Here is a 109,844-nt window from a genome sequence, read left to right on the forward strand (position 1 = left end):
CTTTTCGCCGATGGAATGAAATCTGTGAGAGACAGAGTATGAATTACAGCGACCTCGACCCGAGGATAACTACATCATCCTCGAGCCTTAGATATGTTCAACTAAGGCCCATGGATAGGTGATCCTTACCGTTGATCTGATGTAATATGGATCGATTATCCTAATGAATATTTTACACGAATTATTTCTATAATGTCAACGGTCCACTTCGGCGGGTAAAAGGGCAGATATTGGGAGATATAGATGTATATCGGATCCCATCATATCAATGGTCTTGATCACTTGAAGGTGGGCCCCACTTGTACGAACTCGAGGCCGGATGATATTCTTACGGTCTGGTCGAGTTTCATGTAATTCCCAGCCAGGAGAGTACTAACGAGCCCGATAAAAAATTGAAACACGTAGAATAGAATGTGACAGATACATGCAATCGTATCACTACTCGTGATGCCGTACAATTTTTCCCGCCAAAGTGAAGATTTTGTATGAAATCTGTACCGTAAAATCGGTAGGGACCACCATGAAGGTCATGTAACAAAAAAAAAAACGGATCCTATAATCATGTTGACTACAAGATTAAACTCAACGCAGCACCAACGTTCTAAATCAACCTTATTTATGGCCCACATATTGATATAATAATTCCCATTAATCATCATGGTGGGGCATAAATTTTTAGTGGTATGGATTTATTTTTAAAAAATGTGATGTCGGTGGAAATGATGGTTTAGCACCGCAAGTGTGGTGCCGTTGACTGTTGGTGAACAATTCTCAGACCAAAATACCCTTATCAGACTGAACGTTCCACGCTATATACTTCCCATGCTTTTCTCACGTGGATCTGCTCGCGTGGAGTTGTAGTCTACGCACAACAGGGATGCCACTGCCTGCTACCCCACAGTGATGTTTTTGAGAAATCCACCCCGTCCATCCGTTTTTCTAGATTATATTAAGGGGCGAAACAAAATACGAGGCATGTTGAAAACTCAACTGGGCCACACGACAGGAAAAATTGACGACAGAAATGCCTGCCGTTGAAACCTTTCGGTGGTTCAACGTGATGTTTATATTCCATCCAAACCGTTGATAAGGTCATTCCGACTTGTAAGAATTGAAAATATAAAAATATTAGCCTGATCGAAAACTTATGTAGTCCCACAAATGTTTCAACGGTGCACGTTTGATCCTGATTGTTTCCTGGAACATTTCAGCGTTGGATCTTCCTCTATCTTTTTGTGCAGTCCTAACATGAACTGGAAAAACAGATGGACGGAGTGGATTTTCACAAACATCACAGTGGACCCCACTAAATTCCGACCCGGGTCACAAGAACAGCCCACAACGTGGCATTTGTGCGAGATCCGGGACGTTCATATGTTGGACCAGTGAGCATCCAACCCTATAACATCCCTATCTATCGACTCATATGGTGGGTTCATACATTCATGACAAAAACGTACAGCTAGAAATGTGATCAATGGTCCATATTCATCATTTACGTGTCGCCTATCTGATGAGCAGACTACTGTGGGTCGTACCTGTTGAATTAATCACAGATCATACACATGTGCCAAGTTAGCACGTGCGCCGCTTAGAAAACCCTCCACGTAACGCAGGCGAGTCTCACGTGCATTCATACTCATATGCGTTTGTGTCACTTTCTCACAGAGGAGTTATTTTATGCTCCATCAGGCGTGATGTGTGATACGCAGGCACTTGAAATCAGTGGATCCCTGACTGTGGAGCCCACTATATGTATGTGGCTCACATCCATGCTGTCCATCCATTCTGAAAGCTCATTTTGAAGTATGATATAAAAAAATGAACCAGATCCAAATCTTAGGTGGACCACACCACAGGAAGCAGTGGAGATTGAATAGGCACCATTAAAAACTTCTTAAGGGCCACCAGAGTGTTTATTTCTCATCCAACCTGTTGATAATGTTACAAATACCTGGATGAAGGGACCACCCAAATACCAGCTTGATGGAAAACTTTCGTGGCACCCAAAAAGTTTTTAACGGTCAATAACCACTGTTTCCTGTGGTATGGTCTACCTGAGATTTGGATCTTCTTCATGTACTAAAATTAGCTGTCAAAAAGGATGGGCATCGTGGATGTAAGGCACATATATCATGGTGGGCCCCACACCACTTGAAAATGTACACGTGTCACATATTTGTCTCCAAGTAAACGTCCAAATCATGCAAGCCAACGACGGGTTATAAGACTAAAATGTTAATTGAATTATTTTAATCTTCGGTATATGGACACTTGTTTGTTTACTTTTGACCGTTGATTATTTTTATGTTTGCTATTAGATATCATACAAGCGTCCAATTAAGCAATAATTTCTGTATTTTGTTTCTTTTTTCTTTTTTTTAATAAATTTCTAAGGTGATAGTCACCGTATGGGAAGTTTCATTTGAATGAGACCTGCCACATCAGCAACTTTTGCATGCCTGTGTATCATCTATCATAACATGTCCAGAGCATCAAAGTTTTTGTCTTTCCACCCTGAAATAGAAATTGGCACCAACCATAAAACTGGAAAAGCTAAAAAGGCTTTAGACAGCCTAACAAATGGGAAGTATTTGATACTCTGCCAAAGTTTGGCACTTCATAGTCAGTCACTCAGAAATTGTACATGGGACGCCCATTGATACGAAATGATACGACACCCAAGCCTACGTGCAATGATTGTAAATTATTTTACCTGCATTCTTATATTAGTGGCCAAAATATAATTACGATACTTTTATATTACTCTAATGTCAAGTCATTATTCAAGTACATTAAGATAGCTGTTTGAAATGCTAATAAGGCTTTAGACAGCCTAACAAATGGGAAGTATTTGATACTCTGCCAAGTATGACACTTCATACCTAGTCACTCATAAATTGTACATGGGACGCCCATTAACATGAAATGAAATGACACCCAACCCTACGCACAATGATTGTAAATTATTTTACCTGCATTTTATATTAGTGGTCAAAATATAATTATAGTACTTTTATATTACTTTAATGTCAAGTCATTATCCAAGTACATTAATATAGTTGTTTGAATTCAAAATTTTCTAATGATTCATTTAAAAAAATACAATAATTATAAATTCTTTTATATATCACCTAAATATTTGTAGTTGAGTGATGATTTCCCAGTTTGGTTAAGTGGTGATAAAATCATAATGATAAGACATTTATTTTATATTATGGTAGTAAGTGGTCAAATAAATAGACCTTAAATAATAATAATTGTTGTGGGAAAAATGGACCGACAGGTGAAGGTAGGTCAAGTTGAGACCCAGAACGCCACAATGCGTAAAAGAGGATGAGAAACCCGATTGCCCAATTAAAAAGGAAGGTTGGCACGACCAAGGTTGAAATGAAGCTCGGCACGATCTGGAATAAACCTTCCGAGGGATAACCCAATGAGCTTATTAGGACTCATAAATAAGTTAAAGGCTACAAAAATTAAACATCACAAAGATGTTCTTCCTAATTAAAATGATAGGTCGACAGGTGGGGATGAGCTTATCCAACCTTATAGACTATTACATCTATGGTCCGACCTTATCCAAAGGCCGGTCAAATCCACCCCGACTCTCAACTGGCGTCCAAACTTATCCATGTCTATGATCTGACCTTATCCAAGAGAGTGGTCCAAAGTTCTCTCTAAGGATCACGGAGGTTAATTCACAATTAGCTCGGTGTAACACCCCGAATTTTGAAGGTCAAGCAAATGCTCAACTCCTGAGATTCTAAGCATCACTTATGCTTTGCAGAAGCCGGTTTCTCGGTTACTTCTACATTAAACAATTAAGCACGTATAGGATTATACTAAACAATGTATCATTCTCTGTAATAAACACAATTAAAGTAGAAAATTAAATTGAAATGCATATAGTATGATTATTGTCACGCCCCAAACTCGGAAACCGGGCTCACAAAATTTTCGATCGCCGAATCCGGCGCCGACAGCCTCCGTAGAACCCCATTCTCGGCTCCCAGCGCCCATTCGCCAGGTTCCGATCCTGGGATGCTACGAGGAGGATTTTTAACATCAGTTTGATTCGTAATAAGCATAACCAAAGGCATAACCCACAACAACAACCAAAAACTCCATCACATTTCCACTATGATCAAAAACTTTACAAGTACAATGAGCATAAAGGGAAATACAATGAAGATGAACAAGAACTCCAAAATGATCAGCCACGCGCCCAAGCCTCAGCGCTGCTGCGATCCAACGTCACCTGCACGCAACGGTCGTGCATAAGCTTATAGAAAGCTTAGAGGGTGGTGAAAGTGTATGCTCAAGGTGGTAATGCAGTTATGCAGTATCAGAGTAATGCGGAACATGCTGATGAATGCCAAGAATACCATTAGCCGTACCAAGGCCATGCGGTGCAAAGAATGATGTCGGCCATACCAAGGCCACGCAATGCGAAATGTAACTCAAGCATACAAATCTTCATCTAAGTCCACATATCGATACAGCTCAAAATCTGGAATATCACCGGGGTCTAGTACACTCCAAGCCAGATTGTCACCCCATCGCGAGCAATAAGGTGAGTGAAAAAGACCTCATTATCCGCCAGCCAATATCAGGCTCAGCTCGTCAATAGCGGACCCATTCCTCAAGCTGGTCAGACTTAGCCTAGCATTGCCCCCTACTCTCGGGCGGGTAAGGCCACACCCCCTTCCAACCGACCACGACACAGTGGAAAGCGCAACCGTCTGGTAATCGGCACTCGTCGCTCATGCACCCACTCGGTCTAGACGTTGGAGCAACCTCTTGGTACCATAAGGGTTTAGGGACTTTCACCCAGGGATATCTATAGCACCCCATGTAGAACAATATTTTCGGTATCCAATCCTGCTAACCACGATACGTCTGTGGAGGCTACGGCCCTGATGTCGCTAAGGCGTACAGTAACCATATCACACAATGCGAATGCATGAATCACACTATCCAGTCATACAGCAATCCTGCGCGTATCGTGTGCTCATGTAGGGCAACACCCCCTATCCGGGAGCCCCTAAACAATCTACCCGAAGGCATATGCTATGATCAGTCACTCCTCATATCAAGCATACATATGATGCGTTTGATCGTGAATCATGGAACTATACTAAGTAGGCCATATGATAATGGATGCAGTTCATAACGAAGATGGGCTTAGACAACCTACACATTACATGTACGGGCCTATAATGAGCCCTAGGGTGAGTCATAATGTAGACATTTAACCAACACTATACTTGCAATGTAGACGTCAAACCAACATTACTCCCAAAGCATAGCCCGTCGTAAGTATTATTGCATAAACCATGATGGGATTACACATTGCAATGGACCTTAGGTACATCCCCTTGGGCCTTCAATATATCAAATGGGCCGTATCACATGGGCCTTACATTTATCAAATGGGCTGCATTAATGGACCTCACCAACGGACCTTATGTACATTGCAATGGGCCATAGCCCATGGGCCTTACAATACATCACAATGGGCTTAATCACATGGGCCTTATGTGTATCAAATGGGCCACACCAATTGGGCCCCATAAGTACATCAAATGGGCCTCAACCCATAGGCCTCAATACATTTTAATGGGCCTTAACCCATGGGCCCCTAATACATCAAATGGGCCTCGACCCATGGGCCTTACATATATATCAAAGAGAGCCTTAACCATGGGCCACAAGTAAACTGAGGTGGGCCTCCTACCACCAGTGTATTATATATAATATAATATATAATATTATATATATATATAAATATATATACACACACACGTACACACCCACACACGCACGCACATGAACACAAATATCATAGTGGGCTCCACCGTCCAGGCGGACGGTGGAAATGAAACACATAAATCGCTGTGGGCTCCACATGGGGCCCACCATAAAGTTTGCTTTCCATCCAACCTGTTGAGAAGGTCACGCAGACCTGGATTGAAGTGAAAAAAACAAATTTCATATCGATCCTAAACTTCTGTGGACCCAAAAGGGGTTTTAATGGTAGAGGTTCAATCCCACTGTTTCCTACGGTGTGGGCCACCTGAGCGCTGTATGGAGCTAAAATTTGGAGGGGGCCCACTGCTGGGGGTGGCCTACCTCGTGAACGGGTTGGATGGCAAATAAACATCAAGGTGGGGCCCACGGCTAGAGCCGTGACCGCTGCCCAGTCCGCCCGCCCGCCCGCCCGGGCGCTGGTGCGCAGGCAGCGCCTGCTGCCGTTCTGACACAGCAGCGGCTGCTGCTCATGCATATATTTTTTTTTTAAATGCATTTTCTTGTGGTTTTTCAGGTGTGCGGCCCGCATCATGTAAATCCATCCCAGCCATTGGTCTCTGCAGACTACGACAAGTCCATCGAGCCCAATATTGGACATGTTCTGGCGCGTAAGAAATTTTAAGCACATTTGAAAGGTGAAAATCACCGTTTTTAATACTATGGCCCATCAGATACTCGGATCAACCTCATTTCTCGGCTCAACGCCTAAAATAGTCTGAAGAAAAGGTTGGACGGCTTGGATTGAACACATGCATCAAGGTGGGGCCTGAACAAGTGGTCCACCCAAAAAGCTTGTGAAGCAAGCTAATATTTTTGTTTCCCTTACACGTCCAGCGTCCCTGGACGCTGGACAGTGTTGCCTAGCACTTTAAGGTGGGCCCTGTTCAGGTGGGCCACCAAATGATGGATGATGGTCACAACATATATGAAAAGTGGACCCCCACCTACAAATGGCTTGGGATCAAATACATGCTTCATGATGGGGTCCATTCAAGTGGGCTACACAACCTCATTATCATGATCTTATAAAAGGAAATGAAAAAGAGCGGGAGAGAGAGAGATAGAGAGTGATGGGTGATGGAGTGATGGATGTGGTGGTGATGGGTGTAAGAGGCTTTTTTTGACTTTTGTGGCTAATGATGTAAGAGAAGGTATGGGCTTGTAAGATCTTTTTGACTTTGGGGCTTGCTTGGGAAAGGGTGAAAGGTGATGTGTACTTAACATGATGGGATTGATGGGTTGATTGATTGATGTGACATCTCGTAGAGATTCTCTCAGGTTTTGCAACGTGCGGTGTTTTCCTCACACCGAACGCCATCCCACATCTCCTGACCACGGTATCGCCTCGACGCGCGAGTCGCGGCATCGGAACCGCGGTGACGGCGCGGTCGCTAAGGTACAAGTCCTAGGTTGAGTCGACTCGGGTTGACGGCATGAGAATCAGGGTCGCGCGTAAATACCGGTTAAGGGTCGAAGGTTGCCGGAATTCGACCGGAAAGACCGCGGAAGCCTATGGAACGGTACGATTTAGGATACGGGGCTTACAATTATACAGAATATGGGTCCAGCTGGGTCCAATATATAATTCCAAAATCAAGAAAAATGTGGAAAGGTGGCATCTAACTAAGTCCGATCACTCAACTATCCCTGTCGAGAAGTGCGCAGCCTACATCGGCCCATCAAAAAGCTGGAAGTAAGAGAACTCCTCCATGCCCACCTGGTCCAATGCATCGGCCTCGATAGTCCATGCATCTACATTAGTGTCTAGTTGGTGTTTTAAAACACCATCCCAGAGTGGGAGTGAGTGATCAATTCAGTGGTTCCATAAAGCATTGATTACACATGTTATCAAGTCAACCAATACAGTAATGATAAGACAATGTAAAACAATCACTTCCTAATTACTCTTCTTAATTCAAAAATAGAATTTATGAAATAATGCATGCTCTCACCAATCAACACTCCCTCAATACGCAACTCCACCTGGTTCGCAAATGCCAACGCTTCCTCAACATGCGACTTCAACGCATGTTTCGCCACATTCTAAACTAATGCAATACGGCGAATGATCATGTTAACCGAGTGGTTAATTATGCCTATTCATTCAGCAGTTTGGGGAAGCTAGGATACCTCTCATTTAGTCATCGGTCTCAACTGAATCACTAAACGCGGGATGACCACAACGGTCCTACACTTGTAATCCCTAATCAGTTTGGGTTCGTCACTCCCAGCTGAATACATACGAAAGACAAATCATAAAAGTAATGCTCACGATTACTACAAGGATGCTCATCACCCCAGCATAGGCCGACAATACGGATACAGTGTCCCATACCGCCATGTCTGGCTTACGAGTCTTGAGGTTCGCAATGGTAATGATAAATAATAGACATTTGCAATGGGTAAGGGGGTGTCCCATATTCAAACAGTTGTAACCATACATGGTGAACATATATAGGGTTAGCCGGTTCTTTGGACAATTTCAGTTGATACAGGCGAACACTGGCACAACCGGCATAAAGTGTATAAGCACCCCATGTGGCCCAGTCACTGTCGGTCGTCCATGTTCGACCCAGAACAATCGAACGTGTCTGGGGTGGCCAACCTAATTTGGTTAACCCATATCCGAAAACTTGTCGACTAACCAGACTACTCTTGTAGTCCTACTTCTTAACCTAATCAAGTTAACAAGCATTAAAGATGAATGAATTCACATTCAATCATTAAAATCAATAATTTACTCATTCAAGCATTTCATTGAACACGTATGTGTCGCTATACCACAAATTGCAATCAATTGAACATAAATTGAAATAAATGTAAGTTATCATGCACATACTACATTAGCAATTATAAATCATTAACTGAAGTAGTAACATTGATAAATCGCAACTTAAGCACTTATGGTCCGCACCTCTTGCTAGTACATCCGACTCGGACTTGTTTATAGGGTTATGCTTCCAAGAAAGGATCGTTAACTACCTACATGAGTACACGGGTTTGTAAGGGTTGAGCGAAATCCATTTGAAAACCTACATCTACAAGGAAGGCCCGAAATCTTACCCTTAATTATTGTTGGAGGAATTATGACAACGAAAAAAGTAGAAACTAGGCTTGTGGGCCAAAAGGAATAAAGGAAATCTCTTCTAGCAACCACTCTGTAACATCCTGAATTTTCATTATTTTAGATTTCTAAAACAAATTTTGATTTTTTGATTTTTGATTTTTGTAATTAACTTATACTATCACTTACTGACCATTATCACACAATATTAGTATATACACAGGTGGATCCAGTAAAGAACTACACAAGTCCGATTAATCAACCGTATGAAGCCAACGAATCCGCCATATCACTTGAACATCAAGTTTAGCCCCATGATCTACTCACATAGGGCCCAAAATCTAACCGACCCATTGCTAACTAATCAAGACAATCATAACTAAATTAAAGATCTAACCGAAACCGAGTCAGATAAGACCCAAATCTTGACTAATAGACCAAATCAACTCTGTTACTCTTTTAGCCTAAAACTGACGGTTTAGAGTGATCATGACCAAATCTCCACTTTCACTAGATATAAATAGGTCATACTATGAACATAGTTAATCCAAACCCTAATCATTGCCTACGAGAATCTCAATACCTAATTCATTCCAGAAATGCTCCAATTTTTCGAACAAGCTCTAGACCGCTCGTTGGTGGGCCACTAGTTCTAAAACTATAGAATAATGTCCGTCTTACTAGGCTAGACATCCATCGCGGGAGTCGGACCTGGGTACTGTCCAGAACCGCTCAACTTGAGCCAAAGGACGAGTGCATGAGAAGTGCAAATACCCTAAAGGAAGAAGCTGAAATTTAAGTGAATTGGGTCGTCCACTCTTATGCAAAGTTAAGGATTTTAGACCGTCAGTTTACGACCAAACTTTACACGTAGAGTAAAGATATTTTCCTGCTCATATCCGTATAGCCGCGGCCCCGATCGACCATCGGTGACCGTTGAACAGACTTCTAATCATATTTGTCGATCGGCGCATCCAAATGGCGGGTCGATCATGTCCATACGTAGATCATCATTAGGGCTAACTATCCTATGGTGTATATTTTCATGTACACCCCATAGTGGGCCAAAGAGGTTAGAAAGACTCTCTCATAAGGCTAGTATAGTAAAAACATAGCCCTTGGGGCCATTTACACCAAATCTGGCCCTATATAAGGGCTTCATTTGGGTACCCCTCTCTTCATACGAATTTACCCTAGAAAAAAGAAAGAGAGAGAGAGAGAAAGAGAAGAAAAAAAAGATGAGAATGAGAGAAGGGAGAGAAAGGAGAAAAAGAATAAGGGGGAGAGGGTGAGCCGTAGTTGAAGATGGGGCCCAAGGGAGGTAGAGTCTTGCAACTCCTTCCCTCTTCCTCAAGAAATCCCTCACCCACAACCACAAGAACAACTCTCCACCGATTGGATAGGTAATCACTCTTCTTATTTAGAAACCTATTATGTTAAGCTAGGCCTTGCATGTATTCTAACATGCAAGTACGTTTGACTTAGGATCTCTACAAATCGACCCGCGAGTTCGGCAACCCTAGGTCGATTCTTCAAGCTCTCAATGATCCGTAAGTGCGAACTATTATTCTTAGGTGGCCTAGCACCAATTTTAATATGGATTTAATGATTATGAATGTTTGGGTGATGTGCTTGAGAAGTCTAGAGAGAACCTAGCCAAGACCCTACACGATAGGTCCTCCCAAATTCTATAAAATGATTGAGTGTTGTTTCTTTGTTCTTCAACATGATTGGGCTTGATTTTGGTGTGGCATGTTCATCTCATATACGATTCTAGTATAACCTTCCTTGTGACATGTATGATAGTATAGATCATTGTTGTATGTTTGTGCTAGCATTCATCCTTGTTGTACGTTTGTGCCATAAATTATGTATAGCTCTTGATCTCTTCGTTAACCCCACACAACACACATACACTGTAACATCCTGGATTTTCACTATTTTGGATTTCTAAAAATCCTTGAAATTTTTTTTATTAATTAACTTATAATATCACTTAAATGACCATTAGCACTCAATATTAGTCTATACAGGGGTGGTACCAATAAAGAACCGCACAAGTCCGATTAATCCACCATAGGAAGCCACCGAATCCGCCCGATCACTTGAACATCAGGTGTAGCCCCATGATTTACTCACATAGGACCTAAATCTAACCGACCTATCGCTAACTAATCATGACAATCATGACTAAATTAAAGATCTAACCATGGCCAAGTCAAATAAGGCTCGGATCTTGACTAATAGACCAAATCAAACTCATTACTCTTTTAGCCTAAAACCGACGGTTTAGAGTAATCATACTAAATCTCCACTTTCACTAGTTATAAATAGGTCACACTATGAACGTAGTTAATCCAAACCCTAATCATTGTCCACGAGAAATCTCATTACCAAATTCATTGTAAAAATGCCCCGATTTTCTGAACAAGCTCTAAACCGCTTGTTAGTGGGCTACTAGTTCCAAATATATAGAATAATGTCCATCTCACTGGGCTTGATGTTCATCGTGAGACATCTAGTCGAAATCATGAGTCAGATCGCTTAACTTGGACTTACAAGGTTAGTGCATGAGTTTTACGAATACTCTTGAAACTAACCAAGAACTTAAGTCACTTATCTGCGTTCGGTCTTTGCCTAAGTTGAGGATTTCGGACTGTCGGTTTACAACCAAACTTCACATGTAAAATAAGAATATTTCCCTACTCGTATCCGTATAGCCGTGGCTCCGATCGACCATCGATGACCGTTGAACAGACTTCTAATCTTATCCGTCGATCGGTGCATCCAAATGGCGGGTCGATCATGTCTATACGTAGATCATCATTAGGGCTAACTATCCTACGGTGTATATCGATATGTACGCCCCATAGTGGGCCCGAGAGGCTAGAAAAATCTTTCCATAGGGCTAGTATAATAAAAACCCAACACTTTGGGTCATTTGAACCAGATCTGACATTATAAAAGGGGCTTCTTTTAAGCACCCCTCTCCCCATACGAATTTGCCCTAGAGAAAGGAAAGAGAGAAGAGAGAAAAGGGAGAAAGAAGAAAGGAAGAAGAGAGGAAGGGAGAGTGAAGAAGGGAGAGAAAGTGGGTCATAGTTGAAGTGAGGCCCAAGGAAGTTCCATCTTGCAAACCTCTCCCTCTTCTTCAAGGAAACCTTCCACCACAACTGCAAGAACTGCTTTCGTTGATTATATAGGTAAATCCCTCACCCCTTTTTCTTGAAACCCTTGTGTGTGAGAGGATTTGCATGAGGTTCTAACATGCAAGAGTATTGTCTTAGAATTCCGGCTGATCCACACCGAGTTCGGTGCTTCTAGGTCGTTTCCTAAGACCTCAACGCTCCGAAGGTTCGGACTTAGGTGGCCTAGCACCAATTGTAGTATGAGTCTAATGATTTTGTTTGTTTGGATGATGCATTTGGAAAATCTAGGAAAAAATCTAGGAATTTTTGGGTTGTTTGAAATTGTATGGAATTATATGTCATGTTGATTTTCTCATATGATGTTGTTCTTACCTCTCACATGATTGGGTACAAATTGATGATTACATGTTAATGTCTTGTTTGATTTCTCATATGATATTGCCTTATAGTATGTATGATTTATTGATTCTCAAGTATTTGGTTCTATGAGATGTAGGAAGTGCTTAACTTCCTCACTAACCCACATAACTCACATGCACCTTTGTTCAAGATATTGTTAGCTTCGCTTGCTAGGAGAATTTGAATTGTATGTTGAGAAGTATGAGAACATGACGATATTTATGCTAGTTGATAACCCTGTTAGTTGGCATGTTATGCATCACCATCTAAACCCTTGGGTTGGTTAGGAAGAGGAGGAGAGCGAAGGTGGTCTCCTTAGTAGGATTGTCCTGAGGTTAAACCCATGAATTTAGACAGGTGCGTGTGGGCGACAGTAGTTAGACTACATGGGTCGCTTGTACCCGATGTCGTCTATCATGAGCTTGCCTGAACTCGTGCGATCTAGCTTATTTACTGACCAACCTTGTTTGTTAACCCTATTGCTCACATATGTATGGAACATGAAACACCCTACAACCATTGTAGCCCATTGATAACCAAATTGAAACCAATCCACCGCCTCGTGAGCCGGGCATGGTGGAATGAGACACTGTGTCCGAGCTGTCTGCCTACGCCGGGGTGACGCGCCTCCCCGTAGTGACCGCGAACGATCACTTTTCCTCAGCACTCCTCATGTGCTTGGAGTCGGGGATGGGGAACCCGACGGGATCAAGGATCGCGGGGTCTTGGCCTCACACGTTGGGGGGTCTTGGCCTCGCAACCAGTTCAGGGTATTGATACGTGGGGTGTATTAGTTTCTCCAACCTGCTGGATGAATGGACTTAACTAAGAACTCGGCTAACACAATCACCTTGCATCGCACTAGTTAGGGTGGCGATTCGGCAGTCGAGGTCGCTTTGAGGGAGTGTTGGTCATGCGCGATCGTTAGATGGAGTCGCTCGAGGGAATGTTGTGGCGAGGTCATGTATCATATCATCCGTCATTCATGCGCGTTAATAAGATTAGTTAGGTATTTATGAATGATTACTTTTCATTAAATTCATAATATAACCGATGCTTGTTACAACTTAAGACTAATAGCACCCACTGAGTTGATCACTCATTCCCACTCTAGGACGGTGTTTTAAAACACCAACCTGACTCTCTCGTAGATGCAGGTGATGCAGAGTACGAGGAGCCTGACGGTGCGAGTCTTAACGAGGATGATGAGCTGTCTTTCTTTTAGCTGATGGCAGCTCTTCATCGGCTTGATAGGCAGGATTTGGATCGTTGAGCAGTGGGCTCAACTCTATTCTTTTTGGATATATCATTCTTTTTTGTGGTTTTTGTTAGGCAACACCTTGTGCGACCCATTTATATTTTTGGGCCTATATATATACTAGATCTCTTTCATTTCAGTAGACTTGTGTGGTTATGCTTCATGTTCCAAGAAATTCCATGCTGCACATTTAAACTTGATTAAATGTAAATTAATAAACATTAGCATAAGTGATACCTGTGAACTTGGGAGTCGAGTGTATACACGACCTCCAATTTTCAGGGTGTTACAATTTATTTCATATTATTGTTAGTAGTTGCAATTGTAGAAAAATCTGAATTTATATGTTTGATGTATGAGTGCATGACATTACTTGTGTTAGATGATGAATTCTGATTCGATGAAGTGTTATTGAATACCATCAAATCCCTGGGTTGGTCAAAAAACTAAGGTGGGAGAAGATGGTCCCATTGTAGGAGCATCCTGCGGCTAATCCAGTGAATTTGGGTGGATGCGAATGGGTAACAGTAGTTGGACTACATGGGTCGCTTGTACTTGATGTCGTCTGTCACGTACTCGCCTGAACTCACACGGTCTAGTTCGCTTATTGACCAACCATATTTGTTAGCCATGTCTGCTCATGCTTGTATGGAACCTGGAATGCCCTTCAACCACTTAAGCCTATTAGTAAGCATTTGAAACAAATTCACTAACTCGAGAGTCGGGCATGGTGGAACGGGACATTGTGTCTGAGCTATCGGCCTACGCTTGGATGACGAGCCTCCCCGTAGTGACCGTGAGCGATCTCTCTTCTCAGCACTCCCCATGTGCTTGAAATCGGAGATGGGGAACCCGATGGGATCAATGATCACGGGGTCCTAGCCTTGCAACCAATTGAGGGCAATGATATGTGGGGTGTACCGGTTTCCCCAATCTGCTGGATGAACAGAATTAATTAAAAACTCGGCTAATACAATCACGATCACATCGCAATAGTTAGGTTAGCGACTCGGTAGTTGAGGTCGCAATGAGAGAGTGTTGGTCATGCGCGATTGTTAGACGAAGTCGCTGGAGGGAGTGTTGTTGTGAGGTCATGCATCATATCATAATACATGCATATGCTTTAACAAAACTATTTAGGGATTTGTGAATGTATGCCTTTCCTTAAATTCATCACATAATTGATGCTTGTTGTAACTTAAGGCTAATAGTAACCACTGAGTTAACTACTCACTTCCACTCTGGGACGGTGTTTTAAAACACCAACCAGACCCTTTACTAGATGCAGGTGAGGCGGAGCTCGACGAGCCAAACGAGGTTAACATAAATAGGGAAGATGAGTTTTCCTACGTCCAGCTTATGGGTGGATCACCGTAGACTGTGCGAGTTGATTATGAGTTATTGAGTAGGGATTTAGCACACCATTTCTTTTGAGATTTCTTATATAAATTTTGTCGAGTGACGTCTTGTGCGACCCGCTTGATATTCTTATAGACTTGTATTTCTTAGCCACATTTATTTCAATAGATTAGTTATGGTTATGGTTTATATTCCAACCGATTCATTTATTGCTCATTTAAACTGATTTATGTACAAATCACTATAATTGTGATATAAGCGACACCCAATAATTTGGAGGCCGAGTTCCTACACGGCCCCTGAAAACCTGGGGTGTTACACACTCCTCCGTTCTCTCTCCTCTTTTCTCTCCTCCTTTCTCTTTCTCCCAAGCTAGGGTTGTTAAAATCGGATGGAAAGAAATGGGTGCAATTTGGGAGGTATTTATAGCTCCAGATGATACACAAATGTCCCTAGGGCAACTTCATTTGTCATATATGCCCTATGGGGGGTCATTTCTAACTATTGGGGCCCCCAGGAGGGCCTACAGGCTCATCTACACCATGGGGTAAGTCTCTTACCAATGGAGCTATATTAGGACACAACTTTGGCATAATCGGATGCACAGATTGGCCATAGGGAGCCTGAATAAGATAAATGGTCAGCGATGTTCGATTGGGGTCGTGGTTATACGGATACGGGCAGGGAAATATCTTTGACTCATATCTTGAATTTGGTCTTAAACCGACGGTCCGAAATTCTTAACTTCGCGAAAGAGTATATAACTTAAATCACTTAAATTTCAGGTTCTTCCATAGGATATTTGCACTTCTCATGCACCCGCCCTTCGGCTCAAGTTGAGTGATCCCAGACACTATCTAGGTTCGGCTCTTGCAATGGAAGTTGAGCCCACTAAGATGGGCATTATTCTATAGTTTCGAAACTAGTGGCCCACTAATGAGCTGTCCAGAGCTCGTTTGGAAAATCAAAGCATTTTTAAAATGAATTAAGTGGCAAGATTTCTTGTGCGTAATGATTAAGATTTGGATTAATTATGTTCATATTGTGGACTATTCGCAATTAGTAAAAATGATGATTCAGTCATAATTACTTTAAACCGTTGGTTCATAGGATATATTGATAATTGGATCACTTTGGTTTATTAAATTGCGATCCGACCCCTAGTTGTCTCGGTTTTGGGTAGATCTTTAATTTAGTTGTGGTCGTCTTGATTAGTCAGTGATAGGTCAGCTAGATTTAGATCATATATAAACAAATCATGCAGGTAGACTTGAAATTTAAGTGATTGGGCAGATTTGTTGGCTTTCTATAGTTAATTTATCGAATTCATGCGGTTCTTTACTGGTATCATCCATGTATAGGCTCACTTCGAGCGTCAAGGGCCAATAAGCGACAACATAAGCTAGTCATATTGAAGGTTTTCAAAGGTTTTTTTTTTTTTTTTAAATCCGAAACAGTGAAAATCCTGGACGTTACACTCGGGATCCCGAGATCCCTGGAGACCCCCCAAATGTTAGGGACCCGAATTCATCTACAACACGGATAATATCTCTACCCTTAAACTACTATTAGACTTAGCTTCCTAACTATGACATCGGAGGGTCCCTTGCTTTAGCCAGAGTCTTGCAGGTACTCGAAGGTCAAAAAGTGGTGGATCAGATTTTTGCATCAACAATAATAACGACACATTTACTCTCATGCTTGATATTGGTTAAGTAATTTTACCTTTGATGTTTTTTGAAATAGGTTCATTTGGTAGCTTTCATTCTTAATCATCCAATAAAAGTCCACTAATTCGACAGTAAAACAGTCAAATAATCCTAACTCTTGGTTCATGAAACATCAAAATTTTAACAACTTAATTTGAATTACTTATATATTATGTAAGCAACTTTTTTTTTTTTTTTTTTTGTGTGTGTTTTTTTTTTTTTTTTCTATACATGCATTCACGCACTTACACCAAAGTGGGATTTTAACATAGTGGGTACTTGAACCCTTAATCTCATGTTGATACTCTTGCAAGTCTACCATCAAGGCATGAATAAGGGCCCTGGAGTTAAAGACCCGATCATATAAGAAGCTTCCATGTATTGCTAAATTACTGAAGTTTTTCACATTGTAAATATTCTCTTTTGTTCTAACTATGGGCTACCGCAAAACAATGTTTCAATCATGTACTTAGGCATTAAAAGAAGAGAGAATGGCTAAAAATGTTAATCATATTGAGCCTGTGAGCCTAAATAGCTCATTAAATATGTCACCGCTCATTACCTGTACAGTTTTCGAATAATTGTGTTACCTCAATGGAATAATAAATTCATGTGTATTTGATAAACTGAAAAATAGAGTCCAAAAATTAATTGAAACTTTAAAATCTTAAAGTGTTGAATTATAATTTTAAAATAATTCTAGAAATATTTTAGTAAAAAATGAAATGAAAAATTAAAATACCGCCCCCTTTAGCATCCAGCCTCCAACATAAAGGAGAGGAGAGCAGCAAAATAATAATAAAAAAGTCATACTTTCAGTGAAATTAATTTAAACACTTGATAAGTTAATTTTCCCAAACAATATAAATCAGTGAAAATCACTATAAATATCAAATTTTAATGATAAGTGCTAAAAAAAATTTTTATCAGATGGACCCCTCAAGCCTGGCATAATATATATACTTGCTCAAAGAAATCTTACACTTAGAAACTAAAATTAAATTGTGAAGATTATGAGCCCGTCTCAAATAGTCCAATTAACCAAAAAATACACTAAAATAATGTACTAATTGTCAATTTTGTTTTTGACATGGATAAGTTAGACAGTCTGCATATGTTTAAAAAAGGTGCATTTGGTTGCACCATATATCAAGAAATTTCATTTTATAACATCTTTACACTAAGACCTATTAATCATTAAATATCATGAAATTTCACAAATTTAAAATAAACAAAGGGTAGATCATATTTATCATTTTTAACTAATTTAAACAATGTCCCAAATTTTGGAGAGTTTGAAATACATGAAGTGTGCCATTTGGCCATCCATATTCAAGCACCCTTATGTGTCACTTATGTCACTGATATTTATTTATTTTCACACACCCCCATGACTTTGGAAATATATGCCACAGAGTAAAAGCAGGTCTATGTGACAATGGAAAAGATAATAATTTATAGCGGGCCCCAGGAAGTTTATAATGATGAGCATTTATTGAATTTTTTTTCCCTTGGTGTGGTACACTTGATGTTTTTATCTGCTTCATTTTTTAAACAATGCCCTAAAATGAGCTAATGCAACTGATTGACGGCATGGATATACAGCACATACATCAAGGTGGGCCCCACGGTCAGGGAAACACCCACAGCAGTGTTATGCGGGTAACACCTACTCCACTCCCTCCACTCAATGCTTTACGAAGAAGTATAGTTATTTGAAGACAGGATGACATGTATAGCTTGGCGGAGACGGCACGTGGTACATAACTTAGAATATGCTATTGGAATTTTTAGGGCTCTGGGATAATCAGAAGACCCACCAGATGATCGGTTTGGATCGTCGGAACCTGGGTCCCACATTTCAGAATCTACCACGTCAGCAAAGTATACTTGAGCAGGACTCTATGGACTATGATTCTATCTCACTTCATACTCCGCAAACACTCGGCGGAGGAAATGGATTGGCTACTGACCCTGCCACTAGCCCATGGCTAGTGGTCAGTGCTATGTGAGCTCCACCATGATGTATGTGTCCATTCTTCCATATCATTTTATAGTATGAGCCCAAAAATGAGGTTGATCCATTAAAAATTTCTCAGGGGTGTAAAAGTTTTGGATCAAGCTGATTTCTTTTCCCTTCATTCAAGTTTTTTGGCCTAGTCAACAGGGCAGATGTCAAATAAACATTACAGTGGACCCTAGGAAGTTTTTAATGGTGAATATTCAATCACTACTGTTTTCTCATGATGTGGTCCACTTGAGATCAAAATCTACCTTATTTTTGGGATCAAGCCCTAAAATTATCATTCAAAAATGAATAAACGGCATGGATAAAACAAATACATAATGATAGGTCCACATAGCACCGGCCACTAGCAATCTGGCTGGTGGCAGCGCCGCTAGCCAAACTGCGTCCCTCAGTGGATGATCTAACCTTGCGATTGGTGGCCATGAGATGGATGGTTGAAAAGAAAGGAAGCGGATTGGCTGGTGTACCACACACCACCGACTTGACTTGGGGTGTTGACATCACCAAGTTCTGTGGGTCCCATCATGAGGTATATGTTATATCCAAACCGTTCGTTCATTTGGCTAGCTCCTTATAAGGCGTGAATGTAAAAATAAGACAGATCCAAAGATAAGGTGGACCACACTGCTAAAAAATCAGTGGGAGATTGAACGTCTACCATTGAAACTATTCTGGGGGACACAGAAGTTTTAGATCAATATGATATTTATTTTTCCTCTTCATTTATATTTGTATGACCTCATGAACATGAACTGGATGGAAAATAACTGTTATGTTGGGTCCTAACAATGTTTCAACTTTTTTATGGTGAGAATTATTGTTCCACTGCTATATTTTGTGTGGTCTAATTGAACTTTGAATATGACTTATTTTTTGGACCATGTTCTAAAATGATCTCTACAAATGAATGAATGGCGTGGATATATAAATAAATAATTGTGGAGCCCATGTAACGTTGATCTCCTTTTGGAGCTAGCGTCCGCGCTCATCTTCCCACAGCTAGTGCGCACACCAGCCAGGTCAGTGGTGTGTGGTACACCATCCAATCCGCTTTCGAAGAGAAAACAGGCTGCAGTCCGAATTCAATGGAAAGTAGGAACCGATGGACGCGGTTTTCCTGAGAAAGGCTTTCGCAGGAAGTTCCCGCCCAAGGGACCTATGTGGGGCCAACCATGATGTTTTTGATAAATTCACAACGTCCATCCATCTTGTGAGCTCATTTTAGGACAAAATTCCAAAAACAAGCCAGACCCAATACTCAAATGAGCCGCAATAAAGGAAAAGGTTGGTAGGGAAATTCTTACCGTTGAAACCTCCCTGGTCGACAATGATGCTTACATGCCACCCGTACTGTTCATGACGTCATTTTTAATAGGATGAACTGAAAACAAAAATACTAGCCTCATTCAAAATTTTTGTGGCCCCACCCATCTTTCAAAGACATTTAATTCTCACGTTTTCGGCCCACTTAAGTAGTGGATCGAGCTCATTTTTGGCCTTTGGTCCTAAAATGAGCTGATGGACGTGGTGGAATTATAATAAACATCATGGTAGGCCCCACATAGGTTCCCACCGCAGGAGCTTCCTGGGAAGGCCTTTCGCAGGAAATCCGCGTCCCAAACGGATCGGCTACTCACCCTGCAACAAGAGTGGTCGGTGCTCTGTGGGCCTCACCATGATATGCGTATTTCATCCATGTCGTCCACCCATTCTTCCAGATCATTTTATGATATGAACTCAAAAATGAGGTTGATCCAAATCTCATGTGGCCCGCACATTGTTGATTGAACGCACACCATTAAAAACTTCTTGGAGGCCACAAAAGTTTTGAATCAAAGTGATATATATGTTTTTCCCTTCATCAAAGTCTCCATGACATATTCAACAGGTTAGATGTCAAATAACCATTACAGTGGCCTTAGGAGGTTTTTAATGGTGGACATTCAATCACAACTATTTTCCCATGGTGTAGTCCACCTCAGATTTACATATACCTCATTTTTGGGGTCAAGACCTGAAATTATCTTTCAAAATGGATGGACGGCGTGGATAAAACGCATACATCATGATGGGGTCCACATAGCACCGACCACTAGCCACCAGCATGGTGGCAGCGTCACCAGCTAAACAGCTAAACCGCGTCCGGATCAGTGTTTTTCTCCGGTTATGCTGGTAGGCCCGCAACTTGGACGGCAGATATTGAGCAGTCCTACAATTCCATCAACGAGGCCCCCACGGTTTGGTGATCCGAACCATTGATTTGATAGCCCCAGCATATATGAAGATGTGTGCCCCAGAATTTTTCCAAGCGATAAGATCCTATCCCTTCAATCTCTGCTCTAGATTCTTCCAAATTTGGACCTATACTATTTCTTTTATTAATCGTCTGTTCATGATTGAAGGCTTAGGATCTCCAAATATTTGAGATTTGTGGGGCACATTCAATCCATGATGTGGCCCATCAGATCAACGGTACAGATCACCGATCTTGCACCTCAACATACTTCGCTACTACATTTTACGAGGCTCAGAACCTAACAACCGTCCATCTAACCATTGACCCTTTACCCAGCTGGAAACCCCGGGCGATGCCAATCTGCTAACCCCTTCGGCCCCACCACGTAATGATCCAGACCGTTCATCTTGAAGCTTCCATGCATATGTATACAGTATATTGTCAATATGGAGAGAGGGGTGATCACCGTTCACGCAAATTCGACTTGTGATCTGCTTGTTATACATGGACTTAATTTTGTTTCCATCTGGACCGTCTAAGGTGGAAGCTTCTTGATGAACGGTCTGAGGCGAATCCGGAACACGTGCGAAGCCAGTCATCAGGTTGGGCCAGATGTAAGCGGACCAATCCACCACGTGGGAAATGGGAGCGGATTAGGTGCTACCCGGGTAAAACCTTAGTGGGTCTATACCTGTCTGTGGGCCCACATTGATTATGTATTGTATATCTACACCGTCCATTCGTTTTTCTAGATCATTTTAGAGTATGGACCCTAAAATGAAGTAGATCAAAATCTCAAGTGGACCACACGGTAGGAATCAAATTCCCTTGACTAAAAACTTCTCGAGAGCCACAAAAATTTTAGATCAAGTTGAAATTTGTGTTTTCCCTTCATCAAGGTTTGTTTGATCTTATCAACAGGTTGGATGGAAAATAAAAATTACGATGGGCCTCAGGAAGTTTTTAATGGTGGGCATTCAATGACCATTGTTTCCTGAAGTGTAGTCCCCTTAAGATTTGGATCTGTTTCATTTTTGACACGTTGCCCTAAAATGAGCTGAAAAAAATGATAAACGGCGTGGATATACAATACATACTTTAAGGTGGGCCCCAAGGTCAGGGAAACACACTAACGCCTTACACGCTCTCTTGGGAAATGGGAATCAAAGAAAATCACCAACGGTGGATACTCAGCTGATGAGTGGACCGGCCTGACTTCTGGGAGCGGATCTCTCACACGTATGATCAAGATTTGAAATGAGTGTGTTTGGTGCGATTTTTTTTTTCACACAAACTCGGTGGGGCCCACCTTGATGTGTGCGTTGTGTATCCATGCCATCCATCATTTTTTTCAGATCATTTTAGAGCATGGTCCCAAAAATGAAGCAGACTAGAAAATCCAGTGAACCACACCACATGTAATAGTGGTGATTGAACATCAACCGTTGAAAACCTCCTAAGGCCCACCATATTGTTTGTTTTCCATCCAACCTATTGATAAGGTAGGTATACCTAGATGAAGAGGAAAACAAAAATATCAGCTTGATTCAAAACTATTGTGGCCCCCAAATTTTTTTAACGGTGGGAATTCAATCTCTGCTGGATGGTGTATTTGAGACTTGGATCTCCTTCATGTCGGACTGGTCCACAGATAATGCGTCAAAAAGGTCGGATCCCCTGCAAAGCTTTTTAGGTTAAGCTTAATCCACAAAGCAAGATGTGGGGTCCACTGATGTTTTCATTACATCATATGCGTTCCCTCAGTTATTTCATATGTGTGGCAATCAACAACGATCCATAACTTAGGTGGGGCCCACTACATGGAACAGTTGGGATGGGGACGACCACCGTTAAAAACCTTCCAGATTGTGCTAGGCACGAACCTAGTTTTTCCAATGGGCTATATAGTCACTTCGAATGATGGCGCTTCATGTGGACGGTTTGGATGCCGCATACGTGTCACGAGATTGACAAATTAGAAGGAGACGGTAAATCAAATATATTTTTCGCAACGTACAGGAGGGTTGCTTTAACTGCGAGAACTGATCAGGTACAGCCGGAAAGTACTGAAACTTACCGTCCAACTGCGTATTTTCTGTCAACGCGTCATCTGTGAAGTAAATCCGTCCCATGAAAAACGGTTGACTCCATCATGAAAGTCTCCTCACAAGAACATCTTTGTGATCCACTCATCAGCTGGGCCATACTTATATTTTGAGTCAGAGCATTGGCTGGCCATTGGTTCCAATGGCGTGGCCCACCCCATGAAAAGATAACAGAATTCCTGCGCAAGTGCCGCGTTAGTAGGAAAGACTTGACTGTACGAAAATTTATAGTACATCCGTCTGTACCGTAAGTCATTTTGGCAGATTCGAAAATAAATAAAAAATGGGTGTCCTCCCAAACAAGCTGTCGTGGGATGCGTTCGAACTGAAAAGCGTCATTTTCGTCATGAAAAAGAAAATAAGGGTATTTTGGTCTTTTTATTATTATTATTATTTTTTAATATATATCCAAACGGATGATGGCAACTGATGTTGTTTGGCAGATGTGTACCTCAGTCCACAGCAATCCAAATTGTGGCCCACTGATCCACTGATGGACGATTGTAACTGTCCTATTTTGTGGCCAACGAGTGGATTATTAAATTTAAAAAGTATTCAACGGTCGAAATTCAGTGAATAGATGTCCACTGATCAGATGTTAGGATCATTCGATCAATCTGATTTGGGTCCATCTCCATCTACCGTCCATCTGACAATCATGACAACTGAGAGAAATGTATCCTACATGTGCAATGGTTGTGTGCATGCTTACAGATCTTCAAATCTCCTCCCAAACACACACATAAATGCAAAATTATTTGATTTTTTTGGAAGGCATGCAGGATACATTGTAACAAATATCGTCTATATTTTAAAATTAAAATATGGTGGTGGTCGTTTAAATAAAAATTAACTAACAATTTCATCAAGATTTTTAAAATATTGTTATTATTTATTTAGAAATGCTCACATCCAACCGTCCATAAGTTGTCCAACATATCATGTGTAGGACATCCACCTGGTCCAATCGGTTGGCCTCCTTATGAGGATCATCTTGTGCAAAACTCAGCACCATCCCCTCCTCAGGTGGACCACACGTATAATCTATTGGATTGGGTGGATATGGCATGCAAATAACATGTTGGAAGTTATTTGTTGGTTGGATGGCAACTTGTCCAATTGGTTGGATGTGTGCACTTGTTCTTTATATTATAATGATTTTCTCACAACATTATTCTAATGTTAATGTGAAAATTATTTTAAAAATTAACTAATTAATTATAGAAATATATAATTAAATTTTTTATAATTTTATTGATTTATAATTAAACATATTTTATTACTAATGAAAGTTTTCAGAAAAACTTCAAATTTGAAAATCTTTGGTGAAATTCTTGAACCGAGAAAACCAATATATAATGGCTAATGTGCCAATGATGCACGTCAATCATTCCAAAACCATTGGATTTGCCTATTATTAGTTATAGAGGCATGCATTAAAACATGTTTATTAATGTTGGAGAATTGTGAAAGCACAAAAAGATAAATCAAGTAAAGTACTTGCAATTGCACAACCAAGTCCAAACAAGAATAATCTAAATTTTATATGGAAAAATCTTTGTGAAAAAAACTGTGACACAAAACGACTAGTATGCACTATGAAAGCAGAAATTACAAGAGATTGAATGTTACCAATTTGAACAAGCTTCGAATCCACTTCACAAGTCTTATTATGCCCTTAAAACCCTTGAGAATGAATTAAAAAGCCCTCTCTATTGCCCTAATCTTGATTACACCTGATACACACACACACCCCCCCCCCCCCCCCCCAATCACAATCGAAATAATAAACAAATTCCGCACTTATACAATTCTGCGCGCATTTTCGATAGGACCTTTGATGCCATTGACGACCCTCAATTATATTGAGTATCAACACTAAAACGTTTTAGCAACCAACATGGGATTTTTTAAATTTTTTCGATGGAATCGAGCATCTGTCAATAGCGGCAACGTCTTCTCGATGGTATCGAGTGGTCTGTCAATGGCATCGACAAACTCCATTATTAATAAATTTAAGACATCAATAACAATTAACATTTTTAATACACACCTCTCTCAAACATAGTTGATAATAAGCAAACCCAAAATTTAATAATTTATAATTAAATATATTTAATTATTAATAAAAGTTTTCCAAAAAACCTCAATTTTAAAAATCTCTTGTGAAATTCTTGAATTGAGAAAACCAATATATAGTGGCTAATGTGCTTAGAGCTGTACATGAACCAAGTTTGCTCGGTTAACTTGCTTGACTCAACTCGAAAAAGCTTGATTCGACTCGATTTGAAATTAAGTTCGAGTCAAGTCGAGCTGGTTTTTAGAGCTTGAAAAAATTTCGAGCTGAATTCGAGATTGTTCGAGCTCGAATCAGCTTGGATCGAACCTCAACTCGAATTGAATTCAGATCGAATCAGTTTGGTGATTCAATTATTTTGATATTGACATTGCTCACCAAGTGTTTGATGAAATAACTCAATGAAGTATTGTTTCGGGTATATACATTCTCTGCAGGAATGGCTCGTGGCGAGAAAGGTATGGATATGAAACAAATTAGTATAAAAAAAAAATTACATGATAAAATTACACTCGTATCTTGATTTTGATGCTGCTTACTGAGTGTTTGATAAAATACCTGTAAATAACTGTTACCGTTTTGCATACCGTGAGAAATTGAAAGTACACTCCATATGTTTGAGAAAATGTCACACAAGCTTGAACTTGGCTCGAACTGGCCGAGCGGCTAACCAAACCGTGTCCAGCTAGCCAGCTAGCCAGTCAGGCTTGAGGACCAAGCTGAACCGAGTTTGAGCTAGGGTCAGCTAGTGGTCGAGTCGAGTTGTGCCAAGCTCGATCGACTCGATTCAACTCGTGTACAGCTCTAATTGTGCTAATAATATGCGTCAATCACTCCCCAAAAACCATTGGGTTTGCCTAATATCAATTATATTTGAGAGAAGCATGTATTAAACATGCTTTTGTTTCTTTTTCTTTTTTGGGTTAGGTTGTTAGTACACACCCATGTCAGTACACACGCTCCATGTTAGCCACCCCCACTAGGGATCGATACCAAGACCTCAAGTGTTGAAACGAGGTATCTCCACTCCATGTATTAAAAATGCTTGTTAACATGTTATAATGCATTTTATGGCGATTTCGTAATATTTGAACAATGCGACACCAGGCACCAATTTCAGTCCTTTTTTGTAACCTCTTTAAAATAATTATTTTTAGATACCTTTCGGGACCAAAAATGATTCTGTAGAGCCTCTACCATGTGATCGGAATATGGAGGCATCTCTCCACAGCACACGTGGCAGGATGATGCATGATCGCTTATATTTCAGAAATCACACCTCTTGTTAGAAGCTGATCCACCAATTTCCTTCAATTTCCCTTAACCGAATATTTAACTGTTAATCATTTTTTTTCCCTACTTTAGACCCACCATTTGGATGGCTACGATCGTCTGCTCTATGCATTTTCAAAAAATAAATAGATGGACGGATCTGATTTATTCAACATCCTGCCACGTGTACTATGGACACGTGGCTGTACCTTATTCAAGGAAAATTCCATCATGGGTAATAATCTGTGGACCACTAAGGACCCAAACATGTGAGGTAACTTGGACCCACTTATCAAAATCACATGCTGTCTCACACCCTTTGCTTGAAAGTCTCCATTCCTTTGATTATTATTTATTAAAGCCAAATTCAGATTTTCAAATTGCATGTGATCTGTGCCCATATCTCCTTTTCTCTTATTTATTTCATAAAGCTTGAGAAATTCAAACACCATGACATATCCAAAACCCCATCCACACAGCAACCTAGAATCTTCCATGTCTCAACCCATATTCAATTCAGGTTGACAAACAAAATACATTGGGATTGGGTTGTTAAGGTTGTTAGGGTTTGGAGGTGATGGTGGGTGTTAGAGATAGATGGGGCCTATGCTTTCTTACATGGGAACATGAATTTGGAGATTAGTGAATAAGATCTTGGTTTAGGGTCGCGTTTGGATAAGGGATCCTGAAAAACCATGATTGAGCCTAATCCTAATTTCAATGGGCCTATGCCCTCCATATGTTAGAGGGATAATTATGGGTATGTTTAGATTTTTTTTTTTTTCTCTTTTATTAAAACTTTCAAAATCACAATTATGTAGAAGAAAGCACTACTTTAGCGTGACAAATGTGATATGGGGGTCATGGGGCCCACCATAATTTTTAGATCTTTTTTTTTTTTTCCCTTCGTTTGGCGTTGAGCTATCAATGGCAGACAGGGTGTGTTTCACATTGAGGTATTAGGTTCCAGCCCATCTTACCTAAATGTATATAAAAAAATAAAAATCTAAGTTTATAAAAGTATAGTGCATTCAACAGGGCATTGGATACATTTGGTCCAAGACCAATGAAAAAGCATCATGTGCGTATGCACAGACATTGAATCTATTGTCTAATGTCTAAAATTTATCTATAATAGAGTTTATCAATGTCATCGACAGAAATTTGTTTGTAACAGAGTCTGTTGATGTCATTGATAGACCATTTGATCTCATCAAGCATATGACGATGCCATCGCCAGATGATCGATCCCATCGAGAAAATTTGAAAAATACTAGTTGAGTGCCGAACAATTTAGAAGGTTGCTACTCGATGACATCGAATGATCTTCGATGTCATCAATTAGTCTTCAATGTCTGTCGATGCCATCAAAAGACCCATCAAATGCGTGTGCAGAATTGCATAAGTGCGCGATTTGTCTCATATTTCAGTTGGGTAGTATATATACAAGGTGTAATCAAGACTATGGAGATGATTAGAGATTTCTAAGTTATTCTAAAAGGCTCAAGGGCATAGATAAGGTTTCAAAGAAGATTCAAGGGTTGTTCGAATTATTAAGATCTACTAAATCTTTTGATATTGCTTTTGTAGTGCATTACTTGCTGTTCTGTGTCGTTATTTTTTTCCATAAGGATTTTTTCACATAAAATTTAAATTGCCTTCTTGTTGAGTTTATTTGTGCGATTAAATTTGCTTGATTTTGCTATATGTGCTTATGCGAGTCCCAACAAAATTCATAGTGAAAAGTTAACATTACCTGTATAAAATAATGATTTGGCTCTTTACCATAGGTTTTATGCTTGTACACATGATGCATTTTCATTAGCATTAGACTCTCATTGGTCAAAATCCCCTTCCGTTCCCTACCAAAACGGACCCTCAATGGCATTTTTGGGTGCCATTAAAAAAACAAGTTCATCTTATTTTATTTAATATTAGTTACATATTAGAGATTAAATTTTTAGTAAGGATTAAAAAATATAACCAATAATTTATTGGACTATGACCCTCAATTCGTAACTGATATTATCTAAAACATTGATTTTAGAAGTTGGTTGGGGATTATTGAGACATGGAAAGAGAGCACATTTTGTGAAAATATATTGAATTATAGGATTTGGGTAGTTAGGGTTTTAGATATTAATGGTTAGGGTTTCACTATGAACAAGACTAAGGTGAGGCCCACAACTAAATCAATTGATTTGAATCTCCATGCAAGTGAGATATCTCAGAAGCAAGATGAATCAATCTGAACGGTCCATTTCGTGTTGATGGCCATTCAAACTAAGAAAGTTGGATCATAAAATGAATTTATGGTAACTATGGCTAGGATTGTCTGATAAAAAAATGATTTCTGAGACATTAGCAATCTAATATAGGGTCCACTAGATGGTCGGTGTAGATCGACCAACGAAAGTTATAAAATGAGTAAATGACAAACCATAGAGAAATGATCCAGGGCCCTCTGAGCAATATAAGGCTACCATGCAATGATCCAATGCATCCTTAATTTGATTTTTTTTTTTTATCTTATTGTTTCCCAACTCATGGATTGGATGGTAAGGATCGCCTAAAAAAATTGATTCTTCAAATGAAAATTAATCATGATGGATCAATTTGTTTATTGGATCGATCATGACAGTTGATATTAGAGGCGATTGATCAAATCATTAAGATTATCCTACCATTGTGATTTTTGCATGGTAACCCATGAAATGTTTTCCAGACCTAATGGACGGTCCAGATTAATCAATTGGACCTACTAAGTGTCCAGGTACAACTAAGATCACCACAACTTACAGTGCTCTGAGACACACTGGACCATTTTGTAAAACAGAATAGTTAAGAGGAGAAAAAAAGGGACACGAGGGATCTGGTTTGACCATATTGTGTCGGCTGGTCAAACATTATTTTCAAAATAATAAATAAATAGATGGAAAATTTTATTTGGTGGATGGAGATGTCATAAAGTAGAGGTTGGTATGGTGGACCCCACATAGGGGGTGGGTGTCCTTTTCCAGCTTTGGTACGGTGAGATGTTGCTTTTTAGAGGGCAGGTCATGTGCAAAATGGCAATTATCCTTTTAGGGTCGATGATGTTGGAAAAGTGGGCCATTTGATTGAATTGGGTCTCATGAATTAGGTGTCTCCGACTATGGAAGCCTTACCTTTTTGCCAGGGCACCCCTTAATACCCACCCTTTCTATTAATCACTCACTCTCTCTCTCTCTCTCTCTCTCTCTCTCTCCAACTGGACATGTGGGCCCACTTATATGGGCTACCTGATGAGTAGGGGATCTTAATAAAGAACATGGCACAATATGCTCAAGATCCAATCCATCCATCAGAACATCACCACAGTATTGATGCTCTAGCCCAATAAGCAGGTTGACCCATTTGTCAGATGGGCCACAATTTACAAAATAAATGTATGGTTCTGAAAAACTTGGCAGAAGTAATCTAACCCATCTACTAATTTCCAATGTTAGGGCCTACATGCTAATTGAATTAGATTTTATTTTTGGGAAACATATACAAGGTAGGACCAACATGATGGATGGACTAGATCTTGCATGTGCGCATTCTGGCACGTGTGGCGTGTACACAAGCTTTGCTGCACATGCCACAGTTAGCAAAGCTCTTTAATAAAGTATGATTATTATGTTTACATCACTGCAAGTTTTCGTGATTCTCCCTCTCCTACCATTGAAATTTGTGGGACATGACATCATGATAGGTTTCATGGTAGGGGTGGCGATGGGCAAGCAACCTAGCACTAGTCCCCTTATCTCTAGCTCTCTTGAAAAGGCCTGGCCTTATAAGGAAAAGAGTAAAGTGATCAACGGTTTTAAATAATCTAATCTAAGAAATTGGTTTACTTGATTAAGTTATTAGAATATGATTTGAATATGACAAGTGTCTTTAGACTACCCATGTATGGTGAATAGGGATAGGCTTGTTTATTGTTGATGCAGAAATTTGAACGTCATTCTCAGACCACCTGAGATCTGCAAAAGGAGATAAGAATGGAGACCCTGGCTACTCCAGGGGACCCTACGATGCAAAAGTCAGGTATACAAGATAGGTCTAGTTGGACGTAGGGTTTTTGAGTAGAGGATTGTGCGTACCTTTCACCATTAGGAGTGGGGTGATGCAGTTGCGTAGATGGATATTCTTTATTTAGTAGGAGCGTATTGTAGTAGGATTTGGATCCCTGGCGTATCGCGCTGATCCGAAGATCTCGGACAATCGTCTACCTAGGTTCTCGGCTAGAATCTCGGATGGATAAGTTTAGTAAGACCTGGACAATTGGATTCAGGTCGAAACTAACAGAGGAGGCCGAGGTAAGGAGTCATTCTGAGGAAAGGCTCGACCGTTCTGGGCTCCTTTGTCAAGTTGTTGTCGAGCTCATTTTGGTGCCAAGTAGATTAGCGCTCAACCAACTTGCCTTTGGAGACTGTAGTATGATTGTGGTCGATCTCCTTTCCTATTAGGATTGAGGTTGAGGTCGAGCTCTTAGCCATATTGGTCGCTGATCGGCCTCATGGCACACACGGATGTCCGACCTGACCTTATCTCATTGGTGGGCCCATTTTTACCCACAACATTTATCATTGGCCAGAACGTGGGGTCTTGATTTCAAGCCCAATCTTGCCATTGGGCTAAGTTTAAGGGCTGAGGACTGGTCCATTGCCTGCTCTAGTTTATAGATAAAATACCATTTATTATATTTAGATGACTGTGGCTTTTGGATGGCTCTTTCTCTCTCTATTGATTGAAACTTCGCAATACCAAAGCATCATGATTGTGTTTGGATGGTTCTCTCTCCGAATATTGAAACTTCTTAATCATTTTATTTAATGGCTAAAATATGATTACTATATTCACATGATTCCTTTTTTGGATTACTCACATGATTCTCTCTCTATTGATAGAAGCATTTACTAGGAGAAAAACAAAGAAAGAAGGCATATAATGCCAGGTCTTTTAAGAAAGATGCTCGCTTCTCTCTCATCATAAGTACATTGATCTCACTCGTGTGAGATGAGATGTGGACAATTAATCAGATGGGCCTTATATGCCCCCCATATCCATGGCTCAAAAATCAGATTTTGATAGGACTTTCCCAGACATCCGAGCATGGGGGTCTTTTGATCCCTGAACATGGATTGTTTTGTTTTTCATTATGGATTTCTAGGCTGCTGTCTGGACACTTAGGGACAATCCAGTATGTATCATTTGATCTCACCCTCCATGACAGACTCTGCAGGATGAATGGTCAGTACCTCTTCCACGTGCACCACGTGTATAATTTTGGACCACTGACAGTCTCTGAGTCTTTCTACAAGCTGTACTATTCGGTTTTGTGCATCAAAAAGTAAGGTTATCAATATGAGAAATAGATCCGCGTATGGAAACCTTTCCATTCAGCTAGTTGCATTTGGACTCTTTCGAACCCACATCATCTATCCGGACCGTCCATCAGGTCCAGTCTACATCAACCTGTCTCAGGAATAAAAATAAAAATAAACAATACTAATCTGACGGTCCAAATCCTTAACTCCACACAAAAATGAATGCACAAGATCATTCAAAGAAGATGGGTCTAGTGACCGACGGTTAAGATGATCATTACCATGAATTGAACCTAATGGACAGCCCAGATTGGTGACATGAATGCCAACTAGTTCAAGTGCATGGGAAGAGCCCACTAGATAATTTATCTCTATGAAATTGGCTTCCTAACAGAAGACATATGGGGTATGAGCACAGACACTATGGACCGAGTAAAAATGAAACAACAGCTGCATCATGGTTGGCGTTGTACGGTAAGCTCCATTTGTAACGTACAGCAAGAACCACCTGACCTGCAAGCCACGTCAATCGCTTGTTTGACAGTGCAGTCACTGGTCTCTTACACGTAGAAATAAGGCACGTGTGAAAGATCCAAGCCACTCTGATGCCTTGTTCACACGTGGACAAGTGAATTTGACCCACATCACACGTCACATCTGCCACCTCAGAGAGAATCAGGTCAGCTGGGTGTCTGGAGAAACGCATCTGCATTTGGCATTCGTGCGTTCTTTTACGTTATGTCCCACTACCTAACCAAAGATGGGAGCCCAGTTTTTTTAATTTATTCATTTATTTTTATTTTTATTTTTTATACACAAATGACGTGTGCCCAGTGGCATTATCAAAGAGGAACACGTTTGCAACACAAAGATCAATCACCACCGTTCAATTTCAGGCCAACGTGATCATCATGAGGGCTACATGTTACGTAGAGTTTTAAGCCGTTGGATAGGTCCCCTTAATCCTCTTTCGTTTATTTTGTTCAAGCGTGTCAACCAGATGGTCATATCAGCCCATTTCTAGACGTCATGGATCTGATCTTACACACCAGTGGGTCATTCTCACGTTTGAGGCCAGCCAACTTAAATAAATATCAGTAGCATGAGGTTTGCTAAATCCACATGCGTGTGGTGTCGTACACATGCACACATGCGTTGCAATGTGACACGTGTGATCTGAGATTTTCATCACATGAATTACACTGTTTAGATCTACAAATCAAGCCATTTTACACCTCCTCAGTGGGCCACAGCATATCTAAACAAAACAAATGGAAATGTGAAATCTGTCTGACGTAGAGAGTGAAATTGTCTGCCTTTTCAGTAGAAGATTTAGAACTAATTCATACCTTGCGGAAATGTGAGATCTCAAACGTGTTTTGTGTTTTCTTATGGATCTACAAGCGCATGTAATTAGCAATCCTCTGTGACAGTATTCAAGCACAAATGTGGAGAGGAATCAGGCCGACCACCCTCGACAGAGGTCCTTGTGTTAGAACCCCTCGACAGAGGTCCTTGTGTTAGAACCACCCTTGAATAGTAATTCTTATGTTAGATTCTCAGTATGGACTGAGGGTTTTGTGTTAAGGCACTTGAAGATTGGACGTCTAGAATTAGCAATTCCGCAAATAGAATGCCTTGGAAGTGTTATACTTCCATCTGAAGATCCATTCCTAAAACACCTGTGGCAAGCCAAATAATATGTATGGTTCTATGTATGAAAGTTAACACCATCTCAAAATTACAAATGCTTTGTTGTCCATTTTCCACATATTGACAATAAAAACCATTTGGATGTGAAGCGTACCTGCATCAGTTTGGTGGCAGAGAATATATATATATACAAAAAGAAAGGTCCTCACAACCTAGAGAAGACGGCTGATATGAATGCTCCTCGGTCCTCGCTTCCTTATTTCAGCATCACGGGCCATTCCAAATTATGTAAATATCAACAAGTACTCCATAAGAAGTGAACCAGCTAAAGCGGGCATTTTTATTTACAATCCTACTTGATGATCGGGAGATGACCAGAACCAGTTTGTTTGTAGTTCATGTATTTCATTTGCGAGAATCTGAACCATAAACAGAGCTCCTCTGATACAAGATTGCCTATGAACATTACCATTTGCACCCCAGAAATTCATTCAAGTTCCTGAACAGAGTCAGATCTGTGCCTTCGGCTTCGTGATCAAACAGAGAAGATCTTTATAATCTGATCAATCTTAGCACGGCAGATTGGGCAGCCCAATTTTTTGGCTTTGATGTCATTCAAACAAGACATGCAGCCGATCACGTGACCACAGGGAACACATACCACCTCTTTAGGGGCGTCCAAACATATCACACACAATGAAGAAGCATCTCCGTCTTCTATGATTTCACTTTTCACAGGTTGGACCTCAACGGCTGGCATGGATAAATCTATGGGGCTGCAGTCAATGGAAGGATAATGAATCGGGCCATTGTCTGGGCTGTTATCAGGAATTGGTGGGGCAGAAGGAATTACAGAAACTCCCTGAGGAATGTTTAGGGTGGATGTGCCAACATCCGACCCACTACTCTGGTGGTGCTGAATTGGATCGGCACTTGGCCCAGCTTCTGGTGTACCCCATCCATTATATGTACTACTAGCTGGTGCTTCTATCAATCCACTGCTACTGCTCGCTTTTGAAGGAGGTGAAGGTCCCTGTGGTGCGCCCCAACCATTGTGGCTTGCATTGTCAGCAGAATTCCCCCAACCATTCATGTCGCTTGCTTCAGAGCCCGGGCGGGTGGGAACAATTGGCGGTCTCTCCTCCATAGCCAACTGAATAGAGGCACTGATGGCCATAGCTAACTGCAGATCTTCAGGATTAGTAGTCGGTGCAGGTCCTGGATTTCCAGCAGCGGGAGGAATGACCTGTAAAGAGACATTAGTCAAATATGAGGCATGGTCTCCCTGGGAGAGAGTGTGTGTTCACCTTATGTGATGTATGGATTGTGAAATCATACACTGAACAACAGCGGACGAAATACCCTCAAGTGTGTGCGTGTGTTTTCACCAGATGTGATGTATGGATTGTGAAATCGTACGCTGAACAACAGTGGATGAAATACCCCCCAAAAGGACCTTCATTTAAAAGGTATATTTTCAATATCTCAAGGGTGGTATTGGTAAAAGACATCTAAGGCAATTTCTTAGTCAACAGTCAAGCAAACACATTTTTGGCTGTCAGACTTCATAACTGAAAATGACAGCTTGAAAAGGACGCCAGAAAGCCTAAGCATCCACATACCAATTGTACCCAAGTCATGCTGAGGTAACATGGCTAAACATACATGCCAAATGTCTAAAGTTGAATACTCAAACAAATATGTGAAATGATTTGTGATAAAATGCAAGTAATTCGTGTAAAGATAGACAACTTATCAATTATCATCAGTAATTCCCTTCTAGGTCTTTGTATCACCTGATGCATTCCGCGGCAGGCATTATGAAACCATAGCAGCTGCTGCTTGTCGCCCTCATTTGCAGATAAGAACTTAAACCGCGTTTCTGCATAGGATGCGGACAATTCCAAATTCAGTAAAGTTTGTTAGACACAGAACATATCATAAATCCTAAACTAATGAAAATTTTCATAGAAACATTAAAAAAAGGGACGAGTAGCTGGAATCTGAAAAGGAAAAAAAAAAAAAAAAGATCTCTGTTTCCATAGCAAGTTGCAATGGTAGTTCTAGCCACTTTTTTCCATGTTTACAGTTTAATCATGGTTGTCTGCTACTTGTGGTTATATTAAGATCATGTGGAGTAAGTGCCAGTGACACCACCTTCCAAAAGATGATGGCAGGGGTCCTTCAACAATAACATGCATATATGACAAGCATACCATTGCACATTTACCTGTGCACCTCCAACATTTTCAGGAAGTTAGCATGAGTGAGATGCAGCAGCTGCAAAGAGGACCACCAAAACCCTAATGATTAATGATATCATTTTCATGAGCCTCATCTGTTAAGTTCTCATTGCCATTTAATAAAGAGATTGGCATCTTATGGGCACTGTCACCATCCCGATTCAACATGCATGAAGTGGACATTGGAAGGCAGAAGCAGTAGCTCCAAAGAAGTCTACGCTTGATTCCACCCAGGAATTACTCATAGAAAAGATACTGAAAGAGCTGAACAAAATCTTTAGGAATTTGGAAGAATCTTTCCACAAAGAAGGAATTTGGATGATTTTTTTCCTTCTTTCTAATCTACTTAGAAAAGATCTAATGCCTACTGAGGCTGCTTTTAATTTGTGCAAGATGGGCACTTTAGAAGTTACTTCCCCAATTCCTGGAAAACAAAAAGTTTAGTTTTCCCTTCCGATCTTGGAAACTTACACGGTTCTTTCAGACTTAATTGATAAAAATTTAACATGATTTAAACTAAATCATGCTCCACAGGCCTTCCTAGCACTACATCCTCTAGACCTCGACTCTTTGCAAAATCTCATTTGCAGTTATTGCATAATAGTTTGGTCAGCGTGTGACACATGGGGCATGACCATGTTGGCAAATGTAAGTGGTGTTTGGTAAACATGTATCTTTTGGTCTCCTTACCATTTTGTGCAGCCAACCACATGAGCATGTCCTTTTTTGTTTGTGGTCCAATGGTGGTATATGGCCTGTAACACTGTGATACAGGGCCAATACATTTTCTTCCATTAAAAAAATAAAAATAAAATCCATTCGTTACAGGGCCATAACAGGTGTTATGGTCCATATCATAATAGTCATCAGACTGGCCGTTATGGCCATCATTAACATTATCGAAGACCTTGTAAATGAGTGCTTCTAGTTACTGGGTTTCTACAGCACTACATGCTCTAGAGCTTAACTGTTTGCAAATCCCTCATCGTGCTAGCCTTACAATAGGTGGGCTAAGGTGCAGTATGCACCAGTTGGTTCCCTGCCATTATGTGCAGCAAACTGTTCGAACATAACCCTCCATCTTCAAGTTTTCCTTGGTTCTCAGAGGTCATGCCTGGAGACTGCCCCTCCAGAACCCTACTTCACTTGCTAGCTTGCCTTTGCATGCGCATAATAGTTGGGCTGCGTGCCAGTGGCTCCAATGTGAGTCTCTACCATAGCCAGTTCCAATAGCTCACATAAAAAAGGGAGGGCAGATGTCTTGCATGCAGTCAATCATAAAACTATCGCCAATGTATTATTTAAAAGCTGCCCAAAATTTGTGGGAAAAGGCTAAGATGGTGATGACGACGGCGAATCTACTTAGAAAAGATTCAAAACAGGAATTATAACAGTTGCTCCACATAAGTTTGACAACTGGATGATATCATTGCACTCTACCAGGTTGGGGAATCAGCTGGTTTGCCACTACGAGGCGAAACAGCATATGTAAATCTAAACCAAAAAGCTGGAACAAGGCTACGAGCAATGATGAAAACAAGGAAAATGGATGATGATGATAGTGATGATGAATTTACTTTAAAAGCTCTCTCCTAGATGTAATAACTATCACCATTTTCCATCAGAACAAGATCTCCGGGACTCCAAAAACTGATTTCAACAAATTCACCATGGTGGTGAGAGAGCTGTGAGTGCTAAACTTCAAGTGGATGGAATCTCTCAAGAAACTTGATAGGATTCTTGTTGGTCTGAGTCAACTGGATGCAATTGGTAACACATTCCCACTGGATGCGACTGAAGTACGCATGGAGCTTTGCCAGTTCAAAAATGAACACAACTGTCCACTTTTCAACGAGATAGTAGAGGAAGCAAAATGCTTCATTGGGACAGTAATACAGATCTCGGAAGGATATGGGAGTCAGGAATGGGTAATGAAGATGTGGTATATGACAGAAAACAGGAGCATTGCGGAACAGGTGAATTTCAAGGAAGGTTTTGAGGTTATGGGATGGCCTGTTGGCAATGTACATGGTATGGATAATGGATTTGATTTCTGGAGGGAGTTCTGCAATTCTTTCAAGGGGAAAGATATTGAGAATGGAGAGTTCATGGATGGCTAGTGAGGATATGGCTTTTGGTGGGGGTTGAGAAGGAAGGTGAGACAGGAAGTCTGCAAGGATGTTATCCTTTCCTTTGATCTTGTTCTCTGTGAAACTCCATTGAGAAAACCAATTGTACCATCGTAGCAGCTGAGGCTGAGGGATCATCTTCTGCTTGAACTCAAGCATGCGTAGGAATGTTGATCTGCTAATACGAAGACGGAACTTAAAACACACTTTATTTCTAAGTAGCATAATAGAAAACTACAACTCAAACTCTATATTTACAACACTTATCAGACTTTACTTATAACTACTCTTCTTACAACTTACTTACAACTGAGGAATACATTGTTATTTATAGACGTTGTCGGATGTCAAACAAAATTTCAAAATACTACAATCTGCTGATTATTGATGCACTGTAGGAAGGCGTGGGACACGTGTCCATTGTTCTGTTGCTTTTGCTCGAGACATTGAAGGACTTGTGAGACACATTAGTCCTTGGTAACAATGATGAGGGACACCTGTTGCTAGTCGAACTGCTGTGGCCTGGGAGAGGCTTGCTAAAGGAGGACACGTAAGCTTTTGGATGTAGATGAATGTTGACGGATGCTTCTGGATATGGACGGGTGGCTCTTTTGCTAGAGATGGTTTGTGAGAGCTGAGTGAGAAAATGACATCTGGCGATAGCGACCTTTGTGATGGTGACATGAAAATGACATTTCAATGTTTTGCTTTTGAATTCTCATGAAGCTTCTTTAAGTATCACTATTAGAAGAGCTATCACTTTCACTGGAGGAGGGAGTCATGAGTATTTCCATGTTACGTTCAACATATGTGAGGAAGTGATCGAGGCAGAGATCGCTGTTGGCGGTGGTGATTGAATTTAACCCGATGGAGCTGGGAATATCGGTCATTAGTGGCAAAGATGACATTAATCTCAAACAAGTCTATCTCAACTCTCTCCCTGATCCCCTCGAAAATGAGACCACCAAGTTTCTCGAACAAAGAAACTTGCATTTACAGATAGTTACATTGGGCCAGATACATCAAACGTCGCTCCTTGCAGTTCAAAAACTGTGCAACCAGCATAAGTTCTTGAAACATGCAGAGACGATGATCACCATTGCCAACAGTGACCTCTGCCTCGATCACTTCCTCACATATGTTGAACATAACATGGAAATACTCATGGCTCCCTCCTCCAGTGAAAGTGATAGCTTTTCTGATAGTGACACTTGAAGAAGCTTCACGAGAATTCAAAAGCAAAGCATTGAACTGTCATTTTCATGTCACCATCACAAAGGTCGCTATCGCTAGATGTCATTTTTTCACTCAGTTCTCAAAAACCATCTCTAGCAAGAAAGCCACCCGTCCACATCCAGAAGCATCCGTCCACATTCATCCACATCAAAAAGCTTACGTGTCCTCCTTCAACAAGCCTCTCTCAGGCCACAGTGAAAGTAATAGCTCTTCATTGGGTTCATGTATCTCGAAAATGACAAACTCACCGTCCTATCTTCTAGGAGAAAATCTATTGTTTCCTACCCCGAGGTAGCATTACTTGCCCCTTGGCGGCTTTGAAGAATTGAGAGTGGGGATGCCACGAACTTTCTGGTAGAATGGATGGATTCAGTATTGAGATGGTTGCGCCGATATCTGCGAGAGCAATGACCGGGATTGAAGGCGGAGACAGTTGGCAGATGAGTTCAACTCGAATGAGCGGAGTTGGACTAACTGCCGTGATCGAGGGTAGAGTGACAACTTCAAAAATGTGGTCGACAGTGTCGATGGCATGAACTGCTTGCTGGTCGTCATCTGATTCAGAGGAATAATCAGACTGACTGGAAACATCCTCTTCTTTTGAACAAGTGCGTGGCAAACTTCGCCTTGTCATCAACTATAAGCCATTGAACAAATATCTCTAGGATGACAAGTTTCTTTTGCCATGCCATACCATACCTCCTTATTTCAACACTTGACAGATGCAAATCTGTTTTCCAAGTTTGATCTTAAGGCAGGATTTTGGCAACTGGGTATCAACCCAGCTGATAGACACAAAACAGCATTTACTGTCCCAAATGCACACTATCAATGGTTTGAAAACCGCTCCGTCTCTTTTCCAAAAAGCGATGGTTCGGATCTTTAAACCAATCCTATACCACTGCTTGGTGTACATTGATGATCTCTTGTTGTACTCTCCAGATGAGAAGACTCACAGTGATCTTCTCCAGCAGTTTCATGCAATCTGTGTGGAAAAAGGCATCATGCTCTCAGAAATTCAGAGTCAGTGGGCTCAATGAGACCTTCTGCAAGGAGACCTGTAAGTTCATCCTGTGCAAGTTTCAAGTGATCAGGATTCATTCCAGGGTGACTTGCTTTTGTGGGGGTGACTGCCACCTGTTGTTTGAACGAAAGGTAAAGGAGGAGGTAAGTAATGCTGCCTCAAACAGTAAATGTTGTTTTGTGTCTATCAACTGGGTTGATACCCAGTTGCCAAAATCTTACCTTAAGATTAAACTTGGAAAACAGATTTGCATTTGTCAAATGTTAAAATAAGGAGGTACGGTATGGCAAAGGAAACTTGTCATCCTGGAGATATTTGTTCAACGGCTTATAGTTGATGACAAGGCGAAGTTTGTCACGCACTTGTTCAGAGTGCTTGTTTACGTAGAAAGCTTCGCAGTTCGACTACCAACAGGTATCCCTCATCACTGTTACCAAGGACTAACGTGTCTTACAAGTCCTTCAATGTCCCAAGCAAAAGCAACAAAATAATGGACGCGTGTCCCACGCCTTCCTACAGTGCATCAATAATCAGCACATTGTAGTATTTTGAAATTTTGTTTGACGTCCAACAACGTCTATAAATAGCAATGTATTCCTCAATTGTAAGCAAGTTGTAAGAAGAGTAGCTGTAAGCAAAATCTGATAAGTGTTGTAAATATAGAGTTTGAATTGTAGTTTTCTATTATGCTACTTAGAAATAAAGTGTATTTTAAGTTCCGTCTTCGTATTAGCAAATTATCTCCTTATAATATTTCCCGTTTTCTTTTAATTACAGATATTATTTTTTTTACTCCATTTCCTCGTTTAGTGTATTTAGGCCCACATCAACTTCCATCTTTACAATGTCTCCGCCATCCATTATAGCAGCAGTAGGATTTAGTTTTTGCTTTCTTGTTTTACTTTTAGCATACTTATGTCTTCGTTTTACTAAAAAAGCTTAATTTATTCATTTTGTTTGTCAATACTGTCCTGTGCTACAGTAACTATGCTACAGTATCCGTGCTACAGTAACACAGCTATAGTAACATTCTGATTTAGGTTTTCCGATTAGTGTCTAGGGTTTTCAGAGTTTATTAGGGTTTTGGATATTTTGCCCATGTTTTCACCTGTGCGTTTAACTAGTATCAGAGCCAACACCATCATGTTTTTCTAAACTTCTCCTTGTAGGATGTATGCGATGGGCAGGACTATCTTCAGGTAAGCCTTGTAATATTCAATGTTAACATAGTCTATCTCCTTTTGCTAGTAGATAGCTACAGTCGCCATGATTAATATGCTCTACAGTTGTGCTTCGTGCGATCTTCTGTATCAGAAAACTTGGTTTGACAGTAACTGTTGAAAAAGCTGGATATAGAATTCCTTTCTAGATATCAAGAAACCATTGGTGAGTTTTGACCGTTTAGCCGAAGTAGGCGTTGAGGTCACCCCCCTTGTAGCCAATACGTTCTTGATAAAAGAAAGCGAGTTGTATCAAACTATGCGACACACCAAACATCATCGGGTCTCCTAGGGTTGCCTTATCCTGACCATACATTCTGCATTCACTTCCATTATGTCATCTGCTCATTCATCGTTTTCGTCTTCTTCTTTTACTAGGTCTCTTCCCCTTGCATCATGTAGTGGTAATAAATATGATTTTTTGTATGAGATAGAATATGTAGATAGTAAGGTTCCTACTACTCAAACTCCAGTCTCAAACCCTTATTAGTTCTTCCAGAAAAATCGTGCTTCCGTCTCAGCCAAAATCAAACAGCTTGTCCAAAAACAGCCAAACTCCATTCGGGAGTATGCTTTGTCTTCAAAATTTGACCAGGCTCCCATCAAAGCCAACCAGCTTGAAGAATTTGTGACTCTTCAGTTGCTGAAAGAAAACCTTTCTGATTGGAGAAAGCAAGGATATACTCATTTGCACTTTGGTGTTGTCCGCCTTGCAATCACTTTCCATGGCAGGAAAGGACTCCCATCACCTTGCAAACTCTCCCTGCTGGATATTAGGTTTAAGCAGTACTAGCATGTTGTTATAGGCACAATCCAAACCACACTGGACCAGGGTACAGTGTTTGTCACCTTGTATCCCAATTTCAATATCCCGTTCAGTGATCCGCACCTCTTTACAGCTCTCCAAGCCCAAGTTAAAAGTTGAACATGATAAATGAAGGTGGATCAGAATCATGCTACTAGTGGTCATTTCAGAGAAAATAGGCGATCATTTTCTCATAACCCTCTATCAACACATGGCCATGCATATGAGAGTCCAGTGGTCCTCACCAAAGACAGGCAACAGCCTAAAATTCCACGAATTGGATGATCCTAATCATCTGACCAATGGACTCTTACACTCAAGAGTAGATCATATTTCATTTTTAGGCCACCTGTTGAACAGTTAAGATGACTTGATTGGAATGTTAACATGATGTGGCATATCCATGGTGGGGCCACTGGATGGAAACTCTTAGCCACTGCACAGATAGGCACAGGTATGGCAGAGATAGTGTATGGACATCAAATGCCACTGCACAGATGGGCCCATTTGGTTTTCCAATTTTCTATGAAATGCAAGAGCCATCATTATCATTTCCAGGTGTTTGTTTAAACAGGAATTAAGCTTCATAAATCAAGAGTCAAATACACTTCTAAAGGAAGTAGGTAAAGTAAATTGTAATCATTACAGTTTCACATTATAAAACTACCATTTTTACAGTGATTTCTGGGTGAAACAAACAATGTAGCAAAATCAGCATTGCAGTCAAATGTAAGTGATGCCACCACACAATTACATAAGTAAATAATTATTTACCCATTTTACCCATTTATAGCCATTTCCGGTTGTAATTGGAAAACCAAACAGGCCCTAAAAAACTTCTACCATATTTAAAAGTTATAGACAACAACAGTCTTCAGCAGAATCCCAACCGAATGCGAGTAAATTACCATAACTTCAATCATAGTGCCATAAGTAACATAAAAATCTTAAAGGTGATATGAACTTACTGGAGGCCTTGTCAAAAAGAACCATAACAGGATCTGGCTGGTTGAACTTTACTTCTTCAATATTGGTCTTCCAAAGTTGGATAATAGTACGAGGCTGAGCAACCTGTTTATCAGTCAGAAGATCTTTGTAAGTAAAATACAGAAACCATACCAATGATTTGAACAGCAACATATTTAATTCCAGTAGAAGAAAATTCCCAAAAGAAAAGTTTAAGATTTTGTCCTTGAAGGTACAGACTACAGTCATCAAAATCACTTGATACACTGCAAACCACAGGGGCTTGCTTTTTCTCATTAGAAAATCAGACCAACCCATCTCGACAATCAGTACTCAATTCTAGCCCAAGCAGCACTCAGTCTGTTCTTATTTTGTTCTCAGAATGTGCTCAATTTGTAAAATGAGCTCAGCCAGATTATTTTTGTAAAACCTTAAGATTACATAAAACACAAAAAAAAAAGTCTGACAACCTATAGAACCTAAGACAACATATTGCTATCATCATCATCTAAGGCTTATAAGTTATACCAGCTAATTGGGCTCGGCTACATTAAGAGGATATATTACTATATACTACTATAATGTTTTTATATTGACATGAGTTAAGCATGAAATATAAAGTTTTTGGAAAAGGACGTATGCCTGAAAATATAAAGTTTTTGGAAAAGGACGTATGCCTGATCTACTTTGACGTAATCATCAACATCATAACATCACCCTCATTGTCAGTGTCACAAAAAACTAGGCACTTTCCATGTGGGAAAAGGATAGAAAAATCCCTGTGGCAAGAAAAGATATCCCATCCTTTTTCTATGCTAATGCTTCATACAATACAAATAGTAAATTTCAAACCACTAATAAAAACTACTATCATCTAAATGACAAGAATAAAAGACTCTCTATATTGCTACCACTCAGTAATAGACTATGAAATTGCATCATGCAAAGGCTCAGGTATTCACCAGTCGAGGGAGATCCAAAAAATATTTGTTGAGGTGAGCTTCTAGGGACTTGAGAGGGAAACTTGCAGGTAGGATTTTATGATGGCCGAGATAAGGTACTTCAACTCAAGGTTAAACATCCAGTTTCCCATGGTTCCTCGTGTAGCCAATGGTTAGGCAAACCTTGCTAGACGAGGCTTCTGTAGTTGGTAATTTTTATCCCGGATTCTATTCTCTCGATCTAATTTCCTTCCATTTTAATAAAGTCGCACGATCTATTGAAAAGAAGAAAAAAAAATATGGGCATTTTAATGCCCTTAAACATTCTTTGTTCCATATTCTAAAAATAGTCACAAGATAATCCCATTCAATGTTCATTCTAAGCATGCTTTCCTGGTTTGTTTTTTTTCAATGTTTTGTCTGCAAACCCAGTTCTCTTTCTTCCTCTTCTTCTACCTTTGCTTTGTCTTTCCACTTGCTCCTCCTTCTGATCCTTGATGATTGACTATAGAAAACAACATTGTTTATAGAAATGACCATGTAAACTTATTTTAGTCCCTAAAATATCTTTAAAAGTCAACTGGTATTTAAGTACAACACATCGCAACATTTTTACAACGGGTCATTAAAATCACTATTGCAGGTTTAGGAAGTATTCCAGTAGAACAAAACAATAAGATATCCTTTACTATTGTTGTTGATCTAGAAGAAAGAAAGAATGGGAGGAGGGGAGAGGGAAAACATGAGAGAGTAGAGAGCCTTAGAAGCCCCCCCTTTTGTTTTATTAGTAGGGTTTTCACTTAGGAGTTGAAATTACAAGAATACCCTCATAGAAAGAAACAAAAAGAAACACACTACTAAAGACTCATGTCATAAAGATTGAACCCCAACAGGATCACCATCACACGTGTGGACACATCACATGTGTGACCATTCTAACGCTACCCCTCAAGCTAGAGCATATATATGATAAATGCCCAGCTTGTCAAAAAACCTATATAGATGAGCTTGACTTAAAGCTTTTGTGAACATGTCAATAACATGATCTTTAGATTTGATGAACGGTGTGGATATTTCCTTGTTTGGCACCTTCTCTCTGATGAAAAGTGGCAATCCACTTCAGTATGCTTGGTCTTCTCATGATAAACTGGATTATTGGCGATATGTGATGCAACTTGATTATCACAATATCGATTCATGGGTGTATCAACCACAAAACCTAACTCACACATCAATGTCTTTAGCTACACAAGTTCACGCATGGTATGGGCCATAACTCTATACCATGCTTCTGCACTAGAACGGGCAATGACTTGTCACTTTTTGCTTCTCCAAGTAACACAATTACCTCTTACAAAGGTACAGTAACCTGTGGTGGATCACCTATCTGGAGGAGATCCAGCCCAGCCTGCATCAGAGAATCCTTCCATTCTAAGATGTCCATTTTGCTTGTAAAGAATTCCACAACCTGGGGCGCCCTTCGAATATTTAAGTATGCAGAACACAACTTCCATATGAGATACACGAGGGGCTTGCATAAATTGAGTAACTACACTGATTGGATAAGTAATATCCGGTCATGTAATAGTTAAATAGATCAATTTACCAACCAACTGGCGATATCTGCCTGGATCATCAAATAGGTCTCACTCATATGTACTTAACTTAGAGTTTGCGTCCATGGGAGTTGTAACCGGCTTAGCCCCTAGTAAACTTGTCTCTTCTTAGAAGTCCATAACATATTTCCTTTGCGACAAATTAATTCCCAACTTTGATCGAGTTACGTCAACATCCAGAAAGTATCAAAGATAGCCTAAATCCTTTGTACAGAAGTGTTGCTGCAAGAACTTCTTCAACACATATATGCCTTTACCATCATTTCCAGTAATGATGATGTCATCCACATAAACAACATGAACAAGAGTGCTAGTCTCACTCTGCCTAACAAAGATTGAGTAATCAGGATGATTGTATCTCATCCCAAACTGCATTATCACTTTACTAAATTTGTCAAACCACGCACGTGAAGACTGCTTTAACCTATAAATCGATTTTCTTAGCCGACATACTTTATCATACTCCCCCTGAGCAACAAAGTCAGGCGGTTGCTCTATGTACACTTTTTCAAGTAAACGCATTCTTTACATCCAGTTGATATAGGGGTCAATCTAAATTTTTAACAATAGAGATCACCACACGAATTGAATGAAGCTTGGCCACCAGGAAAAAGTTTCAAAGTAGTCAACTCTAAAAGTTTGAGTGTATCCTTTTGCCACCAAACGGGCCTTTAAATGATCCACAGTGCCATCGGACATGTACTTCACGGTATATACCCATCTGCATCTTACTGCACGTTTTCCTACAGGTAACTTAACCAAAGTCCAAGTTTGATTTTGATGAAGTGAAACAATTTCTTCTTCCATAGCTCTTTTCCACCCATCAGAATGTAGAGCCTCTTGAAACGATCGAGGGACAAACACATATGACAAGGACAAAGCAAACAACCGAAATGAAGGTGATAGACCATTCAAGAAAACAAAATTGGAAAAAGAATGTAGAGTATACGAACATATACCCTTTCAAACAACAATAGGTTGATCAGCTTCATTCAGCAAGTCTGGCAGGGCCTGTTACTAGGCGGATCTTCAGATGGATTGGTAGAACTGGTGGAGGAACATTACTAGGTGCTTCAGTACTTCTCGTGGAACATCTAGAGTAGACCTGCAATGGTAGAGGATTTGGATGTGACTTCGTGGCTTGCTTTATAGGTAAATTTGTGTTTGTCACCACAGGAAGGCTAGTAGAGATATTGGAATATTGCAAAATCTTCCCATCATCTGAGAAATATGTAGTTTCAAAAAATGGGACATCCATGGACACATATCGTCTACGGGTAATAGGATTATAGCATTTCTAGCCATGTTGAGTATTTGAGTACCTCAAAAATACGCACTTTACAACTTTGGGTTTGATCTCATCTAAGACATGATCAAATTGATGTACAAAACATACACATCCAAAAAGTTTAAGAGGAAGTGAAAAGGAAGGACACTGGGGATACAAGATAGACAAAGGAGTTTGACCTCCTAAAACTGATGAGGGCATTCGATTTATAAGATAATATGCAGCTAAAACGACATCACCCTAAAAACTTTTGGAACCTTCACATCTAATAATAATGCCCTAGCTACTTCAAGCAAATGACGGTTTTTATGCTAAGCAACTCCATTTTGCTGCTATGCATGCGCAAGACGTTTGATGAATGATGCCATGAGATAAGAGATTGGAGTTAAAAAGATTTGATCTCTACTCGTTGGCATTCTCTGATCTTAGTGTCAAAGGAAATATCAACCTACACAGCAGATTTATGTCAAAGGAAATATCAATCTACACAGCAGATTTACAGCTTTACAGATTTACAGATTTACAGCAGATTTACAGCTAATATCTACAGCAGATTTACAGCTAATAGCAGATTTACAGCTAATATCTACAGCTTTGACTGATATGACAGTTATACAGATTTATTCCTTCCTTAATTAGGATATATTAGCTGTACAGTATATTTAGATAGATGTATATATGGTAGGGGCTGAAGATCAGCTTGTATTTCTTCCCTAAATAGCTTGTAATCTACCTATATAATGGGCAATTGTCAATGAAGAAAGGCAGACTTTTTCAAAAGGACTCTAAACTGTCATGGTATCGGAGCTATAGCTCTAAATTTCCATTTGTCTCGTGCTCTCAAGTTTCTTAGTCTCGGTTATTCTTGTTCTAGTTCTGTTGACCTCATGTCTTCCGATAAGTCTGATGTTTCTTTGATTCGTTTCAATGGCAAGAACTACTCTGCTTGGGCGTTTCATTTCAGGATTTTCGTCAAAGGTAAGGAGTTGTGGGGACATGTTGATGGCAGTAACCTAGCTCCTGACAAAGACAAAGACAAAGACCGACACGCCAAGTGGGAAGTCAAGGACGCACAAGTTATGGCATGGATTTTGGGATCCGTTGAACCCAACATCATCTTGAACCTTCGATCTTCTCAGACTGCAGCTCAGATGTGGACATACCTGAAGAAGGTCTACAGTCAACAAAACACTGCTCGTCGTTTCCAGCTTGAACATGAATTGGCCACTCTCCAACAGGATAGTCTTTCTATCTCCGATTTTTACTCTAGATTCACTAATCTTTGGGCTAAATACACTGATATAGTTTATGTTGACTTACCATCCGAAGGTCTTAGTTCTGTTCAATCTGTCCATGAAACTACTCAGAGGGATCAATTTCTAATGAAACTAAGGTCTGAATTTGAAGGCACCAGATCCAATCTTATGAACCGAGAATCTGTCCCCTCCTTGGATACATGCCTAAATGATCTTCTTCGCGAGGAACAGCACCTTCTCACTCAAACCACCATGGAACAACGACGATCTACATCTGTTCCTGTAGCCTATGCAGCACAAGGCAGGCCATGAAGCAGGGATATGAGCACTGTTCAGTGCTTCTGTTGCAAGGGATTTGGTCATTATGTTGCAAACTGTCCCCGAAAATTCTGCAACTATTGCAAAAAGGATGGCCATATCATCAAGGAATGCCCAACTCGACCCCCCAAGAAATCGGAGACAGCATATACTGTCTCAGTTGGCTCTTCTAGTGCGGGTAGTTTGGTGAATACAACACAAAGTGCTCCTGCTCCTGCTCCCATTTCAGTCCAACCCGTGACCCCTGACATGATTCAACAAATGATCATTTCTGCATTTTCAGCTTTAGGACTCTCAGGTAAACCCTTCACTACATCATCTCCTTGGTACTTTGATTCCGGGGCTTCCCATCATATGACAAACAATGCTGCTTCTCTTACCAATGTAAACAAATATTTTGGAAATCTCAAAATTCATACTGCTGATGGCAATCATTTACCTATCACGGCCACTGGTGATGTTTCCTCCTCTCTCACTGATGTCTTCGTATCTCCCGGTCTTACCACCAATCTTGTGTCTGTTGGTCAGTTAGTTGATAATGATTGTAAAGTAGAGTTTTCTAAATCTGGTTGTGTTGTGCAGGATCAACAGTCAGGGCGGATGATCGCGAGGGGGCCTAAAGTGGGACGTCTTTTTCCTCTTCAATTTCCTTTGTCTTCTTTTTCTTTGCCTTTTGTCGCTTGTAATTATGCTCATGTTGATTACCGAGCGTGGCATAAACGTCTCGAACATCCAAACTCTAATGTACTTCATGCTTTATTGAAATCTGGTTTTCTTGGGAATAATGAAACACCATCTCTTAGTGTTGTTCAGTTTGATTGCAATTCTTGCAGACTTGGCAAAAGTAAAACTCTACCCTTTCCTTTTCACACACCGCATGTTGTCAAACCTTTCGATCTGATACATAGTGATGTGTGGGGTATGGCACCAGTCACTTTGCATGCTAATTACAAATACTTTGTCACTTTTATTGACGACTATAGTCGTTTCACATGGATTTATTTCCTTCATTCCAAAGACGAAGTATTTTCTGTTTTTAAGATTTTTCATGCATATATTCAGACACAATTTTCGGCCCATGTCAAAATCCTTCGTTCTGACAATGGGGGTGAGTATATGTCTCATTTGTTTCAGGACTTCCTACAGAATCATGGCATCATCTCTCAACGGTCTTGCCCTTCGACACCTCAACAAAATGGAGTGGCTGAAAGGAAGAACCGTCACCTTCTTGATGTGGTTCGCACTCTTCTGTTAGAATCTTCCACGCCCTCTCGATTTTGGTGTGAAGCTCTTTCCACTGCTGTCCATCTCATTAACAGATTGCCTTCTCCCACATTGAACCATGACTCACCTTTCACCAGTTATTTGGTCACCCTCCAACTTATTCTAACCTTCGTACCTTTGGTTGTGTCTGTTATGTTCATCTTCCTGCACATGAACGCACAAAACTTACGGCTCAATCAATTAAATGTGCTTTTCTAGGATATTCAGTACAGCAAAAAGGTTTTCTTTGCTATGATCCAAATCTGTGTCGCATTCGAGTTTCTAGAAATGTGATTTTTTTCGAAAATCAATATTTCTTTTCTACCCATCAGGATCATGTTTCTCCTTCATTTTCTGTTTTGCCTATGTTTCCTAACTCTCTTGCAGATCCAGTCCCTTCTAAACCTCTCCTAGTGTATCGACGACGCTCCACCGCCACTTCCCACCAACCTTCAGCACCTCCTGAGCCCCCTCAAGCTTCTTCCCCGACTGCTGCTCCTGTTTCAACACCTGCACCTCCCTCTCTCCGACTCAGTACTCGGGTTCGTAGACCCCCAGATAGGTTTGGTTTCTCTTCTCCTTCATCCTTCATAGCCACTTTGTCGTCTATTTCTCTTCCTTCATCTTATAAACAGGCAATGGAGCATGAGTGTTGGCGAAAAGCAATTGAAACCGAACTTCTCGCACTTGAAGAAAACCAAACATGGGATGTTGTTCCATGTCCCTCCTCCGTGAAACCCCTTGGCAGTAAGTTCGTGTTTTCTATCAAGCTTAATTCCGATGGGTCCATAGATCGTTACAAAGCTCGGTTAGTGGCACTTGGCAACAAACAAGAATATGGTCTCGACTATGATGAGACCTTTGCACCGGTCGCCAAAATGACCACTGTCCGAACTATACTCGCTCTTGCTGCATCCCAATCCTGGCCCTTACATCAAATGGATGTTAAGAACGCATTTCTCCACGGTGATCTCAAGGAAGACGTTTACTTGAAACTTCCCTCTGGTATGCCCACTTCCTCACCTACTGATGTTTGCAAACTGAAACGTTCTTTGTATGGTTTGAAGCAGGCACCAAGAGTATGGTTTGAGAAGTTTCGATCCACTTTGCTTAGTTTTTCTTTCACTCAAAGTCAGTATGACTCCTCTCTTTTTCTACAAAGGACATCCACAGTATCGTCGTCCTCCTTGTTTATGTGGACGATATCGTCATCACTGGCTCTGACTTGGAGGCAATCTCTGCGGTTCAGACTTTGTTGAATTCTACATTTCACATGAAAGATCTTGGCCAGCTCACCTATTTCTTGGGTTTAGAGGTGCATCATCAACCGCACGGTCTCCTCTTGCATCAGCACAAGTATAGTCAAGATCTGGTTCAGCTAGCCGGTCTCACCAACGCTACTTCGGTTGACACCCCCATGGAACTTAATGTGAAATATCAACGTGACGAAGGGGAGCTTCTTGAGGATCCTACTACCTATCGGAAGTTGGTTGGTAGTCTTATCTATCTAACCATTACCCGACCAGACATCTCTTATGCTGTTCATACCGTCAGCAAATTCATGCAAGCACCGAGGCATCTCCATCTATCTGCAGTCCGCCGCATAATTCGCTACATTCTTGGGACACCTACTCGTGGCTTATTCTTCCCTTCCGGTTCTTCACTTCAGCTACAAGCCTATAGTGACGCTGACTGGGCTGGCTGCCCAGACACCAGGAAATCTACTACCGGCTGGTGTGTGTTTCTTGGTGATGCCCTTATCTCTTGGAAATGCAAGAAGCAGGACCACGTCTCCAAATCATCTACTGAGGCCGAGTACCGAGCCATGTCTGCAGCATGCTCCGAGATCATTTGGCTGCGTGGTCTCCTCACAGAGCTCAGTTTCATTCCCGTACATCCTACTCCACTCCATGCTGACAACACTAGTGCCATCCAAATTGCCGCAAACCCAGTCTATCACGAACGCACCAAGCACATCGAGGTTGACTGTCACTCAATCAGGGAAGCCTATGATCATCAAGTCATCACTCTTCCACATATCTCCACAACTTTGCAGATCGCCAATATCTTCACAAAATCCATGCCACGTCAGCGCCATCATTTTCTCGTTAGCAAATTGATGCTTGTCGATTTACCAGCATCAATTTGAGGGGGGATGTCAAAGGAAATATCAATCTACACAGCAGATTTACAGCTTTACAGATTTACAGATTTACAGATTTACAGATTTACAGCTTTGCAGATTTACAGATTTACAGCAGATTTACAGCTAATATCTACAGCAGATTTACAGCTAATAGCAGATTTACAGCTGATATGACAGTTATACAGATTTATTCCTTCCTTAATTAGGATATATTAGCTGTACAGTATATTTAGATAGATGTATATATGGTAGGGGCTGAAGATCAGCTTGTATTTCTTCCCTAAATAGCTTGTAATCTACCTATATAATGGGCAATTGTCAATGAAGAAAGGCAGACTTTTTCAAAAGGACTCTAAACTGTCACTTAGAACATATTTTAGCATCAAATCGAGTTTGGATTTGAGCATGAAATTCTTTAAAACACATAAACACCTTAGAATTATCTTTCATCAAATATAACCATGTCATTCTAGAGCAATCATCCACAAAAATAATAAAATAAAGTCAAATAAACTAGAAATATGAATGGGTCCCTAAACATCTGAATGTATCAAATAAAATGGTTTATCACTAACTTTATCTTCACAGAAAAGAAAAGACATTGTGATGCTTGTGTAACTCACAAGCTTCATATCCTAACTTAGACATATAGGACAAAGATGAGACAAGGCTCTTCAAATTAGGTAAAGATGGGAGCCCAAGCCTGGAATGCAATTGATGTGAAGAGATATTAGCTTGCAATGTAGCTCCAGCTTCAGTCATTTCACTCTTGAGATAGTGGAGTCCATTAGATTCATGCCCTCTGCCAATCATCCTCACCGCCTTTAGATCCTCAAACTCACAATAAGAGGGGAAAATTTTTGACAGAGCAATTCATAGATTTGGTTAGTTTGCTTACAGATAATAAGATCAATGGGAACTTTGGAATATACAAAACTAATGACAAGGAAAGATCAAATGTAGGACAAGAAGATATAGTGCCTTCACCAAATACACTAGTTGAAGTGCCGTCGGTCAAGGTGACAAATGAAATGGATGAAGACTGGACTAACTTGGATAGCAAACTACGCTTACTGATCATATGATCGGAAGCACCATAATCAATAATCCACATGGATAACACTAAAAAAATGTAAGACAAGATGTACATGACCATGCAATGGTAGCAGTGGAGGAAGATGCATGAGTGGAATGATTTTCTAGAAGCATGGCGTAATCTTCTATGGACATAATGATTGTATCACCTGAAGTAATCGGCTCAGCATGAGTGGCAAGATTGGATACATAACCTTCAGAACTAACTTCAAAATAATTGACTTGATTAGCCCAGGCAGGCTTCCCATTTAGATCTCGGCATGAATCAATACTATGATTGTTGAGGCCACAATGAGTGCAATGACGATTACTGTGACCACGACCACCTCCAAATCTACCGCCTTGACCACGGCCACCTCGACTTCCCCCATCACCTCCACCCGCTGCACCCATCACCTCCACCCGCTGCAGAGATAAAAGTTGAACTACCTGATGAAGTGAAACTCTGAGTAGACATGTCAGTCGTCCTCTGAATTCTGGCAAACGCTTTTGTCACTGAGAGAATTTCACTACCTCGAAGAATTTGGGACCTCACAGGCTCGAACTCAGGTGGAAGGCCATAGAGAAATTTAGCAACACGAAATTCCTCCATTTGCCTAAGCATAACCTCGAAATTTGTTGACAATGGTTGATCTACATTCAACTCTTACCACATGCCGCGTAAGGCAGAATAATATTCTCCCACACTTTTATCTCCCTACTAGAATGCAAATATATTTTGTAGGAGTTCATAAATACGGATTAAGTTTTTTTTTTTTCACCAAAATACATCTCCTTCAAAGCGACCAAGACATCTTTGGCAGTCTTAAGGAAGATTACATTGGCCATAATATGTGGTTCCATACTATTACACAACAATGCCCTAATTTGGGTAACCTCTGCCACCCAATCATCATAGTCTGTCATAATGATATTAGGTTTGGAGGATGTCAAATATTTAACTTTTCTCTTTCTAGTCAGAAAAACTTCTACTGATGTGGCCCACTATAGATGGTTCGTGCCATTCAATTTCATTGATGTTATTTGGAGAGGCACCAAATCTGATGAGGATAAAATACTGCCCTTGGGATCATTTTTGAATAATAACAATAATTTTTCTTGAACACAAATCCTTCAACTTATCTCGATCAACACAATAAAGGAGAGGCTTCAAACTTCTGAATTTTCAGCCTTCAAATATGATTTCATGCTTCAAAAAATTAAACATAGATTGCATATTAGATGAACGATGGCCCACGTGGTTCCATCATGCGAATATAATGCAAAAGCGGGCCTTACACACCTTCATTAAACACGATTTCACCACCTATCACGTGGCGGTACAACAACCAGAACAGATTAGGTTAGATCAACCCCAAACAAGTTAGGGTTTCCTAATAGAGAAAATGAAAAGAAAATAAATAACAAAGTAAGACAGAAGAGAGATCAAGAAGCAAAACTGGATCAATGTGGCTCTGATACCATGTTGTTGATCTAGAAGAAAGAATGAATGAAAGAAGGAGAGGAGAGGAAATACGTGAGAGAGTAGAGAGCCTTAGAACAACCCCGAACAGGTTAGGGTTTCCTAATAGAGAAAACGAAAAGAAAATAAATAAAAAAGTAAGACAGAAGAGAGATCAAGGAGCAAAAATGGATCAACGTGGCTCTGATACCATGTTGTTGATCTAGAATAAAGAATGAATGAAAGAAAGAGAGGAGAGGAAAAATGTGAGAGAGTAGACAGCCTTAGAAGCTCCCCAACTTTTGTTTTATTACTAGGGCTTTCACTTAGGAGTTGAAATTACAAGAATACCCTTATAGAAATGAACAAAAAGAAACACACTACTAGAGACTCAAAGACTCATGTACATTCAACCCAGATACATAAAGACTGAACCCCAACAAGATGACCACACGCGTGACCATGTCACACGTGTGGACATGTCACGCATATGACCATTCTAACAACTACAATTAAATAAATAAAAGACTCTTTATCTAGCATTTCCTCCACTCATAAAATGCAAAAACATTTATAACATTACACCAAAATTGACTTCATTATAAGACCTTTTCTTTAGAACCATAGCCAACAAGGAATTAAAATCAACATACTATCAGTGGAGAATATATAGAGCCAGACATAAATGATACAAATACCCCGTATGACTAACCAAATTGGATTCATCCATGAATTAAATACAGTGATTTCGAGATGTGAACCGACCATTGAGTGGCTAGTGTCACACACTAAGAAAATCAATGACAACCAGCATACTCCATAAATTGGATCGGAAGACACATTCTGGATTAGGACTTATGAACTCCCAAAGGACATTGACCCAAACCGATGCAAACTCCAGCTAGAGCAACAATAACATAGGAAACTATTAAAAAGGCCCAAGTCTAAGGCGTGTTTGACTCAAATAACAATAATATCTTTTTTCTATTTTTCCTACATCAGCAAGTGATACTTGTGTGGGGATATGAAAGAGTTCTTTCTTTCCAATACAGCACAAAAGAGCCTCATTTTGTAATTTGGAGATTCCACTACAAGATGAAATTCCAAAATCACAAAGTGTTTGTCTCTACTCCTGAAATGGCATGAGCCAAATACAGCTGAAAAAGGAATTAAGGAAATCACAGATTTCACAAGCTTCTACAGATCCATAGCTGTGATGTGTATACACAACATACACTACGAAACTGTAGGTAGAATAACAAATAGACTGCAATCGCAGGCATAAGGAAATGGAAGAAAAATAGAGTATCTTACAAAAGTCATAATGATAAAGAATCATATCATAAATCAACATTTCCTTTTGTATAAAGAACCTGTGCTCCACGCTACCTGTAGTCCAGGATATATAGCAAGCTCAAACTTTTTAGGGTTCTGAGGATTACGAGAATCACGGGGTATCACCACCACCCAACTGCAAATAAGGCAACAATACTTAACATAAACATCTTGCAATTCACAATAAAGAATTACACACAATAGGTTCAACAGAAAAATTATGATATCCACTAACAAAAAAAGTGTCAAAGAAAATAATCCGGTTCAACAATGCGCCCACATTTTTCGAGATACCCATTGGGGAGCAAGTGCTTCTAGAAAGCCCGGCCCATAAAGCTCCCTCAGCCAACCATAGAAAAGGCCAATATGACCCTGTTTACAAGTCAGTCAAAAAATACCTTTAGCTAAAGAGAACAGACACAAAATGCATGCGCACACATATGCAAAGAGGAACATGTATAGCATACCTCGATAATACGTACAACATTGGAATGTCCCTTTGCTCTAGCCATGTCAAGAGGAGTCTGACAATCATCATTCATTACTAATGCATTTGCTGGAATGTTAACATCCAATCACCAATTAATAAAACGATAACCACATTACAAAATGGACAGAATGGTCTTGCTTTTTGTAAAGAAACAAACTAAAATTTATCTTTGAAAAACAAGATTACCTCCATGAGAAAGAAGTAGCCTAACGGTATGGTCTAGGCCTCGTTTTGCAGCATGATGCAACGGAGTTCCAGCATGAGACCCTACAGTGCATAAATAAGAATGAGAGGAGATATGGATTATCAAGTAAATGAAAGTACCTTATGTCATGTTTCAGCATACTTGGCACATTTATAGTAAAATTGTGTGAAGACATAATAAGTGTGAGAAATGAGATCCATATGCTGCCACATGGGCCAATGCCAGTGCAAGAGGGTGCACTTCTTTAGGTTAATAGAATTTTTCAAGGGAGTAATCTACATTATTGTTTGATAGCTTTTGATATGACTTAATAAATATGTTTTTGCAGCACTTAAGACTTCCATACAGATAGAAAATTGATAAAAGAAGACAATAGTGGAACTGTGGAAGATATAAGCTAACATCCAGAATCAGCTTTTGCAGTTCAAGTTTAGCACAAGCCTCAGTATAGATTTTCCAGAAGTTACTAAACCCCTCCTTGGCTTTACACGATACACGTGGTTGTGGGTGATTGCATGTATCCATAGGGATTAGTCTCACTTCAAAAGAGGTGGGGACACCTTGTGTCTTCAAAAAAATTTTTTTTAAAAAAATAGTTCTTCCTGGGAGAAGGCAACGATAAAGACTCGATAGTTGCTCCTTAAAAAATAAAAAAGGAAAATTGAAAAAGAAACCCTGGTTTCTAACACCACAGTATCTATTGGTACTGTAGCAGCTCATTCTAACGCTTTATGTGGGCTTTCCTGATCACTTAATACAAATGGCAAGTAAACCAAGAGAGTACTTACAGAATTTTAATAAAAGTTTCTGTTATGATAAAATAAAACAGTTTGATATCCGAAGCGGCTCATGGTCCTTCCACGTCTCACCTATTTCATCATTGGTTATATGGTGCCCTTCCTTGCGTGGCGGTGTTCATTTGACTTGCAGCCAGGAAGAGAATCCTAACCGTCGACAATCTTCAAAGAAAGGCATTAGTTCTCCCCAATATTTGTTTGATGTGCATGGAAAACGAGGAGACGATTGACCACCTCTTCATTCATTGTCTGTTTGTGATCAGAGTGTGAGATCATTTCCTAACCTCATTTCTCACTCCCTAGGTGATCCCGGAGTCAGTTGAAGATTTGCTTTAGGCATGGCATGGAAGAGGAGTCGGTAGAGTTGGTAGAGCCATGTGGAGACTGACCATCATGGCTGTGTTTTGGGTGATATGGGGTTCTAAAAATGGGCGTTGTTTTCATAATAAGAGAAAGGGTCTAATAGAGATCATTAGCAAAGTCAAAGGCCTTGTCTCAAATCGGATGATGTATGTAAAGGCAGCTCCGGCTGGTCCTATTTTTGAGTGGTCTTGCTTCGTGCTTTCAGGTTGTGTTATTTCCTCATGTTTTGGCAAATGTTTAATAATTTGCTGTTATTTCTCGACAAAAAAAAAAAAAAAAGTTACGATAAAAGAAAACGCAATCATGTCCTCCACCAAAAAAGAAGATTGATTGATGAATCAGCAATTAGCCAATCAGATACAAGAAATCCTAACAAAAGCTAGAACAATTACAGAAACAAGTAACAGACCTTTCAAAAAAAAAAGGTGAAAGACGTTCATAAAGTAGACATTCAGCTCGACTGTATTTTATTTATTTATTTATTTTTACCTGGACGGTAAGCATTCACATTCGCACCCAGTTCAATAAGAGTTTTGACAACAGGCAAGAAGTCAGCCCTCATGCATGCTAAAATCAGGGGAGTCTTCCCTTCTCTATCCATCCACTGCACAAAACTTAAAGAGTGTCACATATCCTCCTACACATGCATGATACATACATGCCGATATATTCACATAACTTCCTACACATACATGATCCATACATGCCTATATATGTGCATAACTTCCTCCACAGGTATAAAACAAACCTCGACTATATGCAATCTAGATACTGTACAGAAATTCCAATCACTAATCAATCAGAAATAAAAATAAATAAATAAATTTTAATCGATCTAGAACAGAATACCACGGCTGAATTAAAAACATGTGAAATTCAGCTACCTCGAGGCTGGCACCGTCACGTCGAAGAGACTTAATCCCTTCGACATTTCCATAATTGACCTGCTGATAAAGCATCTCATCTTTCGAAAGCTGTTGCCCCATTTTGCCAGTGAACAGAGAACAAACCCTGCAACCTCAAAAAGATTGAAACACGAAAAGCAAAAATCGATTTTTTTTTTCCAGAATTTTCGAAACAAAGGCAGAAAGCTAGCTTGGAAAGGGGCGATTGATGCAAAATGCCTAAAAATTCATATCAAGGGTTTTTCAATTCGAAAAGGCCCCCAAACAGAATCCCAACCCTAGAATTGAAATTTTCCAAGGATTTCCGAATTTGATACGAAATAAAATTAACAAAAAGCAAAATTAGGAAAAAATGATTGTCTTCAACCCTTCAAAATCGATTTTAAAAAAAAAAAAAAAACTTTTTCGAATTAAAGAAAGATGAAATGCAAAAAAATAAAATCTGAAATTAAGGCAAAAAAGAGGAGGAAAATCGATTTCGTAAAGAACCTCTCACTGAATTCAGGAAAAAAAATGGGAGAGATTCCTTCGCAGAAAAGCAATCTCTTCGTTTCCGAAAAAGCTTCGGTGAATTTTCAATTCCTCTCGCAATTTATACGGAGACGAAAATGAGAAGGACGCGGATTGCGTGAGACAGCCTGTCAAGGGAAGTTCCTGCAAGCTAGGTGGGACCCACCGTGATGTTTGTGAGAAATCCACCCCGTCTATCTGTTTCTGCAATTAATTTTACTATATGAACCCAATAATGATATTGATACAAAACTCAAGTGGGCCACACGATAGGAAAAACATGTTAGGGAAATGGCTACCGTTGAAACCTCCGTGGCTCCATATTGATGTTTATATGCCATCTAAACCGTTCATAATGTCATTCCACAGTATAAATTGAAAGAAACAAAAATATTAGTCTGATCCAACCTTCTGTGGCCCCACAAAGGTTTCAGCGGTGGACGTCCAATTTCAATTTTTCCTGTCGTGTGGCCCATTTCAGTTTTGGATTTTCCTCTAGACTTGGATCCTAAACTAATTTGAAAAACAAAAACGAATGATTGGAGTAGATTCCTCATAAACATCACAATGGGCCCCACCTGGCCTCTGACCGTAAAAACCTGTTCAGGCAATCCTCGTCCGACGAGATGGCTGTGTACATCCGCAATGAGGGGGAGTTCCTTTAGTTGGAAGTAGTGTGGGGCCACAGATATTCCTGTCGTAAATCCACTCCGTCCATCAGTTTTTAAAGACCACAATAAAATGATGATACAAAATTCAGGTAGATACAATACTTATCTAGACCACACCACACAAAAAAATGGGGAACTGAACGTCCACAGTTGAAACCTTCCTGGAGGAGGGCGTTCAATTCCTACTGTTTTGTATGGTGCGTCCCACGTATTTTTTGATCTACGATATTTTTATATTCATGTAGCATTGTCTTAAAAACCCGATGGACGGATTGGATTTGTCATGCGCGTCTCTCTAAGTCCCACGCAGCTTACTACTACATGAAGTGCCCCTTGTTGGAAGCTGTATGGGGGTATTCCTGTGACAAATCCACTCCGTCCATTAGTTTTACAAGACCACAAAACTATTTAATTATAAAAATCAGGTATATCCAAAACTCAGGTGGGTCACACCAAACGAAACATTGGGAACGTCCACAGATTGGAACATTCCTAGAGCTGACCATGATGTTTATACACCATCTAAACCGTTCATGAGGTTACTACACTCCGATAAACTGAATACACAAATATCATGCTAATATGAAACTTCTGTTGCCCCACAAAGCTCCTAATGGTGAGCGTTCGATCCCTGCTGTTCAGTGTTAAATAGCTCACTGAGTCATAGATCTGCCTCATGTTTATATTCCTGTTCTATTATAGTATTTTAAAGTTGATAGACGGAGTAGATTGTCAAGGGCATCTCTATGGATGGCCCTATAAAGCTTCCGACGACACCAGAGGCACAGGAATATCGCTGTGCCCCGGAGCCAGCAATATGAACATCTGCCGAATTTCTCTTGACAACCGCCTACTTGTGAAAGCGTTTATAGCTGCTGGAGTACGCATCAGCGATTTGGCTCGTGCATGTAAATGGCGCATGGAAACAAGATCAAAGTTTTGTGGGCTTATTATGATGTATTTATTATATCTATACCGATCATCCATTTGATGAGATCACTTTAGGACATTTACCCAAAAATGAGTCATGTATAAAGCTTAAGCGGACCACATCACAAATAATATTGGGACAATAATTCCCACCGTTAAAATATTCATAGGGCTGCTATAATGTTTTTTTTTTCTTTTAATCTGTTCGTAAGGTCACACAAACATGGAAGAATAGAAAAAACAAATATCGTAAGGTCACACAAACATGGAAGAATAGAAAAAACAAATATCAGATTGATCCAAAACTTCCGTGACCCCAAGAAGCTTTCAATGGAAGACCTTGAATCTCCCACTGATTTTTGCAGTGTGGTCCAGTTGATCGTTGAATCTATCTTATTTTTGGGCTTAGCCCTTAGAACTACCTTCTAAAATGGACGGACGGTTTGGATATAACTCGTAACTTATGGTGGGGCCCACAGAACTTGGTGACGTCAACACACCATTGAGGTGGTACACCAGCCAATCCGCTTCCCTACTTGTGTGTCACTGATGAAAATGCTGCATGCTGTCAGACAGAGGAGTTTTTCTGGCCATGATGCATCCACGGTGGGTTGCAACAGACCAGTGGTCTTGATTACTTAATCATGGGCCCCGCTTGTCCGAATTTGAATCCCCGCGTGTAGGCAGACTGAAAATGAACGGGTTTATCTTTTTTGTTGAATTTGGATGTAATGACTATTTTGAATTTCAATCGTCTAGAGAATGTCCCGTCAGTTACAAGATTTGACTCCCCGTAGCTTTTGATTTTTTTACCATCCGAATGGTTTAGATAGAGGTACTTTTATAACAAGTGTAGAATTTGTGAGTGAATTAGAATGTAGGAACTGGTACACCCAAGATCCTTAGCTCAACTGGTAGACGGAGTTAACAAACCTCGTTTCAACGCTTGAGGTCTTGGTATCGATCCTTAGTGGGGGTGGCTAACAGTGGAGTGTGTATTGACATGGGTGTGTACTAACAAGTTAACCCAAAAGTAATAAATAAAAATAAAAATAAAAATAAAAAAAATGTAGAACCTAGTAGAATATCTAAATGATAGACTACATGGTTTAGTCTGATTCTGAAGTGTACCAATTCTAGTTCCAAAAGTTATTGAACTAGTTAGTACAGTTCAATTTTTTGGTTTGTGGTTATGTAGAATCCAATCAGAGTATGGTGCCATTAGCTAAAAAATACTTAATTTTTTTTTTAAAACATGAAAAGCTAGACCATTCATCAAATGGATCACAATACAAATAGACATTGGCAATAAAATTATTTTGGGAGCACAAAAAGATCATAAAAAGAAATCATGACAAGATTACTCTCTGTTAAAATGTTCAGTAGGAGAGGCTGAATTTTATTTTATTTTTAAAAACCTATGTAATTGAGTTGGATAATAAAAGGCCCGTAACCGTATAACTCAACCGGAACCAAACTGGTTTTTTACGGTCTGGTTCCAATTCAGTTCTAAAGTGCAAACAGTCCGGTTCCGGTTCTAGTTTTCCAAGAATGGTGGGGAACAGATCCGTCCTATTTCAATCCAAAATCAGACCAAACTGGACCACATGCACCCTTAGTATGTACCAACACACTCTGACCGGGTGGATTTATCATAAAAGTTATGGAGGGCCACCTATCTTACCACCTCAGGAACTTTCTAGAAAAGCCTCTGGCAAGCAATCCGCATCTATGAATGGATGTTTGTGATAAATTCACTTGGTCCATTCGTTTTGCAAACTCATTTTAATGTTCAATGCAAAAAGTAGATCTACTTTGATGCTTATATGTAATTCAAATGGTTTATAAAGTCATTTTCATTGGATGAAAAAATAGAAAAGCTAAGCCTGATACAAAATTACCGTTATGGTACGTATATTTCAACAGTGGTCATTCACTTACCACTTTCTCCTCTCATGTGGCCCACTTGAGTTTTGAGTCCACTTTAATTTTGATCTCTTTGCCTAAAATGATATTGCAAAACGGATGGATGGGGTGGATTTATCACATAGGCTCCACCTAGCTTCCGACAATAGAAACTTCTTGATCGGCAGCCCAATTCCATCACCTCATTTAGTCGCAGCAAGGTACTATGGTTATCTCATCCTCGAGCCAAGGACACAGACATGAACAGGGGTATCCCCCAAAGTTTCCTAAAGTGCAAGATAAATATCTTACTCATGCCTACCCTACCTGTAGGGGTGTACACGAACCAGGCTAGCCCGGTTAGCTCGCTCGACTGGGCCCGACTCGGAACCGAGTTCGGGTCGGGACAGGCCATTTTTCTCAGCCCGAAACTGAGTTCGAGCCGAGTTCGGATAGGGCCCAGTTCGGCCCAACTCGGTCCAAAACCCGACTCGACTCGACTCGACTCGGCCTGACCCGAACTCAGCCTGACACTACTTTGCTGATTTAGGACCGTAGGTTATTTTTCATTTCAATACAAGTTTTAGTAATGCGGCAGTCGTATGAAAAAAGATGTTTTCTGGTTTTTTGTTAATATCAACAGGAACTTAATTCGAATTATTTGTGTGTCACATGTACGATTTCTCGTACCTACCTATCATCCGTTCCACAGCCAGAGTATCAAAGTATTTATTATTCCATATGGTAGTTATAAACAACTTAAAAAATGGGGAAGATTCTCTAACTGTACACATGGTGTAGTTGTACAGCAGCTCAAATTATATAAATAGTTTAGCATAAACCAACAATCTGATTTTGACTTTTGAAGTTGGACCAAGTGCTACTTTACTCCCAACCGCCCATTTGTCGGCCATTAATTGAACGGCTACAATTGATTGATCAGTGCTATTTTAGAGATACAGTCCATCTGTAATGGAACTCACAATTTGGATGATTTGGATAGTTGAACATCAGTGCCACAATGAAGAGGATAAGTCACTATCATTTTTTAAAATGGTGGAAAACTAACATAGAAGTCATTTTCCCCTCATTTATTTATAGCAAGTTGATGGACAGAAAGTCAGAGAAAAGAATAGATAGTGTTTTTATTACTACTACAAGTAAGACGTTACTTTCACTATCTTCAAAATCGTATCGCTAGGATTCCTTTGTGTCAGGATGCAAATAAAACTGATCACCTATTACAGGGTACCACACCTTTGTTGTATTCATTTTGGCACATATTCCATTCAATCTTATTTTGGATGCAAATGAGTTAATTTTTACTAGTGAGATCTTATTATGGTGAATCGGCATACAGTGTCAGAAACTGGCCCGAATTCAGGTTCGAAATTTGCCCGAACTTGAAGGTTCGAAACTGGCCTGAACTCGCCCGATTGCTGTCGGGCCGAGTTTAGGCTCGACATGTTGGCCCGGTGACCGGGCCGAGCCGAGTTGAGCCCAGTTCGACTCGGATCGACCCGTGTACACCCCTACCTACCTATAGCATTTTTTCCTACTAAATGTGGACCATTGCTAACAAGGATTAGGACCTTCGTACATGGTTCATTCAAAATGGGGCCATGATATCGGTATGGATGGCTAAATCAATGGGCCAAGCTTCTGCAAGATGATATCCCCGCACGGAGGATTTGTTACCGCTGAGAAAAGTTGAAACAGCTCCTTGTCTTATCCACAAAGTAACATAGGCTTGTCTATTTAATTGGCATGTACCTTGCGCATGGTTAAATAACCTTTTGGGAAGATTTCAATGATTAGGAAACAAATTGGGTAGTGTGGGGTCTATCAACATTTTTTTTTGTTAAATATCTATATTGCGCATCTATTTTCAATTCATTTTATGCCATGAGTGTTATTGAGTGTTGTTGATGTCTTAAATCTGTAAGCGAGGTTTATTGATGTCATTAATAGACCATTTAATGTCATAGAAGAAAGGTTGATGCCATCAATAGATGCTCGATAGCATTGAAAAATTTTGAAAAATTCTAAAAAAATTCATGTTGGTTGTTGGAATGTTTTAGTCTTGCTACTTATGTCATTGAAGGTGTTCAATACCATCGAAAGATCATCGATGCCATCAAAATTCCATCGATGTCCCATCAAGCGTATGCAGAATTGTGTGCGAGATTTGTTTCCTATTCCAATTTTGATACTTTATATATATATATATATATATATATATATATATATATATATATATATATGGTGTAATTGGAATTTAGAAGTATATAGAAGGGTTCCAGGGCATTTTAATTCATTTCTAAGGGCCTGTTTAGGAACATGGATTTGGAACCCCCTGGATTTGAATTCCTCTTGTTGTGTTTAGCACCCTGGATTCAGAATACTCTATAATCCAAAGGTAGCTATGTATATTGTATTTATGGGCATTTAAATTTAATTACTAAATTAACTTTAATATCTATAATTAATGTATAAAATATTTGACATAATGGTTGTAATAAGCCCGTTGAAATATATACGATTTGCCCAAAAATGATGAAATTTCAAGTCTCCGATGGGTCACAACCACAAGATCACATCCGAGTGACTAACCAACGATTTCTAATTGTTGATTTAAATGGACAATGTTTGGATAGCATAGGTTATCGCATTAAAGTAATTACAGTGATGCAATTGAGAATATAATTATTTTGGGTTATCATCAGTTAGCCATGTGTCCAATATATTAATAACCTAGTGACACATGTATTACACATGCAACTCTTGGAAGGATTTTAGATGTAATCTAAGATTTTATCTTGAATTTCAAACCCCCTTTTTGAGGGGATTTGAAACTTTCAATTACTTTATGCGTCAAACTCAAACATAATAGAGATTTGAAATCCTCTCAAATCCATGGTGCCAAACAACTCTTAAGGGTTTCAAGGGCATAAATAAAGCTTGCAAAGTGAATTTGAGATTTGTTTGAATCCATAACACTTTATCTCTTGTAATTTCTGTCATCGTAATACATATTGCTTTATACTATGGTTTTTCCCTCAAAAGTTTTTTCACGTAAAATTCAGATTGTTTGTGTTGGGACTTAATGCGATTGGTTACCCTAAATGAGTAGGCAAAACAACTGGAAAGACAGATACATCACAGTGGGCCCCACAGCGCCCAACACCAGCTACCTGGGTGGGGTTGGGATCACCACCCAATCCGGCTCGAATTGATTGTAGGTGATCAGTCCTGTGAGAAACCAGTCAGTGGGTAACCAGTTACACCTGTCTAGGAAGATAGATGCTTGAGATGCAAGCCCCTTATCTCCACATTGAACTGTTCATCTAAATGAGCCACAGAGTAAGTATTCATGGATCAGAGATCCTCACCATTCATAGAAAGGTGAGTTAGAAACCACTTTCCTGAGCCGTCATTTCTAATCGTGTTGTTCTTCTTCGTCATCGTCATCCTCTTTATTACTATCATTATTTTGTAGGCTGTGGTTAACTGCTTACAACTAGGTGGGCCAGCCCAAAAGGTCCACCGAGCTTTGCTAACATGGACCATGCTCATACTTAGGTCTAGCAATCTTTCCATTAGGGCATGGCCTGATCTGGGCCCATCAATTTATGGGATGCGGATTGCCTACTGAGTAACTCAGTAAGCATAAACTCTGTGGGGCCCACCACAGGGGTACGTGCATTATCTACATCGTCCATCCATTTTTTCAGATCATTGTAGAACCCAAAATTGAAGCATATCCAAAGCTCAAGTAGACCACACCAAAACTTCTGTGGACCCTATGAAGTTTTCAATGGTAAGTGTTCAATTCACACCATTTCCTATGGTGTAGTCCACTTGAGCTTTGGATATGCTTCAATTTTGGGCTCATACCCTAAAATGATATGCAAAAATGGATGGACGGCATGGATAAGACACATACATTATGGTGGGCCCCACAGAGCCTATTAGGCTAGGCGTGCTGAGTTATGAGTAACTCAGTAGGCAATCCGCTTCCCAATTCATGAGGGCTTAGGCCTGATTCCAAGCCCCCACCTAATCAACGGCCCAAATCAGTAGAAGCATGGCCCATTATTCGGTAATCCAGCCAGTTGATCCACTAGAACTCCTCATGGATAGATCCCAGCCATCCAATCATTAGCAGTAACATGTAGATCTGTTGTATTTCTTTCTCACTATGTAAAGGTTCATGATCCAAAGCTCAGCAATGCCGTACAGGCAGACATGTCTGTGATGCTCCTCATGGGACCCTGCCAAGCCCCTTTTAATATTATTTTTATAGGTGAATTTTCAATTATTTATTTCCTTCGTTACGCACGTGCGGATGCGTGCGTGTGGTGAACTTCCAGAACTGGATTAGAGCTGATACGATTTTTTATTTTATTTTATTTTATTTATTTATTTATTTTGTGGCTGACGATTCCCTGCACATTTTTTCTCGGATCCAAATCCAAACTTCCTTTAAAATAAAAAATAAAAAAAAATAAAAATCCAATTCTTCGCCGCTGTGGCCATCAACAGGTGGCCCACTGATTGAAAAGTCTACAACTCCACCTGAGCACCGACCAATGGAAGCGGATTGCGTCCTGCCCCCACCTGGACCGTCCAAGCAGAGCAGGGATCTGTGGGGCCCACCGTGATGTAAGGATTTTATCCACCCCCTCCATCTATTTTCCAGATCATTTTAGGGAACGAACCTAAAACTATGGTAGATCCAAGGCTCAAGTGGACACCACAGTGGGAATTGAACGCCCGGCATTAAAAACTTCTTGGGAGTCAGCCGCATAAGTTTTGATATTTGTGATGTCCCTTCATTCGGATATATATGAAGTTTTGGATCAAGCTCATATTCGTGCTTGTGTGGTAAATCTATGCCATCCATGAGTTTTGTCCAAATCATTTTAAGGCATGGTACAAAGCATGAGGCATATCCAAATCTAAAGTGAACCTACTGGACGGTGCTCTATGGGCCCCACCATGATGCATGTGTTTTATCCATGTCATCCATCCATTTTGCCCTATCATTTAATGGCACGGGCCCAAAAAATGATTCATATCCAAATCGCAGGTGGTGGACCACATCATAACCCAGGAAACAGTGATGATTGAAACACCTACTACTAAAAACTACTTCTTGTGGGCCACAAAAGTGGTAGATAAGGCTGATATTTGTGTTTTCCCTTCATCTAGGTTTGTGTGACCTAATCAGCAGGTTGGTTGGTAAATAAATATTACAGTAGACCCAAGGAACTTGATGGTGGACGTTCAATCACCATTGTTTCCTGTGGTGTGGTCCAACTGAGATTTGGATTTGCATCATTTTTGGGCTCATGCCATAAAATGAGCTGGGAAAATCAATGGACAGCATGGATAAAACATATACATCATGGTGGGGCCCACAGCACTGTCCGGGGCTTAACATGTCTAAAGTGTTAGTTATGAGTGACCCATTTGGGTAATGGGTTATTCATAGAACAATATCCAGTGCTTAACATTGTCTATACATGTGGCTCTGATGCACTATCCAGACCATCCAAATTATGGGACCCAACGTAGATGGAGCATATGTCCATAATCAAGTGGATAAACAAGTCCTGACCATTTGCTTAATGGCTACTGAATGGATGGTTAAAAGTAAAACAGGGAGTGATCCGAATTCTAAAGGAGAAATCAGAATTATTGTACTATCTTCTCAGAGCAACATTTGTGCGATCTTTGCAGTTAAAAACACTTTCTAATATCTACAAGTGATTTAGGGGGAAAAAACTGAGAAAAGAAAAGAAATTAGTACTTTACATTTGGCAGGCTGCGGTGAATCATGTTGGATCTCGTAAGTTTAGATTCGTCCCATCCAGCTTAAAATAAGATTTGAACATCTTACTTTCAACAAATGCCTATTGAACAGGTTAAAAATGACAAATTTGGATAATTCGAACTTAAATATGGGTGATATAATTGAGCAAGTGATTATTATATTTACAGTAGCAACTACAGCTGCATCATCGCGACCATTGTTGTCAAATGTGACCGCATATGCCATCATGGCATATGCGATCTTGGTAAGTATGTCATGGCATACTTCTATATGCGACTAATATACGATCACATACGGCATATGTAATCGCATATTTCCCAATAGCCATAGTGGAAACAATTTTTTATTTTTTATTTTAGAGAACTTTTGTCTATAAATAGACACTCATATCCCCTACATTTTCACTATTCTTTATTCTAAAGTTCTAAATCTTTTACTCTTTCTTTCTTATGTTTATTTTTTGTATTTTGTAAGTTGTGCTTGTTGTAAATTATAACTTGTGAGTTGTTTCAAGTTATCCATTTATTAGTAAAATTTCTTTGTTCGAAGCTTTTAATAATTAACTCTCTTTTAATGTAGCTTGTTGATTATTTTGCTAAAATTGATATAATATAATATAAGTAATTAAATATATAATTTAATGAAACACTCAAATTATAATGAAATAAGTAAAATAATCCAATCCAATCATGTGTACTAATTAGGCAAGTTTTTCCTATTTTTTAGAATTTTTTCAAATTTTTATTTTAAAAAATGTCATGGCATATGCGATTGTGCAATCGCATATGCAATTTGATAACATTGATCGCGACAATGATTTGTAATGCTACATCCACGGTCGTAACAATGGTCGCTGCACATTATACTACGGTCGAGGAGAAAAATCATCTTTTACATGCCCACAAGTGGACTAGGCCCCGATTTACTAATGTGATTAATAATAGACATTGTATAACATGTTTTGACTATATTTGAATAAGGATTGTTTTATTCATTTATAAGAAATAATTCATGAGAATAATCATTTGTCCGACACGTTCCAAATTAGCTCAAAAAAACAATTAATAATGTTTTTTTACATCATTAGCCACAATGTAAAAAATTGCATTCTACAATACCATTTTAACTGTCCAAGAGAAATTATAAATCAATACTTGAACCAAGTATTGAATGCAATTATCAAACTTCATGACATATTTATACCTCTCCAGCCAAGTATCCCTTCAAAAATATAAAACAATGAATGTTTTGTTCCATATTTTTAAGATAGTATCAGCGCTATAAATAGTACATGCATCTTGTTGAAGATCCCAATGAAAGATCAAGGTTCATGGCGTAATAGAAAATGGTTTATATCCTAATATATTTTAGTAGCATGCTCGTTTGATTTAAAATTTCTATATGTACTTACTAGTTGGAAAAAAAATGTTGTGAATTCACGTATACTGGTATCTACATGTACACGAGAAGGGAAATAGCTTCTATTTAGGGGTAAGTATTACTTAGTTGATGCCGATTTTCTTAACACCCTAGCTTCCTAGCACCCTATCGAGGAATTTGTTACCATTTAAAAAAATTTAAGTAAGGTTGTCTTTTGAGGGACAAGAAAGAATTGTTCAATGTTCGCCATTCGTCATTAAGAAATGCCATTGAATGTACATTTGGAATTTTAATAGTACGATTCCCTACATTAAAGAGCACATCGAACTATCCAATTGAGACACAAGTGAAGATTGTAATAGCCTGTTACGATATACATAATTGCATTATTAATGAAAGGAGTGATGCACTTCTCAATAATTTTAATGATATAGGGTATAAAATAAATTTAGATGTGAATATCATCCACGTGCCAATGATTTCATGATGGAATAGTCAAAATGGATGAAAGCGATAACAACATATTAAATAAAGAGATGTAAACTAGAGAACCAAGCAGAAAGGAAGAAAATTCTTGAGGTCAATTTGGCGATAGTCTCGCAGAAGCGATGTGTGAAAATTTAAATACGTGTAATTGCTAACATTCCTTGTGTGACTATTGTCCAGTAGTAGATAATGAAGCATATTATTTTTTTTTTGTTGTACCTGATTTTGCATGTTCAACTACTTTCTTAATCAGGGATGTCAACATCAAATGAAACGTCATCATCTCTTAGGAAACCAATAAAATAAAATCCAAGAATGGATAGTTGTATGATATGATGTGTTACTGAAACACACCTCCCTTAGCTATCGTTGTAACAACAAATTTAAACCAACAATATATACTGTAGTAATAAGTTCGATTGCTGTAACAACAATTTTAAACCAACAATATATACTGTAGTAATAAATTCGATCTGTGAGAAGTTGGGCATCAAGCTTATGCTCAAGCACTGAAAAAACTTAATCAAGCCAGTAAGAATGAATTATCATAAGATAAAAATCATGCTCGAATTAAGTGAATTTAGATTAAACACACGTACCCACGAAACCATATGTGCACTTTGGAGCAAAGGAGTTTGGAAACAACCCATTTCCTCATTTTGATAATATGACAATAATTGCAAGGAACGACCATGCTAATGGTCGCAAATCAGCGGCACAGACTAAATTAATTGAGATGCTTGAGAATTTAAAGAGGGGGGGGATGCAAGACTCCCTCATAGTTTTGTGCAAACGCATAGGTGAAAAACATTAAGGTATCTCATAGAACACAGATATAGCATAGTTCTTCGTTGAATTGTCTGTTGAACTGAGACGAGTTTTTGGTAAACGTTATTTGAGATTGAGGGCGTCACGTTCTTTCCATCTTATAATTTTATCAATTTTGCATATTTGGGCCTGTATAACGCTAATTATTTTATATTTGTTAATTGCTATTCTTTTCTTTATTAATGTGTGTGCATGTATGGTATGTAATTTGCATGGTGTGTGTTTCAATCACACATACATTAGAGTAGATACGTTTGGCCTTTTACTTAGTATAAAATTTAATGAGCCCACTTTTCTAGCCCACCTGAAGTTCGGAATTGTTTTTTCTCCCCTAAAGTGTACATTTCAATGAACTTACTGCAATAATTATTTATGTTATGTGACACATGTTAATCACTTTGGAATATTACAGATGATTTACTCGCCCACCTTAAGATTTCTGCGACTATACTGCAAAATTTGAATGCATTCCAAATATAGGCTACCAAACAAAAATTTTAGAATCCAGGTTTCCAAATATAAGATGCCAAAGACAACCCGAGTATTTTGAATCCAGGGTATTCTGAATACAAGCTATATGGTTGCATGGAACATCTAAGCCTTGTAAAAAGATGTACACACCATAATCATGCGTGCAGATCTAACCAATCCACTCATTAGGTGGGACAACTAGGTATTAGTCTTTGACAACATATCTGATGCAGGAGAACTAACCACTTGAATCAATCCCTTCATCTCATAGCACAGGCCCCACTTCCCATTGGTTAGGTCTCAGCCAAACCCCCCTCATGGGCCCCACATCACATGGGTTCTGCCTCACATAGGTGGGGCCCGCCTCACATGAGCCACATGCCTCACACAAGCGGCCCACCCCGAGCGTGCCCTTGCATCCCACAGGCCACCCCACTCGAGTCCGGTGTGAAAATGCCCCTGCATTAATATCACATCATACTGATTTTCTTCCTGGGTGAAATTTATGGTGCAGTCCGCCTTTTTAATGGCTAAGATTTTCTACACAGAAATGATAGGTGGGAAAGCGGGGAAGCATTAAAAGCAAAAGCTTACCTTGATTTGCAAATATAATCACTGCTCTATGAAAATCCACTGCTACCAAAAGTCCTAACACTACCAAAAAAGCTACAAAAATAGCTGAAAACTTGGAAAAGGAAAAGAGATGAAAAAGAACATCCAAACCTCAGCATGCAAGGATAGTTTATCTTCCCAAATAGATGGTGGTATCAACTGACGTTTCTGCTTAGTAGTTCGACAAGCTTACCTTTCTTCAGCTTCGAGTAACCTTTCACGCCACGAGATTTCGCAAGGGCCCGCAATTCAGGTAGTTTCAATGAGCTCAAATCAACGTCTTCTGTCGGTGACGGTTCCGTTATCTCATCATAAGCTTCCTCAGCATCAGAAGACTCAGACAGCTCATCAAACACTGCATCATCTTGCACATCCAAAGAAATGGGCTCTGGGTCCAGCTCAATTACATTCTTATTTCTCTTCCCCTGTGATTTTGGAGATGGACTTGGAGGGATATTCTCATCAGTGGAATAAACTGGTTGGTATTTTACTCTGGGTACAGGTGATTTACGTCGGAAATTTGATGCAGGCCGAGTAAAATGTGCAGTGCTCGGTTCTTGCACCTCATCTGTCGCGATGGTGTTTGTGTTGAAGAAATTCGAATTCTGTTCATCGTCAAATGGGCTGCTGTTTCTTTCGGGTTGCTCGAGGTTGAAGTCTTCACCACTGCTGCTTTTCTTCCCTTGCTTGACTGAGTGTTTTCGTAAGAGCTTGAGAAGGGAATCGACTGTCCCTCTCTCCCCTTGTGAGGCTTCAATCTTCTTCTCTTCTTTGATTGCAGCTCGTTCCCGGAGTTGGGCTTGGACCTTCCTGAATAGTTCAACAATCTCCTTCTCTCTCGGTCCAGGTGTTGCAGTAGCTTGAAACCTCGGGCTACCAGAAAGAGAGAGTAAAGGTCCGTTTTTGGAGGACAAAAACTCCGATTCTTCAAGGTTATCAGAGTTACTGTCTCTCTCTTGGTTGTGCCTGTTCTTGCCTCTGGAGAACCCATGTCCCTGTTTGTTTTGCCTTGAGAAGTCAGGGTTTCTTCTGTGGCCACCAGAGCTTGCAGTGCATACAAAAGATGGGCTTTTGGTGTCATAAAGTGGGTTATTTCTCAATAGTATCTTGACCCGTGAAAATGGTTTGTAGTCACGAGGACATGAATAAGATGACACAGCCACTCGTCCCGAAATTCCTGAGCATGGGAAACATCTCCCCTCAGATATTCCATAACCTGCACACACACAAAAAGAAAAGAAAGAAAGAATTCTTTATACCATAGAACACACTATCCATAACAGAAGATAATAGTGTTAGTTGTGTTGATCAAACTATATATATATATATATCATACCAACTCTTTGCTTATTATGGGTCTTTTTTTTTTTAATTGCCATTTTCATTACAGATTTTCTTAGTTGTTTGACATTGACCAAGACCTTTAAGAACAGAACACGTGTTGAATTTTTGTAGTTTAGAGCACTGTATGGTGAAGCCTTTTATAGCAATCCTAATCAAGAAACAACTGAAGCTCATTTTCAAGAGCCAAACTTCTTAACCTACCAGCCTGCTGGAGTAATTAATTTCCTTGTATGAAGGGACCAGGTTCCCATGGTTAATATTTTCAGTGTAACATGAACGCTCCATTTCTTAAAGTGTTGCAATGTAAAGAAAATGTCCCATTAGATTGACAGATACAACATGGGTTTATATGATTCATCAGTGTAGAACTAAATTCACAGGTGAAGAAAGTCGGGGAGTTTTCAATGTGCAGTAGTTTTGTATTACATTCAAGCTTCCAGAGCCACTCCGAACAAGGTTCTATACACGGTTAACCCTAAGCCTACTAAAACCAGGGTATGTTTCTATTACCGAAAATCCTCCTCAAACAAATTTGGTTCAGGTAGGGTCCTCCTGAATCCGTGCCCAGGAGGCTGCTGGCCAAGGGCACACTCCGGGATCTACTGCTACAATTTTTTTTCTTGAAGGGTGGGATCGACCTCTACAATACAACTAGTAAAACAAAATATAAGACACCTGCATGCATTTAAGTACTGGCTTGGAGTGTGACTCACCTGGGGACCAAAACGAGCACGACTCGGTCTGACTCGGTCCCGTTTAGGTCTTATATCAGCGTGGAAGCTTGTATTGTTTTGGACTGAAGCCAATACGACTCGGACAATATTGGGTTGTATCCAATGATATTTAAAACCAAATGCAACATCAAGAAGGTATGATCTCCTAATTTCCAGCTCTTCATCTCAGTCGCAAGTTAGTCACGCTGGACCTGTTTGGACTTATGGCACTCCTCCAAAAGTTGCTACATTTGCATGGCTCGTTGACAGGAACAAAATTTTGACCATCAATAACCTCCTCAAATGGGCAATGGTCCTCCCTAATGCCTGCCTCCTTTGCCTATGTGATGTGGAATCAGTGGACCACTTATTCATTGCAGCTTTGCATCGGAAGCCTGGAGCAGCTTCTTGGTCTCTTTCGGTGTTGTTTGGGTATGCCTTTTTCCATTGAAGGCTTATTTCAATCCTGGCATGCGGAAGCTCCAGAGAGCAAAAGCAGTTCAGGATGGAGGATTACTATGCTGCAGTCCTTTGGTTCATTTGGGCTGAAAGGAATAACCACTGTTTCAGGAATCAGAGATCCTCTCACTTTGGGGTTGTTTGCCGGGCTAAGCCTTGTATTAGGGACTGGATGCCTGACTAATCTTTTCCCTTCTTCCTAGGGTGGGGCTGCCTTTGTCTTGGGTTTGGGCTCCCCATTTATAGCTGGCCTTGCTTTGTATTTGGGGTTTGGACTCTCCTGTAATTGGGTTTTGTAGTTGGGATTTGTTTCCTTCTTTTTTTTTCGGCTTCAATAAATTCAGTATCTTTCAAAAAAAAAAAAAGAAGGTATAAGTATCGAAGTGTAATAAATCATTCATTTAGGGTCGAGTTCATATTGAAGTAATACCAAGCCTCTCCAAGGCACAACTCAAGTCAAACTTGGTGACTTGGATTCAAATCAATGATGCAGCTCAAGGGCTGATCTAGCCCCCAATAATTTATCCAGTGGTCTAAACATGTTCCAACCAGGGCCACATATGTGAGGAATGCATTGATTTGACGAGGGGGGGAAGCCGACATTGTGTAAAGTTGACATGGAGAAAGCATATGACCATGTGGACTAGGATTTCCTTCTTTATTCCATGCAAGGATGGGGTTAGCAGAGTGAAGTGGATTAGGTGGATCAAGGGCTGCATCTCATCAGCAGTGTTCTCTAATGGGTCAATGGGTCTCCATATTGCTCTTGAGTTCTTGAAGGTTCTGGTGAGGTGACCCTCTATCCCCAGCTTGTGGACGAGAGCTTGGAAATGCACTTGGGAAAAGCAGCTAACCTTGGATTCATTAAAGGCTCAGGCATTAGTTTGTCTATCTCCCACCTTCAGTTTCGCATTGATATGCTTGTCTCATGCAATGCAGATTTGGTTCAAGTAAAGTACTTGAAAGGAATTCTTAGATGTTTTGAGGTTGAATCGGGGCTTCAGATTAATGTTAGGAGAAGTGTAAAAGCTGGAGTTGAGACCAGCGAGGGATGTATTGAGGAGTTGGCGAACAGGATGGGATGCAGGAAAGACAGCCTTCCAATTAAATATCTTGGGCTGCCTCAAGGTGGCAAACACTTGAATTCAGGGTCTTTGAAACCCTATGGTTGAAAGGATACAGAAAAGAATGGCAGGTGAAGAAAATCTATTGATCATTTGGAGGCACAATTGTAGTAATTAAATTGGCTCTGGCAAATCTCCCAGTGTCTTATCTCTACAGGATGCTGCTGAAGATAGCAAAGTAACACTTAAAAGTTGAAAGGGATTTTCCACGAGAAAGAAAATGAGGGCCGTGAAACCCTCCTTATTGAATGGAAGTGCAAAAAATCAAAGAGAAATGAGAGGGTTGGGAGTGGGAGATGTGAGAGAGAAAAATCTGGGCCCTTCTGAGCAGATGCTGGTGGCGGTTTAGTGAAGAGCAAGAAGTGCTATGGAAATCTGTGATCCATTGGAAATATGGTGCATCTGAAGGGGGTTGCTTTCCTGGAAATCCTAAGAGGAACAGACCTTCAGATGGGTAGAAAGCCATAGGTTGGGAAGAGCAAACCTCGTTGTAAGTTGCAATATCTCCCAAAGAATGGGCGGCCTGCTCAGTGGAGGAATCCAATACTCTCGGGTCATCGCGAGAGATTGAGATTCTGGCATGATCCTTTTGTTCACAATACCACTCTAGCAGAGTCTTTCGCCACTCTCTTCAAGCTGTCCACTAATAAGGATGCATTGATTGCAGGATGCTATGATACCAATGGTGGTGCGGTACATTGGAATGTGACTATGTGTCAGAATCTCTATGAGGAGAAAGTTGCATCCTTTAGAAGGCCGATGGAGAAGCTCTATAATACACGTGGTTAGTTCCAAAGCCAATAGGAAAGTTTGGAAATGTACAAAGGACTACCACTTCTCTCCAAAGTCTTTTTTGGACTCCATATCAGCTTGCTAAAACATGGGTCAAGAATCTCTATCAATGATGCTCCATCTCTGCTCACTAGACTGTGGGTCATGAATGTGCCACTGAGGATTGCAATGGCAAACAGAGTGCTCACAGCTGATGACCTTAAGAAAAGTAATATGGCAGTTCCAAACAGGTGTTTGATGTGAGAGGAGGAAAAGTCGGGCAATCACCTTTTTCTTCATTGCAAAGCGGACAGCTGTTCAAGGAAGTTTATACTCAGCAGATGTGTTCTTTATTTGATGACTGATGCCACCTTTTTAGATCTGTTTGATGGATGGGGGAAAGGTCACTTCTCTCCTAGAGGTTCTATCCTTAGGAAAATTGTGTCATTTGCTATTATGTGGCCAATCTGGAAGAAGGCAGATCGTAGAAGGCAAAGAAGCTAGGGTGGAATGCTTGATTACAGCAGTTCAGTTAATGGTGGTGGACTGGGATGTGCACTTGCCCAAGTTCAGAGGAATCTCTGTATCAGAACTCACTGCTGACTGAACTGTCAATTGCCAAGGAACCCCTTAGATCCCTGCTCGCACAGTGGGGCTACAGATGCTTATTTCTTCACTTCTGCAATCAACGCATCCTTATTAGTAACTGTTTTTTAATACCTTGGCTCCTTTGGGAATGATAGCTCAACATCTCTGCTTTTTACCTGCTGCATTTGGAGTGACTTTGTTTTAATAAAATCCAGTAGAAAAAATAAAAGTTTTTGAGAGGGTCTTCTCTTGTAGGGTGTGGTTATCAAAATCCTAGAGGTAATCTCCACCTTTTGCTAGTGTTTCCTTCTCCTTCGTCTCCTTTTAATGGAATTTTTAACGTTGTGTTTAGGATTATGTGGATTAGATGACTGATTTGTGCAATCAGCCTCCTACGTTGCACCAATCAACCTGGTTTTCGAACCATACCTCGATCCCTCTACAAGCACTGCACTGAACCATCTAACATGTTTTGGATAAGATTTCTTACCTGTCCAAGTCCAAAACCAGCTCCTAATCAAATATAGATGTTTCCATATGCAATTTGCTGTACTTCTCTACCCACCAAATATTTGCTACATCTCTATTTTAACTTCGGATTCTTCCATTTTTATTGTCAGCGGAAATTTTAAACATGTAATGTTTTCAAATGAAATCTGGAATCCCATCTCATATAAGAAGAACCATCTTCATGGAAAAGGGACCGAAAAGGTATGAAAATTCACCAACCTATTGAACGATGTCAACTTGCTAGTTTGCAAAAAAGAGGATCCTAGATATCAATCCCCACTGTGCCAAGATACATCTCTTCATCAACATTCAGTAGACATACCAATTAAAGCTAAGGGCAGGCAAGAACTGCGACAATGTCTAATAAGAGCATTTACTTGATCAACATTGATAAATAAAATCCATCATACCACATTTACTGTGAAATTTAACAGTGTCATTCTATTAAATTCAAAATAGTTTTTAATATTGTAGATGCAGCTACTTTGCTATGAGAAATATCTGGTGAACAAAAATTGTAAACTTTTTTACCCATTTACTCCATGAATTATAAATCGATGTAGATGTTTTAAGGATAGATCTGGCACATTCCAAAGCTTATACTTGGAAGACCATAAGCACAGAGAATCAATCTAAAACTAGAAATTATTAGAAAGTTCAAAATCAATGGAACTCATCAAATCTCAAGATACAATAACATCTAAAAGTCTAAGGGTGTAGTGAGGACCAAAAAACTTACAATCTTCTCATGAAACATCAATGTAACAAATTCAGTAAGATATCAAGGAGAAAAACAAAGCAAAAAATCCCAAACCACAGTAAAACTGAAAGAGCCAATTGTAATTATTCATCCAATATAGTGGACCTATTAAAATTCCACAACATATAAATCAAACTTCCTGATTCCCATACTCATCAATTTAAACCTACTCACACAGAAATAGCAAAGAAACAAAGACCAAAATAGCATTACAATATAGACTATTGAGGAGCTATCAAGAATCACAGTGTGCAAAAACACCTTAACAAGTGAAGCTATATATAGCATCAATTGCATAAATATACAAAAGTATACAAAAAGATCAACTGATGCATGACGGTCTAAACGAAAATGCATGAGTGAGCACATAAATTATCCAGTGAAATAAACTAAGCAAATCAATTGAAATATTCAACATTCCACATCATATTAAAGACAATAACAAAGGAAACATGCAATGGTTGAAGACCATCATCACAATCTTGCAGTACCGTATTCAAATCATGCGTGGATTAGATCCGACGAGGGATGGGACCTCCCGATCTTGCATGATTTCAATTCAACAGTCAATGTAGCTTTTCTAGTCCAGGAAATCAAATGATTTCTGGAATAGGGACAACTGGAAAATCTAAGAGAGGGTTGTGATCAATTCTCAAATTTTCAGGGTAAGGGGACTTCAAATAATCTAATTGTAAACAGTAGCAATCAAAGAATACTAGGCATAGAAAGAGAAGAAGAAGGTCGGAGGGTTAGAAACAAAATTTATAAGAAGAAGAGATTAGGGGAAGAGAAGAAATTACCACAGAGAGAAAGGAGAAGGAGGCACCAAGCTTTCATTTACATATATATATATATATATATATATCATACAGTTTAGGGTAGAAAACACCATATTTATAAAATTCGTATAAAAAATGACTAAACTATCCCTATAACAAAAAAAAATAAAAATTGTTCTTCTATATAGTCTTCTAACTCATCCTACATGTGTCCTCCTAATGTGGGGCCCTCAATTAATACAGGGACACGTGTAAGGTCTTCAAAATCCCCTTGGTTGTGCCACAAACTATCATCGAGGCATAAAGATGCATTCGTCGGCCGCCTTCGTCTTTGATAAACTTTGAAAGGTCTAATGTCTTTATCAACTCCCTTTAAAGTTTATCAATAATGGCACGATGATGGTTCATGGCACAACCAATAAGGATTTTGAAGACCTTACACATGTCCCTGAATTAATTGAAGGCCTCACATTAGGAGGACACACGTGTAGGATGAGTTAGAAGATCATACGAAGGAACAATTTTTTTTTTTATAGGGATAGTTTAGTTATTTTTATCCGAATTTTATAAATATGATGTTTTCTACCCTAAACCGTATTGTGTTTTTTTTTAAATGAAAGCTTGGTGCTTTCTTCTCTTTTCTATTCATGTCAATTTCTTCTCTTTCCGTAATCTCCTTTTCTTATAAATTTTGTTTCTAACCCTCTAACCTTCTTCTTCTCTTTCTATACCTAGCATTCTTTGATTGCTACTATTTACAATTAAATTCTTTGAAGTCCCCTTACCCTAAAAATTTGAGAATTGATCCCAATCCTCTCTTAGATTTTTCAGCCATCCCTATTCCAGAAATCATTTGATTTGTTGGACTAGAAAAGTTGCATTGACTATTGTATTGAAACCATGCAAGATCGGAAGGTCTCATCCCTCGCCAGATCTAATCCACGCATGATTTGAATATGATACTGCAGGATTGTAATGATGGTCTTCAACCATTGCATGTTTTCTTTGTTATTATATTTAATATGATGTGGAATGTTGAATATTTCAATTAATTTGCTTAGTTTATTTCACTAGATAATTTCTGTGCTCACACATGCATTCTAGTTTAGACCGTCCTGCATCAAATTTCTTTGATGCAGGACAATTAACCACTTGCTCTAAAAGCTCGAACTGTTAGAGCATGGCGATTTAATCCATTTATCTCATAGCTTAGGCCCCAAATCACACGAGTACTGCCTCACACGGGTGGGGCCTACCTCACACAAGCCACCCGCCTCACACGAGCCGCCCACCTCGAGTGTGCCCTTGCATCCCACTCGAACCGGGTGTGAAAATGCCCCTGCATTAATCACCTCCGGTGAGGAGTCTCAAACATAAGACATCTCGCTCTGATACCACTTTGATGCAAGACACCACTTGCTCTACAAGCTCGAACTGTTAGAGCATGGCGAATTAATCCCTTTATCTCATAGCCTGGGCCCCACATCCTATGGGTTAGGACCTCAGTCGAACCCCCCTCATGGCCTCAAATCATATGGGTACCACCTCACACGAGCCACCCACCTCACATGGGCCACCCACCTCGAGTGTGCCCCTGCATCCCACAGGCAACCCCACTCGAGCTCGGTGTGAAAATGCCCCTGCATTACCAACATCTTAAACTAACATCAAAACGCACAAAATCAATTAGTAGATGAAAATGCAAGGTATTTCATAACGGTAACCATAGTTATAATGCCCACCACCATTGCCATTATGATACAAGCCGTAACAACCGCTATGGCCGTCATTACTGACTCTCCTTTTTTTCAAATATATATATATCGGCTGCCATCAGTCATTTTTTCCGTTATGGCTGTGACGACCGTATAACGCCCCACAGATGCCAACGTTACCGTTAAGTAATGGCCATTATAACACACCATGTGAAAATGTTTAGATTGCCACACAATCAAGGTGTTCCATATCAGTAATGATAGACGTAATGGCCACTATTGTTACCATTACGATACAGGCTGTAATGGTCGTTATGGCCTTTTTTTTTTCCTTTTTTCTTTTTGAAATATCTGTTTTGGGGCCACTACACGTCATTTTTTCTGTAATGCCCATTACGGCCCTATAACGCATAACGGTTATGACTATTACCGTTATGTAATGGTTGTCATGTAACTGTTTTGGCATACCGTCCGCACAATATTACATGCCCTTAAATACAATATTTTTATATTAAACTTCTAGAAAAGCATGATTCATGTATCTAAACAAATGTCTATGACTCACTTGCAGAAACAACTAAAAGAAAGAAATTGCGTCTTTCACATCAATATAAACAAAGCAAAATCTTAAAATATTGACACACGATACAAGCACACAGGGCAAATTGGAGAAAGCTGCCACCGAACTTCTAACCAATTTCAAACAAGCCAAATTTCACAAGCATTTCTACATCATAAAACCTATTAATTTCGGGTGGTAGCTTAGGATGAATCTTGATGATGGCTTCAGTTGATTCCTGGTAGAAACAAAATTCTTACCATAGATCATTTGAGGAAGAGAAATATGGACATTACTAATATTTACATTTTACACAATCGGGGTGAGGAGACAACAGACCATTCTGCATTACAAGTTTTTGACCTTCAAAGATTTATTGGATGATGCTAAGACGGATCCAAGAATTTTTCCAAGCATGGCATGGAGTAAGACTTGGAAGGAGAGAAACAAATATTGATTAGGGGTTTTGGGAAAAGCATCACCTATTGGTAACATTAAGGATTTTGGAATTGGAAACCCAGAAAGATGGTGATTGTGCATCTACAATTCTGTTGTCTGTTGATTTTTTTTTTCTGAAAGATGATGCAATTTATTAAGGCCAAAGAACAGAAAGGAAAAGGGAAAACAAACAAACAAAAACTAGGTGCAACTATGTGAACCTTCCATGCATCTATATGGGCCTTCCACTAGGGGGAAATTGACCGCTGCCTCATTATTGGATCCAATTATTAAGAGGTTGAAGAAGATGTCAACTAGGTGGAAAGGGACATATCTTTAGGGAGGAAAATTACCGTTATTAAGGCTTCCTTCTCAAACCTCCTGGTCTATTTTCTATCACTTTTCAAGATTCCAGCTATAGTGGCATCAAGAATCAAGCATCTTCATAGGAACTTTTTGTGGGAAGGGAGAGAGTCCGGATGTAAATTTCACCTTATAAATTAGAGGGACATGCAAAAACCAGTGACAAAAGGTGGCCTTGGAATTGTTAATGATAGGCAAAGGAATTGGACTCTCCTAAATGGTGGTGGAGGTTTGTGGAAGAACTAAGTGCCCCATGGAGGAATGTAATTGTTGGCGAACATCATGCATGCAGGGGTGGGTGGTTTCAAAGCACTTATGTTTCTTCAAGAGGATCTGGGGTGTGAAAAGCCATTAGCAAGATGGGGTAGCAATTTGAAGGAGCCAACAAGGACATTTCAAGCAGAGTCCAAGGAAGTCACTATCAGTTTAGTAAAGGCGACAAAGTTCAGTTTTGAATGGACGGCAGATAGACAATGTCCTGCTTGCAACTTAATATCAGGCTTTGCTCATGCTCACGATGGAAAAAAGGGTGAGAAGGTCCAGGACTGTTACGAATTGGTAGCGATACAAAAGGAAACAGCCACCAAGTAGTGGATTCTCGGCAAAATCACTTTTTTCAGTGTACCGTGGAACGGCTCTTTTCCCCCTTGTGCTTCAGTTTGGAAGGCTCTAACACCTTCAAGAGTTAAAGCATTTGCTTGGGTGGGCTACAAAGATGCAATTCTGTACTTGCTCATTTTGGAGTTTCTTGGACTTCCCATAACTTCATTGGAACGCGCTATGCAAGCCGAATTTTTGTCAAAAAAATTTGAGTCCAAATAAAAAGTTATAACCTAACACAGAAAGCTATAAGCGATCCAGTCATTGGTATCCCATATGGAGCTTGCTTTTAGTGGTGTATGTCATTTAAAGGTTGAAAGGAGATTCTTTGGAAGATTCTTCGGAATATTATGGGGATTGTGGAAGGGGAGAAATAGAAGAATTTTTTCGGATAAGTCCTCCTCGGAGGATTCCATAAGATGAAGGATTCTTGACATGATCATTAGCTAGACAATGCAGGCAGGATTCCATGATTGTTCAATAGACAACCATTCTAGGAGTTTGGGAAGGGATTTAGAAAGCCGAAGTTCGAAGGCTAGCTCTGTATGGGGTTCTCGGGCTGTTTTGTTGCCTTTTTATGAGCTACCCTTTTCTTTGATGACTAGTGGTGGAGTGACAAGAGGGTCACTTGTTGTATTGGTGATCAGGACATCCAACTATTTAGAATATACCAAAGAAGGAGGAGATTGGCCCAGTCTTCACTTTGGCTCGATGAATTCTACATGGACCTGGGTGGGCCACACTGAGGACTTGACGACCCCATATGCATGATTGTGCATCTTACATTAGGAAGATGCATGCAAGCTGCTTCTTTGAAGAGTTTTGGCCGTTGGATTGCAAGGACACGACGATTGGACCATTGGATCATGTGAATCCTTCGATCGAGCAGTTGGATAATTGTGATCCTTGATCATTTTGGTCATTAGTACTAGGATTAGCTGATTTTATGTTTTTTTTATAGTTATTTAAAGTTTAGGACGAGTTATTTTCATTTCATTGCATCATGGGACGTGAGGTATGTTTTTTTAAGTGAGGATTATTTTTTTCAAAACACGCGTTGAGACTATAAGGGGGGGGCAGCCATAGCCCATAATGATGGAATGAAAAAGCCTTTTTTTTGCTTGAAAGAGCTTTCTCTCATGTGATTTGAGAATCTCTTGTGAAAATAGACTATTTGGTGTGCATCCAAAGGTGTGAAACCTAGTTATCATTTTCATCTCTATCTTATTCTCTTCTAAAAAAGTATTTTTTTTATTCACATCTCTTCTCAAATCCTTCTTCTCTACCACTTTTCTTCTATAAACCCTAAATCCCTTTACTCTTTCCTTCTAAACCTAAACCAATTACCTAAATCCATCTTTTTCTAGCCATCACTCAACCAAACCCAACCCGTCACTAGGGGTGTACACGAACCGAGCTAGCTCAATTAGCTCGCTCGACTCGACTCGAAAAAGCTCGATTCGACTCGGTTCGAAGCTGAGTTCGAGCCGAGTCGAGCTGATTTTTTGAGCTCAAAAATGAGTTCGAGCAGGCCCCAGCTCAACTCGACTCGGATCGAATCCAGCTCGAATCGAACTCGGATCGAACCAGTTCGGTGACTCGGTTACTTTGCCATTGATGTTGCTCACCAACTATTTGATAAAATGACTCAACGAAATGTGGCTGGTGGCAAGGCAGGTTTGGGGAGAGAGCGTGTTCACTTTTGAAGACCAACTACAAATATGGTTTGGATTTTGCTTTTGTATGCAATGTTAGCATCTGTGCCCCCCTCAATAGATGCTTATGCGGTACACTTTTTGGGCCTGTTTGGATATGAGGAATCCACGATGTTGACATGGATAGCTGTTGTGATTATCTTTTCAGCACTAGCCAAGTGGATTTAAAAAGGGTGTTGTTTGGATAGTAAATGAAATATGAGACTTATTAGATATTAGTCATTTTATATCTTGAGCAAGGTAATGTAGACGAGAGTAACACTGTTGTAGACGGAACTACTGGTTACTTTGCTAGGCCGTAGTTTTCTTTGTAGTCAAAACAACAAAAAACCAACAGAGAAGAGAAACGTTTCCTTCTCGTCTTCATGTGAATTACTTGTGTCTAGGGGTGCACATCGAGTCGAACCGAGTCGAGAGTTTTCTTTGTAGTTGGTGGGGCTGTCATGAAACAAATACCTTTTTTTTCCCTTTTTTTTTGGGTTTTTATGTTACTTAGAAGGTGTTTGATAAAATACTTGTAAAACCATTGCCCCTGTTTGTCAAACAGTGGGATTTTGAAGTTGTAGTTCAGGTGTTTGTGGAAATGCCTTAATGGCGAACTCAACTTGATCTTGGCTTGAACTCGGCCTGAGCTGGCCCGAGTTGCTGACCGAACCGAGCCGAGCTGGCCAGTCAGGCTCGAGGATCGAGCCGAGTCGAGTTCGAGTTGAGGTCAGCCAGTGTTCGAGCCGAGTCGAGCTGAGGCCAGCTCGACTCGGTTCAACTCGATGCACACCCTACTCGTCACCACCGGCCCCACACATACGGATAGGGCCGTACAACCGTACGGTCAGCCCCTTCCCTCCCTTTTCTTCCCTTTCTTCCCTTTCCTCAATACATCTCCCTATCCCATAAACCCTAGCCTAAAACCCTAATCCACAATTCCCTACGAAACCCTATTCCCCCAATCCCCTACAAAACCCTAAATCCTTAATTCCCAAATACTAAATCTCCCATTTTTCCTAAAATTCCCAAAACCCCTTGAAACCCTAACCCTAGAATTGCGCAAATCTACCCATTGAATTATAACCATACCTATGCTAACGTGAGAGTTCCAATCTCTCATTGGGCCTTAGATTTTCATACTTTTGTGGTTTATGCTTGTGTGGGATTGTGATTTAATGTAAATCTGAATTTTATTATCTATTTGGTACTCTTTTAATCATGGTAGAATTGCATGTTATTATATTTGCCTTACTTTGATTAATCTGTTAATAATCTCCTACTTCTAAATGGTTAAATCACATGTCTTGCATCAATTGGCCATTGCTAATTGCTACCTTTGCATTGTTTTTCTTTTTTCCACAATAAAGTTTGCAATCTTTCAAAAAGAAAGAAACAAATGTTTGGCGACTTTTGTTACTTGTGGTCATTTGGTCAATTTGGAATGAACATAATAAAAGAATATTCAAAAACAAAGTGAAGCAGATGGAGGTTGTGTTAAGAAGGGCTTTAAGTTCAGCACCAGGGATCAACGAGCTCCAAAGCAACACAAGGGTATTCATTGAAGAAGCAGAAGCTCAGAATGATGGATTACTTTAAGACCATCACCCATTATTTTGAATTTAATTTTGGTCATGTAGTGTGTTTCCCTAACCTCTTGGGCCCTATCAAATACCAATTGAATCAATGTTAATAATCCAACAAAAATAATCAGAAAAAAAGAAGCAGAAGAAGAAGAAGAAAAGGCCATTGAACTTCAACCCATATCAACATCCCATAAACAACAGAAATTTTAACAAAAGAAAACACAAACTCCATCTTCCGGAACTCTTCTAGCTCAGTCGTCCGGGTAGTTAGGGCGATTAAGTAGGATGTAGTGGATTGGGCCTCTTGTTCAAAGAATATTGACACTTGTAAATTGTCTTCTTTTTTGGGGTTGTAGCTGATTTCTTTGGCTGCATTCTTTTCTGCCTCTTGGCAGTTTTCTAATAATAGCTTTGTCACCTTTCAAAGAAATAATTTAAATAATTACAAAAAACAACTCAATTGAATCCTGAAGACCCATTCACAAAACTTGGACAAAAAACTAACATATCATGCTTCCCATAAATGCAAATTTCAGCCAAATCAGATTCCATAATCCACTTGGAGTTCCACATCAAAAAATTTAAGAAAGAAACTTGACTTCAAAAAGCTATGTACCATCACCAATAAATGCTAACTTAACCAAAATTCCCAATAAAATTCTCATGACCCGTTCAGTGAAACAATAGCAAAAGACACATTTACAGTAGTACAAGTAATCGAATTCATGCACCAAGTTATGAAATCATGAAAGTCACTGAACTTCATAAAACCATGTTATCAATTTTACCAGAAATTCACACAGCTAATAACAAGCCCTCAAAAACCATATTTGCTGAAGCAAATTTTTTTTTTAAACATCCAAGTCTTACTATGAGCAATCAAATTCATCTATTAAACCATAAAGCCCAAGAAACCACTGAATTTGTAGAAACCAATATACCGATCTCCTTACAAGTGCAAAAGAGGAATAACCACCTACAACTGGCAGTGCACTACAACCAATTTTTTATGCCTTCAGAGTATCTCTTTCCAATTTTCAAAGGACCAGACTGTTATCCCGGAATGGAACAGCCCACTCACCAGAACGGCTCAGGTGACTATGAACCCATTTCTGGTAGGAAACCATTCAAACCATCCAAGTCACCGGGTCTAGCCAGTAGGGTCACTTTGTCTGGGCCAACGGCCTAAGTCAAAGGGTAAAACCTTTATTTCATGCATGATCATCATCCAAACCTTGTCCCAAGTCCCAACTAATTACAGGAATCCAGTTACACCAATCCAGTCTATCACGGACCATATCCTTGGTAAAACCAGATGTTCTTAAGTCTTTTCTTACTGCCACCACCCACATCCTTTTGGACCTTCCCCTTGCCGTCTCAGAGCCTTCAACTTGAATTGACTCACACTTTGTAAGCGGGGTAGTTCTAGGTCTCCATTGCACATGGCCAAACAATCTTAGTATACTTTCCCTTGTACTATTACCTAATGGTGCTACTCATAAGTTCCTTCGAATGCTTTCATTCCTAAATCAATCCTTGTTTCTCTTGCTACTCATCCATCTCAACATCCTCATTTCCGCTACACTCATCCTATGAACATGTTGTTCCTTGACTGGCCAACATTCTATTCATTTGTAGTGTCACAGGTCCAATGGGTTGGACTGCTCTGAACTGACCCAGCCACAAGAACAGGTTGTGTCCGGTCCCTCACAAGCCCAGACATCAATCTTCCAACGAATACCCTGAAACTAAAAGAAGACCCACAAAATAAAAATAAAAATCCCCAATACCCATTAGCCGGAATAACACAACAACAAAAATAAAAATAAAAAATCCACACACACACAGAAAGAGAACCCAAGAAATCGACTCAACTTCAAAAACCTGCATATCAATCTTCCAACAAATGCCCAAAAACTAATAAAAGACCCGCAAAACAAATCAACCCCCCAACACCCATTTGCAGGAACAACACCAAAAAACCCCACACACAGGCAAGTACAGTACAGAACCCAAGAAGTCGACTGAACTTCAAAAACCCACATACTTAAATGCAAAAATACTAAGAGAAAACCCACAAAACTAATCAAAGCTTCAATACCCATTTGCAGAAACAGTACAGAACATTCAATTCTGGTGGGAAATCTAGTCCAGGTTTCTCAGCTTGGCAGAAAGAAAGGAATTTTTAATTTTTTTTTAAATGTAAGATGGATGTGAAAAAAAAGAAAAGGAAAAAGGAGAGGTCTCATGATACAAGATGAAAAGGCACCTGGAACGTGGTTGGAAATGAGATTCCCTCGAGACATCGCTCGACGAATTTGAGAAGTGGGGTTTCAATGACGAGCCTGCGTTTTATCGTATTTCGCTCCACAATAGAAATTGGAACGTGGATTACGTCCAGCGCGCTTGATGCTCCCTACTACCGCCAATGAAAAAGATCGCGGATGGCCTTCGATCCCGAGTAGGAAACTAGGTGGCCAAACGTGATGTTTTTTAAGAAATCTGCCTCATCTAAGACCTTCTGTGGGGCCCACCGTGATGTAAATGGTTTATCCACTCCGTTCAACGATTTTTTCATATCATTTTAAGACATGAACCAAAAAAGTAAGTAGGTACAAGGCTTAAGTGGACCACAAAGTGAAGATTGAACTTCCACCCTTAAAAACTTCTTGGGAGCTGGAGAAGTTTCGAATCAAGCTGATATTTGTGTTTTCACTTCATCCACGTCTACATGACCTTATTTGTAGGTTGGATGGTAATAAAACATCACTTTGGCCCTTAGAAAGGTTTCAACGGTGGGTGTCATTATCAGTGCATCTTCCTTTGGTGTGGTCCAGGGAGCTATGGACCTACCTCATTTTTAGTATCTGACCTTAAAATGATAGGATAAAAGCGGTGAACGGAGTGGATAAAATGGGGTAGGACGCAATCCACGTCCCATACCAAGGGTTTGGATGGCATATAAATATCAAGCGTATCCAGGATGGAAGCTTTTGATATAAGTATTTTCCTATTACCTTTCTCTTGTCATGCAGCCCACTTAGTTTTTGATCTACGGTCGTGTGTTAACATGAGTTGGTAAAATGGATGGATAGGATGGATTTCTCACAAACATCGCCCTGGCCCATCTAACTTCCAACCATACAAAACTTTCGAGTTACCTGGCACCAATTTGCAAAAGTTATTGCCTTCGAAAGTTATATAGGACCGGCTAAGGCGTCATGTGAAATCCACCGTGTCTATCACTATCTCTGACTCATGTTAGGATATGATAAAAAAATAATAATAATTAGCCAAATCTAATATTAAAATGGGCCATATTACCAATAACAATTGATGATCTTAAGGCCCACCAAGATGTTTATATGCCATCCAAATTGGTCGTAAGGTTACTTTAATTGAGAATAACTGGAAATACGAAATTAGCCTGATCCAAAACTTATCCTGCCCTAATAAAGGTTTTTATGGTGGGTATTCCATCCTCACTCTTTACTATAGTGTAGTCCACTTGGGTTTTGGATCCGACTCACTTATGAAATCGTGCCCTAACACGAGTCGAAGAAACTGATGGACGGGGTGGATTTCTTACAATCATCTCAGTAGGCCCCATGGAACTTCCAGCTGCACAAACTTTCAACGGGTGTGGCCGAATTTGAATCGCATCCAAATCCCACCAGGCACAAGATACATTTGCCCTGAGGGCGTGTCTAGATTTGCGAAAAGGGTCATGAGATACATGTGCTCTAAGGGCTTATTTGGATTTGCCCAAAGGGTGTGAAAGGAAATTCTATATCCTAAGAAACATTATTTTCGTGAAAGTGTGGGAAAGGAAATATCATTTCTAATGTTTGTTTATTAACAACATTTTCTCTAAAAAATTATAGTCTATATCTAAATATATGTTCGTCAGAAAATTTTATTTTACAACTTTAAGTCTCAATGTTTTAGGATGCAATACGAGCCTTATTCTAAAGGCATTTAATCAATAACTTAAATGGAATATTCATGTAACGCCTCGAAAATCGAGAGTCGAGCAAAGATCAACTCCCGAGTTATAACACATCACTTATGCAACATAGATAATAATGTTTAAATATTGTCCATATTAGTGCATTAAACATGAGTGGGATTACAATATATCAGCATGTTATACTCCAGAGTTAATGTAAATAAGCAAGCAGAAGACTAGAATAGATATATAAAATATATGTGTGTTTCACAACCTCCAGAGTATGAACGTACTATCGGGCTGAGTATATACATATGTTTGTTTCAAAATGTACAAAATATCAAAATGTAAATGTTCAACTAATCCAGTATCCCTATAATCCCGGTAACGCAGCTCTAGGTCTATACAGACCCGACTGAGAGCTGAACGTAGGAATACTCATCCTCGTCAAAGAAGTCTGGGTCCGTCACGTAAGCCTCAGCACAACCTACATTTAAATCAGAGTCTGGTTTATGTTTTAAAACACCATCCCATAGTGGGAATGAGTGATCAACTCAGTGGTACATAAGGCAAAGGTTAACATATTATCAATTCAGTCAAGCAGTAATGATAAAGCAATACAACAATCATATCCTAAGTACTCTTGTTAATGCAAGGATGTTATGCTGTAATGATGCATGCCCTCGCTTGCACTCTCTCAGCGACATCATCTCACGATCGTGAATGACAAACTCCCTAAACATGCGCTTCCTCGCCAAAGCACATGCAATGCGGTATATGAACGTGTTAGCCAAGTAATTTATTAGGCTTATTCATACAGCAGGTTCGGGAAGCTAAGGTACCTCTCTTTATATCATTTACCCGAACAAGGGTCCATATAGGGTCGTCAATCCTAGTTAATCATATACGATAGGCAAGTTCTAGGGCATCACTCCTGATTGAAAGCAGTGGATAGGTAAGTTCATGAGTTTACACTCGAGGTCACTACGGAGAGGCTCGTCACTAGGGCTGAAAGTTGGGCGGGTTGAACCCGACCGACTCGTGACCGACCCGACATTGGGTTGGGCTTGGGCAAGATGTATCAAGTCTGATCTCAAGCTTGGGCTATATAAACACCAACCCGATAAATCTTGGGTTAGGCTTGGGTTAAGGTCTTGGGTTGCCCGACCCAACCCGAACCCGAACAATATGTAAATAACTTATGAACTATAATTGAGTATGAATCGTATGTGTTGAAGACATAGGAAATTCCGGTGTTGTCGGGTCTCATTGGTCCACATCATTTCCGATGACTAAAGCTAACAAGAAATGTTGGATTTCTCTCTCCCAAATAGATTGTGTGCTACACAACACGACTTTTAAACGAGTAGTTGTCCTATATTTTAGCTTGCTTGTTTAGAATAAATGAAGTTCTTTACGATAAATAACTACATATATAATTAATAAAATCGTAAATATAAAAAATAAGATGTGTATTAAAATATAATAAACTAATGCAATTATTAAAATATTAGCACGTATCCACCCAACCAGCCCGACCGAACCCGCTTAGGTTGGGCTTGGGTTGAGAATTCCCAACTCGAGGTTGGGTTGGGTTGGGTTAGGGTTGAGGTACAAGAACCTTGGGTTGGGTTAGGGTTGAGCACCAACCCAACCCAACCCGCCCGACTTTCAACCCTACTCGTCACCTCAGTGTAGGCCTAATTTATACTCGAGGTTACTACGGGAGGCTCATCACGTGAACGTAAGCCGACAGCTCGAATACAGTGTCCCATACACCACCATATTCGGCTCACGAGTTTGAGTTACTCACCGGTTACTACGGGGAGGCTCGTCACCCCAACGTAGGCCGACGACTCGACCACGGTGTCCCATACACCACCATGTCCGGCTCATGAGTCTTATCGAATCTTGGTACCATGATTGAAATGGGCTTTACATTGGTAAATGGTACCTTAGATTCAAGCAGTGGTGTCCATACATGGTAAACACACAATAGGCCAATCGGGTTATTTAACAAGTGCGATTGGTATGAGCACACGTTGAATTGATCGGCATGGAGCACGTAAGCACTTCGCGTGGCCTAACCACTGTCGACAATCACCGAACGGATCGGATTCATCGAACGTATCTAATGTGGCGAAACTAGTTCAGCCACTCAATCAGGAACCGTTACCGATTGCCTGGATTACGCGGTAGTCCCAAACATACTCAATTACAATGGGTAGTCACATATGTTGAACATAACAACAATTAACAATCAAATCAAATATAATTCTCATTTGAGCATTTTATCAAATACATTGAACACATTATTATGCACATGCATTTCATCCATAAATCTCATAGTAGCAATTTATATTACATGAAGGTAATTATAGACATGGATACGATAGTTGAGAATTTTATCTCAACACCCTTATTAAAAGCGATTCATCAAACACTTTCTTATTCAGACATTTTATCGAACACTTAGACTACATGATATTATATACACAAACTAAATTAGTTATAGCATATATTATGGCAAATCCTTTCATAAATGAGTTGTCATACACACAACAAACATGTATTCCAGATTAATAGTCATGGTCAGCATAAATCATAATTTCACTTTCATTTAAGCATTTCAACAAACACATAAAATGCATTTTATGTTCACATACTGCACACACATGTATAGTTTATCAGATACATCTTAACTCAGATCATATGGTAGCAATCAAGTCAGACATAAATCATTGTTGACATTGAAAGCCTTGAAAACTATAACCTGAATATTTATAGTCCGCACCTTTCGTCGGTTTGCTCGTTATGAACTTGGTTCGTACACTACGTTCATGTCTACAGCACAATGGCTACCTAAATCACGAAATAGGTTAGTTATTTCATCGATTCCTCTATTTGGATTCCTAAAACGAAATTAGGATTAGGATTTCTTACCCAAATCGAAGTTGAAATGACTCGTGAAGCTAGATGTAAAGACAATCTAGTGCGTGTAGTCGTAAGGGAGAAACACCGCCTCGATCTCCTAAACTCTCTCTCTTCTCTCTCTTAGGGTTTGGAGAAAATTCGTATGGAAAGAAAATGGGGTGGTTTAAGGTCCTTAAATAGGCTCAGAAGTGGTGTAAATGGCTCGAGGGCCATTGTATACTTAGGTTATAGCCAAAGGGTGTATGTTTCGGGCAAATGAGACTCATTTGGAGGTCATTTCTCACCTGTGTCATGGAGTAAGTTCCTTGACCATGGATCCACATCAGGTTAAGATTTCGGTCCGATCAGATTTGTGGATCAACAATGGAGGACCTGTATCAGTTTAACGGTTATCGTCACTTGATCAGGGTCACAAGTATACCGACATGTGTAGGAAAATTTTCCTGATCCATGAGTAAAGTTTGGTAAAAAATTGACAGTCTGAAGTCTTTAATTTCGCCCATAAGCGAATGGTCCAATTCACTTAAGTACTGGTTCATTTTCTAAAGATATTCGCGTTTCTCACACACTTTGCTCAGGGCTCAAGTTATGCGTTTCTGGAAACTATTTGGGCTCGATTTCCGTGATAGTTGTCAAGCCCAATAAGGTAGTCATAACCTTATAGTTTCGCGGTAATCGGACTTTCGACGCGCGGTCCAGGTCCGATACAGAGTTTCAATGTGCTCCTGAGAGCAACTGGGTTTTGAGATTGCTAGTAGCCTTTTAAGTAATGTTGAGCTAGCGATTTTAACGATTTTGGGTCTTGCAGTTCGTATGGATAGTGGTTCAAGCAAATTCCACTGATCATTTGGTTTAGTACTTAATCAATTTTCGTCTAATTTCTATAGAATTCGATCCTTAGTAATTTCTGCCTGAGGTGATACTTGGGTCTTTGTATGGATTTTTCCAAGACGTTACAATTTGATATTCACATACTAACTTATGTTCATCCTGTGAATATAATTTCTTGTGGACGGGCTCATTTAAAATGTAGAACGAGCTAATTTTTGTCCCAATACCTAACAATGAGGGACAATCCTGGTGGCTTGAGTGAATTTGACATGTAGAACACAGTAAGGCTATGCTAAACTTAATGAAAGTTATCTATGCCTTTGCAATTTTATGAAAAAAATGGAACGTGGAGAGTTATTTCGGTGAGGGTGGATTACGTAAAGCTTAGGCCTAGGTGAGGACTATGGGGCCCAACTTAATACATGTATTCTATATCCACATTGTCCATTCATTTGGCCATGTCATTTTAGGGCATGAGTGAAAAAATAAAATAGATACAAATCTCAAGTGAACCATACCACGGGAAATAGTGTTGAATGAGCATTAAAAACTTTTTGTAGGCCACAAAAGTTTTGGATCAAGCTCATATTTATTTTTTCTCTTTATCATGTTTGTTTGACCCTATCAACAAGTTGGATGGAAAATAAACATTATGAAATCATTACACTGGCTCCTAAGAAGTTTTTAATGATGAGGCGTTCAATCACCATTGTTCCCATAATATGGTCCACATGAGATTTAGATATACTTATTTTTTATGCCCTAAAATGATATGGGAAAACAGATGGACCGCGTAGATGTAAAATACATACATCAAGGTAGGCCCAACGGAAAGGGTTGCACCATCTTGAGTCAGGCAAAGCCGCACCTAATCCACTAGGTATGCATTTGATCCACGTTGTCCATTCATTTTGCCAGTTTATTTCAGGGCATTAGTATTTCCAAATCTCAAGTGGACCATGTTATGGGAAACAATGGTTGTTGAATGCCCATCATTAAAAGCTTTATAGGGCCACTATATAGTTTAGTTGCCATCCAAAGATCATACACCATGATAGGCATTCAATCATCACTGCTCCCGGGGGTGTGTCCAAAACATTAGCGGCCCTAAATAAGTTTTTAATAGTGGTCATTCATTCACTACTGTTTAGGATAGTGTGCTAACCTTAGATTTGTATCCACCTCATTTTGGTGCTCATGCCATAAAGTGAGCTGAAAAATTTGGACCAACAGCGCGCACACACACACACACACACACACACACACACACACGTAGTGAGTAACTCACTACTCTTAGCGTACTGAGTAAACTTAGTCAGGTCCACCATGATTTATTTATTTTATCCACTCCGTCCATACATTTTATCAGATAATTTTAGGGCTCTAAAATATTCAAATGGACCATACCATACTAAACAGTTGATTTAAACGCTACTGTTGAAAAATTCTCAGGTCGGGCCACAAAAGTTTTACATCAAGCTTATAGTTGTGTTTTCCCTTCATCCATGTCTTTGTGATCCTACGAACAGATTGGATAACAAATAAAATCACTGTGGAACCTAACAAGGTTTCTACCAGGGAAATCATTATCCCCACTGTTTCCAGTAGTATGATCCACTTGATCTTTGGATATCCTTCAATTTTGGGCTCAACCCCTTAAATTAGATGGAAAAATGGATAGATTGCGGGGACATATAACATAAAAAAGGTCGGCCCAACTGAGTTTAATCAGTACGGTAAGAGCGTACTTAGTAACTCAGTACGTAATCTGATTTCACGTAGAACACATACGTCATGATGACCGGCCCCACAAGAAGCCGATTGCGTACTGAGTGACTCTCTGTAGGGTCCACTATTATTTATATATTTTATCCAATCTGTCCATACATTTTACCAGATACTTTTAGTGCGTTATCCCAAAACTGAAGCATATAGAAAGTTAAAATGGAACACACCACAGGAAACACTGGGAATTGAATGTTTACCGTTGAAAATTTCTTGGGGGCCATAGAAGTTGTGCATCAATCTTATATTTGTTTTTTCCATTCATCCATGTTTGTGTCATCTTATGAGAAGTTTGGATGACAAATAAACATCTCCGTGGGGCCTAGAAAGGTTTCAACGGTGGAAATCATTATTTCCACTGTTTCTTGTGGTATGGTCCATTTTATCTTTGGATAAGCTTCAATTTTGGGATTAACCCCTAAAATTATTTGGAAAAACGGATGGACCATTTGGATAAACCACATAAATTCACAGTGGGCCCAACAGAGTTTACTCAGTACGATAAGAGCGAACTGAGTAACTCAGTACTCAATCCGATTTCGATTGCATAGTGAGCAACTCACGTTTAGCGTATTGAGTAAACTCTGTGAGGCCTACCATGATTTATGTATTTTATCCTCTCCGTCCATCCATTTTAACAGATAATTATAGGGCTTGAGACCAAAAGTGAAGTATATACAATGTTAAAATGGACCACACCAAAGGAAACAATCAAAAAATTCTTGGAGGCCACGGAAGTTTTGGATCAAGATTATATTTGTTTTTTCCTTTCATCAATGTCTATATGATCTTATGAACAGGTTGGATGACAAATAAACATCACTGTGGAGCCTAGAAAGGTTTCAACGGTGCAAATCATTATCCGCCTTGTTTCGTGTGGTATGATACACTCGATCTTTGGATATGCTTCATTTTTGGGTTCAACCCATTAAATTAGATGTAAAAAAATGGATGGACGGCGTGGATAGACTACATACATTAAAGTTGGGCCCAACTTAGTTTACTCAGTATGAGAAGAGCATATCGAGTAACTCAAGTACGCAATCCGATTTCGGCCCCGCAGCTTTTTCAACCCTGGCCAGCACCATGCGCGTACGGAGAAGCTACCAATGAATCCATAAAGGGTAGCGGGTTAATTAGCTGGGCCGCAGCCTCACCCAAGATGGTGTCAGTCTTTACCGTAAGGGCCCGCCTTGATTTTTTTTTTTTTTGGAAGGTAAGCTTAAAATTTATTACTTCCAAGAGGCAAAAGCCTAAAAATACATAGAGGAGCTATTAGCACTAAGGAAAAACAAGGCAAAGATTTCTCCTAAAATACTAAGAGAGCAAGAAATAAAAGTAAAAGACCCCACATCCTGAGGAGGAGAACAGCACTAGGAAAGGCCCACATCCTAGGACAGAAGGAAGACCAAAACCAAAGACAAACACCCAAAACACTGGAACAAAAGGGGAGCTCACAACAAAACACCTAACACACCCAAAGTCAAGCAGCCACTGAGGATATGACTGCAATCTCAATGTTAGAATGAAGTTGAGCAACCGGTCTAAGACGATGCAATCTGCTAAGGTCGGTGATAAGGCGATGGTGACGCCCTGAGGCAGTGCAAGCAGAGAAACATAGGCCAGTGAGGCGAGTGGATATAGATCTCGCATACTACCTCACTCTCCAAGAAGAGGCAGAAGGGTCTTCAATGGCTTTAGCAGCTTGAGCGTTATGCACTTCGAGGGAAATACTTGAAATATCCGCAGATGTCAATTTAGAAAGGCCAATATATCCACATTGTTCATCTATTTTTTCATATCATTTAAAGGCATAATCCCATACATGAAATAGATCCCAGCCTTAGGTGAGCCATACAATAGGCAACAGTGGTGAAAGATCATTAAAAATTTCTTGCTAGCCACGACAGTTTTGGATCGTGGTGATATTTAGTTTCTATCTTAATCCAATAATATGTGACCTTGGCGACAGTTTGGATGAAAAATAAACATTACGGTTAGAATTACCAAGTTTATAATGGTTGGGCATTCAATCACCACTGTTTCTTATTATATGGTCCACCTGAGATTTAGATCTGTTTTGTTTTTAGATCATGCACTAAAATGATCCAGAAAATTGGATGGACGGCGTGGATGTAGAATACGCATATCAAGGTAGGCCCATGGTAAGGGTTGCACCATCTTGGGTGATACTGGTGCCGTGCCCCATCCATTCTCAGGGAAAGTTGGAAAGGAAATGTGATTTCCAAGTGAGAAAAATAAAAAAGACATTTTTGTAGGAAAATTAGCTTGAGAAATTCAATTTTCTTTTCTTTCTTATAATCTTAGTATTTATAAATAAGGGAAAATTGGTTTCTCAACAAAACTTGTTTCCTTTCACAACATTTCCCTTAATCCAAACAGGCCTTAATGAACTTCCTGTATGTTGAAGTTATGTGGCCCCATGGTGATGTTTATCAGAAATATCTCCTTCATCCATTTTACAGATTGTGTTAGGATAATAGCTAAAAATGGGGTAGATTCAAAACTAAAGTGGGCCACACTAGGAAAACAATGATGACGAAGATGCCATCCAAACTGTTTAGAAGGTCATTCCCATTAGGATGAGTTATGAAAACAAATATTAGCATTATTCAAAACCTTTTAACCCTTATTGTTTTATTTCATGTGGCCTATTTTAGCTTTGTATCTGCTTCCTTCTTGAGATCATGTCTTCCAGCACTAATGGACAAGTGTTTTGTGTGGTATTTGTTTACAGTTACACTCATTTTTGACATACTTACATGGTCCAATAAGAAGTCATCATGTGTTGTCATTACTAGCTTTTTAACAACAAGATCGTACTTAATGCCTGAGGAGATCTTTTGCCACTTTTCATTCGATGATACACGTTTCATCATAAATGTAGTGGCACAAAATCATATGCATGCCTTAATGAGGTTTTCTCCTCGTCACTCGACCGGCCGAGAGCTTCACTCGACCGGTCGAGGGTGCTGGTCGACCAGTCGAGAACTGGCTTGACTTGAGCTCCAACGAGTTTGGTTTGTATTTTTCTGTCCTGTTGGACCAGTTGAGAAGTCTGCTCGACCAATCAAGGCTCCGCTCGACCAGTCGAGATTACACAGATTCAGGTCCGAATTTTGTGCGAACTGTGTAAATTTGAGGCAGTTTTCGCCATGGTGCGGAAGGGAGTTGCCTAAACTATAAATAAGGGTTCCTATGGCTTTTTTAGGTAATGCAAGAGGGTTTCTTAAAGCTTTACAAGAGTTTGTTAAAGGGTTTGGGGCTATCAAAGGTGTGAGAGAGAGAGAGAGAGAGAAAGAGGGAAAGGAAGCTTATGTTAGGGAGGTTATGCTCATAGAGGTGATCTATTGTGCACTTGATATCTCAGCGCTTTTATGTCCTCGTAATCGGTAAGATCTCTCTATTTTTCTTTTATTCTCTTATTGTTTATCCACTCCTGTGTGAGTGAAGAAGGTTTAATCCAAGTGGTGCATGCTTATGATAGGTTGTAATGTTTTACTTCATAGTATATTGTTGATCTCGACGAGGTCCCGTGGTTTTTACCTCTTTGAGGGTTTTCCACGTAAAAATCTCTTGTGTCATATGGTTTGTGCTTTGATTTATTTTATTGCTTTTATTATCACATAATTCTGGTGTTTTTAGGAGGCTAAATCCTAAGGTTTTGTGCAAAGGCTCCCAACAAAGTGGTATCAAAGCTAAGTTCATTAAACAGAGTGAGATCGGTTTTGAATTATGAAATGTGGCTCATCAAGGATGATCAGCCTCAATGGTTCTAATTGGACCATATGGAAGGCTAAAATGGAGGACTTGCTTTATTGTAAGGACTTATATTCTCCAATTCAAGGCATATCAGTAAAGTCAAAGGATATGACAAATAACGATTGGAAGAAATTGAACCGGAAGGCGGCGGGGTTTATTAGACAATAGTTGGACGATTCCGTATTCCACAATGTGTCTACAAAAACTTCAGCCGCTAGGCTATGGCTGAAATTACAAGGGCTGTATGAGAGGAAGACAGCTGGTAACAAGATTTTTCTGATAAGACGACTTGTGAATCTCAAGTTCAAAGATGGTGGTTCTGTAGCTGAGCACATGAATGAAGTCAACAATATATTAAACCAGCTCTCTGCTATGAAGATGGTCTTGGACAATAAATTACAGGCTCTACTATTGCTTATCTCATTGCCTGATAGTTGAGAGACACTGGTGGTGTCTCTAAGTAACTCCGTGCCAGACGAAAAGGTGTCCATGGAATATGTAACTACTTGTCTCTTTAATGAGAAGATAAAGAGGAAGTCTCAGGGGTCTACTCAGCAAGAGGCCCTTATGACACAAGAACGAGAGAGAGGAAAGAACAGAAAGGGCGGGAAGACCCAAAATAAATCAAGAGGCAAGTCGAGTACCAGAAAGGACATTGAATGCTGAAATTATGGAAAGAAGGGCCACTATAAGCATGAATGTCGTAAGAATAAGAACAATAAGAAAGGAAAAGGAAAGGAGAAGGAAGATGAATTAGACTCCACTACGGTTGCTTCAGATGGCGACGTTGTAGTTATTCTTTCTGCAGATCATGATGTTTGTCTTATGGCTACGAGTCAGGACACCGACTGGGTGATAGACTCGGGAGCCTCGTTTTATGCGACTCCACGCAGGGACTTCTTCACAAGCTACAAGTCAAGTGACTTTGGGACCGTGAAGATGAAAAATTCTGGCGTATCAAAGATCGTAGGGGTCGGTGATATTTGTGTGAAGACCGATATGGGTTGCACATTGGTTCTCAGGGATGTGAGACACATTTTAGACCTTCACCTCAACTTGATGTCGACGGAAAAGTTGGATGATGAAGGCTATGAAAGTCATTTTACTGGTGGGCACTGCAAGCTCATCAAGGGTTTGTTGATTGCAGTTAGAGGAAAGAAGTGTTTCATCCTTTACAAGGCAAGTGTCAGTGTGTGCAAGGGTGGGTTGAACGCAGCAAAAGATTCAGCTATTGACATGTGGCACAGGCGTCTAGGCTACGTGAGTGAAAAAGGGCTTCAGGTACAAGCGAGGAAGCGGCTCCTTCCAGACGTGACAGGTATACCCCTCAAAACCTGTATTGATTATTTATCAGGGAAACAACATAGAGTTTCATTTGTTAAAATTGCTTCTCATATTAATAAAGTACATGCATTATATTTGATTTATTCTGATGTTTATGGTCCTATGAGGACAAAAACCTTGGGTGGGGCATTGTATTTTGTCACTTTTATAGATGATGCATATAGGAGGGTTTGGGTTTATGCTTTGAAATCAAAGGACGAGGTCTTTGGTGTGTTTGAATTATTCATGCTATGGTCGAGAAAGAGACAAGTAGATCATTGAAGTGCATTCGCACTGACAATGGTGGTGAATACATCGGTAACTTTCATGAGTATTACAAGTCCCTGAGTATATGGCATGAACAAATGGTTCCCAAGACCCCCCAGCATAATGGTGTGGCTGAGCGAATGAATCGCACCATTGTATAGTGAATCAGATGCATGTTATCCCATGCGAAGTTGCCTAAGCCGTTCTGAGGAGAAGCAATACACACGACAGTGTATCTGATAAACAGGTCTCCATCAACCCCGTTGAATGGAGAAGTACCTGAGAAGGTGTGGACTGGACAGGATCCATCGTACAGTCATCTCAGGGTATTTGGATGCAGGGCATCCGTTCACGTACCAAAGGATGAGAGGTCCAAGCTTGATATGAAGATCAGACAATGTGTGTTCTTGGGATACGATGATAAAAAGTTCGGTTACAGATTGTGGGATCCAATCGAGAAGAAGCTCGTCAGGAGCAGAGATGTGGTTTTCTCTGAAGATCAGTGTATATAAGACATTTGTAAGCCAAAGAAGAACCAGCCTAGTTCAGGTGAACTAGTGGATATGGATCCAGTAATTTCTCCCGTGGTACCTGATGATGGGGGAGTACAGCACGATGTAGAGGACGAGGGAGTTCTTACAGAAGATGGACCGGGGGAGTAGCCTCACTTGATTCACCCGTTGAGCCACAGGTAAGGAGGTCATCTAGGGATAGATATCCGTCTAAGAGGTACTCACCGCATGAGTACATTATGCTCACTGATGGGGGAGAGCCAGAAGATTATTCTGAGGCCCTAGCCGATGAGCATAAGGGGGAGAGGTTGAAAGCTATGCAAGAGGAGATGAAATCCTTGCATAAGAACCACACATATGATATGGTGAAACTACCTAAGGGAAAGAAAGTTCTGAGCAACAAGTGGGTGTTCAGAAAGAAGATTGAGTAGAAGAATTCACAAACGAGGTTCAAGACTGGACTTGTGGTGAAAGGGTTTGGTCAGAGGAAATGCATAGACTTTGAGGAGATATTCTTACAAGTGGTGAAGATGACATCTATACGGGTATTGCTTGGGTTGGCGGCTAGCATGGATCTGGAGATAGAGCAGTTAAATGTTAAAACTACCTTTTTCCATGGTGACCTGGAAGAAGAGATCTACATGCACCAACCAGAGGGGTTCAAAATCAAGGGCAAAGAGGATATGGTGTGTAGACTGAGGAAGAGCTTGTATGGGCTGAAACAAGCTCCAAGGCAATGGTACAATAAGTTCGAATCGTTCATGTTAAAGCATGGGTATGACAAAACGGAGTCGAACCACTGTGTGTTCACATGCTAGTTCTTATATAGTGATTTTTTAGTTCTATTGTTATACGTTAATGACATGCTCATCATGGGAAAAGATATCAAGAAGATTGACAGGCTGAAATAAGATTTGGGCAAGTCATTCGTGATGAAAGACTTAGGCTTAGCTAAGTAGATCCTAGGAATGGAGATAACCCGTGATAGAAGCAGCAGGAAGCTTTGGCTATTACAAGAGTGGTATATTGAAAAAGTCATAGAGCGGTTCAATATAAATGCAGTGAAGCCGGTCAGTACTCTACTAGATGGTTACTTCAGATTGAGCGACAGACAGTGTCCTAAGACGAAGGCAGAGGTGGATGAGATGCAGAAGATACCCTATGCATCAGCAGAAGGAATTTGATGTATGCTATTGTGTGTACGTGCCCAGACATAGCATATGCGGTTGGTGTTGTCAGCCGGTATCTTGTCAATCCTAGTAAAGAGCATTGGGTAGCGGTGCAATGGATACTGCGATATCTAAGATGCTCATCCAGGTTGAGCCTATGCTATGGTGACGGAAAACCTATGTTAGAGGGCTACACGAATGCAGATATGACAGTTGACATAGACTCCAAGAAGTCTACATCGGGGTTCATGTTCATGTTTGCAGGGGGAGCGGTCTCTTGGCAGAGCAAGCTACAGAAGGTCATAGCATTGTCGACGATAGAGGCTGAGTACATTGTGGTCACAGAGGTATGTAAAGAGATGCTTTGGATGAAGAGGTTCTTACAGGAATTTAGCCTGAAGCAGGAGCAGTCTATTGTGATAGTAAAAGTGTTATACACTTGAGTAAGAATCCAAGTCAGCACTCCAAGTCGAAGCATATAAAGATTCAGTATCACTGGATCAGGGATACTTTGGAACAGAAGGTGTTACAACTTGAGAAGGTCCACACGGATGATAATGGGCCAGACATGATGACCAAGGCTTTGGTCAAGGGTAAGTTTGAGGTTTATAGAAACCGGGCTGGCTTGAAGAAGGTGGATTCCTCCTTAGTCAAAAAGGGAGAGATTTGATAGGGTTTTCTCCTCGTTACTTGACCAGTCGAGAGCTTCACTCGACTGGTCGAGGGTGCTGGTCGACCAGTCGAGGACTGGCTCGACTCGAACTCCAGCTAGTTTGGTTTGTATTTTTCCGAGCAGCTCGACCGGTCGAGGCTCTGCTCGACCAGTCGAGGACTCTGCTCGACTAGTCGAGGTTACACAGATTCATGTTTGGATTTTGTGCGGACTGCGTAAATTCGAAGCGATTTTTATCATGGTTCGAAAGGGAGTTGCCTAAACTATAAATAGGGGTTCCTAAGGCTTTTCTAGGTAATGCAAGAGGGTTTCCTAAAGCTTTACAAGAGTTTGTTAAGGGGTTTAGGGCTATTAAAGGTGTGAGAGAGAGAGAGAGAAAGAGAGAGAGAGGAAACTTGTGGAAGGAAGGTTATGCTCATAGAGGTGATCTATTGTGCACTTGATATCTCAGTGCCTCTATGTCCTCGTAATCAGTGAGATCTCTCAGTTTTTCTTTTATTTTCTTATTGTTTATCCACTCCTGCATGAATGAAGAAGGTTTGATCTAAGCAGTGTGTGCTTGTGATCAGTTGTAACGTTCTACTTCATAGTGGATTGTTGATTTAGACGAGGTCCCGTGGTTTTTACCTCTTTGAGGGTTTTCCACGTAAAAATCTTGTGTCTTGTGGTTTATGCTTTGATTTATTTCATTGCTTTATTATCACATAATTTTGATGTTTTTGAGAGGCTAGATCCTAAGGTTTTATGCAAAGGCCCCCAACATGCCTTTAAAGGAACAAAGTGTTGAATGACACATAGCCTTAATTTGGGTGGCACGTAACTAAGGAAGTATACCTGTAACGTCCTGATTTTCACTGTTTCGGATTTCAAAAAATCCTTCATTTTTTTTAAAATTTTTTATTAACTTATATTGTCACTTACTGACCATTAATACTCAATGTTAGTTTATACACGGATGGTATTGGTAAAGAACTGCACGAGTTCGATTAATCAACCGTAGGAAGCCAACTAATCCGCTCGATCCTTTGAACATCAAGTTTAGCCCCATGATTTACTCACATAGGACCCAAATCTAACCAACACATTGTTAACTAATCAAGACAATCATAGCTAAATTAAAGATCTAACCGAAGTCGAGTCGGATAAGGCCCAGATCTTAACTAATAGACCAAATCAACCCTGTTACTCTTTTAGCCTAAAATTGACGGTTAAAAGTAATCATGACCAAATCTCTACTTTCACTAGCTATAAATAGTCCATACTATAAACATAGTTAATCCAAACCCTAATCATTGCCTACGATAAATCTTAATACCTAACTCATTTCAGAAATGCCCCGATTTCCTAAACAAGCTTTAGACCGCTCGTTGGTGGGCCACTAGTTCCAAAACTATAGAATAATTTCTATCTTACTGGGGTCGATGTCCATTGCGGGAGTCGGACCTAGGTACTATCCAGAACCGCTCAACTTGAGTCAAAGGACGAGTGCATGAGAAGTGTAAATACCTTAAAGGAAGAAGCTGAAACTTAAGTGAATAGGGTCGTCCACTCTTATGCAAAGTTGAAGATTTAGGATAGTTAGTTTATGACCAAACTTCACACGTGAAGTAAGGATATTTTTCGCAGCCCCGATCGACCATCGGTGACAGTTGAACAGACTTCTAATCATATCTGTCGATCGGCGCATCTAAATGGCAGGTCAATCATATCTATACGTAGATCATCGTTAGGGCTAACTATCCTACGGTGTATATTAATATGTACGCCCCATAGTGGGCTATAAAGGTTGGAAAGACCCTCCCATAAGGCTAGTATAGTAAAAACCTAGCCCTTGGGGCAATTTACACCAAATCTAACACTATATAAGGGCCTCATTTGGGCACCCCCTTCTCCCATACGAATTTCATGCCCTACCTTGGTGAAGGAGAAGAGAAAGAGAAAGAGAGAATGACAAAAAGAAGAAGGGAGAGAAAGGTGGGCCCAAAGGAGGTAGAATCTTGTAACCTCTCTTCCTCAAGAAACCCCCTATCCACAACTACAAACACGATTTCAATCGATTGGGTAAGTAACTACTCTTCTCCTTTAGAAATCTATCATGTTAAGCTAGGCCTTGCATTTATTTTAACATGCAAGTACGTTTGACTCAGGATCTCTACAAATCGACCCACGAGTTCGGCAACCCTAGGTCGATTCCTCAAGCTCTCAACGATCCGTAGGTGCAGACCATTATCCTTAGGTGCCCAAGTACCAATTTTAGACTAAATTTAATGATTTTGGATGCTAGATTAATAAACATACGAATTCTAAAAAAAACTCCTAAATTAGGAATCCATATGATGAGTACACCCAATATGCATGAAATGATAAATGGATTGTTTGATCGTTATTCTCAATTTGTTTGGGCATGAGATTCGTGTTGTATGTACATTCTTGCATCTAACATCTTTGCACATTCTTTTTATGTTGTATACTTGATTGTAATTTTCCGTATTATGGATAATGTGTAATTTTTGCTTCTTAGTTCAACACCACCCACACACATATCTAATTTATGCTATTAAGAATAGTCACATGCATGTTAATATCATAAAATTTGATGCTTGGATGTGTTGTATATTTTATTCCTTCTCCACTTGAAGATAAACTCTTGACTACTTAGAATATTATTAAATATAGCCCACCCTCTGGGTTGGTCAGGAATCTGAGACTTGTAAGGGTAGTCCCGTTAGTTGGGCTACCTTGTGATTAGACTGACTGGTGCGGGTGGACGCGAATGGGCGACAGTGGTAGGACTACATGGGTTGCTTGCACCCAATGTCGTGCATTATATGTTCACCTGAATTTGGGCGGTCTAGTCCACCGACTGACCAACCATGCTTGTTAACAATGTTTGTTCATGCCTGTCTGGAACCTGGAACACCTCTCGCCCATTGACGCCCACTGATAACAACTAGAAACTGATCCACAGTCTCGTGAGCCGGGCATGGTGGAATGGGACACTATGTCCAAGCTGTCGGCCGACGCTGGGGTGACGAACCTCCCCGTAGTGACCATGAGGGATCCTGCTTCCCAGCACTTCCCACGTGCTTGCAATCAGGGGTGAGGACTCTGATGGGATCAAGGATGCGGGGTCTTAGTGTCGTACATTGAGGGGTCCTGACCTCGCAAATGGATGAGGGCATTGATATCGTTGAGGTGTACCAGTTTCCCCAACTTGCTAGATGAACAAAATTAACTAAACACTCAGTTAACATTATTCATGCATCGCATTAGATAAGATTTGACGACTTGGTAGTTGAGGTCGTAATGAGGGAGTGTTGGTCATGCGCAACCGTGAGACGAAGTCGCTCGAGGGAGTGTTCTGGGTGAGGTCATGCATCATACGTAATTCATGTATATACATTAACAAAGACTAGTTAGGGATTTATGAATTTATGTTTTTCATTAAATTCATCATGGAATTGTTATTTGATATAACTTATGGCTAATGACACCCACTGAGTTAGCTACTCACTCCCACTTTGGGATAGTGTTTTCAAATACCAACCAGACCCTTTATTAGATGCAGGTGAGGCGGAGCTCGACAAGCTGAGCGGGGTAAGCATGGATAAGGAAGAGGAGCTTCCCTGCTTTCAGACTTTCGGCGGATCCTTTTAGTTTGAGTTCGAGCTACTGCGGGGTATGGGTCAGGGCTCTAGTCGCTTTGGGTCATGTATGGGTAGGACTAGTTTCCTATTTAGATGATTTGGAATTTGTGGTTTATATATTTTTATATTTAGTGGCACTTGATACTGCTTTATGACTTACTTATGTTTCATGCCTTCTTAAACTCTCCATTATTTATGAGATCATCCAAATGTAATTAAAATTTGAAGCCCATTAGGGCATCCATGACACCTGAGAATTTAGGAGCTGAGTTCCTACATGGCCCCTGAAAACCCAGGGTGTTACAATACCGACACATATATAAAAGGGCTACCGAGGCAAGGATCTTATTACATATTCAAATATGCTCGATAAGGTCGTCTCTTGCAATATTTTCAAAATGGGAGATCTTCCCAGAGAAGTTCAGAGCTCTTACAACTATTACGAAGATTTAAAATATCTGAAGATCATACTAATATTTGAGCGGATTGGAACCAATGGATTGGAGCCCAATTATGATCTGGTGAGACCGGTTCCATGAATATTCAAGCTTATGATAAGGGATATTTGGAGATGGCTTTGATCAAGCCACAATTAGATGCAACAAAACCTTAAAAATGATTTTTGATTTGTAAAAATCATTACAGCCACGCTGACAAGAGATCCAAAAATGGTTTCAAGTTGATAGAGATCTCTTGTGGAAAGACCATATAAAAAGCCATAATTGTGAAGGATCCTTGACCAACAAGAACACTCGGTAAGGATTTCGTCGCCTCTAAAAGCTATAAAAGGAGAACGTGATGAAGAAATCCATGCCCACGCCAAACACAATCTATCTACATAATTTTTATCTTTACTTGTCTTTTATTCTAGCATAGCTTAGCCTAGATTTAGCTTGTATCGCTATTGTCCAGCGCCATTGCTACAATACCGTATGAGTTGCCGTGATCTTCCATTGTTAGATTCCGATCAACTGAGTTCTTACTTAGAAGATTAAACACCCTAGTCACATCCTGTTGACCATCTGCCTAGATCGTTTGTTCATACGGACGAATGGGGTATTTATCTTCCATTTTATTTTATTTTTCAAGTTTATTTGATACTCTGTCGATTATAATGAGTATCATTCGCAAATTAATAAAATTGGCTTTATTCTTTTATTTTAATTGTCCATATTTATTCCTTTAAGAAGTACATTGGTTGCAATTATTAGTGAAAGAAAAGTACTAAATGTAAGGCAAAAAAGAATCCATAAAGAATGACTAACTCCTACCCTTCTGCAATTTGCCTAATCGTTATTACAACTGGTGGTTAAGAGGGCGACTGGATCCTAGAATATGGTCTTTAGTTGGTCCATCTCAGTGCGGGCCTGCGGAGGCACCAACGTTCAATCAGACATTGAGTCGATTACCACTCTAGCACGGTCGCACTTCCTAATCGCATGCATAAACCAAATGCAAGTCCTTTTTCACATGTGTAGCCTAGTATTTGATTGAACTAGCATTGCCTACACTAAAAGTGGCAAGTAAATTTTTAAGAAGAAATATGATATGTACAAGGCAAGGTTGGTAGTGAAGGATACGCTCAGAGAGAATGTGTCGAATTCACTGAGATATTCACGCCGGTTGTGAAGCAAGTATCCATCAGATTCGTGTTGGCGCTGGTTGCCCGATACGATCTTGAGTTGGAATAGGTGGATGTGAATACTGCATTCATGTATGGAGAATTGGAAGAATAAATCTACATGAAGCAATCAAAAAGTTATGAAATACAAGGGGTAAAGAACAAGGTTTACATGTTAAAGAGGTCGTTGTATGGCCTGAAACAGTCGCCTGGGCAGTGGTATAAAAAGTTTGATTCTTTCATGGTGAGTCAGAAGTTTACTAGGAATGAATATGATTATTATGTCTATTACAAGACACTGATTGATGGAAAATTTATTATCCTTGTATTGTATATCGATGACATGTTAATCATCAGTCACAACATGTCTGAGATTGACTTACTTAAGACTCAGTTATCAGGGACATTCAAGATAAAAGATCTGGGGGCTGCATGGGAGGGTTTTCAGCATTAACATGCACAGATACAAGAATAAAAACATGTTATGGTTATCTCAGACTAAATATTTTGAGAATGTATTGATGAAGTATGGGATGGACAAGGCTAAGCTAGTCAGTGTTCCCTACATGGCTCACTTCAAGCTATCTTCGGAATAGTGTCCTAAAACCCATGAAGGAAAGTAGGATATGTCTTGTGTGTCTTATTCGACCGTCTCAAATTTGTTAACTGTTTTTCAAAAGGTATCGACAGATTGCATTTTCCGCCGCTATAAGTGCCGGTGGTAAGCACCTACAATGCTATAAGTGATGTTTGTGGTGGACTATGGTGATCGCCATTGTATATTGACAATATATACTAGCGAATGTTTCTGTCACAATAATTATACAAATAACGGCAGATAAACTAGCCGCCACTAAATATATAGCGACAAAGGCAACGACGACGGATACTTATTCGCAGCTAATCAACCACTATATGTTATAATGGCAGATTTTCACGTATATAGTGGTAGAAAAATCTGCTGCTATAGGACGTTGTGGTGTTCTGAGAACTATTTGGATTTTCTACTTGTACAAATAGGGCTCATTATTCAGTGATCCAAGCCATTGATGTTGTTGTTGTTTAATTTGAACAAGTGGCCACACGTGTAACAAATGACTTGAATTTAGTCAACCATGTGTGATTAGGAAAAGTATTGGGCGTGCTAAAGTT

General features: G+C 39.9%; 2 protein-coding genes and 1 long non-coding RNA gene across 4 annotated transcripts; all 3 read right to left on the bottom strand.

Moving 5' to 3' along the window:
- Positions 1-33,499: 33,499 nt before the first annotated feature.
- Positions 33,500-59,132, bottom strand: LOC131245878 (putative E3 ubiquitin-protein ligase XBAT34). 2 transcript variants are annotated; one of them, XM_058245627.1, is made up of 9 exons: positions 58,540-59,131; positions 58,145-58,259; positions 56,477-56,557; positions 56,268-56,356; positions 56,081-56,172; positions 55,855-55,936; positions 43,104-43,206; positions 35,275-35,360; positions 33,500-34,724 (listed from the first exon to the last, which is right to left on the bottom strand). In XM_058245627.1, the coding sequence occupies exons 1-9, from the start codon at positions 58,639-58,641 to the stop codon at positions 34,014-34,016; spliced, it is 1,461 nt and encodes a 486-aa protein (XP_058101610.1). In that variant the 5' UTR covers positions 58,642-59,131; the 3' UTR covers positions 33,500-34,013. The 2 variants fall into 2 exon arrangements, with proteins under 2 accessions (XP_058101610.1, XP_058101611.1); XM_058245628.1 differs by lacking the exons at positions 55,855-55,936; positions 56,081-56,172 and having other exon boundaries at positions 58,540-59,132.
- Positions 59,133-72,150: 13,018 nt separating this feature from the next.
- Positions 72,151-88,647, bottom strand: LOC131245880 (rho-N domain-containing protein 1, chloroplastic). The gene is made up of 2 exons (XM_058245629.1): positions 88,468-88,647; positions 72,151-73,408 (listed from the first exon to the last, which is right to left on the bottom strand). Exons 1-2 carry the CDS (start codon positions 88,502-88,504, stop codon positions 72,348-72,350), a joined length of 1,098 nt encoding a protein of 365 aa, XP_058101612.1. The 5' UTR covers positions 88,505-88,647; the 3' UTR covers positions 72,151-72,347.
- LOC131245881 (uncharacterized) lies at positions 75,014-79,308 on the bottom strand. Its single transcript, XR_009171028.1, has 2 exons — positions 78,457-79,308; positions 75,014-78,119 (listed from the first exon to the last, which is right to left on the bottom strand). It is a non-coding gene; the product is annotated as an uncharacterized LOC131245881 (long non-coding RNA).
- Positions 88,648-109,844: the final 21,197 nt, after the last annotated feature.

Source organism: Magnolia sinica, chromosome 5 (genome assembly GCF_029962835.1).
Source record: "Magnolia sinica isolate HGM2019 chromosome 5, MsV1, whole genome shotgun sequence".
NCBI classification, from domain to species: Eukaryota; Viridiplantae; Streptophyta; class Magnoliopsida; order Magnoliales; family Magnoliaceae; genus Magnolia; species Magnolia sinica.

What these genes read in the sequence shown, in the direction of transcription:
- LOC131245878 (XM_058245627.1), bottom strand. Translation starts at nt 58,641, where the DNA reads ATGGGGCAACAGCTTTCGAAAGATGAGATGCTTTATCAGCAGGTCAAT. An exon ending in CTATATATCCTGGACTACAG is followed by an intron (nt 43,207 to 55,854) that starts GTAGCGTGGAGC and finishes ACTGATAAACAG; the next exon opens with GTTGCTCAGCCTCGTACTAT. An exon ending in TCTTTTTGACAAGGCCTCCA is followed by an intron (nt 35,361 to 43,103) that starts GTAAGTTCATAT and finishes CATCCTATGCAG; the next exon opens with AAACGCGGTTTAAGTTCTTA.
- LOC131245880 (XM_058245629.1), bottom strand. Translation starts at nt 88,504, where the DNA reads ATGTCTCGAGGGAATCTCATTTCCAACCACGTTCCAG. An exon ending in CATTTCCAACCACGTTCCAG is followed by an intron (nt 73,409 to 88,467) that starts GTGCCTTTTCAT and finishes GTGTGTGTGCAG; the next exon opens with GTTATGGAATATCTGAGGGG.